This window comes from Cyprinus carpio, chromosome B9 (genome assembly GCF_018340385.1).
Source record: "Cyprinus carpio isolate SPL01 chromosome B9, ASM1834038v1, whole genome shotgun sequence".
Taxonomy (NCBI): domain Eukaryota; kingdom Metazoa; phylum Chordata; class Actinopteri; order Cypriniformes; family Cyprinidae; genus Cyprinus; species Cyprinus carpio.
In genome coordinates this window covers 10,596,111-10,720,553 of record NC_056605.1, presented here as the reverse complement: position 1 = coordinate 10,720,553, position 124,443 = coordinate 10,596,111, and the positions used below count along the sequence as shown (strand labels likewise).

Genomic DNA, 124,443 nt, shown 5'->3' with positions numbered 1-124,443 from the left:
TTGTAGTACACCAGCACAGTACATCTCGCATCGGTAAACTGCTAGCAACTTAACAGAATAACATCAGACAGCTCCCCTAGTAGGATGATTGGTATCTTTGGGTAGTGCTGACACACAGTATGGTGTGTGTGTAGTGGGGTCCTAACTGTATTGCAATGAAGTGTGCGAACTGACAGATTTTTCAACTAAGACAAAATCGTCTGAATGAGTTCAAACAACAGGATAAAAAAGCAACAGGATCACAACAATTCCACAAGCAATCCATCTAAAGTCCGCTCCAGTTTAAACCTTTGCTTCTGGCTAACATCCATAATATTGCTCTCTCCTGTCAAAAAAGTAGCTTCATCTGAATCAGTGAAAAACATAGAGAAAAGATCAAGCAAAAAAGGCCCAAAACATTCTGAAATAAAATATATTTAGTGTGAGAGGAAAACATTGGACTTTTCACTGGAGGAGGCATTATTATGGATTATAGACTCATATTTTGGCTAGAATCAACAGTTTAGTTAAAAAGATTTAATGATGGATTTGTTTCTTACAAACACACAGCTTTTTGCTTCACAATATGTTAACTGATTGACTGGAGTCATATGGATTACTTGTGGATTATTGTGATGTTCTTAACAGCTGTTTGGACTCTCATTCTGACGGCACCCATTCACTGCAGATGATCCAATGGTGAGCAAGCAATGTAATGCTAAATTTCTCCAAATCTCTTCTGATGGAGAAACAAACTCATCTACATCTTGGATACCCTGAGGGTGAATATATTTTCAGCAAATTTTCAGCACACGCACACACAAAAAAAATCTTCACAACACAAAAAACACAATTTTTATATGGGTGGACAGCATGTTTATTTATATGCAGTGGTCAAGTCCATTTTATTCTGCTGTAGTTGAATTTGTTGAAGTGGCCATAATAATATATTGAAGTGGCATGCACAATTTCTGGAGAATAGGTTACTGACAAGTCATTGACAATGGGATTGACCTAAAAAACCTAATCCAGTATGAAGTATGAACAGAGCAAATAAGCATGACAGCAAGGCAAGCAATTCACCTCAAAGCAATAGAATGACAGGCAGAAACCATTGGAACTGAAGATAATACACTTCCAGTGTTAGAAAATGTTGTTCTGTCTAAAGGCTAAGAAAGGCACCCAGACAGCTTATAGGAAACATACACAGTTCACTAATACACTCTCAAACACATACACTCGCTCACATAGTGAAGGAGAGAGCCAAGCAGAGCTGTTTCTGACATGATTATGATGCAGTCCTTTAAATCCACAGCGAAAAGCAACTCAGCAGAACGCCTGTGTGACTAAAAGACTTTCAAGAAGAATTAACTGAAATGCTTAATTTTTTTTAAAAAAGGGGACATTTATAAAATATATACCTCATGAAACACTTACAGGTGAATGATTTGATTGGTTGAGAAAAAACATAAATAGTAGCCTATCTAAAACCTAAAATCAGTCACTAAAACAGCTAGAACTATCCACATGCGGCTGAGCTGTCAGGTATGCATCTCTTAAATTCATCTTTGAGCAATTGATGTTATGTATTTGTCTGAATTGGAACTGAATTTAATTCTGAATTGTTTAATTATGTAACTGGCATGATACATTTTTGCCTGACAAATAAAACGTTGCATTTGATTTTTTCTGATCTCTGCTATAATCGTTATTTCCAGTAGATTAAAGTGAAGTCTGCCATTTCTGCAAATCTGCATCCAGGAAGTACCACTGAGCGGAGCTGGTCTTATGATTTCTGGCTGTCACTGGCTCATTAAGTTACAGTTTTAATGATTATAGAGAAGAATTACACTTTTTGTTATGTGCTAGCATGATGCTGCCTACTTAAAGGTATTTAATCACCCTGTATCCTCTGAGACCAGAGACTGCCGAGTTTGTGTCCGTGCATTCACTGTTGGCCAAGTGAACTGCTAAGCGATCACAGGTCCTTGATGAATGAATAATTAAAAAGTATGGGATTTCCAGAATAATCAGATATCTAAATGAATACATAATAGATAATTGTGATCAGTTTTTAAGTAGAAATATCGCCTAAATTGGAAGATCACTTGAAATTGGAGTCAGATTGAACACGGAGCTAGAATAAAATTGAAACTAAATCCTGATAAATAAAGTGAACTTTGTTGAAGTCCCCCACGGGGGAAGTCGTGGCCTAGTGGTTAGAGAGTTTAACTCCTAACCCTAAGGTTGTGGGTTTGAGTCTCGGGCCGGCAATACCACGACTGAGGTTCCCTTGAGCAAGGCACCGAACCCCCAACTGCTCCCCGGGCTGTATGTCACCGGGTGCCGCAGCATAAATGGCTGCCCACTGCTCCGGGTGTGTATGTGTTCACTTCTGTGTGTGTGCACTTTGGATGGGTTAAATGCAGACCACGAATTCTGAGTAAGGGTCACCATACTTGGCTGTATGTCACGTCACTAACACTAAGTAAAAGACCTACACGTATTATACCTTCGCACACAAGTTGGATTGCATCTCCAAAATGGCACATGGAGGAGACAAATTGTTATTTTTTTGCACACAAAAAATGGCTGCCCACTGCTCCGGGGGTGTGTGTGTTCACTTCTGTGTGTGCACTTTGGATGGGTTAAATGCAGAGCACGAATTCTGAGTAAGTGTCACCATACTTGGCTGTATGTCACGTCACTAACACTAACAAGTCACTAGAAGTGCAAGTAAAAGACCTACACGTATTATACCTTCGCACACAAGTTGGATTGCATCTTTGGGCCAATCTGGGTGGATCCTTACAACCCAGTCTTGTGTGTAGGATACTATGGAAAAGAAGAAATATTATCTGATAAATTTGACATTGAATATATTACTTTGTTCTACTTTCTGTCTGCATTCTCATAAACCAATGTAGATGTCTCTCACTTAGAAAGACTCATTCCCAACTCAAAATAAAATCCAATTAAAGTGGCTCTGTCCATGACATGACATGACATGACATGACATGACATAACTTAACATAACACAATGATGTTTACGTCGTTTAAGCTTTGATTTGAATGAAAATAACGTTTCCCCGGCACAGCTGACACAAAACAGCATCTGCCAATTTCAGTGGATACTCTCCAAAATGGCACATGGAGGAGATAAATTGTTATTGTTTTGCACACAAAAAGTATTCTCATAGCTTCGTAAAATTACAGTTAAACCACTGATGTCACATGGACTATTTTACCGATGTCCTTGCTACGTTCCTGTGAATTGATCGTGGTAATATCCTTGCTGTCTATGGAGGGTCAGAGAGCTCTCAGATTCCATCGAAAAGATCTTAATTTGTGTTCCGAAGATGAACAAAGGTCTTACGGATTTGACTCTAAAAAAGCGAGGTGTACTTTGATTGGCCAGCTATTCAGTGCGTTGTGATTGGCTGAATTCCTCAACCGTATGACGGAAATGTTACTCCCCGTAACATACTATGCCATCTCCCAGCAGCACGAGACTCAGTCAAGCTGCTCTGCTCGTGCACATCCCATCATCGGTTCTCTTTAGGGGTGTAACGATGCGCGTACCGTGTACCGAACGGTTCCCGGGCAAATTCCAAATGGAAGTGATCATCCCTGTCCCCTTGGAGTGGGGACTTTGGAGTGAGCAGGGCACGTGCATGCCATTATGTAGTCGTTTGGAATGCACTTGGCAAAAGGAGCGATCTCATTTCCTCATTATCTTCAGCTGGGATGTTCCTGTGACAACGCAGCACGGTGTGCGTCAGCAGATGACGCTGTTTTAATGTCATAAATGACTTTTTATTGTTGTTAGCATAACTGTTGCAAATAAACATTATTTTTTTTATTTTAAAAAAGTTTTTCAAATATGCTATATAATATATAAAAAATAATATATAATTATTATTTTTTTTTTTTGGCTGGTGTCCATCAGCAAATCTGCTGACGCACACCGTGCTGCGTTGTCACAGGAACACCCCAGCTGAAGATAATGAGGAAATGACATCGCTCCTTTTGCCAAGTGCATTCCAAACGACTACATAATGGCATGCACGTGCCCTGCTCACTCCAAAGTCCCCACTCCAAGGGGACAGGGATGATCACTTCCATTTGGAATTTGCCCGGGAACCGTTCGGTACACGTCTACTCTATCGTTACACCCCTAGTTCTCTTTTAGCAGTTCAGTCAATGTACTGTTCGGAGTAACTGAATAACTCGGGATATTGGTTTTTTCGCGTCAGAGGGAGTGTCAGGCACGTTTATAAACCGAATAACTTAAGTAATTTGTGGATTAGTGCATACTGGAGACGCGAACCATTTCAAACGATTCAGTTCGATTTGGTGAACTGGTGCGAACGGTTCACTAAGAAGATATGGATAAACAGAAAGATTCGTTCGCGATTCGGACATCACTAGACGAGACAAAACCAATAAAACCCATTACAAACGAGGCATTTGTTGCATCAAGTGGGGACATAATTACTGATTTTAATGACTTATACTGTCTGGGTAAACATAAAACCATGTCTCCATTTGTGATCTGAGAAACAACACATCTACTTTACTGCTCAAAACTCACGTTTGAATAATCAAAATAATTAAATATAAAACGTACCTTCAGGCTGTGAGTCAAAAGCGCCAGACTGTCGTTGCAAAGTTTTAACTGGCCAACTTTATAGAAACAGCCTTTCTGCCAGAGACACATTGTAGGCTAGTCTGCAGTTTCAGGAAACAGTTCTCATCCTCCATAAAAATGTGCAGCACACATCTAAATATTTGGGTTGGACTGTTCTTGAACAGTGTTGAAATACAACTAAACCACTGATTTCTAGTCATGTCCTCTTTTGGAAGGCAAAGCAAACACACAGCGACTCCACAACATGGCAGCTGCGGCAACAGAGAGAATAAAAGTTACGCTTTCTTTCTTTGCGTGAACATTTGGGTGGTGTTATGCAAATCTTCCCACATAGTGACGTAGAGATGTGGGGGCGTGTTAGAATGAGCCGTTTTAGAGGGGGTATGGTTGAGCCTTAATTTTTATAAAGAATATCTTTTTGGATTTGAGACTTTAGTCTTTGCAACTTTACAGACCTTCTTTATGCACCAAGAGCTTGTAACACTCCAAAGAGAAAGGAAAAATTGAAATCACATCATATGACCCCTTTAATGACAGAATTTTAATTTTGGGGTGAACTAACCCTTTAACCAAAACTTTTAACTAAAAAGTCTTTCTTTCAGAAACATTACATTTTCATATAGTGATTCCAAACGTTTGAATAGTAGTGCAAGTTAAAACAGCTTTGGCCTGTACATATAATTTTTTAACCAGCAGCATGTGTTTCAGTGAAAATACTCAAACACATAATTCCATGTTAGCATCACAGATCATTGTACATAAATCAGTAGTGACACTAAATAGCTATGGAATAGATTAACTGGTGTTGAAACAGATGACGCTCCACAAAATACTGAACACTGAAGTATATAATGGGCATGGCACTGATGGCACTGGTAGTGGACTAATATCTTTCAGTCATATATCAAACTCACACCTGTCCAACCTTATCTGTTATTTTGTTTCCTTCGGGTGTGAGTCAATTTGTGCGTCAATACTGACATTTGTACCGTGCATGCCGCTGCAATCTGTAAATTTCACAGAGAATTATATCTGAAACTCATGTTTCTGTTAATGCTGCGTTCTTTTGCAGACCTATAAATCAAATTTACAACACTCTACATGCACCACATTTCCCTGAAGCAACACAAAATCATTATGAGTGATGAAATTGAGAAGTAGATATGTGTTGATTGTAGATTGCGTGGGAGGCACTCTGTTGTGATCATGCAGTCTGAAATGAAGGAACTGTTTTGCATTATTATTAGTCATTAGAAAGTCTGGAGTTTCACATTAAAATCATATACATACTGTTTATGAAAGCTGATACATTTATACATCACATTAGCATCTTTTACAGAGTTACCAGATTCTGGATGTTTTTTGTTGTTGTTGTTGTTGTTGTTGTTTTCAGGTTCATGTTTCTGTTGCTCCATGTAAGATTACATTAGAAATTGTGGTGCCAGTGAAATGGCCAAAGAGGAATGAAATATAGCCGGGCAGGAAAAAAGTCACTTCAGATAACGTGCAGGAAAAGTGATGTTTTTACACTGCTATCAGCAATTTCTTTCAGAAATTACATAATTGTCAACAATGCAAGAACTATGAAGAATTTAATTGATTAAGTAGATTAATTTGTGCTGCTTTGTTTTGCTGTAGGCCTATTCAAATTCACTAAAGTAGGTCATTTTTGTTGTTAAACAATTTGTCTCTTGGCTTGCAGGGATTCATGGATTCATCCTTCTTTTACTTAGCCAGATCATTTTCTTTACGCATATACTGCTTTGATAATGGTTATGGGCTGTGGTTAAGCAAAATATTTTAGATTCTCAGATGCCAAATTGACACTGCACAGGTGGCACAGAAGTGCTTATGAAATTTTGAGCAGGCACAGAGCAGCTTGTGTATAGACATACAACAGAATAATCTTTATCACTCTTCAACAGTTATAGCAAACCATTTACAAGATTTCTTCATACATTCTCCAAGTTTCCACAGAAAGAAAGTTACAAAAGTACTTTAATCTGCGGCTTCATATGAAATCAGCTCAGGAAAATGCTATAAAATTCTGTGAGATGAAAAAGAAAGGAAGAAAAGCTTTTCCTTCAGACAGTGTTTAGCACATTCGAGGGGCATTTGAGGCTTCCAGTGCAGCTTAGATACATGTCTGTTAAAGAAAGACTTTATTTTTACAAACTGCCCACTTATGTGATTCAAGTTCAAGCTGAAAATTTGGAAATTCTGGGAAAGAAAGTTTTAGGTAATTATGACATTTATTAATATTAGATATGGATGAAGTGAATGTATTGCACGAAATGTTAGGAGATATTTGAATGAGGTTCACTTGATGTAAAAGTATTTCAAAGGCAGTGCTTATTAATACTAAATCATTCAGTTCCAAACACTCTATCTTTAGTTGAATTGCTTCGTTTCAGGTGGCTAATTCCTTTTTAAACAGTTTTAATATCTCTGTTTTTAATAGACTTAATTCCAGTATTTTTTCAAATGCTTTGCTAGACTGTTGGACAAGTCAAAACAAGATAGGATTCTTTACACCACTAAAGGAACCTAATTTGAACATCCCATGCATCATGCATCATGGATTGATGAGAAGATGAATGTCACAGAAAACTGTCAGTTCCCTTTCGAAAGCTTCAGTCGATGCTGCGCTGCTCAGCGCATTGGGAAACATCTTGTTCGTGACCAGCTGTGAATAATGTGTGTAACACGTCGATAGAATTGACCCGGCGGTAATGTAGCCTCAGTTGATGACGTCATCAGAGCGCGCCCGCAACACGGGGCTATAAATAGATAAGCCACAGGTGCATCAACAGGTCTTTTGTCTTCAGATCATTCTGTGCATGTGTGCGTCAGGAAGATTCTTTTTGTCTGCTACAGATCTTCGTAGGATGAGCCAACGAAACAGTAAGTGTTGTGTTCCTCCATGCTCTCGTCCTATGTATGAGCTGGATACACATGATTACTGTTTTTTTTGTTTGGGGGAAGAGCACGCGGTTCTGGCTTTAGAGACGGGCGAGTGCGAGCATTCTGAACTGCTCTCAGTGAAGATGCTTCGTGCTCGTCTGAACTATTTTCAGACCGCACCCACCTTTTCGTCGGAGGGCTCTCGTGCGGGTCTGCATGACGAGCGAGCGACGGGCCCGTCCCTTTCGCTTATGGTGTCACCAGATCCACGCATCCTCTCTCGTGATCTCGAAGCACGCTCCGGTGCTTCTTCGATTCACGAGGAGGATGATATATCTCTTGGGTCTTCGGGCCATGAGCAGGCCGCCTCTGAACGTTCCTCTCGCGAGAGGAAATCGGTCGAAGAGCTGCTCGAGGTGGTTACTCGCCCGTTGGACAGGCTGCAGCTTGACTGGCCACGCGAACAAGAGACCCCCAAACGTAGTAAGCTGGAGGATAGGTTTCTGTCAGGTGGTAGGAGAGAGAGACCGCAACATAAGTCTCTCCCCTTTTTCGAGGACCTCCATGATGAGCTGTCGAAGTCATGGAGCAAACCGTATACTTCCCGCATCTTTGTGCCCTCGACGTTGACTTTTTCAACTATCGTGGATGCAAAGTCACGGGGGTACTCGGAGATGCCTTGGGTTGAAGAGTCGCTTGCGAGCTATCTCTCGCCTGAATCTGCATCCTCGGTGAAGAAACCTACTCTCCCCACTAAACCTTGTAGAATTACATCATCGCTAGTGGGTAAAGCTTACCAAGCTGCAGGTCAGGCTGGTGCTGCGCTGCACACTATGGCAGTGTTACAGGCATACCAGGCTGACCTGTTGAAGGACTTGAGTGTGGGCAGTACAATCGACGAGGAAGCATTCGCTGAGCTTCGTCGGGCCACAGATTTGTCTCTCCGAGCGACCAAGCAGACGGCTCGTGCCATTGGCCGGTCTATGTCAGCTTTAGTCAGCATGGAGAGGCATCTGTGGCTTAATTTGACGGGCATTAAAGAGAAGGAACGTTTGTTTCTTTTAGACTCTCCTATCTCTCCATCTGGCCTGTTTGACGATTCGGTTAATATGGTCGTCGACAGGTTTAGGGAAGTAAAGAAACATGAAGAAGCGTTCGTTCAGTTTCTTCCTCGCCGCACTCAAGGGGAGTGGCCATCAGCCAGCCAGCCTCGCCCCGGTCCGTCAAAAACCAGGGAGGTTAAAAAGCAGAGCGTGGCAGACCGTGCTCCCCCTCGTAGGGATTGGGGACAGGTTCGCCGTGCTCAGCAACCTCCCAAGCCAGACGTCAGGACTTTCATTGATAAGAAGAAGAAGTCCTGACGCTCTGGCGCCCATGCTGGTGGGGGTAGTCCCTCATGGGGTGGTGCGTGCTCGAGAGCTTTTCGCCCCGCCCCGCTACCCTCACAAAACCCCTCCATCCCCGCCGCTTCTTGTGCCTCGGGGGGCGGGGGTTTCCAGCGAGATATTAGATGTTCCAGTGTTTCCTGCCGTCATTCAGGACACGGAACATCTAACATCCCCTCAAAAGGAAATATTGAAATTGGTACCACTCTCAGAGAGTCTGGCAGCGTGGAAACTTCTGCCAGGCATTTCTGCGTGGGTGTTGAGCACAGTACGGATAGGATACAGGATCCAATTTATTCGTCATCCTACAAGTTTCAACGGCGTGGTCTCCACTTCCGTGAAACCGGAGCTGATACAGGTACTGTCTCAAGAGCTACAAACTCTTCTGGGCAAAGAGGCCATAGAACATGTTTCTCTTCCAGGGAGAGAGTCGGGCTATTACAGCAGATACTTCCTGGTTCCCAAAAAGGGTGGGGGAGTGCGTCCAATCTTGGATCTTCGAGGCTTAAACCGTACAATCAGAGCACTCAAGTTCAAGATGTTAACCGTCAAGACGGTTGTGTCGCAAATTCGGCATATAGAAATTTTGCCACAACACAGGAAATTCCTGAGGTTCGCTTTCGGGGGCGAAGCATACCAGTTTCGGGTTCTTCCTTTCGGCCTAGCCTTATCACCCCGCATGTACACAAAATGCATGGATGGATGCAGCGCTGGCTCCATTACGACTCCAGGGCATTCGCATTTTGAATTATATCGACGATTGGCTGATACTAGCACAATCGCGAGAGATGGCGCTACAACACAGGGACATTGTGTTAGCTTATCTAGTTTCTCTGGGGTTGAGACTCAACACCGAGGAGAGTGTTCTCTGTCCGGCCCAGAGAACGACTTATCACAGGATCGTTTGGGATTCGATCACGATGCGGGCACAACTGTCTCCCGCTCGGATCGAGACCATTCAGCAGACCATGAGCAAGGTCAGGCTAGGCCAGGATCGCACTGTTCGTCAGTATCAAAAGATGTTAGGTTTCATGGCTTCAGCATCCACGGGGATTCCTTTGGGGCTGTTGCACATGAGACCGTTTCAGTTGTGGCTAAAAGCCAGAGGATTTCATCCAAGAGCCAATCCTCAAAGGCAAATAAAAGTGATGCGCCGCAGGCTTCGTACACTATCTCTGTGGCTCAGACCCCGGTTCCTTGCCTTGGGTCCCACTCTATGGGCACCGTGTCGTCGCAGACTGCTAACGACAGATGCCTCCCTGATGGGCTGGGGAGCAGTCTTGGATGGCCACCCAGCTCAAGGGGAATGGGGGGGGGGGTCATCAGCTCGATTGGCACATCAATTGCCTCAAGCTGATGGCTGTATTTCTGGCTCTGAAATGTTTCCTCCATCATTTGAGAGGCTGTCATGTCCTAGTACAGGTGGACAACACAGCAACAGTCTCTTATATAAATCACCAGGGGGGTCTGCGCTCATGCAATCTGAACAAGATAGCGAGGCAGATTTTTCTTTGGTCCCAGGACAAGCTCCTGTCACTCAGGGCAGTGTACATTCCGGGGCGTTTGAATGTGGGAGCGGATTTACTGTCCAGACAGACACTACCGACAGGGGAATGGAAACTCCACCCAGAGGTAGTGAAACAGATTTGGGGAAAATTTTACGAAGCAGAGGTGGACCTCTTCGCCTCCCATCAGACAGCGCAATGTCCCCTCTACTTCTCTTTGAGTCACCCAGCCCCCCTGGGTCTGGATGCGATGGCGCACACATGGCCCAAAATTCGCCTGTATGCGTTTCCTCCAGTTTCTCTGCTCCCGGGAGTCCTAGCCAGAGTTCGCCAACAAGGGTCTTGCCTCTTGCTGATAGCGCCACATTGGCCGAACAGAGTATGGTTCTCGGAGATAATATCTCTCCTCGACGGCTCGCCATGGGCGATTCCGGAGAGGAGGGACCTTCTGTCTCAGGCAGGGGGCACGATATTCCATCCCAGGCCCGACCTGTGGAATCTTCATGTTTGGCCCCTGAGGAACACAGGGCTTTCGCCGGGTGTTATTGATACCATTCTTAGTGCTAGGGCTTCCTCCACCAGACAGAGTTATGCCAGTAAATCGGGTGTCTTTGACAGGTGGTGTGTGGTACACAATGTAGATCCAGTCAACTGCCATATTGCTTCAGTTCTGGACTTCATGCAAGGCACATGCCCTGCTACTCTTAAGGTTTATGTGGCCGCTCTTTCGGCTTGCCACGCCTTGATTGACGGGATGCCATTCGGGAGACACCCTCTGCTCTCTCGCTTTCTTCGTGGGGCCAGACGACTGAGGCCTACAGTAAAAACCAAGATGCCTTCTTGGGACTTAGCTATAGTTCTCGAGGGTCTGGTTGAAACCCCCTCTGAACCTTTAGAGTCAGCGTCTGATAGACTTCTTACTCTAAAAATGTTTTTTCTCATGGCAATAACTTCTTTTGAAGAGAATTGGGGATATGCAGGCTCTGTCTATCTCACCATCATGCTTAGACTTTGCCCCAGGGAGCGTGAAAGTGATTCTGCATCCTCATCCTGATTACCTGCCTAAGGTTCCGTTTTCGGCTGTACATCCGGTCATTCTAGAGGCCTTCTGCTCTCCGCCGTTCACAACGCCGGAGCAGGAGAAATCTTATAGACTGTGTCCAGTCCGTGCTCTTCAGACTTACGTCCACCGCACTTGCCAGTGGCGTAAGTCGGAGCAACTGTTCATCTGTTATGGTGGTGGTAATAGAGGAGCAGCTGCCACCAGGCAGACCATGTCTCACTGGGTCAGGGATGCTATTGCTTTGGCTTATGAGGCGCGCGGTCAAGCTTCGCCTATAGGTCTTAGAGCTCACTCCACAAGGGGGGTCGCCTCCTCTAGTGCTTTAGCAAGGGGTGCCCCCTTACAACAGGTTTGTGATGCGGCAGGATGGTCCTCTCCGCACACATTCGTAAGATTTTATAGTTTGGATGTCCATGCTACTCCGGGCTCTCATGTCCTTGAGTCAACATCACAAGCTAATGTCTGTGGCCTTCTTGTGGTTTGGTAGCACACCTGCACAACCTTAGGGGTCCAGACATTTTCAAGCACGGCGGCATGGGTATTCTCGTTCCCAATGCGCTGAGCAGTGCAGCATCGACTGAAGCTTTCAAAAGGGAATGTTCACGGTTACTTAACTCTAACCTTGTTCCCTAAGAAAGCGGAACGAGATGCTGCGCTGCGTTGCCGTACTGAAATATGTCCCAGGACTGCTCTTCAGACAAAATGTCCTGTTGATGCACCTGTGTCTTATCTATTTATAGCCCCGTGTTGCGGGCGCGCTCCGATGACGTCATCAACCGAGGCTATATTACCGCCGGGTCAATTCTATCTACGTGTTACACACATTATTCACAGCTGGTCACGAACAAGACGTTTCCCAATGCGCTGAGCAGCGCAGCATCTCGTTCCGCTTTCTCAGGGAACAAGGTTACAGTTAAGTAACCGGGAACGTTCAATTTACCTGGACAAGGCTGACCTATGCCTCTCCACAATTAAAATCAACCTATGATCTCCTCTGTTCAAAGGGAAAATAAAACATTATTCTGAGCTAAACAATCAGAGATGTGAGAGGTGCTGCATAATTATCTCAATTTGAAAATCACTCAGGGATTTTCAAATACTTGAGGTATATCTGTCTGTCTGTTTTTCAATCCATCCGTCTGTTGTCTTCTCTTGAGAAATAATCTTCACTAAATATCACATTGTATTTGTTTGACTGTAAATTGTGAGCGTTTGAGCCAACTGTTGTGGTTTAATCTTGTGAATGTAAAGAAACACTGGTTGAGTCCATTTTGGTATGCAAGTTATTTTTGATAGCCCATGTGTGATACTGTCTATGTAATTACCATGCTTGCAATAAACATAAATATGCAGTTGAATATGATGCATTGGCAAGTCATTGGTTTCCAAAATTGTGTTGCACTGAAAAAATATCAGTGTACTAAATGCTTTAAAATTGCTGTAATAATGTCTGACTTTTATTTTATTAGCTCTTAACTCTTTTTTGAACACTTTCCTTTTAATCATGAAAATGCAAACTGTATAGGCTTGAAATAGATAACACATTGCAGTAGAATAAAGGCAAGCTCTCTAATCATGTACCACAGGGCTTGTATTTCTTGGTGATCCATTAACACTTGCTTAAGGACATTAATCACTGTTTAGTCCTAAACCCATCTGCTGGAGGCCTTTGAGGACAACACTTTGTTAATGAACCATGCAGCAACTGCTAATGATAGAAGCACAACTTTATGGGAAGGGCTCAGATTGTCTCGAGACTGCAGTCTGGAGATAACCTTGCAACACTGGTCCTTGATCCTTATGATCCTTGTGATCCTTTAGATTGAACCAAAGATGGCACCATTGTGGTTGTTGGCTTGCCGTCACTCCTGTCCTCCGCTGTCTTTCCTGTAAGTTTTTGTGCTCAAGGAATCAGTACCTTAATTTCCTATGATCGCCAAACCCTTCTTGAGATACAATCCACTGTCATGGATATGTTTGCTTGAAATCCAAATGGAGAGAAATTCTTCTACACCCGGTTTTTCTCAGCATCCCCAAGGCCGCTTGCCACGTCGGCTGTTCATTTAATCGGAAAAGACGCCATATAAAGCATGCAAAACGGGCTGGCATTTTGGTCAGGATTAAAAGATCCTTGCACACATCCACATCTTGCTCGTGTGATCTGCTTGGAGTCGATGCATGGGATAAAAACCTCTCTCTTCAGCGCACTATGATCCTCCATTACACCTGTCTACTGCCTATCCTACCAGATGTGGCTACGTCTGTTTCATGGATCATCAAAAGAGGTGCTAATCTACGAAATCTCCAGTCATTATGGATTATGCGAAGCCATCAATCATATCCCCTGAAGAAATTACTCATGTTACTAAGCTGGCTATGGTAAAATCAAGATCTCCTCATAATAAAACTTTCACCTTAAATTACTTTTTTAAGTCTCATGACCTGGATTGTTTATTTATAACGGAGATCTGGCTTCGCAGCGGTGAGTTGGATCCTTTAATTGAACTTTTCCCAAATGATTGTCAGTTAGTTCACCTAGGACTATGCGGCGCTTCCTACGGATCATTATAATACCTTTGAAGTTCAGCTACTCCAGTTACAGTTGCCTTGTACTTTGTGCTCTAATTTACAGGCCACCAAATTACAATAAGGATTTTATTCAGGACTTTGCTGGTTTTCTGTCAAACATTGTGCCTATTACGGACAGTCTTATTATTCTCTGTGATTATCGTGTCTGCTGCCCCTCCAAGCCAATGGTTAGGGACTTTATTCAGCTCATTGACTCTTTTGATTCGGCAACCACTTACAATAAACCCTACCCTAAACCTAACCAATAGTTTAACAACAGATAACAACACATTTGATGAAGCAACTATGCCATTTTAGCTTGCGTTTACAAGTCTTGAGCTTTTTATTTAGCATTGCAAATGCATTGCTGTACTAGGTGAATGTCAAACTCTGTGTAGCGAGGAGCGAGGAACGAGAAAACCAGGAATGCACCATACACCACTTTAGTTCCAGAACTTAATGTACAGTACTAAAGTACTGGGACGATTTTGCGTGAACTGTTTCCCAGTAACATTTAAAGGGTTGCATTCACACCAACAGTGTGTATTAGGAAGTGACGTCATTTGTGTGTGGCATTCAACAATGAAAACAAAGGAGAACAACGTTTACAACAGAAGAATGGAGGACGCTGTGATCTGAGCCATGTTTTTATTGTGTCTTGTGGTTTTCACAATAATGGACATGGAATGTCGACGTATATGTGAAGCAATTGAAAGAACGTAAAGGAGGACTAAGAATCTCCAAGGACAACTGGCAGTGCTACATTTGCTACAAGTGCCTGCACTTCAGCGTCCATCCATCTATCGCTGTTCTTCATACTTGCAAAATAATTTGACACAATGTTTACAGTGTTTACACAGCGTTTTAAATCATGGCGGGTGAGGGCATTTTCGAATGCGTCTTGCCAATCAATGCCTACTTACATCACGGGTAGTACCAGCTGTGCTGATTAGACCCTGCTCCGGAGTAGGAGCTAATTTCGTTCTCGAAAAACGCAGTCCGGTACTAAAATTGCACCCAGTTCCGGCAGTGCAAAAACGCCAAAAAGTGGGTACTTCCACAATTAGTTCTGGTACTATGAAAAGGTTCCCGCTGTGTGAAAGGCCCTCTAGAGAAAGGGAACGAGGCTGACAGCTCGTAACCCTTACCATACAGGATTTTAGAAAGTGCGCAAAATGCATAGCGTGCACACTTACCACAATGTGAATTTTAGAAAGTGCACAGAAGCTAAGAGTGCGCACTTACTGTAGCATGGATTTAGAAACACTGTTGCTTAAGAGGTAACCAAAGCTGTATTAAACCAGCCTTGGAGCACTATGTAACTATGGCATGCTCACAGAAGAGACTCTGAAGCATCTTCTCACAGATGCCCAGAAGGGAGTGGCACGCTTGCAGGAGGCCCTTCATGGTGGGGGGGGCACAGCTAGCTCACTTAACAAGCAACCCACCAGGGAGGCAGGAGATGGCCCAGCCACTTGGCATGACTGCCATCCAGAGCTCAAAAGAGCGGAGGCCCAACTTCAAAAATAGAAGGCGGACTCGGGCACTCAGATTGAGAGGGGCGTGCTCATATGAAACCCCCAAGGGCACCGCTAAGCTTGACCCACAAGGATAACGGCTCAACAGGGAGGCGGAGAGAGGCCTAACGAGAAGAGAGAGGTCCCCAGTTCGACCGAAGCGATCAATAGATCAGGGTCAGAGGACCTAACTCTTATGTGAGAGGAGGACTCACCCAGTCTGCTCAGGACTGGCTAGCTCAAAGGGACCCTCCCGCAGTGAGGGGAACACAGCCATGTCCGGGGAGCAGATAGATCGTAAATGGGACATCAGAAATGGGATCCTGCTAGAAGAAGATCACACATTTCTACAGTGAAACAACAGGGACCCAAAATAAAGGCAACTGGCAAAGAAAGCGACAGAGACAGGCCTAACACTCAGATTTTTTTGGAAGCAGCACTCTAGGCTCTCAAGCTGATGCAAGCCCTTACAGCACATACTGGGAGCAACTCATAGCTAACCCTCACAGTGAGGGGAGCAGTTCTCAGCTCGACCAAAAGGTGGCAATAGATTAGAAGGGAATCTATGGATGTGAGACTAGAATGGATTTTTCCAAGCCTTTCCCAGAAATGGAAGGCTCACCTGAGCTGGAAAGCTGTGACTAGAAAGAAAATGCTCATTGTGGTGGCCTTGAGGCATCACTTTCCTGGCCCGCTTCCACGGCAAGTCAAGCCTCGCCATGGCGTGATAATCTCAAGCAGCTCATCATTCGCAGGGCAGGAGGATTAGGAGGACTCAGTCTCAACTTCTTCATCCTCATTTGACATTTCCTTCTCATCCTGGGTTGGAGCCAGCAGAGCACTAGCCACTGGATCAGACGATGTAAGATAGATAGCACTGTTGTCCAGCAGCTCACTCTCGTCCATGACTGATGAGTGTGAAAGGGAAAGACCCTTTTTCAAGTCATCAGCCAGGTCCATCTGCTATCCCCACAAGCTCATTTTCCTCCGTACCTCAGTAGCGGAGGGTCCTGAACCATGGGGAGCTGATGGCTGTCCCTCTTTCCTCGAAAAGAGAGAAAAACGAGAGCAGAGATTTTTTATAGGAAAATGCTCACAGTGCATGCAAACTGCTCCCTTGAGGACATTGCGCATGTGCTCTTCGCCCAAACAAAACACGCAAAGAGTATGTGTCATCAGGTGTCAAATAACGAGGACACGGACCAACACACTTCTTAATCATCTTAATATAGCTTGCCATGGTAAAGAAAAATAATTGTTCTGACTGGAAATGCATGATTCAAACGAAACAGTCCTTGAAGACGAAGAAAAGGATGATGTGTTCTCCCAGCACCCTTTTATATTGTGGTCGCACTGGGTGATGACATCACAGGCTGTCGCTGGCCAATGTTATTCTCGTGTTTAAATGTATGCTTTAGACACCAGTCACACTGAAGGTGTTTCCAAACGACGCAAGGTGTTTGGTTTCAGATCCGCCCATATTGCTGTCACGTCCCGTACGATGACAAGACCATGATGTCCCTGTTCCTGTTCGGGGCGAATTACCAACTCCCTGTGGACCTCCCAGACTCTACCGGACTGAACTGGAGGGAGGCCATATTTCGGTGTCTGGAGAGTGTCGTCCTCGTCTGGATCGCCCCAGAGCTAGACCCCAACACATCAGACCAGGTTCAAGAGCTGGCAACAGTGCTCTCCACAAAAGAGCGCTATTCCTCCCATGTGGGCAATAGGTTCAATTGAGACATGCAAGCTGGATTGGAAGGTGTGGCGGGGGGGAGTGGTTTAGCGAAGTCTGCAGCGGGAGAGAGAATCAGGAGACGAACGGTAAGTGAGTGGTTTGGGCAGAGACGAGCAACACCTGTCTCTTGTTTCAGTAATTGGCGTGGAGAGAGTATAAAACGCCAGGAGAGACAGAAGCAGTGGAGAGAGAGATGGACTGCTGACGTACCCCGGAACCGGAAGAAGTCACCTGGAAGTGTTATGCGATCGTGTCTGTGTTGATGTCAAAGTAAAAGTCACCGTTGGTGTAAAGTTTATTTGTGTTAGTTGAATAAAAATACATCAGCAGTCCAGCTGACCCCTTTGTCCTCTTCCTTTCCTCACACAAACTTACTACAGAAGGAAAACACAATCTGTTTATAAGTGAAACTTATGCAACATATCGTGTCCCAATAAATTCATTGGAGCCCCTGGTATAATTGTAAATTTATGGAAAAATGTTTTGAATCCAGGGGCTCTTACTTCCAAAGGGGGCGTTACAGGACATGCAATGATATTCCCACAGTTAACTTTTTGATTAGATAGAGGACCCTTATAATATGCGGTGGTCATTGACGTCACATCCACTCCCAAATCCAAAAGGAACGTTTGTGGTTGACCACCAGAAGTGTAACATAAGCCAAGTCTTCATAATGGTTTGAGAATGTGAGGGTCATCATAGATAAATCGGAACTGACATTACTCTGTAGGCATCTGTTATTCTTGCTCATTGTGCCATGTAGTATGATACATGGCACCTGTTGGTTTGCTTCTCTGTTGTTGTGGCTTCACCCAAGGCTTCCTCTGCAGCTACATGTTGTGTTTGCATGTTGTGTAGGATAGCTCCTACCTGATGAGAGGTATATAAGATCAATGGGTGTGACAGAACCATTCTATCAGCCATCTGTACAACCAGAGCAGCTGAAGCCAGCTTCCTCTGCAGCTACATGACCCTCCCATCTGCAGTAATAAAAAACTATTTTTGGGCTTCATTGCTGTGTCAAATGTGGTTTCTCTAATGATTTTTGGTCATATACTTTCCCCTGAGGTTTCTGCCCTGTAAACATAGCAGTCTCAGTTTTAACCGTGAAACTTCCAGATGAATCTAGTTCCCTAACTCTCTTCCCTTTTATGTCTACATCCATACTGAATAGACTGGCAGTTGTATTTCTGATCAGTTGTGCTTGTTTGCATTGCCTATTGACAAAGCCTATTGACAAACTTGGCAGTAATACTGCTGCTACACTTAAACTATTATTGACTCTATCATCATAGCCTTTTTAGTAGAATGTAAGTATAATGATGTTACTTTTCCATTGATTATAGAAAACAATTGACTATTGAAAGTATTTATTTGTACTTAAAGTATTTATGGATTTTAGAAGCAGCTTGCACTTTTATCCATCTTATACCAGATAAAACTAGACCCTTTCTGCACTGCCATATGGTGCATATACTTTGACAAAATCAGAAGAGGATCATTTACAAGAACTCTGTCCATTCTGAGGATTTATGGCACATCGCTCACACTGTTCATGTAAATGTGTGTGAGAACAGCACCCTGAGGTCATGTTTGGTCTGTTTGTTTTGGAGGGTTCAGAAATCTTCTCTGATCATTTAAGCATTCTGCTTACTAGACATGGCTTAAAGGCTTTATTTGAGATGCAAATGTAGTGCAGTTCTTCATGTTCTATTGGAACAAGGTGAATTTATAGAGGAATGAACAATGCATTTACAAAGCAACATCAATCTAAACAGTCATAAACCACCAATACAAACAACACTGATAACACTGAATGGTCAACACTCTCTTTCTCTATATGTATAAACTGATCGAAATCTGGACAACACCACAAGTACACAATGACATATTTGTGATTCTTCTGTTTAAACAACAGGACCTGAGTTACAAAAAGACACAGACATGACAACTATATAACAGAACAAGATCAACACTAGTCTATGACAAGCTGAGTAAACACTATTCATTACAGTTTATTCATTTATGACATCATGTCTTCTAGCTAACTGAGATGAGCTGTGACACCTTTAAATTTATAAGTTGTATAGAGTTAAACATTAAGAGAAGGTCAGTGGCGTCTACAAAAATAAGCACAAGTGAATAGAGTTATTATGTATATGGAATGTTATTTATTATTATTATTATTATTAATATTGGTCTTATTTTTAAGGGAAAAATCCTTTCTCGCAAAGCAAAATTGCATAAATTATGAAAACCTGAAGGCCTATTTTGAATTAATTTAATTTTTTCTTATTTCATCTTTGTTTTAAGCATAAATATGACATTTTAGAGATTTTTATTCTTAAAAAAAAAACTAAATAATTCGTTGATGGGGCAAGAAAATATATTTTACACGAGTTTTGCCTCTCAATGAATTAATCTTGTTATTTCTTGTATTTCTTTCCAAAAAAATGCAAAAATCCATTTTTTTTTCAGTGAGTGACTGAATCTGATATTTAAAAATATAAAAAGAAAACACCTTATGAATAACATATTTTTCCCCTAATATCATGTCTCATGAGCATTTCTAGTTTATTTTAATGCCGCAACACCAGTACTGAAACATATCCTGTTAAATAATACAGTATATTCTGTAAAGGTATTCAATCATGAAACCAAAAGAATACCATTTTCATTTGTGTTTAACCTCGTAGCTGGCTTTGGATATCTGTATATTCACATGTTCTTTCTGTAACTTGTATGCTTTGAACTATGACAGTCTGAGTGCATTTAATTCAGTGCATAGTCATTTTCTCTGACTGTTGTTCCCATGTTTAAATATTGTGACAGAAACAATTAACCTAAACATGCATTTCTAATGAGAACGGAAACAGCTAGGTGGGCAAAAAAAATCACATCTTTCTGCTTACAGAGGAATATTTATTTTCAAGTCTCTAACAATACTGCAGTAAAAAACAACCACACACTATCACTAAGACAAATGACCTGAGGTTCATCCTCAATCCCTTTTTACACTGACAACGATGCAAAATGCTGAATGGATAAGTAAGTGAAAGCGTATCCATCTGGTAGTAATCTTTCCAGGCTTTAGTCGGCAGTCAGCTATAAGCATTTAGACTTGTGATTCTGATCCCTGGCGATGTGAGCTCCCTGAGGGGATGAAAGATGTGAACAGATTTAGGGACATCAGTTTCCCACTGTTTGCATTTTTTTCCACAGTACATGGAACAAAGAGCAGGCTTTGAGATCCTGCTATTGTTGACATTATTCTAGAAATGCTGGCAGGTTCTATGAAAGTGATGTACTGTACCAATACACTGATAGAGGAGGACAACAGTACATCTTGTGCCTAGAGCTACTGTACTGCTACTGTATATCCAACATTACTGAGAAAACAGTAGTATGTTGCCGACAGAGAAGAAAACATTAAAATAAAATGAAATTGAGGATGGATGAAGAAGGATGTTGGGGTGCAAATAAACAAAAAACAAGAAAATTGATATATTCATATATTTAAATCAATCAAAACCATTGCCCTTTTAAGTATCATCAAGAAACAACCCCAAAACCATCTTTTTTTATGAAACAAAACTTGTGTTGCCATTAGCGTGATGTAAATCACACCTGTTCAAAAACAATACAATATAACAGTGCAGCTTTATTTTACTTTATTTCCCTATCAAACAGGTTAAATTAATTATTCAATTCAATTCAATTCAATTCAAGTTTTTGTATAGCGCTTTTTACGATACAAATCATTGCAAAGCAACTTTACAGAAAATTAAGTTTCTACAATATTTAGTAGTCGCTTATCATTGGTGACTGTCAGTTTATGTGCATATGGCAGAAATGTACACACACACTGATGCATGGAAATACATTTACACATTAGTAGACTTGCATTTGTTTTGTTTAATGTACATGGTTATTAGATTTAATGGATGATGCATGTTATTTCACTGTATGATATTTTTTGGGAAAAACTATCAATTGCCATATAATTTACATCCAAAATCTTACATTCAGTAAAACAATGTTATGGGTTGTAGGTCTTTACAATACTACATAATTTCTTAAAGAAGATGAAGAAGAAAAAGCCTATATCTTTATGTTGCTTATTTAATGTTTAAAGCATTATTCATATGTACGTCTTACTACAGTGTTATTGACTCGTGCATATTAATGTTTATTAGTCATTGTTCATGAAAAGACAAAATTTATAGGGGTCCTATTATGCACTTTTACAAAGTCTTGATTTTGTTTTGGGGGTGTACTAGAACATGCTTTCATGCTTGGTGGTTTCGAAAAACACATTATTTTTCACATAATTTACATGATTACAATACCTTTCTCCCCAGCCTGGCACAAATTACTTGATTAGCTCCGGGTTTGATAAAGGCCCGCCTTCCGAAAAATGAAATGTGTTTTGATTGGTTAGCTGTCCCAGTACGTTGTGATTGGCGAACAGCTTAGATGGTGTTTCAGTACTGCCACACCCCTTGCCAAAGCAGCAAGTTCTGTCAGCTCCAGTATAGATAAAGTTGGCGTCAATTTTGCCATATCAGTTTGAGCCGGATTCAGACCCTGAGAATATTGAGCAAGAGGATCATGCAGAACCTTTGCATGCACGGATATTGCAAAACATATTAGTGTGGTAATGTTATTATTATTTATTTTTATTTTTTTGGGGTAAATCACGTTTTAGATAGGATGTCAATAACCACTTAAAATTAACTGCATTTAAAGATAAGTGCATATGTATTATGTTTATTGTTCTTTAATTCTAACATTATAACATGAATTTCATTGAAATTGTTATACAGTTGTATTTATTTATTTATTATTTGTGGTGGCATATATATGCAAATTCATCCTCTGCAAGCAGGAGGCTGTTGGAGTGGTAGAGATCGAGGTTTCCCCGGTAACGGCTGTACACAAAGCAGTGCTCTGCTCACAAATAATGCTTTATCAGACATGACATGAAAAATTTTCTGAAGACAGTCAGTTTCCTAGTGATATAAAAACACCAGCACCCAATGTATTGGAAACACTGTAGTCTCATAATTGAAGTGTAAATTCTGCAGATTATATCATTGTCCAGAATTGTACTGTCAGCAATTTTTTATAAAAACGTTTTCATAATTGTAACATACATATTTACATACATAATTATTCAGGTGCATGTGTAATAACTTGCGAAAACTTGACGCTACAGCAGCACTTCTTCTTCGTTGTCGTATTCTCAAATCAAAACAACCAAAGACACCACACCACCCTGCAAAAAAGAACATTATTTTTCTTAATTCGTGAAATACAATAAATTTATCATATGACGTTGCAAAAAAGAACATTATTTTGTGTATTTGGTGTAATGCAATGTGTTTATGGGGTTTAAAGGTAAAAAAAAAATGTATTTTCCACATACTGTACATTATTGTTTCTCCTCTATGCCACGCCTTTCTGAAACATGTCGATTTTTACAAAGCTCATCATTCTGAAAAGCGATGTGTATGCTGATTAGCCAGCTATCCAGTGCGCTGTGATTTGCTGAATGCCTCAAGTGTGTGACGGAAATGTTACACCCCTTAACACTGTGATTCCATGTGTCCTGGCGTGATGAGACGAAAAAAAAAAAACATTATAAATGAGGAATTTGTTGCATCCAGTGAATCCAGGAATGCAATAGCCATCAGAGTTATGCAGGTGAGTCTGAAAACTGAAACTTATCAGCTTTGTTGAATGCGTGCGTGTTCTTTGACTGAATTCCACTAATTCATCATAAACAACAAAGCGCAGATACAATGTAAAGGATTAATTTCGCAGTATAGACAGATTCAGTGATTATAACGATAGTTTTGTTTTTTGAGAGTGCGATAGATCAACGTTAGAGATAATGTCATTTCTGTACATAATTTATTCGCCGTTTGAATAACCGTAGGAAGGAAACATTATCAATTTCTAATGTTTTAATTAAATGGCAATCACATTAAATACAAATTAAATCCCATTAAACATATTTTACATGACACCCATGTCTGGTTCTTGCCTAAAAATACAGGTTTATGATGTTTGTATTTAATAGATTTGGCTGCTTTTAGCCTGAGTTGGTTCACCCTGCGCCTATGCATGAAAGCATGATGAAAATAATATCATAATTTGAAAGATTGTGTTTATGCATTAATTTATCAAATATGTGTATGTATGTGCAGCTTTCTGTGTGTTTATTGATGGTGAAAATTAATGCTATTAATAATTTTATCTGAGGGTGCTTTCGCTTTTGTTTGGGGGTGCTTAACACCCTCAGGCACCCCCGTAGAACCGGGCCTGTATGCAAATCTTCCCACACTGTGACGTAGACATGGGGGTGTGTTAAAATGAGCCGTTTTAGGGGTGTGTGGTTGACTCTTAACTTTTATAAAGAATACCTCTTTGGATTTTAGACTTTAGTCTTTGCAACTTTACAGATCTTCTTTATTCACCAAGAGCTTGTAACACTCCAAAGAGAAAGGAAACATTTAAATAGCATCATATGACCCCTTTAATGATATTCTAATGGGCCACTTTGTGACATCACAAATGCCGGAAAACAATGCTGTAGTCCAAAGAGCCTTAGCTGTAGCTCTTAAAAACGATTAAAAAAAAACAAAAACAAAAAAAATCTCCTTTTGGAGTGGACTTTGAGATTTGTAACTTTCTAGATCTTTTTTATGCCCAAACATACACACTACACACTGACTGACATTCAAAAAGTAAAAAAGCATAATAGGACTCTTTTAATGAACTTCAATTCTGTTTTCCACCTGCATGATTATGGCGTAGCCTATATTTTAACACCTTAATCAGAATTTATAAGTTCGAGTAGGTTAGTGTTAAACATCGGATCAGTTAGCCCATTGTAAAGTGTCCATTTTAAATGCATCGAAATTGCCAGAGGTACTGAATTTGGTAGGTCGCTTCCTGCATGTCAATTACGATGAGCTCATATTGCTCTCTCGTGACGTCAAGATGCCTTTATATTACACGCCTGTTGCGCGTTGAGCAAAGCTCGCGCACTCAGCTGGAATACTGAACGACGGGTTCACAGCTGGTTCTGAGAAGCATTTTGCCTCTATAATGCAGCAGCAGACAAATGAGGTAGCACATGAACGGACACCAAACGGTCAACATTAATTTGCAGCCACACGCGCGCTGCGGTCTCGTTAAAAGCTGAAAACATTTGAGAAACTCTGATCGATACTGCGGACTTTAATGAGCAGAACTGTCTGCCTGCTACTTAGCTAGTCAGTTTGTGTGCCTCTGTTGAGCGTCAAGCGAAGCCCATCTGTCAACAGTCCAAAGTGCTCTCAAAGATGAAGCGCGCTGTCAGTGAAAATCATCATCATCATAATCATCTGCACCGAGTTATGATGCTGATGTGCCGCGCTGCGCTGAGGTGTTCATTAAAACGAGAATAACGGGTAAATTAGAGGCTCTTACCTCACGAAATTCAGCACTGACTCAAAACAACTTTTCTAACTATGTTTTTCGAGCAGGCTGATTTAAACTACAGCTTTAATATGAGCGAGGAAGACCGGCTAACTCTTCTGGACGGGGACTGGAGAGACTCGCCGGTGGAGACGCTCTCACGCGCGGGCTTCATCGCTCTGTCCGTGTTCCTAGGATTCATCATGACTTTCGGCTTTTTCAATAACTTTGTCGTGTTAGTACTCTTCTGTAAGTTTAAGACGCTCAGGACGCCGGTTAACATGCTGCTTCTCAACATTAGCGTCAGTGACATGCTGGTGTGTATGTTCGGGACGACGCTGAGCTTCGCGTCCAGTGTGCGGGGACGGTGGCTGCTCGGGAGGCACGGCTGCATGTGGTACGGCTTCATCAACTCCTGCTTCGGTACGTGCTCAAAACACATAATTAAGCAGCTCAGTTTCGGAATTTCACAGTGTTTTTAAGTTGTAAGTGGTCAAAACTGATCACACTTGTAACACAGCTAGTCATTCATTTAAAACCTGTTGTTTTGTGCTTTTATTAGGATGGCTTTTTATGTCACTTTTCATAGAACTGTTGTGTTTCAAATACAAGATTATTCATATAGTCATATACTGAGAACATTGATTTAATCACTAGAACACATCACAATGTCAACAATCAGTTAATGCAAACATGTGGGATGTTTCAATTCACATTTGCATGTAGTATGTATTTATACTATATAGGCTTTAAGGTTACTTTTCTCACTTTAAGCATTCTCTGGAAATCAAATTAATGACATGCTGTTGCTCAACTACCCTCTTGAGGTTCCAAAATGGGGTTTTGCAGTGATACCATAGAAGACCAATTTTTGGTTTCCCAAATAACCTTTCATTGAACAGTCCATCATCATTAAATATAAATCCTAAAAAAAAAACACTAAAACAATCATAATTAACTTTACCTCTATAAAGATAGTAGAAAAGTGCAATAGAATGTTTCTTTGAATGGTAAATGTTCATCATGGCACCACAGATGCCAATCAAGAACCTTTTTTTTTAAATGTGTACATGACAAAATCACCTTTGTCACAGTCTAAACACACACACACACACACTTTTTTTTATTTAAAAATGAAGAGAACTGTATCAGCATTTTTCTGATCTGCACACACATTGGGAGTATAATGGTATAGCTGATGAGTGTGATTGCAAAGTACTTGCAATTTTGTCCTTCAGTTTCATTTTTGTTCTGTATTCCTATAGTATCACCAAGGTCATGAGTCTAATTATAATGGCATGCATGAACTGAATGCAACATAAAGGCTAAAAGTCTCTCCCCAATGTAAATTAAGCTGTTTGCATTTTCATCACAGTCTTTATTGGAAATGTACTGGGGATTATCAGTCAGGAAGGATGTTAGCTAAATCATGTAAGGGAAGCCTCAGGGGGCAATCTGGAATGGAAGCTAAAACATTTATTTTTTTAAAAGCATAAATATGTAAAATTTAATTTCCCAGGAACCTTTTAACTTGCATTATTACATGCACTTTGTAGTAGCAAGGTTCATAATGCTGTTAGAGGAAAAGACAAGCTGCGTGAAGTCTGCCACAAGCTGAAGATGATAATGTCTACAGAATCTACAGGAAAATCTACGATTTCTTAACAAGATATTCTAAAGTTGTGGGTTAGACAGGCAGTTGAAAATCATGTTTCATAAATTCTACCAAAAAGTGAAGAGATCATTACATTATTGATCAGTATTATCATTTCTTTGATCAGGTTCTCAGGTGAGAAGGAAAAATCTTTCAAGACAAGCTCTTTGTTGCGTAATATGCTCTGCACTGCTCTAAATGCCTCAAACTACTCTTTATTCAGCTGTTTGCATGTGCTGTAATCAGGGGCGGTGTTTCGGTATGGCAGAGTATGGCAGTCGTCATACCCTAGCCCAGTCAGGTGTGCTGTGGAAAATCCAAACTCTCTATTATTTTGTTATTATTGTTTTAAATAACTGCTATTGGTCTTCCCTATGTCTTTTTAAGGTTTTTACAAATATTTAACCAATGAAAAGCATTCAAAAGAGCTTGTCTAACTGTCAGGGAAACCTCGTAGAGAGAACGAAGCGCCGCAAAGCGCACAGCTTGGAGACAGATCTAGGCTTGTTCGCAATGCAAGGGTAAATAATAAATAACTGATGTTTGAACAATTACAGTGTTTTCTTCACTAAAACACTATGTCTGTAAAGCCTAAAATTTTGGTTTTTGTGTGTGTGTGTGTTTGAAGAGTGGGAGTTGAATAGCTTTTGCATCCAAATATGCTTATGTGACTATATGTATCTTAGTAATAGTCTGAATTCATAGCCACAGGAGAAGATTTGTAAATGGCAGTGACATGATAATGCACGGTCTATGTCACATGACATGATGAATATAGTGCATCTGGTCTTCATTCATACTACTCATATCATGCCATATAGAATACTTTTAATTAGCTGCAAAGTACATCTTCTGTGAATGAATTTGCATTTTGATCAAGTCAGTTTGGAATGATTAAAAACAATTTCACTGACTGAATCACTCTACTTGCCCGTGTTGGTTCCATTCAAACTCTCAAAAACTTTGAAAAAAAAAAGTTTGAATGGAACAAACACAGGCAAGTAGAGTGATTCAGTCAGTGAAATGTCCACTCTTGGAACACTGTTTGGTCAATCAGATTCGAGAATGGACTAACTGTTGTATAATGTGTCTTAAAAATGTCAGATGCAACTCTGAAAAATGTGAGACGTCAAGCAGGTGTCTAGATGAAAATATTTACTTTGAAGAAACACAACTCTGGCTGTATTTTTGTGAACACACTTCCTCTGTGGGGTATAAGATTTACACATTTGCATGTGTTAAATAATTTTAATCTCCTGCACCCACGTCTCCTATAGCTTTAAAGGTGTATTTCACTTAAAATGTTTAAAATCATATACACTCAAATAAAAGACTCACATGAAAATAATATGTTTAGTATCTCTTTTTGTTATTTTGTTTATTTTAACATGTAACTCATGTAACTAATGATCTTCCTGTAATTTAATTTCTTCCTCTGTCTTCTTCCATGCATTTCTTTGATTTCTAGCCAGTATCTGTCTATGTTTTAATGTCTGAAACATACTCTTATGCAGGTCTTCAGAACCAGGAGAGACTAGAGGTGCTAGAGAATAAGCCCTGAATGCCAGAAGAGTCATCCAACTCATTAATGACTGTCTCTAATTCCACTCACACATGATCAGCCATGGAGACAAATCCGAAAACAGACTCAAAATACTCTGTAAAGCACCTCTTTATACTCTTCACCATCAGTGTAGCTTTTTTGTGGCATATCACAAGAAAGGGTTGATTCTCACAAGAAACCGTCATCATTATGCACCTGATTAAGGCAAAATAATGAATCCCTGTAATTTTGTTATGGGGATATATGAATACAAGCAATATTTCACAATTGTTTCATGATTTCACAATACAAATGTTAATAAAATTTTATTTACATTTACATTTAGTCAATTAGCAGATGCTTTTATCCAAAGCGACTTAAAAAGGAGGACTATAAAAGCAGTCAAAACGAACAAAAGAGCAGCAATATATAAGTGCAAATGACAAGTCTCGGTTAGCCTAACGCAGTACACATAGCACAAATCAAACACCACTTATTGTACAAACGCAAGCAAAAACAATCCAAAACGTTTCTAAATATACATGGCATATTTTGTCCAGAAGTTACAGTTTAAAGTGAAAATGGCTTAATGACAGATTTGTTTCATATGAACACAGCTAATTGATGGACTGGAGTGGTGGCAATCACCTGTGGATTATTGTGATGTTTTTATCAGCTGTTTGGACTCTCATAGGCTACATTTACATGCAACCAAATAATCAGTTTGCGGCTCAATCGGACTGAAAAGTCTTCATGTTAACACTTTAATCGATCCAACTGAGCTCGATTGGAATGAAATTTCCGATCAGATTGAAGGGCATGGTTTATTCTTTTTTTAATACGATTGAGAGTGCATGTAAACACTCGATCGGACTGAACCCCGAAACTGAAAGGACTGCGCATGTGCAATGATGCCGAAATAGCGGAATGATGTATGGACGCGTGGAATGAGCGGTTTCTTCCTTTTGAATAAAGTGTTGTATAAATGCGTGTCCTGTCATTATAAAAATATGAATACAGCAATATTCAACAATTGTTTCATGATTCACAATACAAATGTTAATAAAATTTTATTTACATTTACATTTAGAGTCAATTAGCAGATGCTTTTAAATCCAAAGCGACCTTAAAAAGGAGGACTATAAAAGCAAGAAAAGTAAACAAAATAACATAAATATATAACACAAAACAAAAACACAAAGAAAACCAAACACAATACACATAGCACAAATCAAACACCACTTATTGTACAAACGCAAGCAAAAACAATCCAAAACGTTTTCTAAATATACATGGCATATTTTGTCCAGAAGTTACAGTTTAAAGTGAAAATGGCTTAATGACAGATTTGTTTCATATGAACACAGCTAATTGATGGACTGGAGCAGTGGCAATTACCTGTGGATTATTGTAATGTTTTTATCAGCTGTTTGGACTCTCATAGACTACATTTACATGCAACCAAATAATCAGTTTGCGGCTCAATCGGACTGAAAAGTCTTCATGTTAACACTTTAATCGATCCAACTGAGCTCGATTGGAATGAAATTTCGATCAGATTGAAGGGCATGGTTTATTCTTTTTCTAATACGATTGAGAGTGCATGTAAACACTCGATCGGACTGAACCCCGAAACTGAAAGGACTGCGCATGTGCAATGATGCCGAAATAGCGGAATGATGTATGACGCGTAGAATGAGCGGTTCTTCCTTTTGAATAAAGTGTTGTATAAATGCGTGTCCTGTCATTATAAAACTCTCCTTTTACTCGGCAACTGTGAAGTGGAGCAGGACAACCTCCCACCAGTCCTTGTTTTGGATACTCATCCACAGGCAACCCATTTTGGGCATGGGGAGGGGCATTTTTACTGCGTGATAAATATGAGCGGCATGGCATGGCAGCAGTGGTTTATATGTATATTTGTCCATAAATGGATACAATTTAATTCTGCTGTTAAAAACAAATAAAGAAAATGTGTAGGAGAGTGGTTATGTGCGAACTGAGAAACTCTATAATTGTGCTTCGGGGGAGCCAATCACATCGGCTGTGGCGTACCTGGGGGTAAGGACAGACAGACGAGGCAAAAGAAAAGGAGATGGAAGGATGAGGAGAGACAGAGATGAGATAGGGGAGAGAGGAAAAAAAAAATTGTTCTGGTTCCCAGACACCCTGCCGCTCGGTCCTCCACATGCTGGGTAAACACTTCCGCGATGCTTGGCGGCAGCACTGGATAGCCCTCGGTGGACGGCTCCGCCGGGTTCAGGCAGCCGGCAGGAGTCCCCCATTCCCTACTCCTCCACATCAAGGCGGATGGCAGCAGGCTCTGGCCTCAGGCGAATGGTGGAGACTCCTCCGCTCCCTCACGGATGGCAGCCATCCCTCCACATCCCAGGCGGCCGGCAGCAAAACATTAAATCCAAGACATATAACACCATATATATCCAAATCATTAAACAGTAACTAAAATTAATAAGTCAGGCAGAGTAGTGAGTGAGAGGATAATATATAGTCTGTGACAATGGGAGATGGCGACCTCTGGTGGTGAGAGGAAGAAATGTGCCGGGACTTATGACAGAACCCCTCCTCTAAGGAACGGCTTCTAGATGTTCCCAAGTGCCCAACCAGGGGGACGGTAGAGCGGGAGGGGCGGAGTAAGGGGAGGGATGGGATGGGGGTCCAGGTCTGTGTGCTGGGGGGAGACCTAGGGACTGAGGCAGCGCTGGCGGTATGGGGACCCAGGGCAGAACCAGCGGCCACCACAGTAGTGTGTGTAGAGCTACCACCTTGGAATGGGCAATGGCGGGCTCCTTTCACCGCTCATTCCAAGCCCCTCTATCTCTGAGAAAGTGCTAGCGGGCTCTGCCGCTTTGGGAAGGTATGAAATGAGCTCCGCCACCTGGGAGGGAAAATCAGCGGCTATCGTCACCTGGGGAGGATCGTGAGCGGGCGCCACCTTGGGAGCATTGTGAGCTGGTGCCACCGCCTCGGGAGCATTTTGAGCGAGCGTCGCCAACTTGGGAGCTTTGTGAGTAGATACTGTCACCTTGGAAAGATCGCGAGCAGACACTGCCACCTTGAACGGATTGCAAGCAGACCACGCCACTCGCAATGACATCAGTGGGGGTTCCTGCACGCTGCGTATCAGCCCAGGACACTCCTGGAACGGGCTCGAGGTACTGGGTGCGGCAGACTAGGCCTCAGACACCCTTTGGATCACCGCTTTGTGAGAACTGTGAGCGGGCTCCTCAGCTAACTCCACCCTGAAGGCTGAGCCAATCAAATGCAGAGCCAGGTTAATGTAGTCCTACAGCGACTCCTCAAGCAGCCCAGTATGGCATCAGGGACTTGAAGAGCTAAATAATATGAAAACATATTCTTAATAATATAAAAATCTTTCTTCTAATTTGATTTAGCACAGCTTACTCAGCTAAATTGCTATTATATTTTCTTTGAATGGATTTTCAGTGAATGGCCCACAAGAATGAAAATCATAAGACATTCTCGTTAGAATTGAATATGCTTCCTTCATAGAATGTTCTGGGGAAAATCTTCCAAAAGCAGCACATCCATTATTAATCTTGTATTTTTTCCAGTATTATATATTAATGCTATTTCAATTACTTTAATAAAATATAAAGATAAAAAGCCTGAATGACTTACATCTCATGTGAGAACTTAATACTCAAGGGTTGCATTTTACTTTGAATGTGTATGTGTTTTGAATGAGTTATATGCACTTTTTGAAGCCCACGCTGCCTGCAGATGTTCTCCCAGTTGTCCGCCATTAAAAATGCCAGAGGACTTTTTCTTGTAGTGCAGGAAGACCATGTATAGTTCTTCCCTGTTCCATGTACCAAGGAACCCCTGAGAGAACACATCATTTAAAGGACTAGTTTACCCAAAAATGAAAATTCTTTCATTATTTACACAACCTCATATTGTTCCAAACCAGTATTTTGACTTTCATTTTTCTGTGAGAGAAAAAAAAGATATTTTAAAGAACCAAACCATTTTGGTTAACATTGACTTTCACTGTATGAAAGAAAAGTCTTCTATCATGTTCCACAGAAGAAAGAAAGAGTGTACTATTCATTTTAAGAGTGCAGGGGTATGTCCTTAAATGTTATTGTACTTCAGTGGTCTAGTACCAGAAGTTACTAGGAAATTGGCAGAGAATAAGCTTGTGTGGGTTTTTTTTTTTTTTGGCCTGGTATCCATGTGTGCATAAGCTGGGCATTTTATTGCCTGGGTTCCTAGTGAATTGTCACAGGCATCAAATATTCTGAGGCATCCCCATGCCTCTGATATTCTATGGGTCACTGCTTGCCAGATTCATATCAAAAAAGTTCTTTCTGTGCTTTTTTTCCTCATATTTCCGATCAGTCCTTCCCTGTCTGACTTATACATTATACCTCCAACTCAACTACAAACTGGACTGGAAAGACAACAAAGTTAGGCCTTACAAGACTAAAAAGAGGCTTTTCTCACAGAGTTTGTGCAAAACTGTTTTGTCTAATGAAACTGGAAATTATTATTTTACAGTTCATTATCAATTTAATTAATGCTACACTGCAAACCTGCTCCGGGGAAGATTTTACATACCATTCAAATATTTGGGGTCAGTAAGATTTTTTAATGTCTCTTATGCTTATTAAGGCTTTAAATTATTTCTAAATTTCTGTAAATTTTAAATAATGAAAATTATTTAATCATTTCAAAAGTCATTTTCAAATTGAAAATTAATTTGCAAAACGTACAGAAATAAATTAATGAAGAAATCATTTTTAATCAATTAGCATCAGTCTTACAAAAAGTGTAGAAAAATTATTTATACAATTAATGCAGTAAAAACACTCCCACATATTGTCTTTCCTCACATTGCTAATATACATGAATTTACCTATGTTTTGTCTATTGTCTATAGACAAAATTAATCTCTTAATAGCCCTACTGTTAGACCTACCTGAAAAACTAAAAAGCAATTTATTTCATTTGTAGGCCTATCGTTATTTTTTATTTGTGCTATCACTAGTAATTTCTTCAATGTTACATATGAATAAAAGCATATAAATTGGTCTCTTCATTAGAAATTAGCCTACTGATTGCCACCATTGATGGACAATATTTTTTATAATATTAAAAATATCTGTATGACAGTATATTCTGCAGTTCTTTTCTGCTGGACCGAATATCTATACTTTTCAAAGTATCATATTGAAGTTAGAAATTCAAGTATTGTGACAAAATTAATTTTGTAGGGTGCCACAAATTTGTTAAAAATTCCAAAGGGTGCTGCTACCGCGACTAAAAAAGGAATTGTGTACTGAGTAGTTACCATGTCACATACTTCATTATGTGCTCCTGACATTATCAGACCCACACTGCTGTTCTCCCCTGGTGATTAATAGAGACAGAGGCTGGACTGAAAGTAAATGGATTTCGATAACAATTACAAAAAAAACAAAACAAACAAAAAAAAAACAATGAGAAGAGCAGGGAGACAATTCTCACAGCAGGCAAGAAACAGTGATTACAGATTATTGTTGTTGTATGTTTTTTGCAGTTCCAGTGTTCAGTTTTTAATTTGCAAAGATTCATAACAGACCATTTCAGCTGCTTGTTATCACCACAATGCAGAGAAAGATACAGATGTAATGACAAATTTAGCTCCCAGAAGCATTTGTTTTCGCTCAGGCCTACACAACTAAAATTGCTTGTAGCAAGTATGCCAGTGAAATCTGCTGTAAGTATTTTCAGATATTTGCATGAACTGGTATATATCGCTGAAATAAGTGTTCTGAGAAATGACATCTGATTCTGTCACAGCACTAGTCTCTAAACTGCAAAAAGTCTGGAGAGCAGCCTGTGCTTTCTTAAGAGAATCCAGGTGCCTTATTTATCAACAGTATGTAGAAAAGGTTCTATATTTTGTCCATATTTACACACATTCCTAGATTTAAGTACAAGTTGGTAGATCACACACTTTTCGTGAAACCGTTTACGCACACATCTGTGCATACACACTGTTAATAAATGAGGGCCCAGGATTGTTACATGTCTTTGGAGGGTTGGGTTTGGAGAAAAGGGTGCATGACTGAAGTGATGGGTTAGTTTAATTCAGTGCAATGTGCCCTGTTTTTATTCTTAACATGCTCCAGCAAATATATTATCCCTGTCTGTTGGAAATAAGATTGTTTTTCTTACAAGTACCATGTTTTGTCATCAGTTGTATTTGTTATGTATTCACTGTACTTCAATGTCAGCCTGTGATATTCCTGCTCTATGATCTATTGATCATCACTCTCACAGCTGAACAGTACTTATGAACATTCTGAGATTACTTGCAGCTTCATTGCTTCCAAAATTTAAGTCTTAATTTTGTATTAGTTTACTCGGTTGCACTTTATTTTAAGGTGTCTTATTGTGTCAAATGCTTATAGTCTCTTCACAAGAAAACAGACAGAGCAACAATAACAGTGATCCTCTTTAAAAGTATGGCCCTTTTTATTCAGAACAATTGAGAAAGGTAAAAAGCAGACAAATAACCTGGTTTTTGATCATTTCCCCATTTAAGCATTAGCAGGCAAAGTTTGTGTTCTTGTGGAGAAGTCCTAGTATGAAGTGGATCTACAATCTGTCTTCTGGAGGCTCACTAACCTGCAGAGTTTAGCTCCAATCCTAATTAAACCCACCTGAACCATTTAATGCAAGTCTTCAGGATCACTAGAAACTTTGAAGAAAGGTTTTGATACAGGTTTACGTTAAATTTTGCAGCACACTGACCTTCCAGGAGCAGGTTTGAACTCAACTTTAAACTCAACAAGAATTCAACTCTACGATCCACAGAGTTTAGTTTGATCCCAAATCAAACACATCTTCCTGCAATAATCAAGTAATCCTAAAGACCTTTATTAGCTGATTATGATGTGTTTTAACAAAGTTAGAACTGAACTCTCCCTCCAGGAATGTAATTTAATAGCCCTGGCTTAAAGTAAAGCCTCATCACCCTGGTGGTGGTGATTATTAATAACATCCTGCCCCCGACAGCATGGAATTGTGGGATAGGTCTCCTTACATAGTTTATGTAGTTGTAAAAAGATAATCCACAGCTTTACTATAACCTGCAGGACAAGAGGTAATGTATAACATTGTGTCCTAACCTACTGAAGACTTATGTAATGATTCTCCAGATGGTTTTTCTTGTGGAACTGATTCTGGGCGTCCTTGTCTCTGCTCATCCATGTTTGATGTTTAGTATACACAAGGAGAGGTACTTCGCTACAGTGAGTTTTCATTTTGTGCTGTGCTCCCCACTGTGAACATTTCAGTGAAATAGTTGTACAACTTTTTAGTTGACTTTCTTTAGTTCTGAAGGCTTTTTTTTTCAGTTTCAGGCTATTCATGTTTGGATAGCCTGTCATGGCTGAAATAGCTCAATATAAATGCATTTGTTGTCCACATACTCCAGAGGAAGTTACCTCCTGGTGTGATTGTTTAAAAGCAGCAGTAACAGCACAGGGAAACATGACAGTAAGGTTTTAGGGTCAGTTATTCACATGGACATTCAGTCATCACACTAACGTATTGATGTTGATATACTTTAGTGAATGCAAAAGTCCAAATCTAATTGGCTGACTTCTACAGGTTTTCTGGGGAGTGTTGTGTGCGGCGATCTTTAGCAATCCTCCAGGAAACAAGAGCATAGTTTACAATTTATGCAGCAATGAGCGCTTCAGAGGACTTAATGCTGGAATTGAGAAAGTTTGTGAAGTTAATGGCGCATTTATGCAGTTTGTTTGAGGCACTTAGTTGAATTTATGAGTTCACATGATTTCATTTGGTTTGTTGTTGTGTCCTATCACATCTATAACAGCATATCAGGTGAAGCACCTCACTGAGAAGAGAATGTACCTGTGGCATTCTGTATGCAGGGAAACATGAAAGAACTGAAGTTCAAGGATGCTAACCACTAATTCCACTAAAGATCCCAGACCGTACGTCGTCAGGCAGTGGTCTGGCTACTTATCACGCTACGTCTGGTTAGGCTGTGATGTAAACTTATCCTTTCTGTTCACCATCTGTCTGCTGCTATAACCTGGAGTTGACCTGGCATTGCAGTGCCAGACTGAAATAATGTCTCCAGTGTCTCTCTTATGAGTACATGGTATATTGAATACTGAATACTGATATATTTTCTTTTTAGTAACACACAACATAACAAACTGGACAAATATTGTTCCTGCCTCTGTTTAAATGTTCAGTTTGCATTTTTTGTTTTAATTATTACAAATTACACTGATCAACAAACTATTATAGATTTCAAGGTTAGTGTTTTGGTTGATAGTGCCTCTCTCTGTCTCTGTCAGTAACTCTTATCACAGTGAATGATGTGTAGAACAATTTAAACCGAGTAAATGAGACACAGAGAATACTGCTGTAATGATATACTTTAATTGTTAAAGGAATATATCAGCTTAAATGCATCTTGCTATTGATTTCGACAGAGAATCATTTGAATTCATCCCTCTGTGTAAAAATAAAGTAAAAGTATGCACAGTGTAAAAAGTCAAAGTACGCACATCCAAAGCTTCTTAGTCAGGTGCAGTATCAAAGGATACAACAAATCATGCAAAAAGGATCGGCACACTGTTGTTCTCCCTTTATTTAGAAAAGTTAAAAGTGGCGGCAATGAAGGTCTTTGACCGAAATTTTGCCCGCACTTTTACCTTTTTTAAAAACATCAAAAAGACATCACAGAAAGACTCTTAAAATTGAAGATTATGGGATGAACACAATAATTATTAATAATGTACAATTTCTATATCATGCTGTTTAAGTTTAATCTTAACACTAAACCAAAAATCATATCTAGCCTACATTCATGTCTAGATTCAAAAATGGTAGGCTTATGTCAAAACCAAGGGCAAGATATTCTTCCCCTATAGTTTTGTGTCTTTCACATTATATATTCTCCTACCTCACCCCATCCATACTGACACATATTTTGCCTCAGTCTTCTTTCTCCCACCCTTCATTCTTATATAAACTGAACAGATCACCCAACTTTTCTAAATATTCTAATAGAAATTTATTTTGTCATTTACTCACCATTATGTTGTTACAAACCTGCATGGCTTTCTTTCTTCAGTGGAATGGAATAAAAGATATTTTGTAGAATGTTTTGTATGGCTTTCTTTCTTCAGTAAAATGAAAAAAATAAAATATAATTTGTAAAATGTTTTTTCCCACATTCTACCATTGCAACATCTCAATTTCTACACCATAAAAAAGAAGTCAGCGCAAACTGAAACTGTTAAGTTAACAACATTCTTCAAAATATCTGCTATCTGAGTCTGCTTCTCTAACATTTTATGCTTATATCACATCATTATGATAACAAGAGGACATTTTTTTTTTTTTTACAAATCTTTGCATAAAATCTGTCATTTTCTGAAGGTATTATCATTGAGTCCATCAGTGTTTATCAAGAGGTCTGTAATGTGGACTGAAGAGTGTCATACTGTGCAGTCTTGCTAATAAGTTTTTCATTACATTGATTCTGTTATTAAGGAGAGATACGCTAAATATTTCTGCTGTTACAAGGAGTGAAAGGACATAACAATGAACAAATGCTAAATTTTCAGAGATTTTTTTTTTTATATATAGATTTTGACTTCAACCTTGCATTTATAACTTACTGCTATGGCTTTTTGAGTTCTTTATTATTGATGGGTCCTGAAGGACAGAAAATTTGGAGCGAAGACACAAGACACATTTCTGACTAAACGGCAGAACAATAAAGATGATGCCAAAGAAAGTTTGTGTGTGTGTACTGGAAAGGTTTGAGGTTGAAACAGCTAAACGGGGTTTTTGTGGTGGCAAAAGCCTTGAAGTGATAAATATGAAATGACAGTTCGCGTCCCCATATGCCTTTTTATTGAATACCTCTAACAAAGCTTATTTTTCAGAGATATCCACTTGTACAACCTTCTGGACTTGGCCTTATTTGTGCATTGGAGACAATATCTACAGTGACAAGAATCTACAGTGGCCCCAAAAAGTCACTGGACACTAAAGTCTGAATGTCACTGCAAAATATCAAAGCACAAAACAAATGTAGCAATATCTTTTCTAAATAACTTCACATTTTGAGCCATTTTACTAATAAGATTTATTTAACTGGTCTCAAGGGTAGGGTTGAACCAGCCATATGTAATCTTAATTTTATCTTAAATATCTTTATCTTAGAGGCTTAGTAATTAACTAGCTAGTTTTCTACTAACACTGTTTTTTATTCGGTTGCACCATTTTTTTATTTGGCAGCTAGTAGCTCATAAGCTTTCCATAAAGTAATGTGTAGTCACATAACATGGCATTTACCCTCAATAGCAGCTTTGAAATACATGAGCAGAAGTTGTGTTGAAAAGGTATGAATCTGAGTTTATGCTTGATCATATTTTAGCTCATGTAACTAACAGCAAAAAAGGTTTTCATTGAAATAAGACACTACTTTACATTACTGATAACCTAGCACTTACTCCTGAAGCGGCACACGCTCCAACACGGGTCACCTTTCGACGGAACCTACGCTCACTCTCTCCATCTCGCCTATCCTTCACTCGCGCAGTTTTCAGCTCTGGACATGAACAGTGCTACAGACACTTTTTGTTCCACTCTAACCTCTTGCTTGGACAACTTTTGCCCACTGTCGTCTAGACCAGCACGCACCACCCCATCTGCCCCCTGGCTGTCCGATGTACTCCGTGAACCATCGCTCTAAACTCAGGGCTGCAGAGAGGAAATGGCATAAATTCAAGAAACTCTACCGACCTCAGTGTGTATCAGTCTCTCCTCTCTTCCTTCTCTGCAAACGTCTTCACTGCTAAAACATCATATTACCATGACACGACAAGATTAACAACTGTTGTGACGCCCGGACACTCTTCAAAACCTTCTCTTCTCTTCTTAATCCGCCTCCACCTCCTCCTCCATCGACTCTTACAGCTGACGACTTCGCAGTTTTCTTCACAAATAAGACAAGAACCATCAGTGACCAATTCTCCACACCGCAGACTGAGGATAACTTCACAACGACTAATGCTCACTCTCTCTCCTCCTTCTCTCCACTCTCAGAGACGGACATTTCCAAAATTATCCTGTCCAGTCATCCTACTACTTGCCCACTGGATCCGATCCCCACTCACCTCCTTCAAGCGATATTCTTCTTCAGTCATACCTTCACTTACTCACATTATCAACTCCTCTCTTCACTCTGGAACATTTCCCTCAGTATTAAACAGGCTCGGGTAAGCCCACTGCTGAAGAAACCATCTCTAAATCCAGCACTTCTAGAAAACTACAGACCGGTATCCCTTCTTCCATTCATTGCAAAGACACTCGAACGAGCTGTGTTCAACCAGCTCTCTATGTTTCTTGTACAGAACAACCTCCTGGACAGCAACCAATCTGGCTTCAAAAGTGGCCACTCAACTGAGACTGACCTGCTCTCGGTTACTGAAGCCCTGCGACTGGCAAGAGCAGCTTCAAAATCCTCAGTACTCATTTTGCTGGACCTGTCTGCTGCTTTTGACACCGTTAATCACCAGATTCTCCTGTCCACCCTCAGAAAGATGGGCATCTCTGGAACCGCACTCCAGTGGCTTATCTCCTACCTTTCTGATAGATCCTTCATGGTGTCTTGGAGGGGTGAAGTTTCTAAGTCACAACAACTTGCTACTGGCCTCTTCCTCAAGGCTCAGTACTTGGACCGCTTCTCTTCTCCATCTACATGACGTCATTAGGATCCTGTCATTCAGAAGCATGGCTTTTCCTATCACTGCTACGCTGATGACACTCAACTCTACTTCTCATTCCAACCAGATGACCCGACGGTAGTTGCTCGCATTTCAGCCTGTCTGAGTGACATTTCTAGCTGGATGAATGACCATCACCTTCAGCTCAACCTTACTAAGACTGAACTGCTGGTGGTTCCAGCTAACCCATTGTTTCATCACAACTTCTCTATACAGCTGGGTTCCTCAACCATAACTCCTTCCAGGACAGCCAGAAACCTAGGAGTTGTGATGGATCATCAGTTAAGCTTCGCAGACCATATTGCTACAACGACCCGGTCCTGCAGATTTGCCTTATACAACATTAGGAAGATTAGACCCTTCCTGTCAGAGCAAGCCACCCAACTTCTTGTCCAAGCTCTTGTTCTCTCCAGACTGGACTATTGCAATGCTCTCCTGGCGGGCCTTCCTGCATGTACTATCAAGCCTCTACGACTGATCCAGAATGCAGCAGCGAGGGTTGTCTTCAATGAGCCAAAAACAGCTCATGTTACTCCTCTCCTCATCAGGTTACACTGTCTACCAGTAGCCCGCTCGCATCAAATTCAAGGTACTGATGCTTGCCTACAAAACTACCACTGGCACGGCGCCAACTTACCTAAACTCACTAGTTCAATCTTATGCACCCTCCAGAAGTTTGCGCTCTGCAAGTGAACGATGCCTTGTGGTGCCATCCCAAAGAGGTTCAAAATCACTCTCACGGACTTTTTCCTACGACTGCTCCCAGCTGGTGGAATGACCTCCCGATCTCAATTCGAACAGCTGAGTCTTTACTCATTTTCAAAAAACATCTAAAGACTCATCTTTTTCGCCTGCACTTAACCAACTAATACTAGTACTTACCTTTTTCTTTTTCTTGTCTATCATATAAAAAAAAAAAAAAAAAAAAAAAACCCTGGCTACGTGTTCTGTACTAGACTAACTGAGACTTGTCATAGCACTTGTATACCGTTGTGTGTTCTCTCGTTGATCTGATTGTTTCTACTGTTCTCATTTGTAAGTCGCTTTGGATAAAAGCGTCTGCTAAATGATTAAATGTAAATGTAAATGTACTTAATCATGAATAACACAATAGGTATTTTTATATGTAAATAACATTCAGAAACTGTATTTAAAATGAGTAAAGATCCATAAATAATAAATACTACATAAAAAATACATATTTATTATGATGATTTTATTTGACATAACATCAACCGATTCATGTAGAGGTGTGCTGTAAAGTTCAGGTTCTAGAGCTGTTTACAGTGTAATTTATTTACATAATGCTCTCTCACTTAAAAATTCTAATTAGTGTTAATGTCAACATTATCATATATGTCTAAAAAGTTGAAGTCTGTCAAGCAAAACCTTATTGATGCAATTAAGTCAATCTACTATATTATTCCTACGATTAAGCCCAATTTATACTTCTCCAGTAGCTACGTTGTAGGTTGTGTGCAGCACGTGTAGCCTACGCCGTAGGCTGACGTGCACCTCTCCATAAATCTAACAGCGCGTCAATTCTACGCGGACAGCAAGTGCTGTGATTGGTCTGCTACAATCCCTCCCTCCGTTTGTGCTTGAGTTTTGTGTGTGTTTATGTGCACTTTAAAATATTTTAATCTTACACCTTCTTAAAATAAAACAAAGCAAAGAACAAGTGTCTTTTCATTTATTATACTACATAACATTCTACATCAGTAGTTGTCCGTGACAAACAATGCTGATCTGCCATGGTACAAGTCCTTGTGGAGATGGAAAGAATGCCATATCTTCTCCAGTTCCGTTGTTGTCTCCTTTTGTAGTTTTAAATAATGATTTAATATTTATTTGCTGACGTCACGGCTATAATGATTCTCCTACGAGCTGCTTCTGCCTCGGCTTTTGTCATGGTACTGCAGGTTACACCAGCAACATGCCCGTGGACACTGCATACTAGCGGTTTGCACATGCACTCCATATCGACGCAGACAACAACGCAGAAGTATAAATGAAAACTGACACATAGCCTATGGCAGAAGTATAAATCAGCCTTTACTCCTCATCAGATATTCGTTTTTATGTAGAGTTATATTTCAAGTAAGTTTAATGATGCAACGCAACATATTTAGCAGTGCACAAGTTAGTGCCCCTTTGCATCAAATCTTTAATGGTGCAACCAAGGTGATTTTTTTCATGGATGGTGTCCCATCAGAGTAACCACAAGTGTGTTTCATCACATTAACCATGAACATGATCCACTAACATTTGTTAACCACAAACTATGTGAAATGCATAATTGTTTAAATACAAATATTTGTTTTGACTATCTAATGCAACTTTATTTAAACATTTCTAAGTTTGACTTAAGTGCTTTTGGAGGCTGCAGCTGCTCTTCACACAAAAACTGCCCTCAGTTTCAGCTAAATGCCACACTTACACTGTATGTTTTCTCTCTTTTCTCTCTCAGGCATTGTGTCTCTGATATCCTTGGTGGTTCTTTCTTACGACCGCTACAGAACATTGACGGTGTACCATAACCGCGGTCCAGACTATCGCAAACCTCTTCTGGCAGTAGGGGGTTCGTGGCTCTACGCTTTGTTTTGGACAGTGCCCCCTCTTCTGGGCTGGAGTAGTTATGGGCTGGAGGGGGCGGGAACCAGCTGCTCTGTATCTTGGACCGAGAGTACGGCCCAGTCTCATGCCTACATCATCTGCCTGTTCATATTCTGCTTGGGACTACCAGTGCTCGTCATGGTCTACTGTTATGCGAGACTGCTGTATGCCGTCAAACAGGTAAACGGTTATTTGTTGTGTGTCAAAAAATTCCTTGGGATTAATAGCTCCCTCTATTTATGTTACTGAATACGTAAAGGCTCTGACAGGATCTCAAGATATTTGAAGTTGCTGCCAATTCTGTGGATGCACACCGATTCATCCAAACGCAGAGAAACTGAAGTGCTAATTTAGAGGAACTAGACTGTTTAATTGGTTGCTGAAACAGAAGATTGGTAATCGAGCATTGTTAACTTTATTTAAACCCATTTTTGTAGAATCATGAGCAGGAGAAGAAACTGGCAGAACTTTCTTTCTGCCTTGCATACATTTACAGAAAACCCATCCAGAGAACATGCCAGATGTGTGACTGCATGTTAGGGCTGGGCGATAAAATGATAACGATAATTATCGCGATTTAATTTACCTCTATAAAACGATAATAATAGTTCAATAAATGTTCAATATCAATGTTTATGTGCCAAAAGCGGAACAAAACAGCGCTACTCATTTGAATCATGCCACACTCGCCATTTATCCACTCGGCTCAAAGTTCACATGGCAGCGCAACGTGAGCTTACTAGAGCAGATGCGTTTACCCGCTTATAAGTCTTGGTCACGCAACCAGTAAACAGTACTATAAGATCCAGTGTGAAGCACTTGAATTTAGCAAAGAACACAAATGCCTCTGTGATTTAAACTAGTTTAAAGGTTGATTAGGCTGACTTTTCAATCTACAAATCGCCATCATTTACAATGGATTTACTGTAGTAACACTAACTGCACCATGGTATTGTGGCAGAAATGTGGGATATTCATATGGAATTTTATTATATTATTAATGTAGACATGTATTAAAGGATAAATGGAATATACCGTAATTACAGTCTTTTTTGTGATTAAGCTATTGCATTTGTGCATTTATACTAAATGTATTTAGACTACTGTTTTTCATACAAATACCTAGAAACCATATACCTACATTTTTACCATGGTTTTGAGGTGCTGTGTGTGTCGTTTTAACTGTGGTTATCATGACCTAAATGTATGCTACTATGGAAGACTTGTTAATTTTAATAAAACAATTTACAATTTTGTAGATGTTACTACTTTTGATACTAAACATAAATTTACATCTGCACAACAGGAAAAACCTGTTTCATGATTTGAAACAATATCACTCATTAGAACATGCAAAAACTAAGAAGTAAATTTTTCTATTGATATTTATTTTGTTATGAAAATTGCCTGGAAAAGTGTGCATAATTCAAAAACATGAAGTGTTTGTCATGTTCTGACCATAAAGAGTAGTGTAAAACCACAATTACATCTGGTTTCTATAACATTACTTGGGAACAAAAATCTGCCTTTAAAATCTGGCCAAAAACAGCCAACTGGACAAGAAAGTATCATGAAAAACGACTAGTAATCTATCAGTTTTCTTGACAAAGTTTTGTAAATCTAGTGATTAGTTCCAACTGAGAAGTAAAATTCATACTTTGTCAGACTCTAGCTCTTAAAATGTGCTGTGTCTGGATATATTCTCCCTCTTGAAAGCAATAAAAGAGAAATGAAAAGGGCTTTGAAGGGCTAGCATGTAATATGAATGAAGAAACAAAGAAGCTATATGTTGTCACGGTTACCGGACCAAAAAAAAGTGCTATTTGGTCCTCAAGACAAATTTATTTTCAGCACAATATGTTGGTTTGAAAAGTGAATAATGCATAGGCAAAACTTTAAAAACATTGTTTTTAATGTGGACTTTAAGCTATGAGGCCATATTAGGCCAAAGGAGGCCATACAAAAGAAAAATAAAATATATAAGTGTTTTAACTTATTTTTTTGGTTATTATATGTGAATAAAGACTATTTAGTTGTTTCAGTTTGTTATTTGCCTAATAAATGACAATACAGTTTTTAGATTTTGACAGATTCCTAAAATATTTGTTTTCTCTCTTTATTATGATAGGTCACTAATAAATGTATGCATTGTTTTATAATTTATTTATATTTTTTCTAAAAATATTTAAAATAATAGATATTTAAAATAATATCTAAAATTATTTTTTCTAAACAATATATTTTAATATCTAAAAATATGCCAAGAAAACCTCCTTGTCATTGTGTTAGCTTAACACAGGAGAATTCATACATAAGAATGCATACATTTTAATACATTTTGTCATTTACAGAAAGTCTTCCTCTCTGATCTTCTAGGCCCTTTTTTCAGTTACAAGCACTCTGATGTGACTGATGGTGAGTAGATGGGATCATGAATGTCTGAATTTCTCATAGCACCCAATTTATTACATGCACCCTTCACATTAGATATGAGGCACCATATATAAGCTTTATATTTTCACCCAGCAAGTCACAGATGTGAGAAAATGACTTGATTAATATTACATCAGAAATTCGACATGATAAATGGCATATATGGGGATCTGTCACACTGGCTTGGATGGATAAAATTGTCAAGCCAGAGTTCAAATTTGTATGTTATGCTCCTCACAGCAGCCAACTGAACTCAGTTACACTCCAGTGACTGGGACGCCCAAATAATACAGCATCCAAATCCAATCACACTGCCATACACACAAATGAGATCCTGATGAACTCTTTAACAGGTTGCTCGAGGAACCAGCCAATTGTACACAACATGCTGTAAATGAATAAGGATATTTTTCGACATTTAAAATAAAGAAAACTGTCTTGAGGACCAAATAGCCTACTCTTTGTCGAAGGACATCCTGTGATTTTTAATGAACGCAGAGAGTCAGGACCTCGATTTAACGTCTCTTTCAAAAGACAGTGCTTTTTGTCAGTATAGTATCCCCATCACTATACTGGGGCGCTAGGACCCACACAGACTGCAGGGTGAGCACCTCTTCCAGCAGCACCTGGTTTTCCTCTGAGATCTCCCATCCAGGTACTATCCAGGCTCAACCCTGCTTAGCTTCAGTGGGCGACCAGTTTAGGGCTACAGGGTGATATGACTGCTGACTACCTGTTTTGTGTAATTGTGAAGCTGGGACAAAATCAGTCTATTTGTTCTGTGATTGTCTCCTTTACCAAGAGACATTAAACTCTTCACCAGCTATCAATTTTTACTACACATTGACACAGAGTGAAGACATGACATAAAGTGCAATGTAATGAACAGCGGTCAAGATGGCAAAACTCCTTTCCACACTACATGTGGAAATTAATCGTTATGTTCTGATGAGATCCGGCATGTTGACAACAAAGGATGACTTTTCTTTTAATATAACAACACTACCTCTTGTGTAGAGGGGGGTTAACATTAACATACAGTAACCCACAGGCAAGAACTGCCTTATGGCGCTTTCCCACTGTGTGGTACGGCTTGGCTCAGTTTGCATTTCCACTGCAGTTTAGTATTGCTTTAGAGTGGGCAGGATTATTCACATGTCGTTATAGTTGTGCTGCCTCTACTGTACTGCCGCGACTCCTGAAAAACTTTTTCATTCCGCATCACCCCATCAAGCTCTCACTAGATCTGCTCCTATGCTATCAATGAGTTAAACAGACAACGAAACAGCCAGTTTTTGGTTGTTAAAAAAAGGTGCGCTCGTTCTAAAACAGTTGCGTTCGATCTTTCGGTGGCTGTGCTGATTTAAATCTAGCGGTTCTGTTGTATTTGTGTCTCAAGTTCAGTGACGCAGGTAGTGATGATTCTCTCCGGCCAATCCGTGATCAGCAGCGTTTACACGTCACGTTTCAGTAATGGTACAGTTCACTTGGAACCTCAACCCGAGGTGGTACTAAAAAAAGTACCAGGTACAAGGTACTGTACCCAATGGAAACCCCCAAAAGTGAACCGTACCGAGCCATACCATGCTGTACCATGCAGTGGAAACGTGCCATTAGTCTCCCTCAAACTTATCATTTGTGGAAGGATAAGGATGTCAGCATTTCATGGATCAAAGACTGATCCAATCACCATGAGGTCTTTCACTGATCATAGTTCTTCATTCTTGAGACCTAAGTGTGAACAATCACTCACTACCTCAGACTGACCAAACATTATCATGCTGTAACCCCCAACCAGGAACTGCTTTGTTCTCCCTTACTCTTATCAAAGTGTGAATGATCATAAATTCCCCTCACAGTTTTGCCATGTGGACAACCTCCTTGTCATTGTGCTAGCTTATCACAGAATAATTCATAAATAAGAATGCATACATTTTCATTTGGATCAAGCTCAACATTTGTTAACATTTTATAGTCCAGCTGAGCTATGAGTTGAATTCTTAACAAATTACTAAGCTCTATGTAAACGCAACTAATGAAATTGGCAAGGCACTGTAATTACAGTGACTATAACTGTCATTTACAGAAAGTCTTCCTCTCTGATCTTCTACGCCCTTTTATCAGTTACAAGCACTCTGATGTGACTGATGGTGAGTAGATGGGATCATGAATGTCTGAATTTCTGATAGCACCCAATTTATTACATGCACCATTTACATTATACATGAAGCATCATATATAAGCTTTATATTTTCACCCAGCAAGTCACAGATGTGAGAAAATGTCTTGATTAACATTACATCAGAAATAAAATTGTCAAGACAGAGTGCAAATTTGTATGTTATCCTCCTCACAACAGCTAACTGAACTCAGTTACACTCTAGTGATAATAACACAGCATCCAAATCCAATCACACTGCCATACACACAAATGAGATCCTGATGAACTCTTAACAGGTTGCTCGAGGAAGGAACCAGCCAACCGTACATAACATGCTGTAAATGAATAAGGATATTTTTTGACATTTAAAATAAAGAAAACTGTCTTGAGGACCAAATAGCCTACTCTTTGTCAAGGACATCCTGTGATTTTTAATGAACACAGAGAGTTGGGACCTCAGTTTAACGTCTCATTCGAAAGACTGTGGTTTTTGTCAGTATAGTATCCCCATCACTACTGGGGCACTAGGACCCACACAGACTGCAGGGTGAGCACCTCTCACCTGGATTACCTCTAAGATCTCCCATCCAGGTACTATCCAGGCTCAACCCTGCTTAGCTTCCGAGTAGGGGTTTAACCCCGGCATCCTGGCCAAATTGGCCCATTGGCCTCTGTCCATCATCATGGCATCCTTATCATCCCCGAATTCTGATTGGCTTCATCACTCTGTCTCCTCTCCACCAATAAGCTGGTGTATGGTGGGCGATGTGGCGCAATATGGCTGCTGTCACATCATCCAGGCGGATGCTGCACATTGGTGGTGGGTGAGAAGATTGCCCTCTTTCTATGTAAAGCGCTTTGAGTACCCAGAAAAGAACTATATAAATGTAAGGCATTATTAATTATTAAGTAAGTATGACTACAGTTGTCAATCATGGTATTTCTGTAGGTGTGTGTGAACAAGAGAGTAAGGTTATAGAACGAAGGGTTAGCCTGTAGCTAAACTGGTTCTGAAAAGTATGTTTTCATTAATGGCTTAAAGGTTGCAGTGTATTGTAAATCATTAATTGTTTAGTAATATTTCATTATTTTATAGATAATTTCCCAGAATGCTCTAATTTACATGAAACAGCCTAAACGGTGAAAACCTTTAACAAAAGCTTTTTGTTCTTAGGCATTGTGTTGCTGTGGGGGGGTGTTTGAATGTTAGGACATTGCATGAACTGGAAAAAAAAAACAAAAAAACAAAAAAACAAAGAAGAGATATTAGCAACATTATTAGAAATAATTAAACTATAGTTGCATAATGTCCTTAATAATCATATGTTTACAGACTGTTGTTTGTCCTTTCTGAAAGGCATTAATCAACAGCTTATTATAAAATGTAAATTAAATCTCATATAAATGAAGGTTGTGGCTTGCAGAACAATTATTATTATTATTTTTCAGATTTCAGAGTGCTCTATCAGCATTGATAAGGACCAGACCTCATTTCATGAAGGATCTGAAGGGACAGAGTCAAAGACAAATAAACACTTACTTCCACCTCCACCTCCACAGTTCAAAAAGGACAATCAGTACTCCTTTATAAATGTGAGGTTTTTGTTTTTTGGTTAACATAAGTTGGCCATGCATCATACCACTTTAGAAAAAGATGAAAATGCAATGATGCTACTGTCTGGCCAACCAAATAAAATAACAATGTTATTTACCTCTTTTCCATGCTGTGCAGATGCAAAAAACAAGTAAATTCAATGGTAAAACAAATGTATTTTCCAGTAAAATACATGGACATCTCACCATTAAATGACATTCAAAACCCATTTCTGGATGAATTAGGACAATTCAACAAGTGTGTAGAATTAATTTCTCACACAGACTCATCCCAAGCTTCTGTTGCTAATTCCAAAATGTCATTTTAGACTTTCTAAACAAGTTTCCTTGTGTGTTTATGTTTCCGTCTGTGTGTGAGTGTGTGTGCATGCAGAGAGAGAGAGGGAGAATGAGAAGTGTGCTTTTCATAGAAAATAAAAGGTAATTTAGCGGGAAAACATGGAAATTATGTGTTATTTTTATCCTGTTGTCATACTTGTTTGGTGAGTGCATTTGGTTCATTTTTGTCACAGGACGTTTGAAATAAGTGAAACCCATTGACTCCAGGACGACGGAACCAGACGTGCTAAAATGCTAACTTTGGCCTAGAAAAATTTTGTTCAAATGTTCCTTCAGAATGTTCATCAACCAATCTAGAATTCAACAGCCCTGTGGAATGAATTGACAAAGATGACAATAAGTTAATGTTAACACTGAGTAACACCATTTTAAAATAGACACATTTTTCATGATACATCACATATAAGTGTCTCTGTGTCTGTCTCTCTTTCTTAGGTAGGGAAGATACGCAAGACGGCAGCGCGGAAACGGGAATACCACGTTTTGTTCATGGTTATCACCACGGTGGTGTGTTACCTTCTGTGCTGGATGCCGTACGGTGTCGTGGCCATGATGGCTACATTTGGCCGGCCAGGAATCATCTCACCTGTGGCCAGTGTGGTCCCCTCTCTCCTCGCCAAGAGCAGCACAGTCATCAACCCACTCATATACATCCTGATGAACAAACAGGTAACAGCACTATAAATCTATTTTTTTTTTTTTCATATATATTGTAACAACGGCTCATGTGCATGTATAAAAGTTTTATGCTGCAATTATGACACAGATGCTTGTTTTCAAACTTCTTTTTAATCAAAAGAAACTGTGAGCATTGATATATTTAATTAACCATGATACACTTTTGAAAGTTTCAAGAACTTTATGTTCTTAAAAACAAGAGTTATGGATTGGGCCGGGGGGGTTGGGGTACATATATAATTTCAGTTCACGTCTTATTGTTTTTAATAGCATTATAATTAAAATTAATTTTAAAGTTATGTCAATTTAATACAACATTATTGTTATTATTATTATTCCTTTATTTAACCAGGAAATCACATTGAGATATTGCTATCTCTTTTTCCAGTGTAACTTGGTCTAGACGGCAGCACAAAGTTTCATACAAAAAGAATCACAGAGACAGTACTACAAATTACACAATCACAATTCATAAATAAAATCAGATCATGAAAAACAATAACAAGTATCCTTTTAGAACATTATACAAAAGACATTTAAAAATACTCAATGTTGGAAGCGTGTCCAGATTAATTACATTTTGCAATTCATTCCAGGCCCAAGGAGCATTAGCGGAGAAAGCACATTTACCAAATTTTTACAATACCTTTGGAACTATTAACCATATACAGGAACCTGATCTAGTACAACGAGTATTTATATGGAAAGTTAACAAATTAGAAATATAAGATGCAGTTTACCTAATAGAGCCTTTACGATAAATAAGTACATATGTAACTTTCTCCTTTGATGTAAAGATAACCAATCTAAAGATTCATACAAAATACAATGATGCATCCTTGACTCTGCCTCCATAATCAATTATTGATAAAAATGTACTCTCTACTAATTTCTTGTGGGCATTATAAGGGAAACAGTTTACTTTGTCTTATTTGAGTTTAAAACCAATTTTAACTGCAACAATGAGTGTTGCAAAATTAGAAAAATTAAATTAAATTAAATTTATGCATTTAGCAGACGCTTTTATCCAAAGCGACTTACAGTGCATTCAGGCTATAAATTTTTACCTATCATGTGTTCCCAGGGAATCGAACCCCCAACCTTGCACTTCGTAACGCAATGCTCTACCACTTGAGCTACAGGAGCACTACAGGAGAAAAGCATCCTGTAGTTGCTGTAAAGCTTTTTTTTTTTTTTAAAGATGCTGCCATATAAATAATTGTATCATCTGCATACAAATGTATTTTAGCTGAGTCAGTTCCATGACCCAAATCATTAATATAAATAGAAAATAACATAGGGGCTAAAATAGATCCTTGAGGAACTCCAGTATTTACATGAAGAAAAGGTGAGTTGTAATTTTCAACAGACACACATTGAGTGCGTTCTGAAAGATAGTTTTCGAACCATTTTAAAGCAGCTTCACTGAGACCTACATAGCTAAGTATCAGTAAATTATGCATAATTACAAGAAATAATTTATATTTATATTTCTCATATTTCCAGTAAGTTCATTTATATTACTTATATTTGTGTAATTACACTAACAACATCACCTTAAAATAAAGTGTAACAAACTTCAATAAATTAATAATAACATTCATTTAAATACCCTGCAGCCCAACTGGAAGTTTGCTAATGCCTCCTGGTTGTATATATACAGTCATGTGAAAAATAAAGGACACCCTATTCAATTTCAATGGTTTTCCTTATCAGGACATTATAATAATAAAAAAGATCACCTGGTCCTTGGCATGTCTTAAAATTTGCTGCCATCAATCTGGGAAGAGTAATACAGCCATTTCCAAACAATTTGAAGTCCATCATTCACAGTGAGAAAGATTATTGACAAGTGGAAGACATTCAAAACGGACACCAATCCTCCCAGGAGTGGACGTCCCAGGAAATTCAGATCAGACCGTCCAATGCTTCTGAGAAATGCAGGCAACCCATGAACTTCACAGGCCTCAGTTAACATGTTAAATGATAAAGTTTGTGATAGTATAATTAGAAAAAGACCAGACAAGTATGGCATGTTTGGAAGGCTTACCAGAAGAAAGCCTCAAAGAAGAAGAAAGCCTTGCAAAGTTGCATCTGAACAAACCATAAGGCTTCGAGAACAATGTCCTTTGAACAGACGAGACCAAGTGGAGATGTTTGGCCATAATGCACAATGCCTTATTTGGTAAAGACCTAAAGAGCATAAGCACAAACACCTTATACCAAAAGTCAAGCATGCTGGTGGAGGGCTCATGATTTTGGGCATTGTTTGTAACCACAGGACCTGGGAACCTCACAGTCATTGCGTCGCCCATGAACTCCTCTATATACCAAAGTATTCTAGAGTCAAATGTAAGGCCATCCATCTAACAGCTAAAACTTGGCAAAAATTGTGTCATGCCACAGGACAGAGATGCCAAGAACATCAGCAAACCTACAACAGAACAGCTGAAAAAGAACAGAATCAAGGTGTTGCAACAGTCCAGTCAAAGTCCAGACCTCATCCTGACTGAAATGCTGTGGTGAGAGCTGTGCAGAAACAAACACCCACAGACCTCAATAAACTAAAGCATGAAATTCAATGAGGTGTCGTTTCTTTTTCACATGACTATGTATGTGTGTGTGCGCGTGTGTGTATCAAATCGATAAATTGAAATCATATATAGACATTAAAAAAAATAAAAAAGCGAGACAAGAAACGGACAGGTAGCACACAATATGTTACTGGGTCAAGTAAAGGTCAAGGTTTTATTAATCGAAACAAATGGTCAAAAGAATACACAAACATTTAGTGGTTTAAAAATTAATTCAATAACAAATGTGTATTAACATATGGAGAAATGAACATTATAAAACATCCCAAGGCTTTTGAAAGTGAACTGGCCTGTAATAGACAATTGCAGATATTTACAGTCTAAAGATCAAGACTTTCACAGATAATTTTAACAGACAACCAAAAAAAAAAAAAAATGTGGTGCAGAATTATAGAAAAAATATGGAAATTTAAAGAACATTTATGAAAAGGAAATGTATAGAGGGAGAAAAGAAAAATAATAGATGGGAAAGGAAAATAAATTTTATAAATGCAGAAAGGAAAGTTGGCACAGATACAAAGCACCACAAATGTAGTACCATTCAGACATTTTCTCTCTCTCTCTCTCTCTCACACACACACACACACACACACACACTTAGGAAAACAGAACATTTGGCACAGTCCTCTTAATTGTACTGTGCACATCTATGACACATCAATGAAGTTTGCCAGTGAAATCACCTGCATTTCCTCTATTCTTGAACAAAGACTATATGCTCAAAACCTAAACCTAGAGACCCAGCTCACATTTCCCATTACAGGCTAAATCCTACCGTTTCTAGAACTGTAAATGTATTTACCATGAACACTAACAAGCCCTGCTTTCTGTCACATGCTCTGTACACTGTAATGTACATCCCCCACCCACCCCCTGAAAGTAGTCATATCACCCCATGACATAAAAAAAACCCCTAAACTATTTACAGTAAACACTTCAAATAATACTCTTAAAATGGCTACAACTCCAGTCACCTAGTCTCTTGTCAGTGAGAAACAGGGACGGGGGTTATGCCACCGAATCACTTCTTGTTAAAGGCTTAAGAAAACACATTCACAGAGGAAGGACACACAATTCTGCCTCTGACCATAGAACGTGTAAAAAAACTAAAGAGAAAGTAGAAGGCAAAGTTTTAGTCCTTCCATAGGTCACATGACCGATTGGCCACATTGATAAACAATTGTCAGGCAAAGCCGTGGCCTGATGGTTAGCGTACATTGCTGTACAAAATTCTGGGGTCTGATTTTTTTTTTCTCCTGCAATAACACATTAAATTCATCAAAGGTGACAGTAAAAACATGAATGTCACAATGTAATATCATTTCCATTTCACATAAATGCTGTTTTCAATATTGATTTTGAGCACCAAATCAGCATATTAGAATGATTTCTGAAGGATCATGTGACACTGAAGACTGGAGTAATGAGTCATTTCCTTTCCATTACCCTGTCAATAAATAAAATATAAAGTATCCAACTCCCACAGACCGGAGGCAAGTGCGATGGACCGTGATTGGTCACACATGCCCAACAGCCACGGCCAGCCCAAACATTGAGTCACACTGAGAAGACGACACACTGCAGGTTCAGCTGCTCTAATCCAGTCATGAAATTTTTACATCCCAACCTAATTTTGCATTCCATGTTAAAAAAAGTCACTCTTCAGTTTCTCTACATCTACAATCCCCCAACATGGGGAAACAAGACAAAGTAAAGGTCAAATATTAGCTTTACACATCTCAGCCTATCATAAGACTAGAAGGAAAATGAAATATTTCACCCTGGTGAGAGAGTATCGTGAGCTCCTGAGTGAAATCATCAATTACTAGTTTTACTTCTACAATATACAACAGCGATTAAAACAGACGTTAGCTCCCCTCACCAGATCTCCAGAAAAATCATCTTGTGAAAGTGTTCTGTCTTAATTAAAATGGCACACATTGAAACAATGCACATGAGTAAATAAACCTTCAAGTTTTCCCTCCTATAGAAAAGTCAAACCACAAAGTGAAATCGCATTAACTGTACATTTAAGAGAAGACAACAACGCAATTCATTCGCTTTTAAAGATGACTCCAGCTGGAGACCTCTTGATTTTAGGGGCTACAAGACATTAAAAACCTCAGTTAATAATTAACAAATAATATCACCACTGTACTTGTTATATTGCCAGCAGCCTTAAAGTCCCAAATAAGATTTACAGTGCTGCATTGAGTCCATAGTACAAGCAATAATAACTATTTTCTGTAAACCACCTGTCTAGACAAGTTTTTCAAAGTATAAAACGAGAATGAAATAAACCATGTTCACATTCAAAAACTCCTTTAAGTTATTTTTAATAACAGGTACATTAAAGTACCCTGCTTTTGAAGGAACATTTACACAAAGAGTAAGAAAACACTATTGATTCATTTGCCACAGTTCAGCGAGACCTTCTGGAAGAGCAAACTATTCTCAAAGAGGCTTGTGAATGTGGCACGATGTACATTACAGCAGAAAACGACACCTAATTTACAAAAACAATCATAGCATTATGGCGAGAAGCTTTCAAATCTGTCAGTGTGTGGAAAACAAATCTATAGACAGATTAATAAAGCTCATTTTTAGTCAGAGAATAAATCTAGCCTTGGTGCTAAAATGCATTTGTGTGAATGCGCCCAACAGTGTAGCTTTCAGTGTTTATGACTGCTAATACTTTCAACCCTGTCAAAAACAGAGTTCCATTAAAAATAATATAATAAAATAAAAAAACAAACACTGTTTTTTCTGATGGCTTTTAACACCATGAACATCCACAGATCTAAAAAGCTTTTCTCATGACATATCTATTGCTGTTCTGATCATCTTTACTTAAGCTTAGGCTCAGGAAATGCTTTTTTGAGTGAACTACAGCAGAAGGTTTTGTCTCATATCTAACAAGGTCCTTTCTCAGCGGTCTCGGTGCGGTCCTGTGTCGTCTGCAGATCTCTTCTGCCGTTATTGCATCTTTCTGTTCAGGGCTCACAGTGGATGTTCTTGAATCCGGGGAGCGTAACCTTGCCTTTTCGTTTGAGGTCGTCCTCTGAGCCGACGTTCATGCGCTGGATGAGCTTTTTCTCATAAAGCAGGGGATGGTACGCACCCAGAGTGCAGGCGGCGTCGTAGTAACGCTCGTGGTAGTGGCACAGGTCTGTCTGTCGAAGTGAAGGAATGTACTCATACACGTGAACCTCTTCACATAAGGACATCATCAGCAGGATGCCTGAAAGACACACAACTAGACATTAACATAGCAGCACACACACAGTGACAGAAAAGTACATGAGATTAGGGTTGAGGGGAGAAGAAAATGTGCTTCTTATTCAGAGATTAAATTTAATTCATTTAAATATAATTACAGAATTATTTACATAATTAAATGATAATACTCATATTTACACCATATTTTTCAGAATATAAATTGCATATTTATCACTTGAAGTTTCAGTTTCAACTTAAATACATTAGTTTAGGCATGGCATTTATTATAAATGTTTATGATGCATGCTACTATAAATTTGTTTGGTTTAGGCTACCTATATTTTTCATTCCTGTTCAGTTCTGAATATTGTTATATATTAAGTTTTTGTTGTAGAGTGATGAGACCTAAAAATAAATAAATAAACATTTATTTACAGTTTCATTTTATGTATTAGTATTTTACATTATTTCTAGATATAATAATACAATCGGACTGATACAACTTTTTCTTCCCCCTCAACAATGCAAATTTTAACCTGGTACAACTTGTTTTCTAGAAAAATACAGAAAGAAAGTCTAATAAAGACAAAAATAAATAAAAAAAACAGCATAGAGACTGTGTTTAAGTTTAGTTGTGAACTTGCAGTTTGAATTAAAGAGCACCTATTATGCCCCTTTTTATAAGATGTAATATTGGTCTTGGGTGTCCCCAGAATGTGTCTGTGAAGTTTCAGCCCAAAATACCCAACAGATCATTTATTATAACAGCTGGAAAATGTCATTTTTGGGGTGTGTCTAAAAAAAAGAGCTGTTTTGGAGTGTATCTCTTTAAATGCAAATGAGTTGCATATTCCCACCCCATCTCCAAAAGAGGGGGCTGTATATATGTCTCTCTGCATTGCATATCTACAGCAATAAACAGCCGACTGAGAGCGAGAGAACCGGTGTTTAGCCGTACATATGGGAAGCCAAATGCACTGATAGTAGAACGAAACAGCGCAATGTTACAGAGCTCGCACCGCGCTGACCTGTCTTCAGCGCGGATCAATTGATTGAGCTGCTCGACCACGCTACTGAACGAATCTCACGCTATGAACGGCGCAAACTAATCTCACAAGTGCGGCGCTGATCAGTTAAAAAAATACTTAAGGTACGCACACAAATACGGTTAAAACACTAAGCACTTTAACGACACGACATTCACAAAGGAGTCTGGAGTGATACACGTATTTAGGTAGATTTTGAGGCGCATTATCTTGAAAAATTAATCCACAGCATCCTCAGCAGCTCAGATGTTGGGAGAAAATGAAGACTTATGTTCAGTCTTACATCCAAACACAGAGCATTGGGATTGCTTGCGAGACACTGTTGACGTTATAATTGCTCAAGCACGGAGAAAATGGAGGACAGCGAACAACCGCTGAGGGCAGAAACTAAAGCAATGCAGAGCTGTCAATCAACCCCTGTGGCCCGGCCCTATGCAATGTGATGTCACACTGCATGCAAATCAAAACGGCAGGCCTAGTGAGACTGACTTGGTTTAAAGGGGATTAAAAATGAGGCGTGGGTGGATTTCTATCATTGTAGGGTGGTTGTGTTCACACACTGCCAACACAAATTTTTGTCCAAACACCATGTAAAGGTGGATTTTGCATAATAGGTGCCCTTTAAATGTGGTGAGATAGACTGGCCATACAAAATAATATAATGAAAGAAAAATATGGCATTGCCCATGTGGGCTGCATGCAATAACAGAGAGAGCAGTGGGGTCTAATTCAACAATGATGAACCGGTCAATAACTAATTCACATTAATTCAAACTGTGACAGTGCATGAGAAAATAAAAGAACAAGCAGACAAAAGAACCATTTAGAAAACAGAATCTGACATGAAAAAAATGAGAAAATTAGGCTTGTGCAATTTCCATTCAATTATTTTTGCTTAGCCAAGACCTACAAGAACATTTAGATTTAACTGAACAACCTTTATGCTGTCAGTTAAGGAATCTATGGATGTCAGCCTGTAATTTTTTTTTAGAGAAGTCATTATATTTTGATGAAAGATTTCCCCCCTTTATAAAATCATGTACTGATGAATTGTGCAATATTATAATGTATATTAAGAAATCTTGTATATAAATTTTTTTTTTTTTTTATTTAATAGGAAATAGAAATCCACACAAGGGCAAGAAAGTTGGTCTCTCAAATTCACCGCATTGACCAACAGACAAATGCTAGGTTTTTAAAGTGACACCTATGCAAGCTGTGCTATATGCATTGCTACATTATTGACAATAGACCCTTTTTTTCCCATGAAGAAAAGCCATTTTGAAAAGCCTTCATATTTTTGAGACAATGTTAACAGTGTTTTTCAAAAGTGTCTCTTCTCTCGCTTTTTGTCCAAAGTTCTACAGGTGCTTCTGCATCATGTTCTGCTGTCAGAGGAGCTTGATGCAGAACGGTCATTCCACCATGCCCTCCAAGACCACAGTCATCCAGCTCAACCGTAGAGTCCACAGTAACACTGTTGCCTGCACCGCTCAGATCTCCACCGACATCCACAACCACGACTGCAGCACTCCGGCCACAGAGAGGACCAACCCTCCAGAGGTCACCACCTAACCTGACCCGAGCCATCAGTCCCGACATCGAACATAACGTAGACAATGTGGGCGACGGTTTCCAGTGTTTCTTTCTTTTGCAGTTGCAACAATGAATTGTTAATCAATTATAAAATTAGTGGATAGTCAACAAAGCATTTTATTGCGGATTATTGAGGTCTTTTCGCTGTGCATAAGGAACCTTGAGTGATTAATTTTGCGGTTACAAAAACAAAAAAACAACAACAAGCACTTGAAAAATACCAGAGGCTACAGAACAAGGTCAAGTGGCAAAGAAAAGATAAAAAAAGTACACTGCAAGATATCTGAAGCATGAGAGCATTATATTGCACGCTTCATAAGAAGTTATAAGCATATAGTTCCATGTGGCCAGGCTGCCTCAGACACAGAGTTCAATTCAGTTTTTCACCAAACAAATCCATAAAATCTATATTATATTCTTTTATTAGAAGCATTTATAATATTGTCTCAACATTCATAAGAACTGTCCTGACAGAAAGCATTGGAAGAGATGCAAGTTATGTTGTCTTAGAAGAGAAAGACTGTAAATTTAATGTGTATATATGTTAATTTATCATCTTTAAGATGTATACAAGTATACATACACACACTATAGTTAAAAGGTTTGAGAAAATATGAAGCTTGCATTTTTTCAACTTAATGTTTAAATCAATTAAGTATTTGCAACCCTACTTTAATCTCTTTTATATACATATACTTTTGTTGTCTTAATGTTTAAAATAATTCTCTTCCCGTTCATGTTTCATTTGACTCCGTTAAGAGTATTGTGTGTGATATTATTTGAAGGGTTTGTTTAATGTCAAAATCGTCATTTTCTCTTTGGTCAAGAAATAGTTTTGATGACACAGATATTCATTTCATGAATTTTATATATATATTAATTATATTTAAGATTAACAAATGCTTTGTTCTTGGCTAGAACAACACTTAACCGTTATTTGTTAACAATACCAAAGAAAGAACACTCTTATCTGTTTCAACATGCCTCAAACTGTCCCATTCCTCCCAGTTATGTTTCATATGATAAGTTATATTGCTATCTGAGCTCATTTCACTGATGTATGTAAAATTATTTTACCATAAAATAGTGGCACCCTGATCCAGATCATATCTGTGACAACTCTATTTCCACAGGGGAAACACCTTCATCCAAAAAGACCAAACACCTTATGCATAAAACATAGAGATGAACATTTCACTTTGGATCCAGAACAAGGCATTCTCAGAGGGATTTCCAAAAAAGAAAAAATACTGACTTTGGCTTTTGAAATGTGCTGAATGTATGCCTGAGGTTGAATAGTGTCTCTAAGGACTCAATGACACTGCTCAAACTCACCAACATCACCAAAATACTGAAAGGACTATGTACAAAGTGCCAAACACATCAATGGGAACAATGTAAGCATTTCTGCATTTAAATGTGTTTATTTGTAAAAGTTAAAAAGAAATTACCCAGAAATTATCTGTAATTGTCATGACATTACAAACTAGATGTTTGCCTGTGGATTTGTTGTGCCATTTGTTGTTCAAGTATAAATGCAGATCAATCTATGAATAGAGCACTGCAGATTGATCTCAGAAGTCAATGAGTTATGAGAACCATGTGTGTAAAGTTGTCTGTGATTTTTATAATTGGGGGAGGCATGAACAGCCTTAAATGACTGTGAATGGTCTTTTTATAACACAAGTTCAGTGTCACATTAGTTTCCCACTGTACAAAACATAAGCAGCATTATATACTAGACTTGCCACACCGATACGGTATCTACATTTAAACCGATTATATCAGTATTAGTGGAGTCATTTCAAGCTTGAATGTTACGTGACAAAGCGGTGATATCTACAATAAATTGGTGAATTTTTTACTGTTGATTTCGTTTTCTCATTAACTCCATTATTTATTCATTAAGACTGTTTTGTGAGAACGAGAGGCAGATTTAATGTGTGAACACTATAATAGGCCAATCATAGTTCAATGGAGACACTGCCTTCTCTTTTCCTCCAATGAATGAAAAAAAAACCCCACACATTTATATGTCACCATATGCTATTCCACATTTCTGCAGATGTCACCATAGAAACAGGCTCTACATCTGTGAGCAGAGTCTGGATGTGTCTGCGATATGATTGGATATCTAACACCTGTTCAAAAAGATCTGTAGCTACAGGCACTTACCTATCAAGCCTGAAGCAATCTCAATGATTTCTTTAGATCTTACTGGGAACAATTCATCTGTGTGTGCTTTCTTTTTAAATAAATTAGTTCTGACAAATCAATTAATCGTGATTAATTGCATCCAAAATAAAAGTTTGTTTATATAATATGTTTATGTACATGTTAATACCAACACGCACACGTATATATTTAAGAAACACATAACATATATTTATATGTATGCATAATATATATCATCTATAAATAAATAAATATATTAGGGCTGTCAGTTGATTATTTTTTTTTTTTAATTTAATTAATTTCATGATGTTTCGATTAATTAAATCTAATTAATTGGAATTATTCACAATAATTTGACACTGAAAATACCCACAAAAGATTATTTAAAGACATTTTTGTGTTAAATGAGAAAGTATCAAGTAGACATTACAAATGGTAACTTTAGAAATATTTTATTTCTATTAAAAAAAAAAATCATTGCCTTTGAATCATTGGTTCACAATTCATTCAAAACCTGATTCATTCAGAAACTAAACGCCGCTGTGTTGCTCGAAGACGCACAACTATTCTGCTATGGCTTTATAGGTAATATATTATTTGCAAAATTGAGAAAAATACATAATATTGTGTTTAAAACATAACACAATATCAACTTATTTACTGAACTGTTGTATAAAATCATATTTAAATGTGTGATATTCGGGACAAATCAACACTCGCGTAATAGCCAACTGCTCTCCCTGCTCGTGTGATATCGTATTATATAAATGAGACAAAAACACATACAGGGACATTTTTGCACCAATATTTTGAATTTAAAGGCACAACTGCATTCATGGGGTTGTTTCCCTGCATCATATTTGTCAACAGTCCACTGTATGAAATAGAAGATGATGTACAGGTCTGGGGGTGGTGCCACTGCGTGAACAGTGTTAATCACTTTATTTTTTATAACTAATTAAGTTAAGGCCTTAAACTGACAGACCTAATATATATATATATATATATATATATATATATATATATATTGATCTAATATATATATATATATATATATATATATATATATATATAATATATATATATATATATATATATATACACACACACACACACACACACAGCAAGACAGTACATACACATTATGTAAACAAAGTTTTACATAAAAAAAAGCACTAAAAGAAATAACCTCATTATGTTTAATCAAAATATCCCAACTGACCCTTCCTGTAAGAATGACAGCCTTCTTCAGTGAAGTGTCAGACTTCTCCAATCATTCAGTTCATTTAAATTCTGCACCTTTCTTACTATAGACTGCAAGCAATATCTGATCTTCTGAACCAAGATCTACCCAACACCCCCCCACCCCCTCCCCCTTTTTTATAATCTGTTACACTGGAAAGTTATGACAGATCTTTTCTTTCATACTGTGATGTTTTATCAGTTTTATCTTGACTTTACATCATACATTCTATGAAATCGTACATATGGTCAGAGTGATTTTGTTGGTGCTTAATGTGGGTCAGATTCTCCTTGGCTCTAGTTCAACACAAGCTCCATTGCTGGATGAAAACGTGGTGTGTCCATCTGCTCCTTTCTTTCCCTGTGGTTTCAGACAACACAGACTGAGCAGACATCCCACAACCTCCTGACAGAGCAGAAGACGTACCTACAAACCCATCATGACAACTCAATCTGCAAAAGATCACTTTCCATCATCAGGGTGTTTTCAAACCAGAGTTTACGTCAGAGGTCAGTTTGGCTTTTTCCAATGATAGCCATTCTGATTTAGCTGTGTACAAAATTCTTTTTTGTCACATGCCTGACAGCCACAAGTGCCATTTTGTGAGCTTTATAAAACCAACAGGACAAAAACATGAGTAGAAAAGTGAAGTGAACAATTTGTGATGTCTTCTTGAGTTGTCAACTAGCTACTCTGGTGAAGTGTTAGCATTAATGGTAGTACTCACTTGATGACAAATGTGACACAGTTGAGAGGCAAATAAAACGTGTGTTGTCTTCAAGCACAGTCCTTAAAGTACAGCCAATTTTTTTTAGAGACCATAACAAGAAGTCTGTAATTTCTGTCCCACAAAAAAACAAGAACTGCAATCAGTTTGTTTGAGCTGTCTTGACTGAACAACTGACAATTTCACCTCAAATACTGGCAAAAGTTTGGGTTGGGACTGTGAAAGAGGTTTGAATTATTGTCATTGTTGCAATTTTACTTGTCATTGTTTGCGCCACTTAAATTGCACCTTTGAGTTTTGTACCGGTAGCACAAAATATACGTGTGTGTGTGTGTGTGTGTGTGTGTCTTACCTATGAACCCTGAGGAGGGTGGGTTGGGCTGGATGTTCTCCAGATTGTTAGCCTGAATCACGTCCCATAACTGCCAGATGTATTTCGGGTGCAGGATGTAGAAAGGCTGCGTGGGGAAGTGCATCCTGTGCTCCCTATATGGAGTGAACAGGTTGTAGTCTGGACTGGAGTACCACTACAAAAACAAACAACAACTACAATCAGCAAAATGTCTCTCAAAGAACTACCAAATTTGGATCAACATGTTCTCACTCCCAACTCATCACATATTGACACTTGGTCAGGACCCCTTGGCGTCACTTTTTGAGACTTAAGGTACCCCTTTAGAATAATTTTTCGACAGGCAGGGTCCTCCATTGTTTTCAGTTGTTTGTCTTAATTTAATGGTTTGCATGTATTTGTTAAAATATATTTATATAAATTTGTACTTTCATTGGCGCACCTAACCCCACCCCTACCCTAAACCTAACCTCTTCTGAACAATGTAAAATATGTAGCAGGCAAATAAAAGTACAGTCACGGGTATTTATCGCAAAAACTGACCATAACCAAGCAGTATAAAAGCATTACAAACAAGTTGTGTTCCATTCCAGGTTTTCTGAAGCCATACGATATCTTTATGCAAAGAAAAGAGTAAAACATAAGGTTTGAATCGCTGAAAATGCTCAAATCTCATTCAGAAAGATACTCCTGTTGCATGACGCAATCTGTCACGAGACACAAGAGCCAATAGCATTTCACAACCAAGGCTGACATAAGGCTTGTTCTGGTGGCATTTTTTGAATTTGCACACAGACTGCAGCACACAGGATGAGCTTTACGGCAGAGGGAGATGGTCATAGTGTCTATTCCTCTCACAAAAAGTGATGCCAAAGGGTCCTGACCAAGCGTTAATATGTGACAAGTTGGGAGTGAGAATGTATTGCTTGGATTCATTTCAACCAGGGACAATTGTGAAGGCTGAACGTTGAAGGCTGTCCTTCAAACTGTTAGTCCTGGTTCACAGAGATGAAGAATTGTTCAGAAAAAAAGCTTTATAGTCCACTAGAGTCCTTTATTGCACATGATCCTGCAATAACCTCAATAATGTTACTTAGTAGAAACAACAGAAGACCTTCAATCTGTGACCTCTGACACTGTTGTCAAGAATCATTTCTCTGCACCAAGGTTTCGCTGGTGTTTGTGAAGGAACTAAAGTTGGCTTGTGAGTTGAAGAAAAGCTAATAATTTATATACAGTATAATATATATATATATATATATATATATATATATATATATATATATATATATATATATATATATATATATATATATATATTTTACCTGCATGTCATATGACCATTAACCAACATCAAAGAGTCATTATCATGCAAATATGTTAAATTATTGAAATACTTAAATTATTCAAGTAATCTTCAAGTAAATATTTTAAGAGGGTATAAGCTCACAAAAACAGTTTAGGAATTCCTGTTCTGGAGAACAACAAATCACAAGTTGTGAAACTAATATCTAGCCTCAAATTGACTGATTACTGCACACAATATCTTGTAGACTGCTTACTGGTATACTGTGAAAATCAAAAATAAAACTAAGCATTAAACTGATCAACACAGACTCATGCATAATCCATTTAAACATGGACAGTTATTCCAAATAGTGTTATAAAAAAGAAAAAAAAAAAAGAAAAAAAAAACACACCAACACTGGTTTGAAGATATATAATTCCTAGCTTGTACTAAACTAAACCTAAAAATATTACCAAAGAAAATTCTCTAACATTTTGTACTTCTGTTCTTTATACAAAAAAAAAGCAGGTTCATTGTGTCAATTGTATGTTAAATGCATATTGTTCTCAAAATGCTCCACAGAATTGTTCATGTGCTTTATGAGACATATTATTGTATTCGTTAATTGACAAGGGGGGAAAAAAAGAAGTGCATAACTGTGAAAAGACAAAAACATTCAAATCGACAGTACAGAAATAAAACTGCTGACCTTGCACCTGTACAGAAATGTACTTATTAACCCTCCTGCCAACTTATTGACCTTACTATCAAGAAAAATATCTCTTTATTGAAAGGGAAAGTGAAAACCCTGCAGTTTAATTGGCTCTCAGGTGGCCCACATAGCCAAACACACATTTTGTCCTTCAGTTTCAAAAGACCTGCTATGGAAATGGTGCAATTGTCATGTCTTCTTCACATAAGGACATGGTCTTAGGATGGCACACATCCTGTCAGGGACGTGACATTACTCTGTGGGAGTTTAGTCAGTCAAGGCAAAGAAGCATAGAGATGGCCATCTATTCTGTGTGCATCTCGTGAATGCCTTATTCCATGTCTACATTAATGGGGAGGATGGGATTGGGAACATCAGAAATGGTGTTGTAAGGTGGTTTCAGTGAGGTAAGGGCACAAAGGACAGATTGAAAGCATTTATAGTAATCCGTTCTGATCTTTTTTTCCCTGCTGCAGTGGTTTATGATTCATAGCGGTGTGTGAGCAGAAGCGCTCAGACCAGACAAATCAGAGTAACCTTCCCGCATGGCTCCTGCACACACTCACAGCTCTGCACTCATCTGAATTGCAAAAGTAACACGTCACCTGCTTTCTGTACTTGTGCAAAGAAAAAAAAAAAATATAATTTCTAGAGTTGTGATTGCGCAGAGGGTTTGAAGACGTCAAAGCACATCTTCTATGTTAAATTCTATATGCATGTTTAATGTGTTTTTGGGTACTTTGTACTCACTTTGTGCAGGTTGAGGGTGTATGGAGCAGGATCCCATGCCACCAGCGTTACATTCTTATACAATGAGCTTGTGTTGAACTGATGCTTGGGATTCGCCAGGATCTGCACACAAAACAGACAATGTGTTACACTGAGAAGACAAATAAGAGAGGCAAAAGGCACACAACTAGTTGAGTGCAAACAATTTCTCGGTTAGGCAGAAAACGTGAAAGCATAGATGACTTTAACTTAACCAGGGACATTATCTGATACACTTTCCATGAAGAGAATCAGTTCACACTGAACACGCTGCATAAAGTAGCAGCTCCTGACCAGAAATTTAGGTGGGGCAGTTTTATTTAATTTGTTTGCAGTGCAATATTTGACCGGAAGTATAAAAATGACGATTATGGCTTATTAACTAATGTTGATCGATCTGAAGAGATGACAATTGCGTGTGTGAATTACCTCTCTCTCTCTCTCTCTCTCTACAAACGGTCAAGCTGCAAGTTTAGTTACTTCAAAAACAGTGATTTTACCCCCTCGTTGCTGAGGAATATAATGTAGCAATCCAGCATCTAAGCTACTGTATTAATGAAAGACGCAGGGCAGTGCTGACAACAAGTTTATGTGCTCCTGAATGTTTGTGTGTGTGAGCGCTGCGCAACCTCTCTCTCGCTCTCCCTCTCTCTCTTTGTGTGTGCGCGTCAATGAAAGCAGCGCATTAATATAAAACGGTGATTAAACTGACTTGGAACTACCTTTGCATTAAACGGTTTTAATCCATACCTGCCAGCCAATCAGAATCAGAGTATTTAGACAAAAAATAGATTAAAAATGAACAGGGAACTGGGTTAAAAACAAACAATTTACAGGCTGTATTATAGACCCTTTTAGACCCTCATCTCTATGTCCTGTATGAAATAATGTCTGTGTGCATGTGTGTAAAACAACAAACTGACGATTTATATGTTTATTCATCTGTTATTGCATTATACATTGTTGTGATTGATCGTGAATTTTTAAGAACTTGGTAAGAAAGAATCATCAAATAAAGAAAGTTCAAAATGAGCAGTTTCTGACATTTTTATTTCTAGAAAATATTCACATCTTACTTTAAATGTTTTGTCTGTAAAGTAATGTAAAGGTACTGTACTGTCACTGTAAACTTACATCATTTACAGGAGGTATATAGTTTAAAATAACTGTTTGGCCATTACATGATAACGTTACATTTATCTTCAAATAATATATCCATCACATTGAATGTTTAACTTCTATGTATTTTGGCCCAGTTCACTCTCATGTAGCTGTAAAAATAGTTGCCTGCTGAAATTTATATATATATATATATATATATATATAATATATATTAATTAATGACTAGATAGACACAGAGAGTTTGTCTTTACTGTACACATTAGATGCGAGTCACTCAACCGGAGGGAATCCTGTCAGATCGTCCATCCATTGAGTGAGCGTGTACGGGTCGGCGATTCTGGTTTCGTCTGTTAAAGTTAACCTTTTCAAATAACAATCGGGGTCCTGGACAGTGAGTGACCTTACATATGCAGGTAATATCAGATTTTCTCCAGTCACTGTTAAAAAAAAAACAAGCTAACAAACTTCATAGCTAACGGTCAGGGGAATCTTTCTGCCTCCACCTAAGCTCTGACAACTGAAAAAAAAAAAAAAAAAAAAAAAAAAAAACCCACAATGTTTACTAACAGAAAAAGGAGGGTCTATTTATGTTAATATTAATACAGGCTTCTATTATTCTTAGATTGATCTGTCACTTCCTGTGATCGCAATCCTGCGTGTGACAGTAAAGACATTTATAAAGTTGAAAATTATTTTTCTCTTTCTTTTGATTTTTCTTACAAATTAGTTCTTTTGGACATTCTATTCACCAAGAACCCAGAAACAAATTCATTTCCACAAAAAGCAGCACAACAGCTTTAAAAAGAAGAAAATGAAGAGCCGATTTTACTGTATTCTTGATCAAATAAATGCAACCCTGATTACAGACCTACTTCAAAAACATTTTTAAAAAGCTTACAACAAAACCTTTAAACAGTAAGTGGGATTATTTGAGAACTACTGGTGGAGGGAAGATTGTCAAAAACTAATGCCCTAATTTAAGTCTGTTCCCCACAACAGCTGTCAGATGACTTCAGAAGACCTGTTAGATTACTTCCAAAATGATCATTTGGACCACTTTCACTGTGCCTTTATAGAGCTTTTTTTTGTTCATTTCAATGCCTAATAGCTCATGGTCACCATCTTCAAAACAGCTCTTTTGTGTTCCACAGAAAAGAGTCACATGGGTTTGAAATGTCATGCAGGTGAGTAAATGGCAAAATGTTCTTTTCGGAGTGTACTTTCTCAGACACTACTTTGCAATAAACCACCAAGCATCATTTCTGTTTGCACTGATCTGTCCATTCATGAAGTGACAAAGGACACAGCTCATCCCATAACTTTAATGCCCAGCGGTCTCTGTTCTGCATCGTGAGTTTGAGTTTGTTTACATGGTGAGCTTGTGTCCACTAGGACATGATGACTCAGATCCAGCTGAAAGCACACACAGCCAGAGTACAGGAGCCAGAGGGTGTTCAAATGAGATCTGCTTCAATTGTGGCTGATTCATAGAAAGTCACAGTACTAGCAGTAAGAACTGAAAACATCAAACGTTGCTCACCTGAGAGTTGATGATGCGTATTGTGGTTTTATTCCCAACGTCTCTTTCATAACCCTTGGTAGGAGCTGTATTAAAACGCAGCACTGCATCATGGGAGTCTGGAATCACAAAAATTGGAGCTTTAAATCACATTGTGCCTTGGACTGAGTCATGATAAAAAAAAGGCATTTCACTCCTGCACATCTTCAGACAACATGACCTAAGAGAAAGAGAAAACAAGACCTCAATCCATCAACAACCCCTACAACGAAAAAAAAAAAGCTTTTCTAAATGAATGGCTTTTAACACGGGGCAAGAATACAAATACAACACATGTACATTGCAGTGTATTGGAGGAAATGTGAGGGCGCAGGGGTCCCTGATCATTAAAAATGAACAGCACAAGTAAACATGTTCCTCACACCGCTCAACCCTGTAATCTGTTGATAGGAACTGTGAAAGCAGCTTGTTTAACAGAGAACAAAGTTAGATGCCATTTATTACTTGGTTCACCTCTGGGGGCTTTTTATTGATTGGATATCTCCCATTTAATCTGCCGTGAGATTGAGTGACTTTAAAGGTCATGCTAAGTTCACTCAAAAAATGAGAACTGCCCTCTACTGTGGCTCTCAAATGTCAAATGTCTCTAAATTATTTTTTACTCCATATCAGTGTATAAGAGCAGGCCTAATACATACATATACACAAACCCGATTCCAAAAAAAAGTTGGGACACTGTACAAATTGTGAATAAAAACAGAATGCAATGATGTGGAAGTTTCAAATTTCAATATTTTATTCAGAATACAACATAGATGACATATCAAATGTTTAAACTGAGAAAATTTATAATTTTAAGGGAAAAATAAGTTGATTTTAAATTTCATGGCTCAAAAAAGTTGGGACAAGGCCATGTTTACCACTGTGTGGCATCCCCTCTTCTTTTAATAACAGTCTGCAAACGTCTGGGGATTGAGGAGACAAGTTGCTCAAGTTTAGGAATAGGAATGTTGTCCCATTCTTGTCTAATACAGGCTTCTAGTTGCTCAACTGTCTTAAGTCTTCTTTGTCGCATCTTCCTCTTTATGATGCGCCAAATGTTTTCTATGGGTGAAAGATCTGGACTGCAGGCTGGCCATTTCAGTACCCGGATCCTTCTTCTACGCAGCCATGATGTTGTAATTGATGCAGTATGTCTGGCATTGTCATGTTGGAAAATGCAAGGTCTTTTCTGAAAGAGACGACGTCTGGATGGGAGAATATGTTGTTCTAGAACTTGGATATACCTTTCAGCATTGATGGTGCCTTTCCAGATGTGTAAGCTGCCCATGCCACACGCACTCATGCAGCCCCATACCATCAGAGATGCAGGCTTCTGAACTGAGCGCCGATAACAACTTGGGTTGTCCTTGTCCTCTTTAGTCCGGATGACATGGCGTCCCAGTTTTCCAAAAAGAACTTCTAATTTTGATTCGTCTGAGCACAGAACAGTTTTCCACTTTGCCACAGTCCATTTTAAATGAGCTTCGGCCCCAGAGAAAACGCCTGCGCTTCTGGATCATGTTTAGATATGGCTTCTTTTTTGACCTATAGAGTTTTAGCCGCCAACGGCGAATGGCACGGTGGATTGTGTTCACCGACAATGTTTTCTGGCAGTATTCCTGAGCCCATGTTGTGATTTCCATTACCGTAGCATTCCTGTATTTGATTCAGTGCCGTCTAAGGGCCCGAAGATCACGGGCATCCAAGTATGGTTTTCCGGCCTTGACCCTTACGCACAGAGATTGTTCCAGATTCTCTTAATCTTTGGATGATATTACGCACTGTAGATGATGATAACTTCAAGCTCTTTGCAAGTTTTCTCTGCGAAACTCCTTTCTGATATTGCTCCACTATTTTTTGCCGCAGCATTGGGGGAATTGGTGATCCTCTGTCCATCTTGACTTCTGAGAGACACTGCCTCTCTGAGAGGCTCTTTTTATACACAATCATGTTGCCAATTGACCTAATAAGTTGCAAATTGGTCCTCCAGCTGTTCCTTATATGTACATTTAACTTTTCCGGCCTCTTATTGATACCTGTCCCAACTTTTTTGGAATGTGTAGCTCTCATGAAATCCAAAATGAGCCAATATTTGGCATGACATTTCAAAATGACTCACTTTCAACATTTGATATGTTATCTATATTCTATTGTGAATAAAATATAAGTTTATGAGATTTGTAAATTATTCCATTCCTTTTTTACTCACAATTTGCACAGTGTCCCAACTTTTTTGGAATCGGGTTTGTATATACACACATACATATAATAAAAACGTACATAGATATGGCAGAAAGTGATTAGGCAGGATTTCTTAGATTCAGGCAAGTAATTGTGATGACATTAATGCCATAAAAATAATGACATTTTATGGAAAAAAACAAAAACAAAACAAAAAATAATTAATTTTAATGTCTACTTTAATTGACAACATTTCCTTATTATACAGTTAGGATTATGATTTCATTTAGGGCTAGTTACTTGTAATTATGCACAATTTACTGTTATTACTATAGCAAATACATGAAACAAGGACACTGAAATAAAATGCTACCAATAATTAAAACAAATAAAAAATGTTTTTTATTAAAAATAAAAATAAGATTAAATGAAATTTAATAGAAATAATAATCATACAATCAAACTTACAAAAACACCTAAATCATTTCAATTTACTTAAATGTACAAAACAGTGTTTGTTTATTTATTATTAACATTTCATACACACAAGGATGCTATTTTATCAAAATGAAGCAATTTTAAAATATAATTTATTATATAATCAGACTGAGGTCTAAGACAATAATGCTCTCTAGTGGATAAACTGTTTACTGCAGTATTACATTCCTTCAATACATTTATACATATAAATCTCATAGAGGGAGGGAGGGAGAGTCAAGCCAATGATGAATAGCAATGACAGATGACAATGACAGATCTTCAGGAAGCCCCTCACCTCCTCGTCCATCTCTCCGTTCAGCTGACATGCCGTTTATGGGCCTTCATCAACCAGCAATATTTTCAAAGCAGTAAATTTGAGCTTGACATTGAGCATGTCCCCACTATTTTGACAGGGACATCAATCTCCTTAGAGAATATAAGTCACATCAGAAGAGGAAAAGAGCCCACGCATGTGTGTGTGAAAGAGATAAATGGTGAGAAATTATATAGACACAGGATGTGAAATGAAGATCGAACAGAAATCCCTCTGAAAACGATGAACAATTATATTGTGTTTTATATATTTGTGCTTTGTGGAGAGACATTGCAATACCACTAGGTGGCAGATGAAGACCAACATTAGGGTAATGACAGTCTCATTGAACCAAACCTTTGACAGCTCAAGGTTTAGTCCACATTGCAGCTTAGTTTGGTAAAGTACCGCCTACAGACATACAACCACAAGCTCTTTTTATGCACCTCTTGGGGGCGGATGTATTGGAACTAGATGATACCACAATAAACAAAAGATACCAAGAGACGGCCCACAAAGCATTGCTGAGGTACTGCTATTGCTTTACATGAACATGGTTTTGAACAAAACATCAGTTTCAAAATCCAAACTGACTATAGGAAATGCCATACAGCAGGAGAATTCTAAATATTTCAAAAAGTTGAAAAATGAAAAATACTACAGGGGAAAAAAAATGCTATTTAAAATGCATTTTGTTTTCTTTTTATTTTAACATTTTATACAGCAACCTTTAATTTTGCCGGAAAACTGCATGGGAGCCCTTAAAGCTTTTCTTGACAACAGTCAGTTCACAAGTTCTTTTCATTGCGTTTTGGAAGATGGTTGGCATGTGACATGTTTTTTATGCATCTCTATAAGTGAACCCAAATCAGATCCCATGTAGAGATAGACTTTGTGTGGAGAAGTTTTGGTAGCACTGTTCCTCATGTACATACTATGTACTTATTATAGTAATTACAATAACTATGTAATAACTAGGTACTAACCCTGAACCTACCCCTAAACCTAACCCATGTAGTTACCTTGTATTACCAGAACTTTCTTAGATAAATACACTAAGTACACTATAAGTACATGTAAGTACACTATAAGTACATGTAAGTACACGTACTGTAAAATAAAGTGCAACCAAAGTTTTTACTGTGAACCATCCCTGTGAGACACTGAAAACACTGGATTCATGACCTCCTCGTGTAAAACACAGTGTCGCGTTTCACTCTAATACCTGCTATGCATATATTTAATTAAATCGCAACCCTTGCAAATCGATAAGTGTACTAAGCCATATATCTCAAGTTTTAATGCCACCGTCCTGACAAGCTTTGGCCAAACCAGTGATGTGAATTAACCCACAAACTTTTAGTGAAATGACAGACTTCTGTCTGGTGATGAATACCAGATTTGTCCAATAATTTAGGCTTAGTCTGCTTATATCAAGTCTCCATTGTACATTTTTTCTCCTTTTACGATAATCCGTCTCACTCAAATGTATGTCAATACAGAATCAAAATATCTCTCTACTGAACATAACTTCAAATACAGTTTAATGGACTAAGAGAAAAATCTGCCAGAATAAAAACAATAGGAGCTACAGTTATATCTCACCTTAATAACGGCATAAACTAATAGGCTAATATACACAAATGCTACTAGCTCTATCATAACAACAGCAGTAAAATATAAATATTGAAGGAAAAGATATTGCCCCACAGGGAAATTTAGTGATATTTAGTGCAATTATGAAGTGAGACAGAGAGAGAGGAAGCCCTTAAGTACAATAATTAGAATCGTGATAGAAAAGATGGTTCGAAATCATCTACTCTACAAATGACTGTGAAACTATTTGTCTCATCACCACCAAATGCCTTCATGAGACGGCAGAGTCACCATAATCCTGAGAAACAACAAAAGCTGTGCCATCACCATGGAAACGGGGAATTAACCCACAAACTTTAAGCGGCATGCCGACTGACTGAGAAGTTCCAGAGGAAAGAAAGTCAACCACATTACAGCTTGCAGGAAAGGGAAAATACTTTCCCATTTTGGTGAGCAATATGCATCAGACATTCAGCAAACGGACTGTGGGTGTCCGTAGGCGTTTCGTCTCAGACTAGGATGGTAGACACATTTAGAGCCAAAAAAGAGAAGGAGAAACAGTTGAGAGATCGCACAGCATTCCATATGATAGCAGCGGTAATGTGAATCAAAGCTGAAAACTAACTAACGTGACAAACTACAAACTAGTGTTAATAACAGAGTGGCATTTGCCAAACAAAACATTGTGAGGAAACTGAAAAGGAAGAAAGAAAGAAAGAAAGAAAGAAAGAAAGAAAGAAAGAAAGAAAAAAAAGATAAGGAGAAAGAAAGAAGAAAGAAAAAGAAAGAAGAGAAAGAAAGAAAAAGAAAAGAAAAAAAGAAAGAAAGAAAGAAAAAAAAAAAAAAAAAGAAAGAAAGAAAGAGAAAGAAAGAAAATAAGAAAGAAAGAAAGAAAGAAAGAAAGAAAGAAAGAAAGAAAGAAAGAAAGAACGGCCAATTTTATTTATTTATTTATTTTATGCATAGATGAATGTTCAGGGAAATAATGCGATTTACATGAGCTGAGCTGGAGACAGGCTTCTCGTGGAGAGCTCTGGCAGATCTGCTCTTGGCTGTGCTGTGGATTTGCTGGCTCTCTGGCTCGTCCTTGAGTAGATTTGGAGGGCACACTAGGTTGGCACAGCTGATGGGAAATGTTTAGACAAGACAAGCTGAATTTAATAGACAGGCTAAAGGGGATGTGGAGGAATAGAACCTGATCAAAACTGGCCTCAGTCTACATTTAAATGTAAGGAAAATCAATGCGAGACATACTTCTATATTGTGAGTGAAGTAATACGTCTACTCTACCTCAACTGTAACAAGCAGCTCAATCAATACAGCTGCACACAGCTATTACAGGGTGCAGTACTTCAGAGGCATGAACACTATAATGATTTGTTTGGTCTTGGCAAACCTTGTTACAGAAACATTTAGCCACTAAACAGACAAAATATAATGTAAACTCATGAACAACAAAGGTACAACTGGATTCCCTCAACGAAGTTTCAAACCTGAAACCCTGAAGGCTTTTTACTTCACTAGATGTTAATTGATGGACTGCAGTTTTTGATGTTTTGGACTCTCATTCTGACGGCACCCATTCACTGCAGAGGATCCATTGATGAGCGAGTGATGTGATGTTTAATTTCTCCAAATCTGTTCCCTAAGAAGAAACAAACTTAGCTACATCTTGGAGAGCTAGTGAGGGCAAGTAAATTCAGCAAATTTTAATTTTTGGGTGAATTATTACTTTAGATGATACTTAACTTAAATGGACAATTAATTTTGCTAAACTAAATTCCCCCCAGTTGACCCTTCGCAAAGAGTTTGATTGACAGTCGATCTGACCAATCATAATGCCAAATCTGCCATTTTGTCCAACAAACAAATCAGACTGGAGAGTATCTTAACTTTGGTGAACTTCAAACTTGAAAAATTGTGTGTACTGACGTCTTTCTGCAGTTTAAATAAAATACGTTCTGATGTTCATTCATGTTTATTTTGTCCTTTTAGTAAATATTAAAAGACGATCAGTTCATGTGTGTTGCTTGAACTGATGCGCTACAGCGATCCATCACGATACATTAAAGAGCAGGTCATATGGATTTTCGAAAAATATCTCTTTTGCAGTTTGTAAGGTAGCTATCCTTCAATATAAACAGTCTGCAAAGTTGTTAATCCAAAAAAGTGCATGATAAATAAAGATATTGTCTGTCAAAAAGAGTCGACTCAAATTCCCCTTAACGAGTCGTCATATTTTCCAATCTTTTGCCTGCTACCGGTAAACGTCACTGGGTAACACATTAGCATAATCCTCATCTGCCCATGAAATACGAACGCTCTCTGTGTCGAGAAGAGGCTGTGTTCAAGGATACCACAGAAATACAATTCGAACCTTTTGTTGTGCTCATCATTTTACAGAGTACTGCTTCTCTAATCTTGCCTTTTATCTTCGTTGGCTGCTTCTTTATTTGGACCAACAAGCCTCTCGGAACCACAACCTGTAAGTACGATTGATACGTTATGTGTACATTTTCAATTAAGTACTCAAAATATCTAGTTGTTGTTTATACCTAGTGCAGCTTTAGGTTTCAGGTAAAGCACGGTATTACTGTTTTACTGAAATAGTTCTGATAATTCGCTGTGAACCCACCAATTCCTAAGAATGTGTTGATTAATGTAGACTGTCATTGTTCTAATAACTTCATTTAAAAATACAGAATGTAGTGTAGCGCATAGACTTTATAATCAGTGTGAAGTGCTGTTTATGTAGTTATACGGTTAATGCAGGGAGTAAAAGACCCAGTAGAGAGAGATGAGTTAGTTAGGCTGGTGCATGTGATACAGCTGTTCTGCATTATAATTAAAGGTTAAGACGGGTGCGTCTTTTGTCTGTCGTTCTTCAAAAATTCAGTAGACATATTTTCAAATTGTATTGTCTCATCAGTTAGTCATGTTAGCACTCGGCTAACGTATCCACCATTATTGTTTTGTTAAGTGTTTACAGAACTGATTGGAGTACTATATTATTGTTTAATGTAAAGGTGCATGCTAGTGTTGCCAGGCTGTCACAACAAAACCCACCCAATTGCTACTCAAAACTAGCCCAATCGTGTTTCAATGGTGGTGCCCCTTTAAAAAAAATTGCGTTCTGGGGTGTAAAATACATGCTAAATTTGCATTCCAGTGCCTAAATATGACATTATTGGGGGTTGCTACAACCTGCGACATCAAAAACAACCACGGACTTGACAACACAGATGGTAGCACTTGCTAACTTTCTCAAGCGCTCCTCTCTGTGCCAATCACAACAGGCTTGGCCAGCTGACCAATCAGAGCAGAGTAGGCTTATGGAAGGGAGGGGTTTACAGACATTTCACTCAGAACTGAATCGAACGAACCGTTTCAAAATCATGGACAAATGACTATGCATAAATGCATATTCTGGGAAAATTATAGCGTTTTCTGACCTTAGATGTAATTAAACCTGTTAAAGGGGACTCCAACACAATATTAGGACACCATATGACCTGCTCTTTAAAGAGCCACAAAACGGTATTTATTGTTTGAATTTCTTAAATTATAAAATTTGAAAGCTGGGACCTTGTTTCATACCAAAAGTATCCTGCTCTATCGATGTGTTGTTAGTTTTCTCTTTGCTCCGTGATGTATTTTTCACTGCGTCAGAACATGATGTGTGGTGTGAGAGCGGCATGGCTTGTCGGACTTAGCAACAGTATTTAAGGAGGGTGGGTTTTGCGAAGGGTCAATCAGTACCCCAAATTCCACAACATTTGAATTCAAGAAGTCATATTCGATCCTTCAGTGAAATGACAGACTTCTGCCTGGTGATGAATACCAGATTTGTCCAATAATTTAGGCTAATCTTCTTATATCAAGTCCCCATTGTACATTTTTCTCCTTTTCCCATAATCCGTCTTAATCACATGTATGTCAATACAAAATAAAAATATGTCTCTACTGAACATATCTTCAAATACAGTTTAATGGACTAAGAGAAAAATCTGGCAAAATAAAAACAATAGGAGCTACAGTTATATCTCACCTTAATAACAGCATAAACTAATAGGCTAATATACACAAATGCTACTAGCTCTATCATAACAACAGCAGTAAAATATAAATATTGAAGGAAAAGAAATTGCCCCACAGGGAAATTTAGTGATATTTAGTGCAATTATGAAGTGAGACAGAGAGAGAGGAAGCCCTTGAGTACAAGTACAAATGTAATTAGAATCGTGATAGAAAAGATGGTTCGAAATCATCTACTCTGCGAATGACTGTGAAACTATTTGTCTCATCACCACCAAATGCCTTCATGAGACGGCAGTCACCATTATCCTGAGAAAAAACAAAAGCTGTGCCATCACCATGGAAACCCGTCCTCTGTGCCCACTACCACTCTGCCACCATAGATGCCAAAGCTGGAAGAATCTGGGCTCTTTGTGTGCTCCGTGATACTCGTGATTATGTAACCGTAAAGGGCATCGGTATCCCACTGACCCTTTCACAGAAACTGGCATCACCACAGAAACAAAAAACCACAAGTGAAGAGAATGAGAGTGAGAATGGTTCCTAAACCCAACCAAAACACCATGAGGAGACTCTTCTGTAAAGACTAAATGAGGAGAGCTATTCTGGTTTTTAAGCAAATGATGAGAAAGGTCACAAGGAACCTCAAGCATAAAAAACAACAACAAAGAAAACAAATCAGGAAATATTAAGCCACTGACAATTTCTCCTTTTTCAAAAGCAATAGTTATGACTGAAATCTGACTGGATGAGTCATATTCAAAACAATTTGACACTTGGCAAGCATAAACAGCCTACAACAGTCAGGCCAATGAACTATATTACTAGAGAGAATAATTGATTATTCTGGTCTACAATTTTATAAAATCAATAAGCAGGAATAAACCACTACTAAAAATCTGAACGATACTGATAAGATGTATCAGTGATAAGCATTTCATTCATTATTTTATGGAAAGAAATCATGTAAGACATCAGATTTCAATACTATTGTGAAAAAATTATACCATAAAAAAAAGAAAACATTAATGCTTCTAGTGAATTTAGATATCACAACATCATAAAGTACAGTATATGCATTAAAATATACTATATAATTAAAATGCATGTTCATATTGAGATTTTGCAGGGTTATTACATTTTTTGCCGCAAACGGCAGTGCAAATGTAAATGTGAAAAAATAAATACATTTACTATATCATTTTATATATAATTATTACTACTACTACTACTACTACTACAACATTAGGCAAAAATAATATTTATTATTGAAATAAATAAATAAATAAATCTCACCAATCTCCTTGCCAAGTCCCGAGTGAAGCATGGCTCCGGCAGAGGTGACCACAGCGCAGGTCTGGAAGCCTGGCCCGTAGAGCTGGCTTAAGGGTAAGGCAGGTACAATCTTCTGCCAGCCTAATTTGGAGAAAGGCATCTCGGCCCCATCCAAAGTTCGAACCTTTTCCCCCTTTTTCAGCTCACACATTACCTGTTGGCCGCTCTGTTGCGCCTTCCGGTGCCCCCTGTAGGCCACGCCGTGTTTATTATTATTCAGGTAGTCTTTCATAGCGCTCTGCAGGCGAGGACTAAGCATGCCCACGGACAAACTCCCTTTCCACAGGCTGTGCACTACGGATTTTGACCTGGGAACATAGTACTCATCCGGGTCAGAGTCGTCATGCCTAGCCGCCCGTTTAGTCGTCCTCCTCCTGCTGTCATCGGTCTCCTCCTCATCTTCCTCTTCCCCTCCTACCACCTCTTCCTCGTCCTCTTCTTCATCCTGTTGAGGAGAATCCTGATTATACTCTTGTCTCTCACGGTTGCGACTCACAGCGGCCGATCTGGAGCCCAGGTCCTGCGTGCCGAATGCAGACCAGGCCGCTAGGCTCTGCGGGTCGGGATAGGGGTAGGCCTCCTGGCTGAGCGGACTGGGCTGGGGGTCAGCGCTGGGGTTTTCCTCCAGGCTTTGCTCCTGTTGGGTGTTGCTGGTGGCTGGGGGGGTTGAGGAGGTGCCAAGCCCCAAATGGGTGGCCATAATGGTGCGGGGGTTGCCCTGCAATGAGGTCAGGCGCCGCGTGTCAGTGTATGAGAGAGCGGCCGCTGAGTGAGGGTCATCCACTCGGGACTCCATGAAGTAGGAGAGGAATGCCAGGAACAGCAGCACCCAGACCAGCATGAGGCCGAGGGCGAGCCGCCGCCATTGTTTCAGACTGGACTTCATCTTTCAGAAGTCCTCTCGGCCGCACGCCGCTGCACTCCAGACCCAACAGGAGAAGGGTCAGCAGGAGGCCTACAACAGGACAGGAATGGTTAACCTCATAACACCATTTCAGATACAGATCACTAGCTTTGAAAAGAAATGAATCAAGTTAACCACTACAATATTCTAAACACAAATTTACATTTTCAATGGATTTCCTTCATCAAAATTAAGAACTCTTAACTCAAGTTAATTTGAGGTTGAACAATTTTAAAAATGTATATTAAACTACAAGAAAAACAAAAACTACTACTACCACCATCACCACTACTACTAGAACCGGCAGAAAAAAATGGTTATTGAAATAAATGTATATACATATATACTGCAGTCAGTGTTGGGGAAAGTTATTTTTTAAAACAAATGCATTAAAATATTGCGTTACTCCCCAAAAAATATATATATTTTTTTTTTAACTACATTTTTACTTTTTATGGAAAGTAATGCGTTACATCACTTTTTGGTTACTTTTTTAATCTCTGCAGGGCATTTTGATTGAGATTATAATTAGTTCGTCTTTTACAAATGACAAGATCCTTTCAAAACAAAAGTGAAACGGACATGCCTCAAGCTGAAGGAAATGTAAATTCCGGTCTGTACAATAGAGGGCACACCTCAAATTGCAGGAATATGATACAGGAGAAGAAAGTTCAGTAGCAAAGACATGACCTAATAAAATGGGGTTAAATACATGAATAATCTTTTGTCTTATTTAACATGTAATTATTGCAGGTTTGTATAATACTCAGTTTGCATTTCACTATTATTAATTCTGAGGAATACTGAATATGTTTTTGTGCAGGTGAGATGAGTAAACGCATTCATATTTAGTATAGAACTACAATAACATGTTCACACAGCGCATACAACACCTCTGCACTTACTCATGATTTCTCTCAACATGGCAACACGAGAGCTGTCAGTCAAGACATGGGAAACAAAGTAACTGGCATTACTTATTTGGAAAAGTAACTCTGATATTTTCTTCTAAATGAAAAAGGAATGCATTACTTTACTAAGTAATCTGATTACCCCAAACACTGTATAGACACACACACACACACACCATCATGTAGTCTATACTCATTCAAATGTTATATTTACTCTGAGTCACAGGTGAGGAAAAAAAAATATGAGGGGAAAAAATATATGAAACAATGTTTACCCAATGTCATTCCCTGGTGCATAAAGTTTATCACTTTAAAGCCAGTTTAGTCTTTAAAATCAAGCAAACAAATAGCTCTCACATTCATTACAAAATATTAAAGTTATAAAGTTATAGTTGCTAACTCCTGTAGAACAATGGCTGTTATTAGGTGACTACTTTCACTTGATTTTAAATATCTAAAAGTTGTTCAAATCTTTTAGTTTAAAGTATGCACTTGACAAGCTGCATAGAACAGACACAGCAACCTAGACAGTAACCAATTCTGTCAAAAACAGGAAAGACAGTCAGACTTCTCTTTCCTTTGAGAAACCGGCCCCCTGAGACCACTCATGATACACCGTTAGTTTTCTGTATCGTTTCACTATTCTCTAACTGCAGATCTCAATTTAGACATGAGAAACACCTGCTGTCATAACACACTTTCCACCGTCTATTTGTGGAAGAAAAAGAAAAAAAACCCCGGAAACCACTGTCATGCATATTTGTAAGTCAGAAAAACAGGTAAGACTTCTGTAATCAAATTAATAAACTGAATTTTAATATGCAATAACCTGGTTTATATAGTAAGAGATAATATTTTATCGAAAAGATAAGCAAATCGATAATAAACCTGTCATGATTTTTTTGAGTGCAGAAGTTTTACCTGTTTCTTACCCATTTCATTTATGCATGACTGACAAATATCACATTAAGGTTATTGGCTTGTTAAATGTGAATGTGAAAACTGTGTAATCCAAATAGATGAAAATTTTACAAACCCGATTCCAAAAAAGATGGGACACTGTACAAATTGTGAGTAAAAAAGGAATGGAATAATTTACAAATCTCATAAACTTATATTTTATTCACAACAGAATATAGATAACATATCAAATGTTGACATTTTGAAATGTCATGCCAAATATTGGCTCATTTTGGATTTCAAAATGAGATGTCATATGTTGTATTCTGAATAAAATATTGAAATTTGAAACTTCCACATCATTGCATTCTGTTTTTATTTACAATTTGTACAGTGTCCCAACTTTTTTGGAATCGGGTTTGTACATTCAGTTCAAATACATAACTTTAGGCTGGTTTTGATACAGAGCTAATCATACCTTCTATCCCCTAAACTGACCCATAAATACAACCCTCACAGAAAAACAAAAACACACACCTCACTGTAGTTCATATTTCCTTGAACCCATTTATCCTCAAACAGTTCGTCTGTCCCTGCAAGACAAAAGAAGACAGCAATTAGACACAATAACAGTCTTCTGAGAGGAAACTTGAATCATCCCTGCTGAAATACTGCTTAAACTAGCATAAGCTGCTTTGCTGGTCTTAGCTGGTCACACAGCCTCCTTCAACTGCTCAGCACAAAATCCAGCTGAAAAAGCTTTTTTTTCCCCCACCGAAGAATTGTGATGTCACTTGATAAGAGTCTAACCAAAGACGCCTCTGGACTTAATGAGTCTCTTCCTTGGAACGAACACTCCCAGACTGGACATTTGGTTTTGGTTTTGTTATGTGCACTTTCGCCAGAAAGGTCTAGTTTGAAAGAAGAAGTGAAGTGGATTCCCCAACTTTAGTACACTTACACACCAATCATTATATGATAACACTGCTGGTGTGGCGGGAGATAATAAATCCTCAGTGGCCATTTTTTGGCACTATTCGTCCAACAGTGGATTAGTGAATCTAAAATCCTTACCAGTGGTGCTTTTTAGACTAACAGTCATGAAGTTTGGTCTCTAAATTCATCTAATGTAGAGCTGCACCACTACAGCAACCAGAACAGCGCTTGAGAACAATGTGATCATCTTCAACAAAACATTCCGCTGTGGGACTTCAAATGGCTGCGTTGAGCAAAGCTCCCATTATGCAGGATTCACAGGGTTATTCGTGAGGTGTTGTGTTGAGATTAAAGAAAACAGCGTGTTGTGTATTTCTTAGAATGCTTCAAAAAAGGCTGTTGGACATGGTGAAAAATATGTTGTGGTTATGATATTTCTAATCTAAGAGTTCAGACTGACTAGTCCATAATGATAATTTGAAGTTTTGTACATCCCAAATCTGGATTTATTTTCACATGTGGAGTCTGAGTAACCAACCAACCATTATGACATGGTAGTTGAATCATAGTCATGATGACTATGATTCAACACACTTCCTGTGCTTTAGCCTTTCGTCTCTCTTTTACTCATACACACACACACACACACACACACACACACACACACAAACAAAACAGAAAGTGTTCACAGCAAGGCACAACCAAGCCAGCTGTAGGACAACACCAGACAATAATAAATAGACCAACATGAAGCACGGTGTTGAATTAAAGAGGTCCTATTATGCTCTTTTACAAGGTCTTGATTTTGTTTTGGGGGTGTACTAGAACAGGCTCTCAAACTAGGTTGCTCGAAAAACACATTTTTCACATTTTACATTATTACAACACCTCTCTCCCCAGTCTGGCACGAACCGCTCGAATAGTTCCTGTATCAAATGAAGACCCGCCTTCTGAAATACGAAATGCGCTGTGATTGGTTAGCTGGGCCAGTGTGTGCCGTGATTGTCAGCACTCGCCGCCTGGTCAGGAAATGTCATGCCCCTTATCATAGCAGCCTGCTGTGCGCTTCAGTGTAAATATTGCGTCAAAATCAAATAAATTTGAGCGCGATTTAAACCCGGATGATTGTAACCACTCTAAGTTCACCTGCATTGGTAAAGCTACCGTGTCTCCAACATAGTGATAACACTCATTGCCTTCTCTAGTGCAGCTCAACCAGGTCTCGTCCCATTCGTCTATATTTGTGATATCCCAACCCCCCAAAATATGCGTTGTAGTCCAAACGAGTCGTTTGTTTTACTTTTTGAAAAGTAATTTCTGTTAAATAAAATCTCCTTTTGAAGTGAACTTTGAGCTTTGTAACTTTGCAGATCTTTTTAATGCTCAAACATCAACATTACAGACTAACTATGGTAGAAAAAGTGTAATAGCATAATAGGACTCCATTTACAGGGATAGTTCACTCAAAAATGAAAATTGTCATTAATTACTCACCCTCATGTCGTTCCAAACTCACAAGACCTTTGTTCATCTTCAGAACACAAATTAAGATTTGATGAAATTGGAGAAAGAAGATTTTTCGCAATTTTATGAAGCTACGAGGATACTTTTTGTGTGCAAAGAAAACAAAAATAAAAACTTTATTCAACAATTCTTCTCCTACAAATCACATATTCCACTATAATAGTACAATGAGTGCCATGACGCACATGTGTGTGTTCCTCTGCACGTAAACATGGCACCGTGTATGCATGTTCTACGTCAGCAGCATAATGCGCATGTTTACGTGCAGAGGTACTCTCGATAATGGCGGAAGATGTAATTTGAAGGAGAAAAAATGTTAAATAAAGTGATTATTTTCATTTTCTTCACACACAAAAAGTATTCTTTTAACTTTGTAAAATTGAAGTTGAGCCACAGATGTCACATGCACTGTTTTAACGATGTTCTTACTATGTTTCTGGACCTGGGAACAGTGCAGTTGCATTGCTGCCTATGCAGGTCAGAAGGCTCTCGGATTTCATCAAAAATCTGAATTTGAGTTCCGAAGATGGACGAAGGTCTTTCAGGTTTGGAACGACATGAGGGTGAGTAATTCATGACAGAAATTAAATTTTTGGGTGAACTATCCCTTTAACATCTTAATGATGTAACACACAAATACAACTTGTGATTTAAAGGAATCGTAAGGATAGTTGGACCTCCAACTTTTTTTAATTACCCAAAGGTTTAATTAAAAGTTAGACTAGTCAGCATGTGTTTTTAGACTCTTTTTACTCTGCTGCAGCAAATATTATGGATAAATCCATGTCTGATGATGATCAGTGTATACAGACTGGAGAATCGTTTTCCTTGACAGTATTGACAAATCTACCATTTGTCAGTGATGAAGCAGCTTTTTATTGTGCATGCAGATTGTAAACGACTCTCTACTGAAGGGAAAGACAATTATGTGGACACTTTTTGCTAGGAACCTGTGACCTAGTACTGATGAAAAGCTAAAAATACCCTGCCAGTAATAATGAAAATAGTGTGTCCACTTATGGTCTATGACACAGACTGCGGAGTTTCACATTGACTTGAGCAATTCTTGTCCGATTACCCCAAAAAGTGTCAACTTGGTCTGAAGTTCTCAATAAAAATGTTTTGCATTGCATTTAGAAATATACAATTTTAAAGAGCATGTCATTTAGCAGCATTCAGTGTAAAAAAAAAAACAAAAAAAAAAAACCCATTTTTTTGAGGAGAGCACAGCAAAGGAGAGACTGAGTGTGACAGGATTTTCACATCAGTGAAGAGTGAAAGTGTGACGTAGTGAAAGAGATAAAAGCAGAGGTGGAAACACATCGCTCAATGCTGAAGTGCAGGCCGAAATTAATGACAAGGGGACCAACATAACAAAAATGGAGTCCAAAAAAATGGAGCGATGTTGAGGCTTTAAACATGTTACACTGCAGGACACTGCTGTCACTTCTTGACATTTCAAGTTAACTACATGATCATTTACTTATTCGAAGTGTCACGTAAGCCATAACACAGGATATGATTTGGTTTGATGTGTGAAAGAAGAAGAAAAAAGACCCAATGAAGAATAAAGTAAACAAAACAAAACAAAAAAAAGTGTAACAGACACGGTCTGCTTACCACATTTCCTTTCGCCTGAACTGAAAACGACGGACACAAACACACTGTAACAGCAGAAATCTACATAAAACCAGAGTGCAAGTCGATACGACTGGGCCAAGACATGGTAAAAGAAGCGAATAGACAGAAATAGAGAGAACGTACAAATAGAGGGAAGGACATAACAAGGGGCAACGGCAGTGAAAGAGCGGAGAGAAGCGTGGGAGTTACACATCACATCCTTTGCATTATTCATTAGAATCACAAGACCCATCAAACCGGGTGACTTCCCAGAGCTCTTTCAGGTCATTATGCAAGCCTCTCTCACACACTAAAACGCACAAGCAACAACAAACACACACACACACACACACATACACATAATTCCTTAGAAACATCTGCAGTGGCTTTAGACAAATTAATATCATGTGTAGCAGTAGTACAGCACTCATTCTGGACCTGCACTGCAGTTTAGCATGAAAAACCACTTGTGCAAAGCTTCATTAGCTGCACCAGTTTCATTTCACAGCTTTAAACAGGAGTCAGACTAAACACAACATCACTGGAATACAGACCTTTACTTTCTCTTTAAAGCAAATAAATACAAATTTCAAAGAAGAGCATTTCAGTAGAATTTTAAACAATAAAGCAAACATTTCATTTTGCAAAGCTCTATACCACAGAAGCTAATACCACAGAAAAATTCAAATATACAGGTGAAAAAAATTATTGTTGTTTCATTAGCATTAAATGCACAATAGACAGAGGCAGGTCTAATTAGGCCTAAAGCACAAATAGCTCAGAGATGCAATATTTTGTTGTCCTGCCTGTTTACTATGCATTCACCAAGACGAACAGTGACTGTTTACATTTCACAAATTTCTTGTACATCAAATTTTTGTGGTGTTAAAATTTGATATAACTACAAAAGTATGTCTGATCTAAACATTATCCTAGTTATTTATTAACAGTATTTGTTTTTATATCAGTTAAACAAGCGAACTATCCTTGATGGGATCTAAACTAACAAAAGTACTTTCAGCCACCTGTGTTTAACATTTGACTAGCCATATCAACGCTATTGACTTACATATCAACATATCATTCAGTATTCAGTACCATGGACTGCACTGATGAACCACAGTGTGAACTATGCTAAACTGTGAGGGTTAGCCAATCATAATTATTTTATATATTATCTAGAGCTGGCGATAAATCATCATATGAAACAAAATATATGATGAAAAAATTAGCTCTCAACATTTTTACTCTATATGGATTGATCTAACAGTCCAAACAACAAAAATAAACGAGACTACAGTTAAACATTCACAGTTTCATTAGAGAAGAACTACCATCAAATAAACACTGAAACTCAAAGACCTTCCTGAAAAGCAGCCAAAATAAAAGTTTGGTTTAACTTTAATAAATGATAACAGAAATATCTTACTACTGTATACCACAATGCACTTCTCATAATAATAATAATAATATTTTTCTTTCATGTTTTCATACATACAGTTCTGATGTGCAGCATCATTTTTGACCAAAAATGGCCATATTTTTATATATATATATATATATATATATATATATATATATATATATATATATATATATACACACACACACACACATATATATATATTAACCCATAAACACACACACACACACACATATACAGTGCCTTGCGAAAGTATTCATACCCCTTGATTTTTTTCATGTTTTGTTATGTTGCTGCCTTGTTAAATTGCTTTAAATTACTTTTTCTCCCACATTATTCTACACAAATGAAAATTTATTAAAAATAAAAAACTGCCTGTAGAGCTAAGAAACAGGTTCGCGACAAGCCACACATCTGAGGAAAAGTTCAGAAAAAAAAGTCTGCTTCATTGAAGGTTTACAGAATCATATAACCTTCATTATCCATAATGGAAGACGTCTGAAACAACTAGAACTCTTCCTAGAGCTGGCCTCCTGGTCAAACTGGAGAAGGACCTTGTCTAGACTGGTGACCAAGAAAATGATGGTCACTCTAGTTGAGCACCATGATCATATATGCAGATGGGAGAAACCTACAGAAAAATAAACATCACTGCAACACTCCACCGATCTGGGCTTAATGTCGGTGTAGCCAGACTCAATCTTCTCCTCAGTGTAGACACACGAAAACCCACTCGGAATTTGCAAAAAAGCACCTAAAGGACTCTTAGACTCTGATAAACAAAGATTCTCTGGTTTGATGAACCTCAATTCCATGCATAATGTTTGAAGGAAACCAGGCACTGCTCATCACCTGCAGAGTACCATCCAAAAGTAAAGTGTGCTGCTAGCAGCCTCATGCTGTGGGGCTGTTTTTCAGCAGCAGGGACTGAGAGACTCGTCAGAGTAGAAAAAAAAGCTCAATGCACCAAAATTTTGAGACAGCCTTATTGAAAACCCAGTCTAGAGCATTCAGAAGCTCAGACTGGGCAGAAGGTTCACCTTCCAACAGGACAATGAACCTAAACACAGCAAGGGTGGCTTAAAGACAACTCTGTAAATGTCCTTGAGTGGCCCAGCACAGCCTGGCCTTGAACCTAATCAAATATTTCTGGAGAAACCTGAAAATGGGCATCTGCCCCCATCCAACCTGACAGAGCTTGCAAGATGAAGAGGCGAGGAGAAGAATCACAGATAATTGCCAAATGCTGATGTGCAAAGCTTGTCGCATCATACCCAAAAAGACTTGAGGCTGTTAAAGGGTTACTCCACCGCAAAATGAAAATTTTGTCATTAATCACTTACCCCCATGTCGTTCCAAACCCGTAAAAGCTTCGTTCATCTACGGAACACAATTTAAGATATTTTGGATGAAAACAGGGAGGCTTGTGACTGTCCCATAGACTGCCAAGTAAATAACAGTGTCAAGGTCCAGGAAAGTATGAAAAGCATCGTCAGAATAGTCCATCTGCCATCAGTGGTTCAACCGTAACGTTATAAAGTGATGACAATACTTTTTTTACACGAAGAAAACAAAACTAACGACTTTATTCGACAATTCCTCTCTTCTGTATCTCTCCAAATCAGCGTAGCGCCATTTTGGCAAATCTGATATATATATATATATATATATATTGTTTTTAGAAAGTGACCAATAATCTGTGACCAATATTTTACATGTATATTGATTTCTACATGTAAAATGTAGAAATCAATCTACATTTTAGATTTTTAGGCTCTACTGTTAGTGTTATCTGTATGCACCATGGGTCTGAGAGTAAAGCAATTTCAATTCTCTGTATGCATGTACTGTACATGTGGAAGAATTGACGAAGACTTGACTTGACTTCTCCTCTCGAAACCATTTCTCAAGTGTGTTCTCTCATCACCGCTACACGTGAATATGACGCATCACAACAACACTACAGAGACCTGAGGATAAGTGTGGTTTAAAGTCCAAACCTGACCTGAAATAACCTAACAAATCAATCAGGACTAAAGCAGTTCCATAAACTAATTAATTTCACACAATCTCACTAATTTGTGGATGCATATTCTTAAACAGCCCTTAATGTCAAATCGATAATGGATCAAATCAATCCGCCATGGCAAACAGTGAATATATTTGTGCTGTTTAATGGATACCAAATCATTTGACAATATTTTTCATCTGTAAATGTTAGAAAGTCAGACTAACGGAACAAGGCTAAGCCGCTTTTGGCATGCACGCTATTTAATAATAATTTTTGCTACTTTTTGTTTTATGAAATGTGCTTTTTTAAGAATTTTAAACCTACATAAAGTGTATTTAGGCATTAGCAGTCAGTAAGGGACTACTGTAATGGTAAATAAAACGTAAGCTAATTTCCTAATTTGCAGGAAGTCTGTTTTCTTAACCAAAAGTGAAAAGTAATTGTAATGCTTTTAAGAGCCGTTTTGTCCATTGCATCGTCTTTTCTGCTTTGTATCAAATCGAAGAAAGACGCATGGCTATAGTATCGAAGAGCATCAGTATCACTAGGGGTGTTATCGCATCGTATCGTTGGACTATGCAGCATCCAGTGACTGAAGTTGCTATATTGCAAATCATTTGACAATGATCAGTTCATAATAAAAATGCGACCGTTTTGTCCATTGCATCGTATTAAAAATTATAAAATCTAAACCATATCAAACTACATCATAATTAAATAACCGTTTTTTTTCCATAATTGCTTGTATAAATAAATCGGAATATAATAGGGGTGTATCGTGTGTGTATGCATCGAGATGCATATTGCATCGGCCTCATATTAGATATATTATAAATATATATATATATATATATATATGTGTATATATATTATATTATATTATAATATATATATATATATATATATATATATATATATATATATATACACACACACACACACACACACACACACACACACACACACATACAGCCATATATATTGTATATATACACTATTGTTACTGTGCTAAACATACCTTTCTAATATTAATACATTTCAGTTCACTTGATTGGCCCAGTAATTTTGTTGGCAGGTCTTTAAAGCTACAGTAGCAGAAACGGTCCGTTTCATTCTGAGGGTCAGAGAGCGAGAGCAAATCGCACTTCTGGCGGTCCCACAGAAATCTGTTAGACCATTTTATTCTCCCACGCTGACAAACCCACAAGCATTACATCAATTTCACCAAAGACAACGTTTGCACTCGAGGCTTGTTCTGTCCTTGTGGAGGGCAATCAATATCCAAGACGAGAAGCAAAAGTGAGAACAGAAGAGATAAGAAATGGATTTCAGAGCAGACAACCTTGAGACTACTGGTCTCAATTCAGTCCGTCTCTGGGTGACCCTGTTTCGCGTTTACAGTGCTCTCCATTATGGATGACCAGGCAAGAGCCCTCTGAAAGCCTCCCCGCCGCAGTGCAGCGATGAGGGGAAATCAACACAGAGGTCACTTGACTGCATGTACATGGAGAGTGGATTGATGAGCAAACACGTGCTCACTGCCACACACTGAACCCATTAACCTGAACCCTTCATCTATATTGCTAATGCACTCCGGTAACCCAATCCACCGCCAGACATTTCTACAGTTGTGCAGGATTCTTTACATCACCGAAGCCTTCTTCAAAAGCGCAGCCGTGGCATTAACCCGAGCCATGCAGTCCAGCTACATCTTCTCCAACACCTGGGTAGAGAAATCTCACCTGCGCCACGGATCTGGTGTCCATTTAGCACTGCACAAATGCACATGAGCTGTACAAATGTGCTGCCTTCACCCAGCTGGAAAAATGTCTTAAATAAACCAACACAGATTTCACCAGCAACCAGAAATAAAGCCACCATCTGGACCATGTCCCTGAGAAAGAACAGAGACCGGCAGAGGAAAGGACAAAGACGACAGCAAAGAAGGAAGGTGTTGAAGAGAGGTTCCTCTGAATCACTGGCATGTGGGCAACTAACTAACTAACTACCTAAATAATCAGTCATGTTATTTTACAATGCTGAATAAAATGGAAAAATGGCACATAGTGTTCACAGAGCGAGCTGCTGTTTTAAGTCCAAGCATTTTGCATTAAACGCTTCAAAGATCCTCATAAGCATAGCGTTTCATGTGGGTTGCCGTGTCAGGTGCTTTGACAGATTGTTTTTGCAGTTTAATGGAGTGAGAGGTGTTTTTTTTTTTTTCCTAGCAAATTCTGTAGCTCATTTCACAAAACAGTAAGTCACAGAAAAATGTCTTGAAAGAGTGAGCAAGCGCTCATGCACATTAAGCAGACAGAGCACAACAGACAGTGTCCAACAATAACGCTGTAGCAGGATGACAATATTTAAACAAAATATTCATTACAATTAAATATTTGTTGTTCAATGTTGTAAATGTATATATTTGCACTAAAATTGCTTAAAACTTGCGTGATGTTTTATTTTAAGATTATTTGATGAATAGTTTTTTTTTTTTTAAAAAGGATAAATTAAACAAATCTTTTGCAACATTACAAATGTCTTCACTATTACTTATTTACTGCATCCTTGCTAAAACGCATTAACACTCCAGTGTTATTTTAGTATCATTGAGATACTATTATAGTTTTCACTAATATTTTTTTCATTTTTTTTTTATTATATTTGCCTTATATATTTGCTATATTGTAATTAAAAATGACCAAAATGCACAACAAAATTATGAAAATTACCAAAACATTATTAGTATTATTTTAATTATTTATTTATTTAATTTTAGTTAACATTTACTTTATCCCAAGTAACAAAAGCTCTTTTTTTATGGTTTTACTTTTTGTAAACTATAATAACCCTGACACACACGTGCAAACAATTTCTGTCTGGCCCCACTATTTTGGATAAATCTAATTATCCAAAATAGTGACTTTATTTAGATGCATTAATTAGCCACACTAATGTTATCTTAGGATTGTTAAGAGTTGTTTGTTGGAGCTCTGATCGTGGGCACACATAAACAGTCACTAGTGACTCAAAACTGAAACCATAAATGGAAGAGGAAAATAGGAATGGTAGACACAAATGTGTGGCGTTAAAGCACTCATTTGAAATGATGGGAAAAGGCCAGCTTGTAAAAGTTCTGGTCTAATTCACACCTCCCATAGCAACAAGCCCCATTCCCACACATCCATTATTCATAGATTTCAGTCTGATGCCTCTCCAAACGTTTAACGGAATAATCTACGGTAATCTTACAGAATAATATAAACTCTGACAGGGAGATACATTTCTGGGCTGTTGGAGGGCTTTCATAAATGCTAAGCACCTTTAATTTAGACCCTGTCATGTACTTTAAAGCAAGATAAAGAATCATTTCTTCATACGTATTCTTAAAGCCTGCGTGCCGGAGGATGTTCAGGAGGATATTGCTCTTCATCCATTTTGTCACAGGATTGTGAAGCATCCATTTCAAACAGCTAATGTGCGAGCCTAGCCGGCACGCATCACAGGACGCTTCAGAGATGGAGGATACGGACTGCCAGGGGCGTAAACATCCTATTTGCTTTCATAAGGTAATTAGAAAGCACTCTCTGAAGGTATGAGACCACGAGCAATCTGATTATATAACAACAATACCTGGATGCTTTGTTTTAAAAGGATGTCCACCTTGAGAAATGAGCATCCAGATGAAATGTAATGGATCTCATTTGGACCGTTCTTTTTTATGAGATGGCTTGCGTATTTACTATGTAATGGATCTCATTTGGACGGCACCACTTTACGAGATGGCATACTTATTTACAGGCAGGCAATTCTACCCGCACAAGCACAAAATGCATAATAGGGAAATAATTGGGTTCTACGACAGAAAGAAATCGCTTTAGAACACATACTCGTGCGTCTGATTTTTTAAAAAGTTTCAAAAGCAGCAAGCGTTTATAACACGACTCACATTTATTTTTGCAGATGGCTTTATGAAAACAATGGAAGATTTGTTTCAGAAAACCAGAGAAAGTCAAATCTGATGTTTCCAAACATGACACAATTTTACCAACTGTGGGTAGCCAATACTAACGAAAACGAGTGCGTGCAGATGTCTGATAAAATACAGCTGATTGCCATATTGTGAAACCTGAAAGCAACATTTGCCACTTTTGAAACTTTTAAGCAAAGTTTAGGTGTGTCATAACTTTGAAGTTATCGTTGCGATATATTTCTTGTTTCTTTTCTCTAATCTGTTTGTACCATCTTGGGGGGGCTTGACAGTGTGAGCATTTTACTCACATTTGCAACTTATGTATTCAGGAGCAAGAGTACAAATTAGTCATTTTATGACATTTGAGTCATCTTATAGTATAAAAAATAATGTTTTATGTTTAAAAGGTCTTAATTTGGGGGATGGAAAATACAAAGCATGAAACAGTCTGATGTTGTTATTAAACTTCAAAATCTATGATTTCATTAAATATGAGAGCTGCAAATTTCAAAAGAAAAATTGCAGTGCTATTGTGCATTTGCCAAGCTGTTTGCAATCAATTAAAAACAAGAAAATAAAACAATCAATTTCTTAACTTTGCTACACTGCAAAACAATAAATAAATTATTAAATTTCTTACTTTCTTGTTTTATATGTTATAAAAGTTAATATATTCAATATATCATTTTATCTTCTATCCCGAATCTGTTTGAAAGAGCAGCTAAAATAAGAGTCTCAGTGTATGCATACATCTTAAAACAGAAATATGTCAAAATCTATTGTACGTTTTGTATTCTAAAAGATTAAATCACTTTGCTTATAAATGTCTCCTCCTATACATTCATTAAAGAAAAGCACACCATTCAATACACGTTCATTGCTCCCCTAAAGATATTTTCTATGTACTTATAAATATTTCAACTTATGAGTATATGTGCTCCTTTGGAAAAGCATCAAGCCAGCCAAGAGAATCCAGAAGGGAATCATACCATGTTTTCTTTTTTTAGTAGGAGTTTCAAATATTCATAACTTCACATGATAACTCTCCCATAAACCTTGCTAAGTCAGGGTCAGTAAAAACCAGCTTGTCCACATAAATGTGATGTAACAACAGCAGATCACTTAAACGCAGTAAAAGCCAGATGCTGTATCATATAACCTACAGTAGCAATCACATCTGACATGCACAGATGCCAGGTGTGCAGAGAGTAATTTGGCACATACAAAAAATTAATTATTTATAAAAGGCACCCAATGAGAAAGTAAGATTACAAGTAAGATTTTCATAGATGCAGTGCTTGTTTACAAAAAAATACATAAAATTAAAAATAAACCTGAAATGTTTATCTAAATCAGTGCAATTGCCATCTGTGTTGTGACTGAGCTTTAAAAGTACAAATGACCATAGTTGTAGCCAATTAGGCTACAGTTTACATGTAAATAGTCAGATTCTGTTGGTCATTTTAAATAAAGTAAAATGAGCATTTACATACACATTTACATACATATCTACATATTAAATAACTGCCAACAGCCTTGAAATGCCATGTGAAAATAACATTTAGGACCAAAAACATTACTTAATTGCCATTTAGTCATTAAAATCTGATGATAATTACAGCTCTAGTCATTGTTACGATTCAAACAATGACTTGAGCAGGACATCAATGCAGAGGTCTTTGCTTGACATGTTGCGGCACTGAAGGAGCAACACTTTCATTAGAGAGCTGTAATTCATACACCGCATTGATCCGTCTGCAGTTTATGACGACGGAAACATGAGCTCCTTCAAATCAGAGTCAAAATGAGCCAAACACTTGAGCGATTCAATACCTCAGCGGAAAAGGAGAAAAGAGGGGGAAGAAAGTGAGGCTGAAGACAACATCAGTGAAAAGAAAATCGATCTAGAAATGAATACCTATTTAAAAAAAAAAAAAAGTTTAGCCACAAACAAAACTGTCATACTTTACTCCCACACGGTTTTCAAAACCTGCAAGACTTTTTGTTGCTTTTTTAGGGCCCTATCAAATCCATTTTATTTTTTTTCCAAATTCCATATTTTTCTGTTTTCATTTTTCTGGATTCCGTTTTTTTCCATTTTCATTTTTATCGACTCCTTTTTAATGGTTACATTAAAATTTATTAATCAATAAATTTCACATCAATTTATTAAAAGTTTAACAAAAATTATATGTTTAGCGTCCTTTGAAATTTTTTTATTTTTTCTTCACCATGTTTTATTGTTACCTAATTCTGTGTTTTAGCATGTCTAATTATATAAATGCATAAAAAACAAATTAATTTATTAAATCTTTTCTTAAAATTGCCTTATGAATTTTTTTTTTCCTCAGAAATTCTGTTGTGCATTTAAAAAAAAATTAGTTTATCAAATGAATGCATAAAACATTAATTTAATTTATCTTTTAATTATTGAAAATTAAGCAAACTATTTTTTGGTACAAAAATGGGAACAAATGGGATTTACTATTAAAATTAAAACATGGAAGAAATGTTGTGTGATTATTCCTTAAATAAATAATGTTTGTTTCTTTTTAGTAGTAGGAGTAGGCTATGTACATTCTGCTGAACAATAGTAATACATTTCTGGCGAATACTTGTCTTTAAATTAAACCAGACTTTTATTTTGACAGGTTGCCGTGAACACCTTTACAGCTGTGTGTATGTGATATGACGCTAGTTTTACTCAAATCAAATGGTCAAATGCTCATGAAGTGACTCAGAGCAGTTCTGGAGATGTTGTTTAAGTGTTTACGTCCTCATTTAGTGAGACGGCAGACGCTGAAATCACTGCGAGTGCCGCGCGCTTCAGTGTGTGTGTAATAAACGTAACCACGCGTCTGCACCATTCATTAACAGAGACACACAGAACATGCAGGATTCATATTTAAATCAACTTTTCCGGCTTAATATTTACAGTGATTTGATTTAAGTGTAATGACCTACTTTTGATTATTTCATTCAAAATTTGACAAATTGCGTGATATTCCGCATTAAACTGTAAATTACATTTTTATGACTGGATTCTACGATTCCGTCCGTGTTTTCTGCATTGCGGAAATCATAGGGCCCTACTGTTTCATACAGTGAAAGTGAACCAATTCGGGTCACCATTCACTTTGAATATACTGTATGGAAAAGAGCAGCATGAACATTCTCCAAAACATCTCCTTTTGTGTTCCACAGAAAAAATAAATAAACATAATACTGGTTGCCACACAGGTTGAAAGTCATGCAGATGAGTAAAATGATGACAGATTTTTAGGTCAAATACTCTTTTGAGCCAAGATGAGAGTTCATCTTTTTCTTTATGTAGGTGATGAGTAATCACCCACATATAAAAGGACGAGGGAGAGCACAATCAAGCTGCCATTGAATATCCCACCACATGCTCCCTTCTTTCCCGAGGCCCTGTGGAACATGAGAGCCGACTCATAATTGCAATGTCACACAAGAACCCTCGAATGAGGCATGATTCATGTCCATGCGTAATTTAACACCATAAAAAGAGAAGGTAAAAAAACAACTTGATAACGAAAAAGCGCCACTCACCAACGTTAATGGTTTTTGATGTGTGTCTTGCAGGTGTGTTAGTGCCGTGGAGTGGAACGTTTAAGTTGCGGTGTCTCTAACGCCTCCCAACAAATTCGCTTATGCAAAACACACACTGCTCTTAACCTCTGCTCCAGAGAGCCTTATCCGCCCTGGGAAAAGAGGGCAGGACAGGACCCCATGAAGTCAAGTCAAAGGGGCTTTAAACACTGAATATGGACAGCTGTGAAACATTCCACTCCCATTCCTCATCTGTCTGAGAGTGAGGGATCTCTGGTTTCAGCACTATTTTTGATCAGGACTAAATCATCACATTTAAATATGTCTGGCTCAGCTCTCTGCTTCTGATCCTCATAATGAACTTGAACAGAAGTCTGAACAGGAAGGGCTGCTATAATCCCCATAAACAGCAGTGGGACCTAAAGGTTGGCAGTAAAACTAGAACCCTGACATCTGAACATACTCGATCTGTTCCAAAACCTTGTGAGCCTATGTAGGCAGCATTAAAGGCATCCTATATGGCACAATCATGAGGTAAATATATCATGAGCTAAAAATCAAGGCTAGTTCACCTGAAAATGGAAGTTATGTCATTATTAGTCATTTAATCTTATGTCATTCCAAACAATACGTGTTTTGTTCATTATACCACAGTAAGCTTTGTTTTCACAAAAATCAATGAGGTTTGTATTTTGCATAACAGGTAGTATATATATATTTTTTTTTTGCACATCAGATATCTTGTTTAAGTTAGTCTGACTTATTTTGAACCAAATCAACTGACAATGCATCAGACTAACTTAAACCTGGTTATTTGGTAAACTTGTTTATGAAACAGGCCTTAAGATTATTATTATTATTTTTCAATTTAATCAGTAAATATCGGATATCTATTGGCTGTTGTTGGATTAATTGTGCTGCTCATTTTGCCTGTTTTGACATTTACTTTCTCCATATTTAAAATCAACTTAAAGTTTTCAAAAACACTGATAATTATAATAATAATAATAATAATAATAATAATAATAATAATAATAATAATAATAATTATTATTATTATTATTATTATTATTATAATTATAAAATGTAATCTTTAGCAAATCTCAAAATGATTATTTGTTTTTCACATCTAAAAGTAAAACGGCATAGATTTTTAATACCAGTTATTTACATAGAAGAAAAAATATTAGAGGTCTTTGCTAGAATCTAAAAATCTGTGCACCCAATATAAAATAAAAAATAAATTAATTAATTCAAGATGGTAGACAGTTTGTTAATTGTTTGATGATTTTACTCCATTCTGAGAAGAACTGAACACAATATAATATAATATAATATTATAATATAATATATATAATAATATAATATAATATATATAATATATATATATAATATAATATAATAATATATATAATATAATATAATATAATATAATATAATATATAATATAATATATGCGCATGTAGCCTACTTGCTGTCTATGTAGAGCAGGGCTGTAACTCCAGTCTCCTGCTGAGTAGCATGAATCTTAATGACACACCCCTGAACAAGCTAATCACGGTGTTCAGAATTACTTTCACATTACAGACAGGTGTGTTTCATTAAAGTTAGAGTGAGAGTCTACAGGACACCGGCCACCAGGACTGCAGTTGAAGAGCCCTGATGCAGTGCTCCAGATCAAACACTTTCAGTTAGGCAGTGCCTTGAAGGCAGCTACCTATCTAGGCAGTAGGCAGTCCACTAGGTTTTTGGAACAGAGCTAGTATCTGTGTGTGTGCCAAGTTGGTGCTCAACACGAGGTATTGCACTCACCCTGCAGTCGACCGTTTCGGCCTTCATTCCAGCCATCTTGCAGGCTGTCAGTCATACACACACACACACACACACACACAAATGGCAGGCTCCCTGTCTGGTTTTAAACCAAGTCCTCCATAAGGGCTCTCCTCAGAATGACGCACAAGCACAGCAACTATCTCAGAGGAAAGAAAGCAAACAGCTTTGGATCATGTCAGAGCAGAGAAAAAGAAAAATGTTTCCCTCTTGGGACTCTGGGATCTCAAAAATAAAAAGATAAAAAAAATAAAAAATGCTACAGTGTCTCCTGTATAGGCTCGTTTTTACAATACAGCTGCAAATTTATGAAACATAAAATTGCACGTGCTATGAAAAAACTGGTCTGTGTGATGAATATATTTATAATTTCAACAATAATGTGTACAGGGCAATATATTCACACAAAAAAACTGGTCTGTGTCTTGAATGTGTTACCAAGGGCACACATGCGATACATATCTGTCTGCACGTGTGACGTACGAACACATGGAGCGCACGGCACACCAAATCACAAGTACATTTTATTTTGCATGCCTTGCCGGTGATTCACTAGCCTCAGTAGTCTTTTCGCGGATCCAAACCACGCCCCCTGATTTTGTTCTGTATCCATGAGTGCGAACACTGTCAAAAACACCAAAAGGTTTGGTAATGTCTATGTTAACGCACACCAAAATACTGTCACAAACACAGGTTTACATATAAACACAGTTGGTAATGTCTATGTTAACGCACACCAAAACACCAAACAAACAGAGCAAAGCTTGTTCAGGTGAAGATGAAAGAATCACAGGGTCTGCACACACACACCTGTACTCATACCGAGTTCCATCTGTTCCACAGGAAACGTGGATGAACTCTGGTCCTGAGGAGTGGTGGTTTAGAAAGCCGCTGTGTACCTGGGCACAGGATGACGTCTGGTATTCAAACGGGAGGAGACAGACAGTCTCCCAACTGTTCTGATGAACAGAAGCCAATACTCACATACATGACTATTGGCAATCACACACAAATCCACTACCATGAACCAGGAAGAATATATGAATACACACTCACATGAATACACATGCAGGGCAGATTGAGGGCTTATTATAGCCGCCACCTGGTATAACTAAAGGGATAGTTTTAGACCCAAAAATGATAATTTTCTTACCCTCATGTTGTTCCAAACCTGTCTGACTGACTGACTCCTGCAGGTCACAAAAGATGATATTTTGAAGTTTTTTGTTTTTCTTCACACAATGCAAGCCAATTACAATCAATGTCATTTAGACCCAAAAGTTCTCCAAAATGTGTCCCTCATACAGTCTAACAACATGAGGGTGAATGTAAATTATTATTTTTTTTGTTGTTGTTGTTGATTTTAAACTACAGTTTAAAAGCTTGGCGTCTATAAAATTCTCTGTTATGAAAGAAATTAACAGGTATTTATCACGCACACTTTAGATAACTACAAAAGATATAAAATAATAGCTGTTCCTTTAACTTTAGGAATTCAGGGGAAAAAAATCTGACCCATTTTCAAACATTTTTAATATATGAAAATAGAAAACAGTTGTTTTAAATTGTAATACTTCACAATATTACTGTTTTACTGTATTTTTGAGCATGCAACATTTATAAAAGACACTTCAACGGGCCTAAAGCGACATCACACTCAACAGCGAACACACACACACACACACACACACACACTTCTACATCTGAATACATCCCAAATATAAAAATATATAAACTGCTTCATTTTACTGCAATACTGCAATCTTGCATATTTAAAGTTTGCATTTTTTGTAATCCAGCCAAGATGCCACACCAATCTTCTATTGGTCATAAGTCTTGACTAGGGCTGTCAGTTTAAAGCGTTAACTTAATTAGTTATAAAAAAAAAATGACGCAATTAAAATATTTTAACACCGTAAACGCACTGGCCCTGCCCCCAGACCTGTACATCATCTTACATTTCATACAGATGACTGCTGAAAAATATGATGCAGGGTAACGACTCCATAAATGCAGTTATGCCCTAAAGTTCCTAAAGCCCCTGTATGAGTTTTGTCTCATATTTATATCATATAAGCGATATCACTACAACAGCAAAGAGCACTCACACGAGTGCTGATTTTGTCACGAAAAACATGAATGCACATGTGATTTTATAGACCAGTTCAAGTAAATAAGTAGTAAATATTGTGCTATATTTTAAACAATATTGTGTGTTTTTGTTCAATTTTGCAAACGAAAATATTACCTTAAAAACCACAGCAGAACTGTTGTGCGTCTGTGAGTAACACAGCGATGTTTAGTTTCTAAATCAGTCCGCATTTTGAACGAATCCTGTGAACCAATGATTCAAAGCCCATTCATAGAGAGGCAACGCCTGCATCCCAATGTGCATACTATCCATCCTTAATAGAGGTCAACCGATGTATCGGTTTTGCTGATTAATCGGCACCGATAGTTGATTGCTGGAACAATTGGTTATCTACAAAAATCAATGCCGATAGTTTTCCGGGTTGCGTCCGTTGCTGGAGCGGCTGAGAAGAGTCTGTTTTCATTATACAGTGTGGGAGTGGCCTCTAGTAGTTGAAATCACTGACAGCACATGCTATTTGTTTAGACATGTGATGCTGCATGCCAAACAGAGCGAGAAACTTCAGACCCGGATTTAAATGCGGACAGAAAATCCTGCCAAGCCACAGTGCGCCATAGTTTTCCATTAAATTACATTATATTCGCCCCGAATCGTTGTTAATATACATAATGAATTGTATATTGAGCATTTTCATTGAAACGTTTGTCTTTCTGTGGCTCTAATAAACTCTGTATGCTTCATTTATAGAGCTATAATATTGATCGCTCTTTCAGTTTGCTCTGCTTTTTAAACACTGAACTTCAAACTTATCAATGCCTCATTGTTCATTCTTGAAGTAAACTTGTGTCCGTTTGGTGATTAAATAAACTGTTTTAGACCACTGCTCGAGCTGAACGCGACTCGTCCGGAGTGTGTGTGATACCCGTGAGTTCTCCTAGACTCAGCGCTGCTCTTTTATTTTGATTAGATAATCATTAAGTGTTCAAGAACAGAAGCAGTTAAAGTGTGAGAGTATACATTGTGCTGGTATAATTGTAGTGCCCTGTGATTTCCGTGATGCGCAAAACGCGGACAGAATCCAGTCATAAAAACAGAATTCACAGTTTATTGAACAATATTGAATGAATTAATCAAAAGTAGGTCATTACATTATATTAAATCAAATCACGATATGGACTAGTATCTATTACTATTAAGCCGCAAAAGTCGATTTAAAATATGAATCCTGCATGTTCTGCATGATTCTAACATGAATGGCGCAGATGCGAGGTTTCATTTATACTGAAGCGCGTGTGACGCTCGCGCCTCGCGGTGATTTCAGCTTCTGTCGTCTCTCTAAATGAGGACGTAAACACATGAACAACATCTCCAGAACTGCTCTGAGAGAGCTTTCATAAGCTTCTGACCGTTTGATTTGAGTAAAACTAGCCCCATATCACATACACAGAACTGTAAAGGTATTCACGGCAACCCGTCAAAATAAAAGTCCGGTCTATTTTTCAGTAGAATGTACATAGCCTACTACTACTACTACTACTACTAAAATTAAACAATGAAACAACGAATTATAAGGAATAATCACACAACATTTCTTCCATGTTTTAATTTTAATAGTAAATCCCCTGTTTGCCAAATAAATGAAATTAATGTTTCATGCCTTCATTTGATAACCAGAAAAATTGTAATACACAACGCAAAATTTTTGAGGGGAAAAAATCATAAGGCTACTTTAAGAAAAAAAATGAATAAGTTATTTTATGGATTCAAATAATTAGACATGCTAAAACACAGAATTTGGTAACTATAAAAAATATGGTGAGAAAAAATAAAACATTTCATCGGGCCCTAAACATGTAATTTTTGTTAAACTTTTATTAAATTGATGTTAAAAATTAAAAAATATTTGATAAAAAATAATTAGACCAAAAGAAAAAAAAAATAAAACAGAAAAAATAAAACGAAACAATGGAAAAAAACAATAATGGAATTTGGAAAAAATAAAAACGTAATTTAATAAAAAATTAAATGGATTTTGTGGTCATTTCAACATTTACTATTACTATTATTATTACTTTTATTAATATAACTACTACTAGTATGAATCAGTACTGGTTTGTTTTTGTTTCTTTTTTCTTTTTTTTTTTTTTTTTTAAATAAATAACTATTTTAGTTTTTGTTCAGTATCCATTTTAAAAACTATCGGTTAATTAATCGGTATCGGCCAGTGTGGTCCAACCTAGCTATCGGTATCAGCAAAAATCCACTATCGGTCGACCTCTAATCCTAAATTCTGTGTGATGTTAGTAATTTTCAATACTGTTTAGGGCAGCTAGGGTGGAAAGTATGCACATTGGGACGCAGGTGTTTACTTCATTCCTGAATAAATCAGCCGTTTGAACGAATCGACTTACCGCCACCTGCTGGTAGTTTTAGTTTCTTGTTTAGAGTATCATTTCATTTATTTAAAAAAATAAATAAATGAATGAATAAATAAAACATTAAAATTATATTCATCAAAAAAAACAAAACAAAATCAATCATAATCACGCCATCAAATACGGCTTACTTTCTTTTGCATTTGGATGCATGAAAAATATCAGCACGATATTAATGGGCATCTCGTCAGTAAAGCCGGTTCTGTAATCAGCAGTAAATCTTTACACATGCGTGCTTTCATGTAGAGCAGCATTTACTACACTGTTGGTAACAAAGCTGTTCTGGTCACTAGTGACTTTCATTGGATAAACAAAAAATACAAAAAAAAGATGTTTCTCAAATTATCTTCTTTTATGTTCCATACTTTAAATTAGGCCATTGTAGCCTAAACATTTAACACAATAATAGCTTTAAATTATCTTTTGGGGGTATTTTCACAGCCAAATTTAGTTTGCGATTAACTCGATTAATTAATCGCAGCACCCTGTAATTAATTAGATTAAAAATTTTAATCAACTGACATCCTTAGTCTTGAAACAATGTGATTCAAAATTTTACAGCAGTGTGCATTAGTGTGCACAAACACACACTCTGCTCCACTGCTCATGAACAGCGTGTGATGCAACCACAACAACAGCCATTTGCAACAAATGAGCAGGGAACATATTTCACATTTTTCCATCTCCATTGCGCATCCTTGACTTTTTCACATTCAATATAAGGTTGAATCGTGACCACAACCACACAATCGCTTCAAAGAGTGGAAACAGCAGGAGTAAAATGACATGCAATGAGGGATTTTCTAGATAATGCAAGCGGAAAAGCAGCAGGGATATCAGTTCAGCAGGGATATCAGTTCCATACTTTACAAGTAGGGGTGCAAATTATATGCAAGGATAAAAATGTGCAAATCAGACAGATTGTTCACATATTGAGGCAGGGAATGAATAATATAATTATCGGCTGGGGACAAAGAATTTTCACTGCCTTTTCAATGATGTTCAGTTTGTTGCGATTAACTGTGATAATTAATCGCAGTTGTTTGTAATTAGGGTGGCATTCAAAATTTTATGGAGTCAACTGACATCCTTAGCAATCTTGAATGCAACCACAACAACAATTAAATTTCACAAAAACACACACAACTCTGCACAAAAACAGCGACACACTCACATCCAACCACAAAAACAGGTAAGTGATGGCAACGGCCACAACAAACTGCAAATTGTCAAAGCAACAGACGTAGCATCAGAGCAAAAGGAAGTTGCTCACAAATACACTTCTGCAGTCTCACGTAGCGCATCCTGGTTAGATTTTATTTATCACATTCAAGATAATTATTAGAATCGTGTACCACAATCACACAAAAAGCTTTGAGGTCAGAGTGGAAGTTTACAGGAGTAAAATGACATAGTGAAAATGGTGCATTTTCTAGATAATGCAAGCGGAAAAGCAGCAGGGATATCAGAGGAACACTTTACAAGTGAAAATGGTGCAAATTATATGCAAGGATAAAAATGTGCAAATCAGACAGATTGTTCACATATTGAGGCAGGGAATGAATAATATAACTGACGGCTGATGGGACAAAGAATTTCCTGTCTCTTTTCATGCATGATGGTGCAATCAGTTTGTTGCTGAATGCGCTCTTTTGTCTGAGTTGTGTGCCAAGTAGGGTGGCATTCACTCTACACGATGGAGTACAGAGAGAGCTCTCCTTCAGCAATCACTTCCAACGTGCCAAGGCAGTGTCTGATAACAGAGCCAGACTTCCTGATGACTCTGTTAAACTTTATTTTGGTCTCTTTCATGCTGCTGACTAAACATACCGTGGTAAAGATGATGGCATCGGCCACAACAAACTGCAAATAGTCAAAGCTTCCACAAGACGTAGCTTTAGAGAAAAGGAAGTGTGCTCCAAATGCACTTCTGCAGTAACACGTAGAAGATTACTGGTTAGATTAAGTTATGTTATCACAGAGCAAGACTTAATTATTAGTCATGAATGTACCTCATGATTGATCATATCAAAAAAGTTTGAGGTCAGAAAAGAAGTTTACATGTTTTTGAAAATCACTAAGGCTGCATTACTCCTATCTTTAGTGTCACATGACCCTTCAGAAATCATTCTAATATGCTGACGGGATGCTCAAGAAGCATTTCTTGTTATTATTATCAATGTTGAAAAGAGTTATATACTGCACACTGCTTCAGCCTGCGGTGTTTAGACAGCTACAGACACATTTTAATAATTAATTATGGCTTTACAGCAATAACAATAAATGTTGTATGAAGTGGCAACATGAATAATGAAGTAATTATGGTATTTTGGAATTAACTATGGTTGCCATGGTGAATATCTTTAAGGGCTTTTAGTGCAACTAAATAGAAAACAAGTATTGAGCAATTTAATTATATTTTGTGGCATTTCAATTCCTTTCTAGATGGTTTTTGCAAAACCTGCTGTATACATACATACATATATACACATATACATATATATATATTATATATATATATTATATATATATATATATATAATATATATATATATTATATATATATATATTACAAGCACCTACACATATATATATATATCTAATATATATACTATGTACACACATAATATATATATAGATATATATTAATGGGATGTTTAACATATATATATATATATATACTGATAGCTTTCTCTGATGTTGTGTATTTATATATATATAAATTTAAATCTCTCTCATCATATGTTTTTAATATATATATATAGTACTATAAGGGATATATATATATATAGCTATTGTATAAAAAAAAAAAAAGAGAGAGAGAGAGAGAGAGAGAGAGATTTTTTCTAGACTCAGAATGTATTATACTGTTTTATATTATATTGTATTATAAAAATATACCAAAATAGATTAATTCCTTATTAAAGGAGCATTTTCACCAGATCACAATTTTAACTATATTACATTATTATTGAAAATAAACCAAATAAATAAATTCCTTATTGAAAGTAGCATTTACACCAGATCAGAATTTTAACAATTCTTTTAAACAAAGAAAATTTTAACCCAGTGGTTAATACCATCTCAGTTAAGATATTTAACCCTGACACACAGAATGGGTAAAAGCTAAATGAAATGAATGTCAAAAACATAGTGCTAAAGAAAAGTTTCCAGGAAGTACAAAATGAACTTCCCAGCAGTTGTTTCTTACAAATTACTGAGAGCTCTTCATCTCAAAGACAGCGTTCTACCTCCGCTAACAGCAGGATGATCGCTTCTCAACAGATTCCTGGGAGCAACAAAGGTCTTCACACAGCACAGACTGTCATCCAGCCGACACACGACAAGTTCCCCAAGACACGTCAAGGTGAAATATATAACACTCCTGCCTACTGTAATCATGGAGAGCTGTAATACCTGGAAAAATCCATCAGCATTTCCATTTCAACAACATCTGCTTGGTTAGCATAGGTACAATAAATAAAGCCTATTTGATTACAAATCTCAACTTCAATCAAATTGGGTTGCCGTATCAAACATAACACATCATGATGGTGACTAATGTGCAAAGAAAATTACATAAGACTCCTTGTCACAACAGATACTTGAAAAATGCTTTAACAAAACATCCACTCTGCAAGTGTGCGAACAGGCAGGCATATGAGTTTGTGCATGCATTGACAAACAGAAATGTCTGACCCCATTAACACATGTTTGGAGCAAGCTGCCAACTGACTGATCGGATGGCCCCTGGGCCGAATGACATGCAGAGGTATTGTGTAAATGTAAAAATGTCTCAAGCAATTTTGCAATAGATTCTTCTGTGCTGTATTGTGGTTTTGTGGATATACGAGAACTGCAGTACATTTGAATAACAATATTATGTTTACAAGCACCCAAATAATTGTTTATAATCCGACTGATGACTCAATCAGACTGAAAAGCCTTCATGTAAACACAGGTCAATTCAACTGAGCTCAATCTGAATGAAATTTCGATCGGATAGGAAGGGGTGGTGAACTTTTGACTTATGTCAGCTTTCTTTTGAGATCTCTCATCAAGGCAAAAATGGTAATTATGTCTGCAGTACTTTACTTTTAAAAGGAACTTCATGCACTAATTTTATGAAAATTAGTGCATGTAAACAACACCTAATGAAACACATGAAGCAAAAACAGAGTTAAAAACACTTCAGATATAATTACACTAACATGTGGTCAGAAGTGTGTATATTTTGGCTCTTCAACAACAGCTTTTGATTAAGTACCAAGGAGACTCATTCCAAAGGCAAAAACAGGTATGACAGGCCTACTTTCCAAACACTCCCTTTGCTATTGATTGTTAATAATCCAGTGAGATAAGGGGTCCACTTAAAGATCTGATCTCACAACCACCAAGACAGAAAAAAAGATGCATGTGATTATTATAATGAATTGCAAAAATCAAGACTATAGCGTTAGTTCTGGCAGGTCACGTGAGTCAAGCTTGCATCGGCTGACTCTCAATTGATCACATCTACCTATAGGAATAAGACACCTATCATTGCATTCCTGTATAAAGTCTCAGGAGCAAATTACCCTTCTCCATCCCCAGCTCCTCCTTTCGCCCCAGTCAGAACTTGGCTTTCTAATATTCCTCGTTGAATCCGACTCCTTTTCTCTGGAATAATATTGTTACACTTCAATACAATTAAGTACATTAATGATATCTGCTTAATGGGATTTAAGCAGGTATCTGATATCTGCTTCGTTCTATTGTTTGCCCTATTGTGGGTTTACCCTATCACCCAAACTATTTAAAAAAAAAAAGCTAAGATCAGTCATAAAATTGCTATGATGAATTTATATTTTGGTCTTTTGTCCAGGATGTACAGAGTCATAAAAACACGCTTCACACCTACTACAGTCTACAAGCAGTATAAGCATCATCTTTGATCACAAACTTGCTATGTCTGCAAGGTAAGTCATCTGCGCATAGTATTTTCGACACTGCAGAATTAGCAATTAGCTGAACATGCCACCACAGCGACCGGCTCACACCCAGCTCAGGGGTTTACAAGCTTTCCCTTAGACTCAATTACACTTGCTTTGTGTACTTCTAATAGAAGTTCATTCAATTTCATTGAGGTCCAAAAAGCCCACCCCAGATACATTTACCCTCTTGGTGCTCAGAGTTCTGGCCCAGAACCTCAGCGTTTGCCTGTCATCTGAAATTACACTCCCGTCTCCCCTGGGCCAGAGTCTAGCTGGTGTTCTGCAGTGGCTGCCCCTGACACCTGACAGCCCATTAGACAGCACCACAGAGAGCAGTGTAAAGCAGCGACACACAGGCCTGTGTGCGAGTCATCCATCCCTCAGTCACTGTAATGGACGGCTTGGTCGGCTTCACACTCAAGCAACCACCGACCCAACCCAAGTCAAATTTGTAGGGATGTCAAAACCAGTACTTCAGTAAGACAAAATTAAAATAAAGCAATCAATAAATAAATATACTGCTACCAGTATATTGACAGTGCTTCTTTAAAGCTTTAGAAACAAGCAGCCTATTGCACAAGAGTATGTTAAGTTAAACATTTAAATGTGTTCAAAATAATGACTCGTTTTGACCCACTTTCCACTCACACTGTGAATATAACAATATAATCAGGCCTTTTACTCTGTCTCTCAATATACTAATCCTAAAAGGAACTTTATGCACTTTAATTGTGCTTTATTATATTTTACGTGTGCTGCAATTAAAAATAATAATTGCTGTAGACAGTATGTGAACATTAGGATGTTCAATAAGCGTTTCACATGTTTTGGATAAATTCAAATAATCACATTAAGGTAATAAAATCACAACAAGTATCAGGAATTGTTAAACTCATTGTTAAAATCATTGACAAATTAAATTCAATTTGTTCAGTCCTCATAATGAGTCTTTTCTGTCCAGTCTTTGATATCCCTGAAGAAAATACAAGCCTGCGAATGACAGACAACATGAAAACATATCATGATGATAATTAAACACTTCAGTTAAAACACTTACAGAACGCTATATCAAAGAAAAATTAATAACAGCATAACCTGAAGAATTCATACCAGAGTAACTTATAAACCGTAGATGACACTTCAGTATACTCAGTCAAATGCTATCAGGAGATCAGGTTTTCAAAGATGCAATATTTTATTTATATTATGAATCTTTCATTTGTTTGGCGCATGTTTGAATTAATAAAGGTTTATACATTTTTCAGTAAAAGTTTTCAGTTTGGTGTTGAAGTTTGAAAGGTTTTTCACTTCCACACATTTTACTTTTTATACACTAAAATTAGTCAATTCACAGTTAAGTTTACAAATATTATATAAAATATTGACATCTTTGTGATAAGAACAAAAAAAATAAAAAATTACACTCACAGACAAATGAAAATTTTTCAAGCCAAAATAATATGGTTGCCTATGGAGAATCAAGAATTTTTTCTAAACAGTGTTAGGAATTAATACAGACATAGAATAGAGATAATCTCAAAGAACAGATGGAGATGTCATAATGCTCGGAAATGATTGACAATCTTGCATTAAGACCAGAGAAACTATGAGTCACTGCCACAAAACAGCACAGCGTTGAGTTCAAACAGAGACTCCTTTATCATATTTCCTCAAAGTGTGGGACTTGAATGAGACCGTCAACGGTTCAATTAAACTCTTATAAAACTATAGCGCACAACCTCAGAGAAGGGAAAGAAAACATTGTTAACATGCAATGATTCTTTTCTGTTTGAGTCTTTAGAAGTCTCTTTCCAGTGCTTACAACAGCAGGAGCTTTTCATTTCAGTTCTGGGCTTTTAGATGTGCTCAGCTCCTGAAATTGTCGAGACATGTTCATATGAACGTAATGCTTTACCAGCCGCAAACGAAGTACAAAGGAATCATAGTTTAGATTTGTGTACTGACAGCTCATTGTTCTCTGTGTGTCTCATACGGCAGACTTTGGGCCGTAGCTTGAAGGTTAAAGCAGAAGCTCAAGTCTAATCCCAAGCAACGGTGAACCAGGAACTCTATAATTAGCATACTGTAAGTCAGACTGTACGTCTTTGTCATTTGCAGGCTTGTATTTTCTTCAGAGATACCAAAAACTGGATGGAAAAGACATGATGATGATTGAACAATTTTGAAGTAATCACCCATCCTGATTACTTTGGCTTGCATTTCTATATATAGACCCGTTAACAGCTAACAGATATGTGGTAGAGATGGTTGAATTGGTCACTCTCTGTCTCATAAAATGTCAATGCTTGTTTAGTTTTAAGGCATTTCTTCCAGTCTGACTTACAGTATGCTAATTATAGAGCCGAGTCCCATGGAGCACCCTAAGGTTAAATGTACTGCACAGTGGCACAATAGGAACAGGCTAGATCTTGATCACCATAAGTCTTGAGTTCCTAGGTCACCGTTGCTTGGGATTAGACTTGAGCTTCTGCTTTAACCTTCAAGCTACGGCCCGCATATAACACACAGAGAACAATGAGCTGTAAGTACACAAATCTGAACTCTTGATTCCTTTGTAGTTTGCTTGCGGCTGGTAAAGCATTACCTTCACTTGAACATGTCTCGACAATTTCAGGGGCTGAGCAAATCTAAAAGCCCAGAACTGAATTGAAAAGCTCCTGCTGTTGTAAACACTGGAAAGAGACTTGTAAAGACTCAAACAGAATCATTGCATGTTAACAAGGTTTTCTTTCCCTTCTCTGAGGTTGTGCACTATAGTTTTATTAGATCCTTCAGTATTATCAGCAGTTTTTGCATTGCTCGATATCTAATTAAATGGTGAATTCGGCAGGCAAAACACCACTTTCACTAGGAATCGGGAATTTAGCGAGTGGAATTCGTTTCCACAATGGACTCACCTCCAATTCACAGGTTTTGGCAACATAAATGTTTTGGTCATTGTTTAAGGGCAACATGCTTGTTGCTTAAGGCTTTGAGATTTTGCTATCAGATTGTGTTGGGGGATATAAGCTTATGGTTTTGTTTGGGGGAGGTTATCGCTGCTCTCTCTGCGTTTATCCATGAATGCATGGATGTGCAGGGAGTTCTTGCCCAGAACAGAACCATACCGGAAATCCAAACTGTATGCTAATTGTCAGTCATCTTTGACAACAGTGGTCCTGACAGAAATAAAGCATAGCATTAGTTCTGGCAGGTCACATTAGTCAAGTTCGCATCAGCTGACACTCAGCTGATCCCCATCTACCTATAAGAATATGACACTTATCCAAGCATTCATATATATGGTTCCTCAGTATTATCAGCAGTTTTTGCATTGCCCAATAGCTAATTACCCTCCTCCATCCCCAACTCCTCCGGATTCTGCCTTCTGATTCTCCTTTTAATTATACTAATTCTAAAATGTGTACATAAAATTGTTGAACTTTAACAATATCTGCAATACATTTATGTTGTTCCTTTCTTTTTCACCCTATTGCTGCAGTGAGAACCATGCCGCCAATCCAAACCGTGTGCTAATTCTCACTCACATAACAGAACCATACCGCCAATCCAAAATGTATACTAATTGCCAGTCATCTTTGACAATAGCGGTCCTGACAGAATTGGATATATATCAGGTACAGTACATGCCAAATTTTCAAGGAAAAAAATTCGCTCAATTAGGTGCTGTAAAGTATACATGAGTGTCAGCTGGTACTACATTACAAATAAAATTAACTGATTTGTATAAAAAACACTTAAATTACACTCAAAGGTTTTATAATAATAAATTTACAATTACATAATTATATTTCTACTCCAATTCGTGCTATATGGTGCATACTTTTAGCAAAATGTCAGTCAGCTAGTGTTTTCTAGCCTCTTTTTTTTTTTTTCTCTCGTTTATGGTCACCAAATAGGTTTTTTCTGAGGTGAATGTGACGTTAAGTGACACCAATCTGAAAGCAATCAGTCACTCCACATTAAACAGCCCCAAAATGGCATTTATTGTTGGAATACTGTAATAAAATGGAAATAATTTGAAATCAAACTTTTTTCACATCAAAAGAAACAAAGCCCAAAGCTTTTTTTGCAATTTATTGGATGCTCCATTTGTTAACAGAAAACAAGCTAGACTAATCGATTCTTGGGATTAAAGAATCAATATGTGACCCTGGACCGCAAAACCAGTCTTAAGTCACTGGGATATATTTGTTGCAATAGCCAAAAATACATTGTATGGGTCAAAATTATAGATTTTTTTTTTTCCTAAGCCAAAAATCTTTAGGATATTAAGTAAAGATCATGTTCCATGAAGATATTTTGTAAATTTCCTACTGTAAATATATCAAAACTTAATTTTTGATTAGTGATATGCATTGCTAAGAACTTCATCTGGACAACTTCAAAGGCGATTTTCTCAATATTGAATTTTTTTGCACCCTCAGATTCCAGATTTTCAAATAGTTGTATTTCGACCAAATATTGTCCTATCATAACAAACCATACATCAATGGAAATCCTATCTAAACACCATAAAAAACATCTAAAAATCTTAATTATTAAAAAACCACAATTAAGAGATGTTTTGTGGGTCCAGGGTCACATATTGTTTGTACAAATAATCGAAATAATCGATTAAAATAGAGAAATCTATATTTTTTACCTAGCCCTATACCTTTGTATCTTTAGGTTAGGTGCTGAACAAAATGACAGTATAAAAACTCAGCGGGCCAGGACCAAATTTACCATTTGCTTTTTTTCATTTTTTAATTTGTGTACATAAACCCAACGACTACAGCGACCACACCAATGTGCGAATCTGGGCAATGTTGAGCATAAAACTCAATTTTCATCAACTGAGCAGCCAGACTCAAACTCAATAGACAAACATTGACACTCCATTTATCAGAAGACATAAGAGCATGTTGACAAATGGGACTGCCACATTACATAAAACAGGCAGCGAAATCAGTACAGTAGCATACAGAGAGAGCTGAAGCGGGGACACCAAAAGGAATATACAACAAAGAGGTATCAGGATCCTTTTTAAAAGGCATGTCCTACAAAGTCTACAAATAACCAAAAGGCACAATTCCAACCATAAAAACTGACAATATTCATATGTTAATATTTAAATATGCATTATCATTTCAATTGGTTCATGTTTATCTTTTTACCCCGGCTAGATGCCTGTAGCTTATTTTACAACAACATGGAGGTTTGTAATTATCGCAGCGTTCTCTTCTGCACACGACACTGAAGAAACTAGGGAAAATAGTGTTTTGGATTCTTCTTCATGCAGAATTAATAAGCACTGAATATCGCAGAGAAAAAACAAAGCAGAATCCAGTGTTTGAGGAATTTGTTGGCAAAATATTAGACATCAGTATGACCATTTGCGGTACATTAAGTGTTTTTTTATTAAGACAAATTGGCATGCTTAAAAAAAAATCAAGACATTCTCATTTTAACAGCCTGCCAACTTCCAAACAATTACTTAGTCATGTCGTTCAAAATCTATATGGTTTTCATTCCTCTTTGAAACACAAATGAGGATATTTTTAATGAAACAAGAGATTTCTGTTTCCAATAAATATTTCATGCAACCAATAAATCACTCAATTTATATGGATTACTTTCACAATGTCTAATTGTACTTTTTCATCCATTAAAAGTTTTAGTTGTTTGGAACTTCAATGAATGAACAAAAATATCTTAACTTGTGTTCCAAGAAAAAGAGACATCTTATGAGTTTAGAAAAACACAGAGGTGAGCAAATGACACAAATTTCATTTAGGGGTGAACCATCCCCTTAAAACACCCAGCGAGTCGGCAACGTAAAACTGTCCTTAGTAGACATCAGCACTAGTGTTGTATGCCTCAACAAATGGGTAACTGCACCACTAAATGGCAGGACAAATTGTGCTCAAATAGCCAACAAAACCTTTGGTCCTTAACACTGAAGAACTGAGATTTTGGCTAGCATGTAATAACATCAATTACACTGTCTGTTCCAGCACTGATGTTTGCGCTGTCCTTCTGAAATGACCTTGTACTAGTTACGGGATTTTATTGTTTAGCAGGTTAAGGTTACAGGGGTTGTTGTGTGGTAATTACATTTGCCTGATATTCTTTGTGTACATTGGGATGTAATGACTTATGACTGATTAAATCTGCAAATCAGCTGTGCTGAAGTTCTTCACCCTGCTGCCTTTTCTAATTACCTCAACCTGATTGCAGCTCCGCTGTTCTGTTTTTTCAATTGTGAAAAACACCCACACAACAAAGACTGCTCCATTGCTTCAAATAAGAAAAGAAAAATGCAAGTCTGCCATGTGACAATGTCACATTCAACATGCAAAACAAAATCCTTATGGCCATTTCAAAACAAGAAAGATTAAAGAGGAAGAAAAAAGGATGAGTAAGAGGGGTTTAGGATTGAAAAAAAAGCTTAGTTTTCATTTAGTATATTAATACATAACCATAATACATTTCAGTCCAGGTGACAAAATTGTCACCACCAATATGTTACCAATGTATCATTAACTACAGTTGGCGATCAAAAGTTTTTGTTGGAACTGCAATTTTTGGAAGAAAATCTGGATAATCTTGGAAGTATCAGTTAAAATGGGAAATTTGGGAATGGGAAAAACCCTTTTGTAGAATCTCAAAACAAAAAGCTATAACATGCTACATGATGGGGGCAAATGCATATTGAACATTTAGAGAAGGAAAGAACTCTGACCTGAAAACTATCAATGTTCCATTGACCCCACTTATAATCTATACAACAATCTATACAACATAAAACCCGCATGATCATTGATCAGGAACTGCAAGATGAGTGATGGTCAATAAGCCACATGTCTGAAACTTTTATCTGAGCTAGTGGACAATAAGGGCCATATGTGTCATGTTTCATTTGAAAAATGAACTCCAAAAGCAATCCTACGGCATCTACAGCCTGTGTTTTCATATGCAGATCTTACAGTGGCTCCTCTGAGAGCTGGCCTGGAATCAGGATATCCAAGACCCATGAGCTATGTTAATGCAAGTGTGATGTAGTTTTGAAACTGGCATAAACAACACTGATCGCAGATGACTAACGGATCACTGGTGATTTTTACAGTATTAATACTGTAACTGTAATACATGTAATAATACTGTAATACATTTTAGATTTTTTTTTTAGCTACTGCACTCTAAACGCAATATTACATACGGCATACCCAGAACTCATTAAGACTTTACTGATTAACTAGATTTTCCATCTGACAAAGAGGATACAGACATCACCTTGCACACAAAGCACTAACAAACACTGCATCTAGTATGAACGCCTGGAATTAAATAGCTGTATACGCCAATCCTTAATAGATTAATCTGATTTTAAATGCATTACCTCATTTAGTCTCTTCTATGTCTGCAGTGTATATACATGGTTGTGCTTTTAGCACAATGTAGACTTTGTATCTAGTCTTGTTGTTCTGCTACAGCTAGTTTAAAACCGCATCCATAGTCTCTAGACACTATTCCCCATTATAGGCATTTCTTTCCTACTCCAGAAAATGTCCCATTGTTCTTGTGACTTCATCTGGATCGAGTCTGTCACACTGCTTGTTGTTCTTGTCATGCTGGAAAATCGCCTAGATTTAGCCAGATGCACACACAAACACAGAAACCTATACTTGCATAAACCTTCCACAGTCTTCTACAGTTCCTGATGTAACCATACAAAATAATTTAATAACAACAACACATTTTTCATCACCAGAGAGGATAAGCACATCACACATCGCCAACCTATGATGCGTCAACAGCTGCACAAATCATACGGAATTCATCAAAAGGATGCAAATAGACCAGTATCATTATTGTTAACTATTAAACATTTGTTTTCATTAATAAAAATAAACCCAGAATTAATAAAAACCAAAAAAAAAAAAACCAAATATATATTCAAAAGAAAAATTTAATAAAATTTATTAAAAAAAAATATAAATCAAAAAAAAATTAATAATACAGAATGTCATAAAATCTAATTTATAAAAAAAAAAAATTACATAAAATAAAATATTATATTAACATATATATATATATATAAAATAATATATATTCAAACACATACATGTAACATACACACACATGCATACTTGAAGTGGTTTATTCCACAAGCGTAATTGTTTTTATACTGTACAAACTGTCCCTACACCAATGTTTACGAACTAGTACACATGAAAAATCTTCAAAAACCATAAAACACCACTCTGTATGTTTTTTTTAAGCTTTTTGTTTAACGGGGACACAGGAAGTGTCTTCATAAACCATGTTTACGTTGTAGTACCCATGTCATTAAACACATTTGTGTCCTCATAAACCATATACCAGTACACACACACAAACACACACACACACAGATATGTATATTACCAAGAAAGCTACACTCTCTTTTAATTAGGTCTCCATTTATGGCCATCCTAACAAAGGACATTTTCAGCATGTGTCTATGTATCTATCATACACGCATGCATACATGTAACATCTAACAACACTGAAATCTGGAAGTGAGCCTATCCATTTAAAACTTCCACCCAACATGTTCTCCCCAGTCTCCTCATCTGGGAGATAAAGGGGGTTTTGTCTATCCTGTAGATCATCAGACTGCACTTGAGGGCTGCCGTGAGGTATTTAATTGAACTTCAGCATGCATAGCAAACGAGGCGCCAGTGAACACAGAGGGGAAGGGTTATGAAGCACACTGAACTCAACACTGCGTGTGTTCTGAACGCGAACACAGGGTTTACTAGCAAAAGCACTCAGATGTTGTGCAGCCATCACTGCATTGTGTCCACAGAGGCGATAGAACAAAGTGGAGTAAATGACGTCGAGCATGCATGTAAAGCAATTAAAAACAATCAAGCAAAAAAAATAAACATATCCTAATAACATGTCGATCATATACGAATCGCCGTGATTATTATATCTTGCGTTCATAAACCGCTGCTAATATAACGGAGTGCAGCGCGCGGCTTACCTGAGAAATCAGCCCGCGTTCATTGTTCTGTTAAGCGGGTAATATATTCCTCTCGATCCTTTCCAGCCGCTATTGTTTGCGTGCTTTGATAAAGACAGAGCTGGAGGCGTGCTGCGGGATTGGTGGTGCTGCTCCAGCGGTAACGGAGAACCGTGTAGACGGTGTCTTTGATTCCTCCAGCTCTCGTTGTGTTTTATCAGATGAGTTTTGTGGAGGGGGCGGAGCCTCGGAGCTGCTTCTTTAAACAGAGCGCTTGATTGACAGCTAGCGGCGCTCTAACCATCTCAGCCGCTCTGTGGGATTAGCTAGGTTTTAAGGTGATACAGCGAATAGCGCACAAACGTATAGAAGACCTTTAAGGTTAGTCTAGAGCTGCCATGACTAGTAGCATGTTTTGTTTTGATCAGTAAAAAGTGGTCTTTTACTATTTTCAAATGCACAGTTCATAAGTTCATAAGAAAAAAGAATATCCAAAGTATGTAAAAATAAAACTTGCAAAAATATTAATGAAATAAAAGGAGTTTTGCTTTATAGTATCCTACATTTCAAAAGCATCATGTTTTAATAGTATTTTGCTGTAAGGCTGTAAGGACTTGCATTGATGTTTTGACTAACCTAAAGCACATATTATAGAGTAGGCCTACTTCTATTTATAATTTCATATAATTTTGATGGGCCCATATTATTTAAAGTTCATATTAGGCCTACCTACTAAACTGCAACTCCTTCATTACAAATACGCAATTACAAATATATTCAAATACTTAATATGTTCGACAGTGCACTGTAACCATATTTGAAACACAATTAAAAAAAAATGTATTCTGAAGGTAAACTCTGCAAGAAAGTGGACCTCGAGGATCAGAGTTGAGAACTATTAAGTATTTCTGCAACACTTTTTTTCACAAGGTATAGGAGTGTAGTAGAGTCTCTTCAAGTAATGCTAACCACATATCATATTTTAAAAATAAATCAAAAATAGAATTTTGAGGGAACTCAGTGAATCAGCCTTCTGGGTTAGCCTACAAACTGACGTCATGGCACTGCGGCTCTATACCAGCATCCTAGTAATACAGTCCAAGAAGAGAAATGTGAATGGTGATCATTGCTGGGTAAAAATGCTGACATCCTGAAACAACATCATGAAGATGCGTGCCAAAGTACTCTTGTGTATTTGGTGAAATTTAATCATAGATATGTTCGATTACTTTTTGTTTGTCATTTCCATCTTAAAAGCAGCATTTTTTCAAATACTCTCACTTCCCTTGCAACAACAAATAGTCTATATGCTGATTACTGTTCCATGTAGGACTTGTCTGATATGGCATTTTTCACTCCATACTCTTATAGACATTTAATGCAAGACTAGCTAATTATAGTAAATTATATTTCATTATAATTCATAACAGTTATTTTATTAGGACATACCCATTTACAGAGCCTGTAATTTGAAAGATACTTTAATCATGCAATGCATGTGTTTGAAAACTGCTGTGACATCTGAACTAACAATTTTCATGAATAAATGCTGGGTATGATATGGCAGGAAGCTTCTGCTATATGATATGCTGTGGCGCAGCCCAAGCTAACCTCCCCTAGTGAAAACAGTCTGCCTCTTAATTGTTTCATTACTAAATGTCAATAAGTAAATGTCTTGCCAGTCTGCGGTTATTCATTCATTTGTGTGCCATTACAGGTTATTGCTTCATTGGCAGCACAATTACATTGATGCAGTGAAATTCCAGCTGTGACTGCATGTGTTATTTGATTGGAAAGGTCATCGGCGGAGAGAGACCTAGATGACAATGCTTGTCACGCTAGTAGTGTTGATGATGAGGGGAGAGATTGTGCAATTGCTCCTCCAGGGTGATGAAAAAAATTGAACCATTTGTTTGGCCTTGGCATTGAACACCTGTGTGGAAAAAATAACAACAAAAAAATAAATAAAAGGTTGTGTAACCAGGTGCATTTGAGTATACACAGCTGAATTACTGAATGTTAATCCAGTTCTTTTATGTCATATTTATAACTCAGGCCAAAAAATGTATTTATGCTACATTTACAATGCATCATTTGCTTAAAGAGGTCATATGATGTTTTTTTTTGTGTGTGTATTTGCTGTAATGAAATGTGTTTATGCAGTTTAAGGTTCAAATACTGTACATTATTGTTTCTCCTCTATGCCCCGCCTTTCTGAAACGTGTTGTTTTTTATACAAAGCTAATCGGTCTGAAAAGCGAGGTGTCCTCTGATTGGCCAGCTATCCAGTGCGTTGTAATCCTCAAAATTCCTAAAGAAATTTAACGAAACTTTACCACAATTGCCATACTGTTATGCGTGTCCTAGTCAGAACACCGGCGAGACAAGACAATAACAATAAAATCCATTACAAACGTGCCATTTGTTGCATCCAGTGGGGACCTATTTACAGATTATAATGTCTTATGCTGTATTTTTACGCTTTATGTTATCGCGCCGTGTAAACATAAAACCATGTCTGCATTTGTGATTGGAGAAATGACAAACAACAAGCTCTACTCTACACTGCTCAAAACTTGCATTTGAATCATCAGTGGCAAATCCTTTACATATGAAAACGTACTTACAGACTGTGAGTCAGAACAGCCGGCATTGTAGTCTAGTCTCCCAGGATCAGGAAACAGTCCTCCATAAAATGTATTGCTCACACTCGAATATTTGGGTTGAACTGTTCTGGAACAGTGTTGTAAATACAACTTAACCACTGATTTCTAGTTGTGTCCTCTTTTGGAAGGCCAAACAAAGTATTTATATAGCTTTCACAATGAAACAGCTTCTCCACAATATGGCAGCGGCAATAGCAAGAATCAAAGTTACACCTTCTTTTGGGTGGCGTTTCTTCCCACACAGTGAACATTTGGGGGGGGTGTTTAAACGAGGCGTTTTTTAAACAGCACAGCGTTAGCATGCTGCGATCCAACTTTAGGGATCTTATCTGTTCACAAACAGCTTGTAACACTCCAAAGAGAAAGAAAACCTTGAAATCGCATCATATGACCCCTTTAAACAGCACAGCGTTAGCATGCTGCGATCTTAGGTTTCTTTTCCTATGAAATGCGTTGACATTTGAAAATACATAAAAGAACATGAAATGCAATGCAATGTTAGTCTCTTTTGGATAACCAAATGTGTAAATGATTCAATGATTCATTCACAAAGATTCATTTGTCACAGAAAAAATAAAACACTGAAATTTTGGTCTGTTCATCATGCAAGGTAATCCATACAAATTCAGTGGTTTAATCCAAGTTACCTGAAGCAATACAAGCATTACAGTGATTCTACTGCTTCAGACAACTTGGATAACATTTGTTTGGATTACTTACAAGTCAAGTCAGTTTTATTTGTAGCCTATAGTGCCTATCACAATACACATTGTTTCAAAGCAAATTTATAGTGTGAATATACACCGATGAGCCAATACATTATGACCAACTATCTAATAACCTGTAGGACATCCTTAAGCCCAAAAAACAGTGTCTAAGTGTGTATTGATTCGACAAGGTGGTGATTGATCTCCTGGGGTACCATAATATTAACAGCAGGTGCTCCAGATCCCATACATTGTGGGGTGGTGGTGATGTAGCGCAAACCTGCTTTTCGATTGGGTTCATGTCGGGTGAATTTGGAGGCCAAGGCATTAACAAAAATTCACCATCATGTTCCTCAAACCACTCCTTGACAGTTCTGGCAGTATGGCATACTGTTGTTATTCTGTTGGCAATGGCCAACACTGTTAAGGAACACAGCTGCCATGAATAGGTGCCCTTGATGCACAATACTCACTACAATGGCATGTGAACATAATACATTCAATCATATTTCATGCCTTATAGTCACATTTAGCAGTCCTAGGCAATAATTGACTTTACATTTGTTTGATGATGTGAACATTTAGTTTGTTTTTTACTTTCTGGTTCTTAGTTTGCTTGTTTATTGTCATGATGTCCTATTTTTCTTACTCGTGTCTTACCTGTGTTTAGTTCCTTATTATCTACTCTGTATTTAAGCCATTAGTTTGGTTATGTTTATTGTCCAGTATTGTCTTTGTGTTAGCTGCAAAGCTGTTGAATTAGTTACTCCTGCGGTCAAAGATTAGTTTTCAGTTTTTGTAAACAGCTGTTATAGATTCACCTCCCTTTGTCCTCTTCTTTTGCCTCACCTGACGTGACAGATAGTGATGTAAAATGCTCATTATGTTCGTTCTTGGAGCTTAATTTTTTTATTATTTGTGTTCCTTTAAGTCATTCAAGTTTAGGACGACATATGAATCAGTAAATAATAACAGAATTTTATTTATTTATTTATTTATTTATTTTTGCCTGAGCTTCCCCTTTAAACCTTGTTTACTCATCAAGCCCTTGGCTTCAATACAGCCAAGTTTAAGTTTTCTGGGTTAAAACCAGGTCTAGACTCTCAGACAGAACATTCAGCCCCCTTTAAAGGCATCTCTCCACCTTTTATCCCTCCCTACCCGGTAATCCCTCATTAGTCAAAGCCTCTTCTCCTTTCCTCCCACTTTCCTCGACTCTCACTGGGCCAACTTGTTGGTAACAGAAAAAAGTTATAGATGCTACTTCAGTATTTTCCGCCTCATTACCTTTCAAATCTATTGAGCTCCTGCATCCTGTCCCTTTGAAATGTTACTGCTCTAGCTATTTTCTTACTCTGTGCTCACATCAAAGATGAGGCGCTTTAAAGTCTCAGCACTTTTGGAGACAGCACATTATGTAGTGAGGGCCTGAAGTAATGAGACTTTTCCACTGGATGACCAACTGTTATTTATCAACACAAGCCATTTGTTCACTGCTGTGGTAAATTATCCTGCAGTCTAATGGCTTACTGTATGGTTTATTCTCTGTTCCCCATATGCTCTCATATCCGCATTAGCAGACTCCGAACTTGGATCAAAGAACAAACATCAAGCAAGGGTACTTTCTCATGTTCCTTCTTTTGGATACCAGCATTATTGGGATCAGATTCACTTAGCGTCTTCATTATCATCAGAGCCACCAGTAACTCTTCAATCAGCTTTATTATCATCATCATCCTTAAAATCATCTGCAGAACAGTATATTCTGCATCTGTTTAATATTTCCATTCATTCTAGTGACTCACAGGAAGAAAAGATAGGAAATTCGCTGCTAATGTTCGCCTAACATCTGCCCAGTGCCCTGATTTATTTCTGTTTGTTGTGTTTAAGGATGATAATTAGGGCAGTTAGAGAGCCAAAGAAGGAACGGTAACCATAGGGACAGAGAGATTGTGTCACTCAGGCTTTTTTGGCGAACCACAAAAAAGACATCTTAGCCATTGAGACCCATCTGCTCTGATCAGTGTCCTCTGATTGAATGTAATGTGGGTCAGTTCATTTCAAAGAGGCCCATTTTAACCCCTCAGAGTTGGTCTTTACTTATCTTAACATGCACATTCAAGCCTTTCGCTTGAGTGGAATCTGAAAAGCAGAATGAAAAGGTTTATTTCTCAAATTGTGTTTCAGGCACTGAAGCATATGTGATTTCTAAAGGCAACTTTCAAAGGTTATTGTAGCGTCCAAGAAGTGAAAATGTCAGCACTGCTAGAAACCTCTCACTTTCAGTCCGTTTTTTTGTCCCTTATTGCTGGCGGCTGTAAAAGTTGTTCAGACTGAGCCAAATGGTGTTGATGGTGTTGTGTATTGGCTGTAGAAAGTTCTCCTACAGTTAGCTGATCACCAGCTGAGCTCAGCCATCCCTTACAGCCTCCTACTGGGCCCCAACAGCCTCTTCCTGTTGTCCTGAGATGGCTATTTGCCAGAACCTGCGTAAACTGGTGCAGACAGCTCTTCTAACATAAACATGCAATGCCCGGAACAGGAAGTATTGCACATGTCACTGACATGAGCTCTCAGTTCTGAATAACTGTTTTTTTTTTATTTTATTTTTTTATGTGGTGTTGCTTTGTCTGCCTACAAAGTGCTTACACAATCATTTGTTTTTTGATACAACACATGGTCAGAGGGGGTGTATAAGGATTGGACGAGAATAACTTGGAAAAACGATAACTTAAACTGAACTCCCTTGTGCTCCCACAGATTTGGACACAACTGACTGAATTTCTCATAATCATGAGACAATATATTTAATCAAAAGGGACTAATGCTTCAAGGCTTGACATTTATTTGTACTATTTAGTCTACAAATTGTGCCTGTAAAGAAATTTATTTACAAAACATTTTAACACACACACACATATATAGGCCTATATCTTTAAATAACAGCAGCTGTGGTTCCAAGAACTTTACAACTTTACTGTAAAAAATAGTGGCAACAAATTTTACGGATTGAACAGATTAGTTTACAGTCTTTTACTCTTAGGATTATAATCTTTTTTATTGTGTGAATTTTTACTGCCTAAATGAATGCATTTCACATCTCATATTTATTTGTTTAAATGAGTGCTGTCAAAATTACCCATGCGATTAATGTTTTTCAGTTTAACGCGTTAAATTTATTTAACGCCGTTAACGTAGGGGCGGAGCCTAGGGTTGGCCACCCTACTCATCATAACTGCTACTTCAGTCTCTTTTTTTCTTTACAAGAAGTGCATTTATTCAGTCGCAGGACGTCTTTATGACCACATCAAAACAGAGACGTTTCAAACTCGCCCTCCACTTCAGCGGCAGGGATGCGAGTCAAGAGACAGTAGGCCTACTGTGTTTGCAGCGCGTGATCTTCAGTTGCACGCACAAAGGTGCCGTCGCGCGCTGTAGTCTGCTTCATTTCATATCAAATAACAAAAAGAAATACGTGCATGCAATGTCGTGGTCAGTTAAGGCATTACCAAAAAGGAGATTAAAGCTGCCGTAAAACTGTGTATGCATGTGATATGTTATATATGAGTCACAATTTAGAAATGACTCCCTCATCTAACACCCGATTAAACTCGTCAGATCATTAGTAGAGACTTCAAGACCTGAAGTGGGTCAGAAAAGGAAAAGAGAGTATGCGACAGATCCGCGTCACGTTCAGCAGCAACAGCTCTTAAAGAAATAGCAGCCAAAACAACCTAATAACCAGCTGCTGTGATGTCTGTTCATCAAGAATAAAAGGAAATCAATAACTTTTATAGCTTTAAGGATTCATCTGTATTTAGTTTAGAATTGAGTGTTTGATAACTTTATTCAATTGCTGTATATTTCTAATGAGGGGCACAGGTAGCGTAGCTAAATGTGACATTTATTATAATGGGTTCACTTATAAAAGTTAACTTAAAAAGTTATTTTATAGTCTAATAAATGTTAAAATTGATAGCTCTTAATTATAATGTAATGTTGAATGGCTATAGTCAATGGTTAAATATTAGGAGGAATTTTTTATTTTTATATATATATATTTTTTATAGGGAAATCAGTATTAACTGGTATCAGTGATGCTGGGCTTCAGTCATAAAAATTATGCCATTAAACAAATATTTAAAATATACAGTCTTTATGTTGTTTGTACATTAATTTGAAGATTGAATGTGAAATTATTGCAATATAAAAGTATATTTAGAAACTTTAATGTTATATGGGATTAATCGCAATTAATTTCAGAAAAAAAAGTGTGATTAATTAGTTCCTTTTTTAATTGATTGACAGCACTAGTTTAAATTAATAGTTTGTAACTTCAAAAATGAAAATTTGCTGAAAATGTATTCACCCTTAGGCCATCCAAAATGTAGATAAATTTGTTTCTTTGTCAGATTTAGAGAAATCTAGCATTAGATAACTTTCTCATTAAATTGAGAGTCCAAACAGCTGATTAAAAACATCACAATAATCCACAAGTAACCCACACTACTCCAGTCCTTCAATTAACATCAGCAAAAGTGTGTTTATGAGAAACAAGTACATCATTAAGGAATCGTTAAGCAACTTAAAACAACCATACTTTATACTTTCATATACTTCCTTTTAATAGTTTTGATGGCTTACTATTATTCTAAAATGTGGGTCATAACAACAATAAATGTAGCAGAAAAAAAAGGTTGATAAATATAAATAATTATTTGTATGTTATGGCAAATAACTGATACATACCTGATTATAAAATCCGATTACTTTTTTTTTTTTTATATTTCAAAATGCAATCTTATTACTCTGTAACATCCAACAAGCCATTATATAACTAAACACAATGGCATCCATCCATTTTTTTTCTGTTTCTGTTTAACAGTCCAAAACACATTAAATAAAGCATGCGCATCCATAATAAAATGTGCCTCACACAGCTCCGGGGGTGAATGAAGGCCTCCTGTAGCGAATCCATGTG

The 124,443-nt window shown here is 37.7% G+C and overlaps 2 protein-coding genes across 3 annotated transcripts; one reads left to right on the top strand and one right to left on the bottom strand.

The window, feature by feature from the left end:
* Positions 1–24,209: 24,209 nt before the first annotated feature.
* Positions 24,210–60,359, top strand: LOC122138448 (vertebrate ancient opsin-like). 2 transcript variants are annotated; one of them, XM_042730889.1, is made up of 5 exons: positions 24,210–25,200; positions 42,258–42,583; positions 49,386–49,619; positions 57,847–58,108; positions 59,217–60,359. In XM_042730889.1, exons 1-4 carry the CDS (start codon positions 24,831–24,833, stop codon positions 58,060–58,062), a joined length of 1,146 nt encoding a protein of 381 aa, XP_042586823.1. In that variant the 5' UTR covers positions 24,210–24,830; the 3' UTR covers positions 58,063–58,108; positions 59,217–60,359. The 2 variants fall into 2 exon arrangements, with proteins under 2 accessions (XP_042586823.1, XP_042586824.1); XM_042730890.1 differs by having other exon boundaries at positions 24,211–24,770; positions 24,846–25,200; positions 57,847–60,359.
* LOC109083062 (beta-galactoside alpha-2,6-sialyltransferase 2-like) lies at positions 52,350–116,329 on the bottom strand. Its single transcript, XM_042730888.1, has 7 exons — positions 116,111–116,329; positions 81,224–81,279; positions 77,933–78,926; positions 68,011–68,108; positions 65,331–65,432; positions 62,581–62,755; positions 52,350–55,463 (listed from the first exon to the last, which is right to left on the bottom strand). The coding sequence occupies exons 3-7, from the start codon at positions 78,855–78,857 to the stop codon at positions 55,216–55,218; spliced, it is 1,548 nt and encodes a 515-aa protein (XP_042586822.1). The 5' UTR covers positions 78,858–78,926; positions 81,224–81,279; positions 116,111–116,329; the 3' UTR covers positions 52,350–55,215.
* Between the last annotated feature and the right edge of the window lie 8,114 nt (positions 116,330–124,443).

Bases quoted from the DNA above. Each gene is read 5' to 3' on its own strand.
- LOC122138448 (XM_042730889.1), top strand. From the start codon at position 24,831: ATGTTTTTCGAGCAGGCTGATTTAAACTACAGCTTTAATATGAGCGAG. The intron at 25,201-42,257 runs GTACGTGCTCAA...TTTCTCTCTCAG, and splicing joins CTTCATCAACTCCTGCTTCG to GCATTGTGTCTCTGATATCC. The intron at 42,584-49,385 runs GTAAACGGTTAT...TCTCTTTCTTAG, and splicing joins TGCTGTATGCCGTCAAACAG to GTAGGGAAGATACGCAAGAC.
- LOC109083062 (XM_042730888.1), bottom strand. From the start codon at position 78,857: ATGAAGTCCAGTCTGAAACAATGGCGGCGGCTCGCCCTCGGCCTCATG. The intron at 68,109-77,932 runs GTGAGATTTATT...TTGTGATTCCAG, and splicing joins GGGACTTGGCAAGGAGATTG to ACTCCCATGATGCAGTGCTG. The intron at 62,756-65,330 runs GTGAGTACAAAG...TTGTTTTTGTAG, and splicing joins ACACCCTCAACCTGCACAAA to TGGTACTCCAGTCCAGACTA.